The 133,066-nt window shown below is 37.1% G+C and overlaps 4 protein-coding genes across 4 annotated transcripts; 2 read left to right on the top strand and 2 right to left on the bottom strand.

Moving 5' to 3' along the window:
- The first annotated feature begins 18,454 nt into the window (after window positions 1-18,454).
- LOC121425585 lies at window positions 18,455-30,318 on the top strand. Its single transcript, XM_041621682.1, has 8 exons — window positions 18,455-18,478; window positions 19,561-19,689; window positions 21,511-21,622; window positions 22,775-22,910; window positions 24,653-24,877; window positions 26,387-26,483; window positions 27,187-27,293; window positions 28,222-30,318. The coding sequence occupies exons 1-8, from the start codon at window positions 18,459-18,461 to the stop codon at window positions 29,175-29,177; spliced, it is 1,782 nt and encodes a 593-aa protein (XP_041477616.1). The 5' UTR covers window positions 18,455-18,458; the 3' UTR covers window positions 29,178-30,318.
- An 8,230-nt stretch (window positions 30,319-38,548) lies between these two features.
- LOC121425679 (protein PBDC1-like) lies at window positions 38,549-52,479 on the bottom strand. Its single transcript, XM_041621840.1, has 6 exons — window positions 52,314-52,479; window positions 49,369-49,425; window positions 48,383-48,442; window positions 47,492-47,632; window positions 43,047-43,158; window positions 38,549-39,180 (listed from the first exon to the last, which is right to left on the bottom strand). The coding sequence occupies exons 2-6, from the start codon at window positions 49,402-49,404 to the stop codon at window positions 39,026-39,028; spliced, it is 504 nt and encodes a 167-aa protein (XP_041477774.1). The 5' UTR covers window positions 49,405-49,425; window positions 52,314-52,479; the 3' UTR covers window positions 38,549-39,025.
- A 4,729-nt stretch (window positions 52,480-57,208) lies between these two features.
- On the top strand, window positions 57,209-106,604 carry LOC121425389 (F-box/WD repeat-containing protein 11-like). Its single transcript, XM_041621428.1, has 12 exons — window positions 57,209-57,323; window positions 64,453-64,669; window positions 91,207-91,393; window positions 97,274-97,367; window positions 98,532-98,669; window positions 99,818-99,936; window positions 100,589-100,694; window positions 101,820-101,963; window positions 102,625-102,743; window positions 103,564-103,674; window positions 104,840-104,918; window positions 105,994-106,604. Exons 1-12 carry the CDS (start codon window positions 57,279-57,281, stop codon window positions 106,159-106,161), a joined length of 1,527 nt encoding a protein of 508 aa, XP_041477362.1. The 5' UTR covers window positions 57,209-57,278; the 3' UTR covers window positions 106,162-106,604.
- Window positions 106,605-121,028: 14,424 nt separating this feature from the next.
- On the bottom strand, window positions 121,029-128,069 carry LOC121425572 (protein farnesyltransferase/geranylgeranyltransferase type-1 subunit alpha-like). Its single transcript, XM_041621663.1, has 7 exons — window positions 127,907-128,069; window positions 125,344-125,458; window positions 124,710-124,814; window positions 123,731-124,006; window positions 122,662-122,724; window positions 121,871-122,042; window positions 121,029-121,132 (listed from the first exon to the last, which is right to left on the bottom strand). The coding sequence occupies exons 1-7, from the start codon at window positions 128,061-128,063 to the stop codon at window positions 121,031-121,033; spliced, it is 990 nt and encodes a 329-aa protein (XP_041477597.1). The 5' UTR covers window positions 128,064-128,069; the 3' UTR covers window positions 121,029-121,030.
- Window positions 128,070-133,066: the final 4,997 nt, after the last annotated feature.

Below are 133,066 nucleotides of genomic sequence, written 5' to 3'. Positions count from 1 at the left end.
AAATAGGCTGGATATGCAAACTTCTCCCCTGAGTCTTTAGCTTGCTTGATTGTGGATGTCATTTGTCATCAAGTTTATTATCATAGACTGGGAGAGGAAATATCCACTATTCGCGGAAACGTCAGCAAAGAAAAGTACATTCCTCCCTCTCACAGCAGATGAGGGGAGGAATTCAGCCTGATTCTTATGACGAGTAACAAGTACCTTTTTATTAGAACAGTTATTTCTCTCACATAATTCCATCATTACTTGTGAAAGATCTTTAAATCCTATACACCTTCTTCTAATAATTGCTCAAGTTTGACTGGATAAACCTGTAGATGGTTTGATGTAAAGTTGACATAAAACAAATAATTCTTTGTTTTATTTCTTCTGTTTCTGTTTATGGTAACTCCCGTAGGAACTCGGCAGGACAGAGTTTTGCTGGTAAACGCCAAGCTGGTATATAACCCAATTACCTAAGAAGCATAGAGTTAATCACTCATAATGGCTGACTTTATAGACAACAGATATCACTCTTAGGCCGTTTATCAACGTGGAGACAATGGCAGAGGTGGGATTCGAACTCACAACCTTAAGTCCTATGCTCTAACCACTGGACCACATGACCCATATAAAGTGCAAAAAGAAATTTTGTACTGAGACCAAGAAATTAGACTTCCAAAAAAATAATGAAAATATAAAGCTAAACCATTTCAACATCAAATGTATCACATTAATATGATTTGTGATTTTGATCCCTCAATTTTGTTTTCTTAACGTCAATTTACAAGTACTGTCTTGTAGCTATTAGTTCCATTCAATGAGTAAATCATTATAGAGGTAAATCCAAAGAGCATAATACTGATAATTTCATCAAAATGGGATATAAAAATATGAAAGTAAGGACATTTCTAATTTTTGCTTTATTTCATTATGCATCCTGGTCCGTAGGTAAGTGAGGGGACTGATGATAACCCCCATCACTATTTCTTTTGTATTTTGATATATGAAATATGAAATTTTTCTCCTTATTGTTCATGTGAAACAAGGTTTTATTCATCCCTAAACACATGGAATTGCCATTGTTAACATTTTATGGTTCAGTCAAGTTAGTCCTTATTCTCAAATCTGTTTTAAAAATATATATATTGTATAAATCAAACATTTAAAGAAAATTAATAGAGACTAAGGGACACCATCAACTCTCTCATTTGCTTGTCACTGCATTGTGCATCGGTGTTTTGTGATAAATAAGCAACACTTTAAAATGTCATAACTTTTTTATTTTACTTCAGATTTTGATGAAAATTCCAGTGTTGTGCTTGTTGCGTTTTTCTATAAGAAGGTTTATATCTATATTTTGGGGGGTTGTCCTTGAACTTTAAATGTTTCGTGACAGGAATACAAAATGTTTCCCTTAGTTTTTTTAGAAAGCGAATCATGGAATAATTAGCTGTCACATATTTCTGCTGTTGTGTCCCACTGTAGAGTGTAAATGAAGAGAAACGGCCCAATTGAAACATTGTCGCTTCCCTCATAACAACATTATTATGATGTTTGCAACCTGTCATGTGTAATGCCTCTTTCCTTCCTTTACTTTCATGTTCTCATGTAGCATTCACTTTTTTCTAATTGGAGGATGAGTCAAATTCACTCGAAATATGAAACAAATGGCCTTTAAAGGGGAAGTCTACCCCAACAAAAAGTTGATTTCAGTGAAAAGAAAAAAAGCTAAAGAGCTTATAGCTGAAATTTGCTCTAAATTTGATGTTAATAAAAACATGATAACATTTCAAAGTTTATTTAGCATATTTTGTTATGAAAATTCAGCTTAGAAGGGTATATTTTTCATCCCTACCATGAAAATGAAATATTTGAGGCATTTTTGGGGGGTAGGGGATTACATTAATAAAAATATTTGTTAATAAACAGATCTCTGAGGTTGGAGGATGTTGATATGAGAAGGGTCCATTTTGATATTTTATGTACAAGCAGAGTGTCCACCTGACAGTCCCCCCCCCCCTCTTCCTTCTTCCACCCAGCATAATCTGTTATTGCATGTATGCCTCCCTGACTCCCCCCCCCCCCTTTGCACCTGCCCCATTTGTTACACCATTGCACCCCAGCCGGAACCAGTAAGATCATAATAGGTGTGCAATCTCTGTCAGCAGGCCGATTTGCCCAAGATTTAGAGCACATTTTCATGGTCATTACTTGATAGATTTCAAGCATAGTTGATCCCAAATCACTCGTGAAACCTCCCTTCCACACAATCTATATGAATCAACTCCATATGACTGCCATTTGTTGCCATAGAAGCTACACCAAATACGAAAGTCAAATCACAATTGATGGTTGCAGAATAGACCTTGAGCACTTTATGGTGTTGATAGAACTAGGAGAGACCAATTTGTATATTTTTCATCTAATACAAGGTCAAAAAATATGGGGGTGGGTTGACAAGAATTCTGAAATATTTCAGTTGATTACTCCAAAGCAATTAAAACTTGGTAGATACAAAGGGCTTTTTCACACGTGAATCTCTAATCATCATTGTAGTCATGATTGTTATTGTAATCCTGACTGTGATTAGCGTTCGTGATTCTAATCATGTTCTAGTTTGGTTCCACACATGCTAAATATTCATCATTAGCCATATTTTTCACTGGAATCATTCAAATTTACTATTTTTTACTGTGTGAAAGAACGGAAAGTGGTTTGGAAATTCATACATTGAAAATGGAAGTATTCCGATTTGGTTCTAACAAGGGTGTGCTATTGAAGTCACCCTAAAAGACTCATTGTAAGGGTCATTCTGATGAAAAAGGATAAGGGAGAGCCGAGAGGGTAAGGAAAGGGACTCATTTTCACTTTTTCAATGAAAAGGGCGATCATCTAAGATAGGCTTAAAGTTAAAGTTATTCAGCCCATGCCTAGCTATTTTTTCTTTCTGATATAAACCCTACATCATTCATATGTTAAGGAATTTGTTTGAAAAGGCAATCACAAGAACACCCCTTCCCTGTGCCCCACCCCCTTTTTGAGTGGACTATATGCTTAGGCCTATTGAGATAGAACCAGTTAGGTGTGAATAGACCAAATGGCATTTCAATGTCTGATATTGTGCACCATCATCTATGATCCCTGATACGCATGCGTCGGGTTTGAGGCCGCCTCCGACGCCGGCTTTGAAGCAGCCTTCACACCTGCGATTTGGGCGGTGATACGCATACGCGGAAAGTGGGCTGAGGCCGCGTCGAGATTATTATCCCCCTGATACACAAAACCTAGTTTCACATCGCCTATTTACTTGACAAGTCAAGAGTCGCCTGACTTTTCATGTCAACATTTTCTATTGTTCGTTAGCGATAACTGTTGTTCGCTATTTCTAGTTTGGTTTTCAAGCCGGCCGTGAGTCGACTTGGAGATAATGCACATCCCAATTGCAGGACTGACGCTGGCGTTACGCCGCCTTCAAACCACATCCAAAGGTGGACTCGGCCTGAGCAGGCGCCAGTGCGGCTTTCAAAAAACAGGGAGATGATACATTTAAGTTGAGCCACCTTCAGTTAACTTTCAGGGTATGTGTATCACTGTGACACTAGGCGGTTTCAAACCGCCTCGATCACAAGAATCCCCGTTAAATTACGAGAACTTTTAAAGGCTAAAAAATACCCGTTAATTATTCCTGCATTCACACCGCCCCGAAATACATCCTTCGGGATAAGTTCCCGAAGTTACGAGCATGCGCAGTATGGTCTGATAAGTAGACAAGGCGCGAGATTCAAAATCACTAGCCCAGCAGCCACCCACGCCGCCGCGCCCAACGACATGCTGGGATAAAAGTTCCCGTAATTTGCTTTCACATCGCCAAAATACCTGCGACCTTGGAAAAATCCCCACGAAAGTTCTCGTAATTTCGCCAAGTACCTGCTATTTAGCGGGTATTTTCTTTCGGGGATATTACGCGTAGTTTGCTTTCACATTACCAAAATACCTGGTATTTTCTGATCGGGGTAAATTTCCCGATCAGAGAATACCTGGAACTGGCGAACTTCGAGGCGGTCTGAAACCACCTACTGTCCTATGGGACTGACTGTATAGCAGTACCAGATAAAAGGATTTGATTGAACTGTGACATGTGTCATCTTTATCAGACTGGACAATGTCGGGCTTCAGTATTCCCCTACCTACGGAATTTGTTTGGACATCAGCAGCTTGTGTTGATTACATCTTTCACTGTCCTTTAACCAACTGTTCATTTAGTGATAATGACGAGGGAGGAAAAGCGGGATGGGATCAGAAGATGAAGGCTTGACACGTCCAGTAAATCTATTTCATACATATATTTATGGAGTTGTCTGGTCTAATATTGTATTGATATTGCGCTATTGCTGTCATTTACAAAGCTTTTCATTTGGTTATAACAGGACGAAAAAAGTGAGAGGGGTCAGAAAGATAACAATCTCAATTAAGTCTTGCTTGTATTGTCACCTTTGCATGTGTTCTGTATTTATGGTGGTGCTATTACCCCCCCCCCCCCCAACAAATCAGTAAACGGACAAAAAAAATAAGTTCAGAGGTGAATAGAAAAGACCCTGTCTATTAATAAATGAATTAATTAATAGGTTTATGAATTAATGAATGATTGGATGGATGGATGGATGTATGTAAAAATTAATGAGTGAATGAAATGCACAAACAAAAGAAAGGATGGACGATCTGAAAATGTATGATTTGATATAAATTATGGATCTTAATTATGGATACAAACTATTAACTGTCTTGCAAACTTTCACTGAAATATAACAAATTTACCTGTATGCCCAAATGACATGGGAGATTGTTTGGATGCATGTCATTTGCTCTGTTCAAAATTTCACAGACTAATGAAATTACCAACTTTAACACTTATCATACCCTCAACCTAGGATAAACCCTGTTGCAACCCTAATGCTAACCCTACATCTTAGATAAAATTAAGCCCGGGGCAATTGTAGCAGGAGCAAATGTCGTGTCGCCGATTATTTTGCATTGCTGTAGTATATTTATGAAACACCAAATTTGCACGTGCCCCACGATCATACATTCAGTATAGGAAGGAGTTACGAGGAAAAGGGAACTTTTGATGATAAGGGAAACTGAGATAAAAAGAGAGGAGAGAGAGAGGGGAGAGCTTAAGAGAGAGTGCGAAATGTTGGGAAAGCACCTTTGATGATATAATTCAGTGAGGCGTAATCTAGAGCAGCACCTCCCCTCGTCCCACCTTCCCAAAGACCTGTTCTCATTAGCAGACGTTATTTGAGCATATTGATACTTGATACATGGGAGTAACTAAGGAAGTTAAATCTGAGTTAACATGGCTACCTCGTTACGAGTTCCAATCTGTGTATGAAAGTAATATAGTTGGAAAATGTTTCAATGGAAATTGATTGGGTATGGACAAGGACGCACTTTTCACACTACCATTCTAAAACTAGTTTACTGGAAACGTGTAATGAGAACGGTCGAAGCGATCTTCCACACCGATTCGTAAAACCACCTCGCGATGTAGTTTCCAAGATAGCTTTGCCTCGTTAAACTGGTTTCAGCGTAAGTGAGGACACAACCGTTCTTCGGGAAGTGATCTTTGCACAATTGGAGCGTGCTACTCTACACACTGTGTGGAATGCCTACGATGCGGTTTTGACTTTTGCGCGAAATGTGTCACCCCACTGAGAGTGTTTCCATAGCAACAAGATCGCTCTACGTGAAGTGATTTTGAAAACCACTTTTGGGTGATCAAATGGGAACGCTAGCAAAGCGATCTTCCAAACTGGTTTTCTGAACGGTTTCTAGTAAACTAGTTTTAGAAAGCGTAATGAGGATAGGGTCGAGGACTTAAGAGGGCCTGTTGTCATTTTGTCTTATACCCACTTTATTTTTTTTATTTCGTATAATTAACACAGAGTACAGTTAGACTACACGGTAGGCCTATATGGACTGAATGGCTATTGTACCAACTGGTTATTAAATGATATGATGAGTGGATGAAGTGGCAATTTGACCATGTGGATAGTGGACGAACTGATGGTAGACCAAATGATGGTAGACGAGTTGGTAATTGGGCAGCTGGGCATTAGACCAATTGATAATATACCATGGAGATGGGGTTTCTTGAATCTTGAGATTAATCCCAAGATTAATCCCGAAGAGGATTGATTAGGCTGGAATGAATAAGGAATCCCAGGCTGATGTAACACCAGCTGCTGACTTGAGTAATGGCAATGGACCAGAGGAGTCTTTCACAAAAAAGTTTTGTCATGGACATTTACCAACCGATTTGCCCTCAGCCAATCAGATGAGAGGGTCAAGTAATTTATAATAAAGTGAAAATCACTGATAAAATCTTTTCATGAAAGGTTCCCCTGGTCTGATGGAGGGCTGGGTGGGTAGACTGGCCTTGTTCTGGTTTGTGGGGGGAAAAAGTGCTGATCCATCTCGCCAATCCGAATCTTTGGCAGGCTAATGGGGATGCTGCCCGTGTCTGAGATGAATCAGAAGACATTTTCCCCCTAGAGATCGCAGACTTGATGTTACACCTGTTCGTAGATATGTCGCAGACAGGAGATGTGAAATGACAAGGTCTGCACTGATTGCACGATATGAATGATATTGTATGATTTGATGATGTATGCATCATCATCATCATCTAACGGGAGAAAATGTATGTGTGCGATAGAAGAAAGACAGTATCAGACATGTATTTGGCATTTGAGGGGACTTTTGTAGAAGTTTTCATGCATTTCTTTTCTCAAATGGATTTAAGGATTTTAATCATCTGATGGAAAATGTGTTTTGGAAATAAAATTGATTTGTGAAGGCCTTATCAGTTAAAGTTCCAATTAATATTTGCATTATCATGTAAAATTAAATGTTTTTGCCAGAGGGAGCCGGATGCAGTGACCTCCCCATCCGTAGATCACCCCCACCCCCCTCCCCAGGGAAAAGGGGAGAGAGAGATTAAACGGAGAGAATCCTAGGAAAGAAGTGAAAATTGAAGTTTGTAAATTATATTAAAATATATAATCCCAATGTTTGAGTTTATTTATTTACTTAAAGGTCAAGTCCACCTCAGAAAATTGTTGATTTGAATCAATAGAGAAAAATCAGACAAGCACAATGCTGAAAATTTCATCAAAATCGGATGTAAAATAAGAAAGTTATGACATTTCAAAGTTTCGCTTATTTTCAACAAAATAGTTATATGAACGAGCCAGTTACATCAAAATGAGAGAGTCGATGATGTCACTCACTCACTATTTCTTTTGTTTTTTATTGTTTGAATTATACAATATTTCAATTTTTACGAATTCGACAATTAGGACCTCCTTGCCTGAAGCACAAAATGTTAAAATAATGGAATTCCACGTGTTTAGGGAGGAATGAAACTTCATTTTACGTGACAATGATGAGAAAATCAAAATATAATAAAATATAAAAGAAATAGTGAGTGAGTGATGTCATCAACTCTGTCATTCGGATGTAACTGGCTTGTTCATGTAACTATTTTGTTGAAAATAAGCGAAACTTTAAAATGCCATAACTTTCTTATTTTACATCCGATTTTGATGAAATTTTCAGTGTTGTGCTTGTTGAATTTTTCTCTTTTTATTCAAATCAAGTTTTTGTTGGGGTGGACTTGTCCTTTAACAACAATATCAATAACGATAACAATGTGTTAACATCACGGCACAAATGTAACTATTCTAGTATACAGATGTAATTGCTAACATAAAGGATAAAATGGAATACAAACAATAAATTTGAATACCTAAAATGTGACGTGCATGTATAAACCTAAAACAAATGTTTTAACAATTTTTAAGATCCTAGTCACAGTTTCCAATATTGATGATTTAACAAAAAGATATGTATATGGTTGAATGTTGTTGTTAAGAAGGAACCAGAAGGTAGCACAAGTGCTAGTCGAGACTGATTCCTTCAAATCTTTGATATTTTTACATAAAAGAAATATGTGTGAACAGTGAATAAATGCTATTAAATGTTGTTTGAAAAATCACTAAGTTTAGGCCAAGAGCATTAGGTTTAACATGGAAATTTCTGGTAACAAGCCAATCCCTTCAGGACAGGTCCAGGAAAATGTCCAGAATAACACACTAAATTCATATTAATCTCTGATTTAAGGGAGAAATACATTTTATGACAAGCTATCAACTTTCAAAATACAATCACCCATCAGATTTGGTTTGTGCTCCCACTGGCACCATACCCCACCCCCCCCCCCTTCCTTTTCATCATCTTGATTTGTATTGACACATATTCATATCAGTGGGCAGAGTAGTATTACAAATGAAGATGTCATTGACCAAAATTCATGACTTCCTCTGATTATTCCAGATGTGTTATAAACTTATAATAGAACATTGACTTCTTTGTAAAGATTTCCCCATCAAACCGATGTTTATACCGCCTGACCTAGTTCATAAAGATCCGTTTGTCATATATGTTTACATCAGGCAATCATCCTCATCATCGTCATAGCAACCAGTATCATTACACTCATCGCATTCCCTCATCATTGCATTCATTCTTGAATGAATTTGTCTAGACAGTCACAGATATTTTCATTTCTAATTTTGTTCTGTGACCTTGGTTTGGAGTTCATACCACAGAAAACCCCACAAGAATGTCTTCAGAGGGAAACGTTGGAAATGAAAATTGCTTTTTAATTTGATTCTTGGTATTTTTTTATCATTTAAGGGCAGTCATTCAACTTTTTCATTATTAAAATTATTGAGGACCCTATTTTCTCTTAAAAGAAATTTCATGAGTAGAGAGCACAAAGTCTTTGAACAATTTCATTTCATATCTCATTGTGAATAAAAGTCCACCCCCTTACATACAATCAAACTTTGGTGTCAATATTATAGAATAAACACTAACATTCAAAATAATATCAAGAATCCCAAACATAAACAACAATTTCAGATAAAAGCATGAAGTTCAGAATTTGATGATTACTGTAGAAAGACATATGCTTGAATAGCAACAAGACAATAAATTATCAAATATCAATAAATTGACCCCACGTTGTCTGTATGTAAAATGCTTCCCAGCAAAAAGTGGAAGCATGGATTCTCAGGGGGGTCCAAACAAACACAAATAATTTTCTGATTTTTTTATTTAGTTTTTGAATACAAAATGATAAAGTTCAGTTTTCTTCATTATTTTGATACCTAGAAGTACTGTAAGAAAATTTCATGTATAGATAGGAAAGTTTTACATTTCAAAATCAAAATCCAGTTGCACATTAACTTACAATACTGCTATGACAAACGTTTATTAAGAAATGGGTGGATCATTATCATGTATTTTGTGTTCTTTGTTCTGCTATATTCACTAAATATGTAGGCCTGCGTGAGAATGAATAGATCCAGACTGGAATATCTTTGCAAATTATTTCTGGACGGCCTCAGGTTTTATCGTTTGTAATCTGCCATTTGTGAATGATTCACAAATTGTCTGGTCTGATATCAAAGAAATTTAATTCTCATTCTATAGTTGTCAAATCGTATTGTAATAGAAATGTATTTGATGACTGTGGTTATCATTTTATGAATACAGGTTTTCCTCTTCTCAGGATTGCACTCACTCAGGGGCGGATCCAGGATTTTGAAATAGGGGGGGCGCCAGCGGCGAGGGAGCGAAGCGACCGAGCGGGGGGAGGGTGTGGGAGGGGGATACCCCCTCCGACGGCAAGGACTTTTTCAAAAAATCATGTCCAAAAGTCGTATTTTGAGAGCACCTTTAGAAGAAAAATGCACACTTAAATCACTGTAACTTCATGAATAAAAGACACATACTGACTCATTTAGGAGCTGGTTTCCAGTCACACACCGTATAAGCGGTCATTCAAAACATACATTTGGCAAAGGCTCTTCACTTGCTTGCATCGTGTGATTGAAACGTCAAATTTAAATGATACGAAACTGAGACTTGTAATCGATAAGTTCCGAATAATCCATTCTGTTTATTGTCATTTGTGTATTTACATTGTGTGTTTCAAACGAGAATTGTTTAGTCGTATGGCAACATGCATAAAATTTGGTTCTTTTTTCCCCAAAATGCACAGTAAATTGTTACAAACTACAGAAAAAAACGACATCATCTTCTGGTAATCAACCTTTTCCCTCGTATTATTTTCAAATCATCTCCAATAATCCAGTCATTCTGCACAACCTCAAAGTAATATAATGCTTCTTAAGGGGATTCTCATCATTTTTATTGTTTACGTTCAAAGTCTCTCATCGCGTTGCCATCTTAACTTATGACCAGCCAGGATGAAATTGTATTTATATTTATTTTAACGTAAGATAATCAATTTTTACGAAGCACTTGTTAAAACTATACCACAAATAATTAAATAAGGTCGATGATAAAATGCTAGAAAATACATGTAAGGAGCTTTGATATCCAGTCCATAATTGTATAAGTTATAACTATCAGTGGCAGAAAATGTAAATGATAATTCGTTGGAATGATTGCTTCGGCGAAACTTAGTTGGGGCGCCCTGGATAATATGCCTCTGAATCTACCAGAAAGTGTAAAAGTTAGTTTACATTAAATACAAATATGTCTGACCTATACATTTCAGTGAAAACGTACATGACCAAGGCAGAATGATAATGCTGCGCACGTGGCGCCCGATATAGGGCTTCATCTTTGAGTGAAGAATAATCTCGGGGATAGACATTATCATTCGCATCGTTGACACTTTCTCTCGCGATCTGTTACTTACAATTGACATGTATTTGCCATAAAGACGGACAAACGCATGTTACAAAAAAACACAAAATTTCGGGAAAAAATGATATCCAATCCAACATCTTCACACTGGTCACTGCACTGCAACTCCCGATTACAAGTGGTGCAACTTTCCAACCAATCGACTTGCGCGCCCTGGAATTCCGGAATTTACATATTGCAATACAGTATGACAGAGGTGCATTTGTGCGAACACAAAGGCCATGAGCGTAAGTTAAAATATAGTTTTGACTAGATCTAGCCCTTGAAATTGACTACATTGTACCAATCCAGTAAATATAACCATCCAAAAAAAAAAAAAAAATCCGGCGAAAATAGGGGGGGCGCTCGCCCAGGGCGCCCCCCTCTGGATCCGCCACTGCTCACTGGCGGATCGAGGGGGAGCACAGGGGGCACGTCCCCCCCCCCCCCCCCTCTTTTGAGAAGCAACAATTGTAATGTAAAAATGCCATTAAAAGAGAGGTGTGCCCCCCTCTTTTGAAAATGAAGACCTTTTTATTAAATATCCTAAATTTGTGGTTGAAATCCTTTGTTTTTTTTTCTTATTTGGCTTGTCAATTTTTTTTTCATGTCAAAATTTTCCTCCGGAAAATTTGCCCCCTGGATCCGTCCCTGGATGCACTGTATAAAAGTGAGTATTATGTGCCAAATGAATCTGCAGAAATTGGATAATTGCTGATGAATAAGCAAAATGACAAGGCACTGTGCCATAAGATGTACCCGTTCTCTAACTTCTGAGGTACAATTACACATCCCCATGTATGCTTATTTGTGTTGTCTGTCAGCAAATTTTCAACTTGTAGTCACTAAATGTGTTTGACAATATTTGGCATGCTCAGAATTTCCAGAACTCGATTGATGGTAAGAGGACATTTCACCTTGTTTTAAAGACTTTCTGTGGACATTATTCTCACTTCTTTATTTGATTTTGTCTTTATTTTAAAGCATAGATCCATCTTCAATAAGGATAGTTCTATGTCATGCTCAGTGAAGTTGATACGTTATGTTCATACCAACGGACCGAGTTCTCTAAATTTCTCCATTTTCTTTTTTACTTTCCTCTGAAATTATTGTTCACTACTTCTACTTGATTTTTACTTTAAGGATAAACACAACCTTCAAGGGTTTTACTTTTATGTTCAGTGGAGTCTAACATTCTGTTCGTAGTTTGTGAGTTTCTCAACTTTTACAAGACATTTCACCTAATTTTGAAGACTTCCAAAATTATTATTCACTTCTTACACTATATTTTGGCTTTCAAGGGTAGGATAAGAACCTCTAAGGGTAGTTGTCTATCATGCTTGCGAAGTTTACACATTCTATTTATAGATTGAAATCTGTGAGTTTCCCAAAAAACTTTTTCAGGACATTTCGCCTAATTTTAAAGACTCTTTTGAAATAGTTGCTCACTTCTTGATTTTGGCGTTGAAGGGTAAGAAGAACCTCTAAGGGTTGTTGTACGTCATGCCCAGTGAAGTCGATACATTCTGTTCATACCAATGGATTGAGTTCTCCATCAGTAAGCCACTTAGCCTGCTTATGATTAACATCTTGCGGACATCCAAACAGTAATATGATACCCTCCTAAAAATGACTGTCAATCATGCCGGGCTGGACAAACCTTAGACCCGGAGGGTGCGTTTCACGTGTTGCCAGATGAAAACTTGGTCTTAAAAATAGATAGCTTGTTTGGTGATCCCGACATATAGGCCTTCTTTAATGTTTTGGGGGTTTCTAAAGATAAGTTTCTAGCAGCTCAATCTCACGATAATTCTATCTTTTATTACTTTTTCTTAATAAATTTATTTAATTTTCTGACCCATTTGAAATTTGATTTAGTATAAGATATTTGGCATATTGATTCCCTACCTCTTGCAGGCAGCGGAAGGTTAATAAACTAATCAATATCTCCCTCTGATATTCAATCTGTATTATGATAGAACAATCTTTCATGGATCGTCCCTACTTAGGACTGCATTTAACATCCTATCAGAAGGACTTATTTTTAAACACACAAGCATACGAAGGCCATAAGCCATGCCATGGGTGCAAAGTGTAAATCTGGTCTTGTTTTCGGGTCGAAAATGGTGGGATATGAGAAAAATGCAGATCATTTTGATGGATGTTTATCTTTCTCTATGTCTTTTTGTTTGTATGTGGTGAAAATAAAGTGAAATGAAAATGGGGAAAAAAATCTTTGCATGTATGTAAGAAAGTTAGCCAGGAGATAAGGTGAGTTTAGCCTGGATAAATGAAGGCCAGATACACAAGGTTGGAGTGTATCTGTGTTATTTAATGTGATCATTCATCTCTGTGCTTCCACTGCATTACCATCATCCAAACAAAATTAACTTGAGGAACACTATCCTGCTTCATACTTAAAGGTCAAGTCCACCCCAGAAAATGTTGATTTGAATCAATAGAGGAAAATCAAACGAGCATAATGTTGAAAATATCATTAAAATCGGAGGTAAAATAAGAAAGTTATTACATTTTAAAGTTTTGCTTATTTTTCACGAAACAGCAATATGCGAAACTCAGTGATACGCAAATGAGAAAGTTGATGATGCCCCTCACTCAACATTTCTTTTGTTTTTGTATTGTTTAAATCATAGAATACTGTAAAAGTGGAAATTTTCGCGCGATTAATTTTTCGCGCTCGGCGGAGTGAAGTGAATTTCGCGTGTTTTTAATTTCGCGGGCTGTCCGGACCATCGGACGATCAATTCACTCAGCTCACCACTGCCACAGTGCTGGCCGGGCAGCTGCGATACCAATACACTTCACGAAGTCTAAACTACAACATTTCATGAATGCTGCCGGACTATAAAACGTGAAGAAAAGAAGAATAAATACTACTAGTAGTAAATACCGCTCATAACGTTGCTTTGGAAGATGAAATATTGTTTTACACAGTAAAATACGCATGGAAAATGCGGAAAATACATCGATTTTCATGAGCCTAGCTTACCACAGATGAGCACAAATTTGTCGCACTGAGCTCGTTCTGCATGCGCTATGCACATTGGACGTTTGTTTATGGAATAAGCACGCATGCGCACAGATTTTATTTTTCTTCTTGTACTTGTGATTCGTAAATGTATGAGTGGTAGCGTAATAGCGATATGTTGTCATTGTTTATCTTATTTTTTGTGTGTTTTCCTTTTTCATTGCCTCCTTAACAGGCACTACGAGTATTACCGAGACTAACTAGATTTTATGTATTTAGCCATCTCCTGCATGGGTCCCCATATTTTTAATTAATTTCCTGTATAAGTCTAATTAACCTGAAAATAAGAACGTTCATGTTATTTATAGGTCCTGTATTTTTTGTTTAAATGACGGGCAGTGGACGTCTCCCATTGCTTACCTCTTTTTTTATACCTTGTTTATTTCTTTTATTTTTTTTACTCCTTGTTATTATATTTAATGACCACCATCATGATTCCCCTTTCTCTTATTTTCCTCGTACTACCGTAGACGTGCCTAATATGATTACAGTGATAAATGCTCTAGTTTTCTACTTCCATGGTTACTACTATCAACTCATATTTAAATATCTAGGTAAAGAGTATAATGATATAAATAAAATAGAAATGTAGAGAGTCTACTTACATTTACTGTACTAGTACTTGAATGATCAGTCCGTCCATACATCCATGCTTGATTATAAAAAAAAAATCCAATTGTCCAAGGCCGTCGATAATTCCAACTAAATGATGTAGACCAGTTCAAATGCACAGTTTAGGAAAAATTTTCAGTACAAATAATTGTCATATTGGGTGGTGCCATTGGTGTAATAAAATGTTTGAAGTTAACAAGAACAATTAACATGTCAACAAATGTCAAAGTCAAACTCCAGTTGAACGTATTTACAGATGTTTTGAGCATCAAAGGTTACTTGTTACTCCTCCCAGTCTCCATCCTCCACATCGCTATCATCGCATGTGGGGACGGGAGCTTCCCTTGCTTGCTGAACAGCCTTGGAGATACCCGTCACGGCGAATCCTTGCTTCACCAACTCCTTCTCATTGGCAATCAGTTCTTGAGTGTTCATGAGCCACTTTGCGTGAACAGGCTTGATTGTTGCTGTTCGGAGATCAACAGAGCCAGCGATTTCCTCAGTACTGCGCCCTTCTTCAACCATCACTGCAACTCTTTCTGCAAACCATCGCTGGAATTCGCTCCTCATGAGTTGCTTGTATTTTCCATTAACGGTAGCATCAAGAGGCTGAAACTCGTCAGTGCACCGTGCAGGAATGAAGACACAGGGGGCGCCAAGATCTTCAAGAGCCTTTCCCACTTCTTCTGTGCGATGGGCAGCAAACACATCAAAGATGAGAAGTGGGGGCGAAGTGGTTCCTAGTTCCTGTTGAACACGCTTTACGTACGGTGCTATGATCTGCTCAACATACCGAACCATGGTGCTTGTGGTGCTCCAGTGAGAAGGTGAATGCCATATGTCCCAATCATGCGGAAACTCAACATTTGGATGGCATCTGTCCGTCGTCCCTTGATAAATAATCTGAGGGGGTAGCATCTCACCGCTTAGGGTACAAGCAAGCAGCGCTGTGTATTGGCGCTTGTCATCGATGCCCTTGATTTCTACCTGCTTTCCCCCCTTTTCACTCATGGTCCAGTTTCCACAGGGAATAACCTCCACCGCCGTTTGGTCCCAGTTGATAACAAGTTCATCTGGGATATTAAACTTTCTCACACGACGTCCGATACGCCGATGAAACTTGCCGCCAAGTGTTTCAAGATCATCTGGACGGTGCTTGGCAGCCTTGGTGCCCTTCCTCTTCGTGAAGTTCATTCGCTGGAGTAGTGAACGGGCCCAAGTTTTTTCTAGGGTTATTGGACCACCAAAATCCTTCAGAAGTGGGGGCTCGCATTTTCTGAGCAGACCCTTTGTTGCCGCAATGACGATAGACGTAGAAATAGGTCCGCCACTATCCCTCAGGGCTGTCACAAACTGTCTTACTTTCTTGTCACTTTCATCGCCAAGGAGTACGGGCCGTCCTCTACACTTTTCCGGCAGGTTGGTAATTGATCCAGCATCCACATCAACTCCCTGATTCAATTGCACAAGGTACGCCTTCTTCATGCCCCTAACGGTGCTTTCATTTACCGATCTGTTCAATTCCTTGCTAAATCTCCTTGCAGCAGCGTTGACTCCATTTTCAGCCGCATACCTCCCGATCTTTGCGCGCATCTCACTCGGGTAAACGCCGTACGGCCCTCGCTTTTTCCCCTTGTTTGCAGGAGAGCTAGAGCTGTCACACGACGATCCAGTGGCTGGCGCAGATAGGGCATTCGAGATGCTATCATTAGCATTCCGCACTGATGCTGGATCAATACCAGGAACACTAGTTGGATCAGGAAGTCCAAGACGTTCCTCCTTTTGTTTGGAAAGTGGCTTGAAATAGCGAAGCATGGTGATGTTGTTGAAGCACTACAAGTTGTGTAAGGCCGGCTAAACGTAGACTTACGTGACATGTGATGCATCAAAGCAAGCGCGCGTACCAACGCGCCCCGATATGATCGTCATTTAGGCGCAAAAATATTCGCGCGTTTTTATTTTCGCGCCAAATACACGTCGCGCGAAATGCGCGAAAATTTCCACACCGCGAAAATTTCCACTTTTACAGTATTTAATTCAAGTTTTACAGATTTGACAGTAAGGACCAATTTGACTGGACCAGTAAAAAGGTTTAAACAATGGTAATTCCACATGTTCAGGAAGGAATAGGACTTTGTTTCATATCACATGGAGGAGAAAATAAGAATATTTCACATTTCATGTTATAAAATACAAAAGAAATAGTGAGTGACATCATCAGTCCCCTTGAGTTCATTTAGGGATCATATATATAGATCGATTTATAAACAGTGTCAGAAATTCACATTGAATATTTCTCATATATTAGTCCATTCGAGTATCAAATTGTTATTCATTATATTGAGTGAGAAAACTATATATGAATTCTTACTAAAACAGTTCAATGTATGGTATGTTGGACATTGTCTTTAAAAATAATGCTAGTCAACTTTAAGAATACAGGTTACTGTTCAAGAATGTGTATATTCTGCATGCTCTGTATACAAGATCTCTTTTTTATCAGACAGAGGTATTTAGAATTTAGATTTAATGTTGTTCACTGATAGTTTGTGTTTCTTTTATTGAAAGGGACTATCCATTGGTTTTGTGCTGTCTGAAATCTAATTGAAATCTACTCTTTCCTTTATTGGAGGAGACATGTTGATAATGTGAGAACATTCTTTTTAATGTGAGAACATTCTTAGTAATGTGAATGCACCTGCTGCAGGCAAATCTTTCTGAGGCCTGCAGACTAAAGAAACCTTTCTACAGATTTATTATGTTTGTTTACAGAATGAATGCTGCCAGACTAAACTCCACAGACATTTGTTTCCATGTATCATTGTTTAATTTAATACTGTTTTGCTGCCTATACAGTGCGTCCCAAAAAAAACTCCCTTAACCTTGCAAATTCCAAAGATTTGCCTCTCAAAAATTGACATAAATTGGAAGGCTGTAATTCTGGCCCAGCCTAATTTTCGTACCCCTTGTTTCAGTGGGCAGTGCTCGCTCAAGCATGAATAGTTTTCCAACTTTTTTCTCTCAATTGAAAGTTGACTTTATTGGCTTTCCATGTATATATGTCTTTCCCCCCCACTGTATAGTACCAATGGTCTAGAAATTTTTCTCCCCCCCCCCCCCCCCCCTCTCTCTTTCTTTCTGTCCTCCCAACCCTATACATCCCCTGTTATCACTTTGCCCTTTATTCTTTTCTCCTTCCGTACATTCCTCCATTCACCTCCTCTATCCCTGCCTTTCTTTCTACCCTCTTCCTACACCCCCTACACACACGATCTCTCTCTCTATCTCTCCGTACACACTACACTCTACACTGTGGAGCGTTGTGGCCCAGTGGATAAGTCTTCGGACTTTGAAACAGAGGGTCGTGGGCAGTAGCGGACCATGACCCGGAGGAGACAAAGCATTGGGGGGGCACTGCATTGTCTGTGAACAATGCTGTGCCCCCCAATGCTTTGTCTCCTCCGGGTCACGGTCCGCCACTGGTCGTGGGTTCAAATCCCAGCCATGGCATAGTTTCCTTCAACAAGTAATTCATTCACATTCTGCTGCACTAAACCCAGGTAAGGTGAACGGGTAACTGGCAGGAATTTATTCCTTGAAATGCGTGTGCGCTGTGATCTTAGAAATTACAGCTGCCAAGCTACAGCTGGGGTAATAGAGACATTATTCATGTGATTTGCACTATACAAGAACTGTATGTTATTATTATTACAATTCCATCCCCTTCTCACTACATTCCCCATTCATTTTCTTATTATTTCCACCCTTTCTCCCTCTCTCTCACTACCTCCCACCCCTCCCCTACCTACCATTTCTCTATTCCCCCTTCCCTTCAACTCACCCTCTCATCCCCTCTCTTGCCCTGCACCTCTCCCCACCCCTCTCTCCTGACCTTCTTCCTTCTTCTCTTCCTCCTCCCTTCCCTTTCTCTCCTTTCCTCTTTACCTTCTATTTCCCTCCTTTCTCTATTTCTTCTTAATTGATCACTTTTTTCTTTTCCTTTTTTTTTGTCTCACAGAATTCATCCATGAATAAAAACAAGAACGTGTAAGTACAGGATCATACATTTCCATGCCATTTGCTCTGGCATTAATTGCTGTGATAGAAAGCCAAGCATAAAACCTAACCTCCAAATCTGAATAAACCCTATTCTTATCTTTACATTATTCTGAACCAAATACTCTTATTACAATTTTAACTCTAACCCTATGCCCTGTGAGATATTAAGGCAGGAGCATGTGTCGTGTCGCTGAACATGCATTTATCAATTAAGATATTTGTTAAGTTTTGTTTGAAACATGACCTAGATGTAATCATACACAGAGTTTCAGTTTTATTCACACACACAAGAAGAGTCCTGAATTGAATGAGTATTTTCTTACAAAATAAAGCCCCCATGGACACTAATAGTAGCTTTTATAATACTAGAGTATAAAACTGCACATGAATGGTTTGTGACTTCTTGTGTGAAATGCAATGAGTTTCCTTTCCCCAGGGCTTTTCATAGGTTTCCTCAAAAACAAAAATCAAAGAAAGACAATTGAATTGTATAGACGGCTATTTCAGATAAAGAAAAACCTTAATTCTCATGATATTCTTTATTTTCACATGTATATAAATTCAGAACTTTGTTCCTTAATACCGTCCTTTCACACTGTAAAAAAATTGTAATTTGAATGATGATTCCAGTGAAAAATAAGGCTGATGAAAAGTTTTGAGCATGTGTGAAACCAAACTAGAATCACGAATGCTAATTACAATCACAAATTCAAATTCTACTCCATAGGTGAATTCCAGGTAAGTTTCACTCAAATTACAATACAAATTTTCCATGTGAAAGGTCCAATGATTCTAAAGACAAATTGAAATCATCATTATGATGATGATTCAAGATTCACTTGTGAAAATGCCCGTAGTCTTTACCCATTTATATTTAGCTCCCAATTTCTTTTTTTTTGGTGTCCAGGGGTATAGATGTAAGTGGCTCCAATTGGCCTTCTGAAATCATAGTATTTTTCTGTGTATCCAAATGCATAAATTGTTGGTAATTTTTACTAGGTGACATTTCTTTTATATGAATACAAAAAATGAATAAATGATTAGGGTATCTTTCCTGCTATTCCCATCAGGTGTAGGCCCACTGATGAAGACTTTGTTCAGAAGAAGAAGAAGAAGTTCCGTCTTGTGCATCTTCTTGGAATCCTGTATGCTGCCCTCAGGTTTCTTGGAGAACCAGTCTTGGTCTCAGACCTTGTCAGGTAGATAGATTGCCACTTGGTCTACAGCCATCTGGTCTCTTCCCACTTGGTCTAATCATAGATCACCTACAACCAATTTGTCTACTCCATTTAGGCCGTGTTTATGCTTCCACTTTTCAGGCCAGAATCAGCGTTTCAAACGTGATTAGTCCCAAACACGGTTGCGTCCATGCTTACTTTCATTTAAACGCTGTTTCAAAACGCCGATCGTAAACTCACAAAAAGGTGCGTTTGTAAACGTCGTTTGACCAGAATCAGGCTTTCTGGGGAAGTATAAACAGAACTACGATCGTAAACGTGTTTAAAGGATGTCATTTGGTACATGCTTCCGGTGAGATGAAAATCCGCGGGCAAATACAGTCGTATTGCTCCATGTTATCTCCACATAATAACAACAATCGGAAAAAAAACTTTCAAAAAAAGGCGCGCCCAATTTGACCTCGCTTTACGATGCGAAGCCAGCTGGAGATCGCGATTTGCTCTGAAAAGTTAAGCATAAACAGCACTCCCAGAACCACGTTTACGATCGGCGTTTTGAATCTACGTTTGAAATCGCTGATTCTGTCCTCGCAATGGAAGCATAAACACACCCTTAGTCTTATTAGATGGTATTCTTATAACCATGGTTTAGTTAAACCTGGGTTAACTGGGTTGACCAAATGAGACATAGATTTTTAATAGTAGGAAAAACGCAATTAGACCAAACTGATGGTTGACCAAATGGGTTTATCCCATGTGGTTTTAGACTATCCAAGAAGGAGATTAACTTCTTGTAAACCAAGTGAATATAAACCATTAGTCTAAAAATCTCTTTCATACATGACACATCAGAGCTCAGCAACATGTTTCAAAGGCCCATATTCTGAAGTCGCATTTTACCAAGACCATGGTCTAAGCTTACTCTGAAGTTATGGAAAACCAACATTGTCAAAATTTTGTGTACATCATATCTTTCGTATGTTTACTGAGCTCATTCCCAATTATTTCTTGATGAAGACAGCAACTATCTTTTTTATCATTCCCAGACAGTTCTAAATGATTTAAGAGTTAAATGAGCTGATGCATTTAACTTGTTCTGTTAGAGACTTATGTCATGATTGGCTATTCATAGTTGAAACACAAGTATAGACCACAGTTTCATTTATGTTCAGAATACGGGCCGGTGTTCAGATTTAGTGAGACATATCATGGTCTCACAACACTTAGTCAAAATACTTTGGCAGCTTCAGGTTTCCTTTTCTCTTGTTTAAAGGTCAAGTCCACCCCAGAAAGTTGTTGATTTGAATTGATAGAGAAAAATCAGACAAACATAACGCTGATAATTTCATTGAAATCATATGTAAGATAAGAAAGTTATGACATTTTTTAATTTAGCTTATTTTTCACAATGCCCAACTGAGCAATATGCAACTGAGAGACTCGATGATGTCCTTCACTCACTCTTTCTTTTGTTTTTTATTGTTTGAATTATACAATATTTTCATTTTTACAGATTTGACAAGAAGGACCAACTTGACTTAACCATAAACTGTTAAATTATGGTTATTTCACATGTTCAGAGAGGAATAAAATTTTGTTTGACATGACAATGAGGAGAAAATACGAATTTTTCATATATTTCATTTAATGAAATAGAAAAGAAATGTGTTGTGAAATTAAGTGAAACTTTAAAATGGCAAAACTTTCTTATTTTACAGCCGATTTTGATGAAATTTTCAGTGTTTTGCTTGTTGGATTTTTCTCCTTTTATTCATATTAACTTTTTGTTGGGGTGGACTTGTCCTTTAAGTTGATGTTATTTTATTCCAATCCTCTTCTAAGATGGGTTTTAGAGGGTCACCTGCCTTTCTATGGAACCAGCGATGTCCTACCTAAGGACATCACAGGCAAGTTTGATTCGTCTGGTACTCATGTGTTCCTTGTGGCTAAACCAGTAAGTAATGATAATTATATTTGCTTCTATAGTGATGGCGTTGGTGGTGTTGGTGGATGTGGTGATGATGATGGTGATGATGATGATGATGATGATGATGATGATGATGATGATGATGATGATGGTGATGATTGTAATAATGATGATTATGATGATGATAGAGGTGGTGGCGATGGTGGTGATGATGATGATGATGATAGATTATGATGATGATGATGATGATGATGATGATGATGATGATAGATGATGATGATGATAGAGGTGGTGGCGATGGTGGTGATGATGATGATAATGATGATGATTCGGACTCCGGTGACCAGGGTTCGATTCCCAAGTGGTGCACTAATGCCCTTTGGTAAGGCATTTATCCTCATTACCGGGTCCCTTGGAGAGGACCTTAAGCCTTTGGTCCCCTGGTTGCTTGCTCACAGGCGTTTGTGCTTTCTTAGCAGTCAGGTTAACACCTCGGTGTAACATAACATGATGATGATGTAACTTCTTGTCATCAATTTTAGTCATTTTTACTCACTCCCTAACATTGTGCATGCCAATGATATTGTTTTTCATCTCGACACACAGTGATCAATGTTATTGTCCATAGCTTTCAAGTCAAAAACATTCTTGAAGCATTACTACATGTACCTCCTTCCTATACTTTACACCCACTAGATGTATTTAGTATTAAGGGCACTATAGGAAAAAAGATCTTCATGTGCATTTTCACAAGTGAGTGAGACATTCTTGCAAATGTCTTGCTTGATTGTCGATTTAATTAACAAGGGGTCAATGAAAAATTCCCTAGATGTGTATTTTCACAAGTGAACAAGACACAGTATGGTATTAGTTTGTTGAGATGAATTGTATTGGCACTGTCGACTATTAAGAGGGTGTAGGATATGCATTTTCGCAAGCAGGTGAGACACAATATTAAGGATAATGCCTTTGTCTCCTCTGAACATGCAATTTCACAAACAGGGAAGACACAGTATGTTAATGTGATATTCATTGATTGAGATTTAATATATAACTGGACTGTGAAAAGGGCCCTTGTTTTGTATTTTAACAATAGGACGAAATGTAATGATGCTATAAAGGTCTTGTTTGTTTCCTGAAGCGAGACTATCCTATTTCCTTTTTGCATTCTGTTCACAGGATCTGCTTTATACCTCTAAGCTTCAAGAGCCAGTCTCTCATGTTCTTAGTGTGTTAGATATCGATCTACCAGTCTTTGATCACCTGAAGCTGGACTTTGTCATTGGTCGATTTATCTCATCGCTTCATCTGCCAGGTGAGCTGTGATGATGATGATGATAGATGATGATGATGATGACGATGACGACGATTGTGACGATAATGATGATGATGATAAATATGATTATGATGATAGTGGTGATGATGTTGGTGATGATGATGATGATGATGACGATAATGACGACGATGACGACGATGAATATGATGATGAGGATAATTATGATGATAGTGGTGATGATGATGAAGATGATGATGATGATGATGGTGATGATGGTGATGATGATGATGATGATGATGATGATGGCGGCGGTGGTGTTGGTGGTGATAATGAAATCACCGATTCTCTTAAATGCATGCGATGAAACAGAACAGCCTTTTTAATGCCAGCCTATCAAAAACTATCCTGTTCTCAGCTGCAGGGGGCAGCATTCATCAAGGGAATATTGAACATTGACATTATGCAAAATTTATGCACAAAGAATATTTCCATTATATGAGTTCAAGTTTAAAAATAACATTCCAAAAGTTTCTTACTGTACATGAAGTACCTTTAAATCAAAATGAATCTTGGCAAAAATTTTGAAAATTATTCCGTTTCAGCTGCAAGTACCTTTAGCGGTCATATTGATTTTTTTTCTTAAAAATGATGTAAACACCTGAAGCATGGTATGAACAAAATCAATTTTATTATATCATATGTAAAGTGTTTTAAAGTAGAGACTATCTCAACCAATTTTTACAATATTTATACAGTAATATTTGATCTGTCCAATCAATCGCCATGCTGAATTTTCTCACGTGGTAAAAAAAATCCACATTGCCGTTTGTAAACAATCTAACGTTTCATTTAATTGTTTTTGGTTAGAGGGGGTTTTTTTTAGTAATCACAGAGTCATTTATACACACATTTCATCTTGCCTTGGATATGTATTTGCAGATTAAATCAGAATGGTAATGATAAGCATTTGTATAGTGTCATCTATGTAGGTAGAATATTTTCCAATGCGTCTCATTATTTATAACCATAGCTTTAGCTCAAGCTGTTATTTACTGCACTTGGTGCATTCAAGGAATTAATCCTGCATGGTATCTATTCACCTCACCTGGGTTCAGTGCATCACCATGGGGGTAAATTTCTTGCTGAAGGAAAATGTGCCATGGCTTGGATCTGAACCCACGGCCATCTCGTTGATAGACAAAAGTCAGAACCACTAGACCATGATTCCCCTTAAAGGGGAAGTTCACCCTGACAAAAAGTTTATTGTAAAAATAGCAGAAAAAATGATAAAAAATATTGCCGAAGGTTTGAGAAAAATTCATTAAATAATTAAAAAGTTATTAGAATTTCAATTATTTGATTTGTGACGTCATATGCGAGCAGCATTCATACATAGCGAATGGTAAAAAAATCAAATAAATGTCATTTTCTCAGAAAATTGAAAATGTTTTTCACTCTACCTTTTGTATATCAATAGACAAATCATTTCACACCCGATCATGAATAGAAAACAAAATTAAGTCATCAGGAACCATACAAAATTTGAAATTCATGCATTTTATATTACATAACAAATGGGGCAGCTGCTCGTCTATGACGTCACAAATCCAAAACTTTGAACTCTAATAACTTTCTTACTTTTTAACGGATTTTCCTGAAAACTTCACCAATATTTTTTACTATTTTTTCTGCTATTTTTACAACAAAGTTTTCTTCAGGGTGAACTTCCCCTTTAATATGCTCACAGTGTTCCCCAATGTTTTTTTTAAATTTCTTCACAGCATCATTCCTTCAAATCACCCATCATCTGATGACCAAATACCCAGCCACCGTTGATCATCCGCGGAATAAAAAGAAGAAGAATAAAAAGGAACAATTCGAGATAGAGGAAGGTCCAGCTTTGGCTTACATCATAGTCGCGATGAAGCTACTCTTTGGATTGGACGGACACACTGAGGTGCTTTCTTCAGAGATTGGAAGAATCGTTAGGAACAAACTACCTACAGGTAAATGACTGTTGTAATCCCGGAACCTGTCCCACACAGAGTTGTGGTGATCAAACGATAAGAATAAGATGATAATGTTTAGGCCTGGTGGGTGTTTCATAAAGCTGTTCGTAAGATAAGAACGACTTTAAGAACGACTGGTGACCCTTTCTTTTGGTAAATGGTGTACACCATAGGCGATGGTTTAGCGCGTAAGAAAGGATCACCAGTCGTTCTTAAAGTCACTCTTAACTTACGAACAGCTTTATGAAACGGCCCCCTGGGAGTATAACTCAAACCATCGGAGCATTTAATTAGTTTATCAACCATTGGCAAAAAAAATTACCTTTTATAATAATTAAATGTTCGCCAGATGTTGTTTACTGATTTGAGGCATTCGATTATCACACGTACATGGCTACATAATCTTTGAAAATTTGACAACCAAGTGTAAGATTGCAAATTGAATTAACGTGAACCTATTACCGGTCAATAAATATCACAAATGAATGCAATTGTAATACCATTATCACTCACATTATATATGTGATTTAATTTCTTTGTTTTGTATTCTTTACATTACGACTATATCAGTTATGATATTGATTCATAGGCCGGTATTCTGAACTCTGGTCCAAAGTTGTGGTTTAACAATGGAGAGCCAATTGTGACTTGTATCTGCTGCAATACAAGCTTAATTTGTCAGCTCATTTGACACTCAAAACATTCATAACTGACTGGGAATAAATAATTACTGAAATAGTTCTCTTCTTCATTAAAACATGAGGAAAGAGCCAAGTAAAGATTAGGAATTATCATCCATATTAGACATCTGAGCCGGTCATTTACAAAACCGTATTGCCCTAGATTCATAAATATCGGGAAGGGATAGGTATATTATTTGTATTTTCCTTGATCTCAATGCGCATATTTACTTTGCATGCAGAGACGACGCAAAATATACCTTTGTATTTTCTCTGGTCTCACATCCGGGCATTTGAGGATGCGTATAAAGAGATACGCTTCATAAGGATCTGCGCGCCAACAATATACGTCATAATAAAGACATCACTGGATCCAAGCGCTTACAAGTACGTCATAATGGTGAAGTGCAAAGCCTAGACCCTTATATTAACAAGACACAATATAACTATTTTAAAAAGAAATATCACCATTATCACGATATTTGCTCTAGATATCTGATTTGGATGATAATAAAAATATTGACTGGCTCTTCTTTCGGGGAACATCAAATATATTGCCCTTAAAAGACCCATATTGCCCTCGTCTAAAGACTCGGGCCAATATGATTCTTTTGCTGGCAATATATTTGATGTTCCGCTCAAGGCCAGTCAATGTTATATAAATATATAATGGGAATGCAAACTTGAAATTTTTGGCTTCTCATAATTTTAACAATTTTAACCTAAGTCAAACCAGAATTCAGAATGCGGACATTTACATAATCATTGTCTGATTGATAAACCTCTTTGTAAATACATAATTTTTCTTTTTTTAATTATTTTTCAGGTAGCAAGGTTGTCCCATTTATATTTGAGGAGTGGATGGCTTGTGAAAAACTGAGGGCAAAACACCATCAGATCAAAACCAACATTTTCAGCCATCAGTAAGTCATTATATAGCTATCTTCATATTTTTTCATTATCATTTTGATCATTCATTTTGTTACAATGCAATTTGGACTGGGAATAGAATTCCCTCCAGAAGTTATTAATGTTTGAAATTTAAGTAATTCTACCCTCATCAAATCTCTTGGTTATATGTCTATATAATACTACAAAGTCACCAGTTTCACAAAGTAATAAATAACGCAAATGAAATTAAGAAAACAAAAATGGCAAATTTACTAGGTCCAGTACATGCGTCATCAAATTTTTACATGGGTAATAGAAAACAGGCATACAACTACTTTGAAATGAAATTAATAGTGTAATTTTACGTATTATATGGTATTAGATTTCAAAATGTCAAATTTATTATTTTTTCCTTGATTTATTTATTCATAAGTCTTTTTTTTAGTAGGGTGGCTCCATCAGTAATTGATATACTGTTGTCCTTGGAGGCCCTACAACAAAAATACAAACATTTAACAAACATGAGTATAAACAGTGTACAATGTAAGTTGAAACAAACAAACTGTAAAGAAAAGAACAACACAAGGGGCCAGTTTATAAATTAAGAATATCATAACGCCAAAATAGAAGACTAAATGAGGATTAGGATTGAGCATTTCTTAAAAAATTAGGTAGATTGTTCCAAATGAATGCACCAGCAAAAGAAAAACTTTGTTTGCCCATTTCTGTTCGAAGGGCATGCAGAGAGGTGAGTGATGTTTCAAGATTCATCGATCAGCATTCCAAGTCCTTCCTACTCAACTCAAAAAGAGAAACACTATACAAAGCCGTAAAGTACCAAGGTAAGCCTCTCATTACCATCTTGGACCCTGTTTCATAAAACTTGCTATCAATCGTAAGTTTAGAGCTATTATCACACCTTCTACCCTTTACCCACAATAGATTTCTTCAGCATGAAGGTAAGCCAGTCAGTCTTTTTGGACCCTGTTTCATAAAACTTGCTATCAATTGTAAGTTTAGAGCCATTATCACACCTTCACCCTTTACCCTGAATAATGTCCACAAGTGTGAAGGTAAGCCAGTCACTGTCTCCTTGAAACTGGACCCTGTTTCATAAAACTTACTATCAATCGTAACTTCAGAGCCATTATCACACCTACCCTTTACCCTGAATAATTTCCACTAGTGTGAAGGTAAGCCAGTCACTGTCTCCTTGGATCCTGTTTCATGAAAAACTTACCAATTGCATATTTGAAGCTATTATCAAATCATAGCCCTTATCAATGAATCCCACATCTTGGACCCTTTTTCATGGAAACAGTTATGAATTATAAGTTTAAAGTTATTATCAGACCTTTACCTCTTTATCAATAGATTCCAGAATACCAAGGCAAGCCTCTCTCCTTGGACCCTCTGTCATAAAACTTGTCAATAGCAGTTTAATGTTCTTATCATAACCCCCCCCCCCCCCTTACCATAAATAAATCCTTGGACCCTGTATACAAAAAACTTTGCAAGTTTAGAGCTTTTGTCAAACATTCCCCTCCTTTATCCACAGCAGATCCCACAAGTACCAAGGGAAGCCTCTCACTGCAATCTTGGACCCTGTTTCATAGAACCTGTTATCAATTGACAGTATAAAGCTATTCATATCACACATTCACCCCTTTAGTAAGCTTGTGAATGCCATACCTAATTTTAATTTGCAATCGACATTTATGCAATTGTGTTCTCTCTTTTCCTTCCTTTTTCATGAAATTTTGAATACAGGTCAGAGCCTTGGAAGTGAGATGCAGCGACCATTTATGAAAGTCAGAGATCAAGGTGAACCAAGTGGCCAGTCATGTATTCATGATGCTCCAAGCAGCTTTCCATACCCCGGGAATGGTCTTGACCAGAGATCGGAAAGAGAATCCAACAGTACGGAGTCTGGTACTGGAATAGGTCATGGTGCTGTGCCCTCTGCTACCAATGGTGTCCACTGGATCTCCAAGAACTATCTTGCTTCATGCAACTTCTCAAGGAGCAGCGTAGACTACCTTGTGAATCTCACCAAGTTCTGTAAGAAGAACGATTTGGATCTGGAAAGCGTATTAAGCGATGAGAGACTGAAGAAGATCATGTCAGAGAAGAAGGCAGAGTCTGACGCCGGTGGGAGTGAGCAAAGAGGAGGGAAGAGAAAGAAAGCTGGCAGTAAAGCTAAAGGCAAAGGAGAGACTCCAGGTCATCAAGATGAAGACGATTCTGACCCAGCTGCAGCTTCTGAAGGCACATCAAAGCACACAAGGACAAAGAGAAAGAGGATTAGAAGAGAAGAGGACAATACTGGAAATGGAAACCTAAGGACAATGAAAGGGGCAGGAACTGACTCCATGAGCCGAAGTGATGTTGAGGAACTACCCTATGAGCAATGGAAACAAATGGTGTTATCAAGGACAGAGGAAGCAGATGTCAGTAAGGACAATCCTGGTAAGTCTTCCACAGGACTTGTTTCCTACAGCGTCTCCTACACCAGGTACAAGCCAGTCAGTGTTAAGCAAGCCAAGGCTAGTATGTATCAAGACGGTGAACCAGCAGCATGGAGGCCGTTCCATCGGTCGTACCAGTGGCTTCTAGAGCACTGTGCTGCCCTCTTGAGACTAGACTGGATGTACATTCATGAAGCAGTGGCTGCATTAGAAAATCGGATATTTGATTTGGAGGGCCACAAAATATGGACCCATTAACTACAGGATTCTGTAATTCCCACAGGGACTACTCGGCGCTGAATTCATGACATGTCATGTAGCCCTCAACAAGAATTTAGTAAACAGCAAAAGGGATTTCAAGTTTGGTGTTGGTGTTTGCTTCGAAAGGACAAATCAGATAGCTGCCCCTAGCTTCAATACCTACATCATATAACTTCTAGTGTGACCATCTCAGCACCGGCTTCAGATAACATTTGGTGCTGTTTTGATGAAAAATTTGGCCACCACCAATACAAAAATATAAGCACCAAGTTTGAAATCATTCATTGTTGACAGCAGGGCTGCTCGCAAGTCGGCAATAAAATGAAGAGCTTCCTTTGAAGGTGTCAAACTAAATCTCCCTTGCTGTTCTCCGATATATAAAGTTTTGGGTTAATAGAGGCAGAAATGTTTTGAGCCTCAGGTGTATTATGACATTTTCTGCCATGAAGTAAAGGCCCCTTCACATCATTCCATGCAAGCCTTGCGGGGTATTGCCCGCAACTCGCCCGCAAAAATGTTTTGAGCATGTTTAACACTTTTCTGCGTGCCAATCAGACTTGCGTGCGCATCTGCGTGTAAGATACTGTCAATTCAGCCGACCTGCGGGTAGCAAAAATAGTTATCCGCAAGTCACATGGAACGATGAGACTGGGTCTTCATAAACGTACTTGATTGAGAAAGTTGTTTGAACTACTTTTCCAAACTTACATTTATTCTTGGCACAAGAAGCCTCTTTGATAGGTTCTATTAATACAGGAAAGAGTACAATTTACAAGAAAATATTGATATCCCACCAATGCAAGCAAGTCAACCATACACAACTACCTGTTGTCGTTTTATCAACGGTGGTTTTTTGAAAACCTGATAGTTTGTCAGAGGATTGACAGGTATGGCAACAAGCGGACCAAATCCTGATATCCTTAGTTAAAATATGAATGGTAAATTTAAAACATGTAGGTCCTGTGGAAACAAATTGTTTGAATAACTTACTAAGAAAATCTATCTGATTATCTTAATTCATTTTCCTTTTTAAATACCAATATGGAAAAATCATATTACAGATAAACCTGTAAGAGCAGTATTTCCTTAGAGTTGTGGGTGACATTAGCAGGGTCTCTGAAAAAATATGTGATCACACAAGATAAATTTGCCAATGAAAGGTGCTTTGAGAAAGAATATCTGTATAAAATACTGAGTTTTGAATTTATTACTTGTGAGATAGCATGAAACACTGATGGATCATTTTGTGATACAGAATATATTTTCATGATTATTTATATGTTTTACCCAAAGCCACGTTTGTGAATAAAAGATATTTATACAACATTTCGTCTGTTTTATACTGTTTTGTGTGTCTTTACATTTGCTTTCTCCTACAGTTCAAAATGCAGAAAATGCAATTGTTTTCTTCCTTGTAACAGAGCTATGTCTGTAAAACTACTAATTAAAAGTGGAATCTAACCTTCATGAATATATAGCTAAAAATATTGATGGTGATTTGATAAGCATCCATTCAAGAGCAAGAGAGTTGTAAATTTTGATTAAGGACATGAAAACCCAAGGACAGAATCTTTCTTATTTGAAAGAGTAAAATGAGAGGAGTGATTCAAAACAAGTTTTTAATTATCTTTCAAGGTGCTGCTTATGAGATTCTTAGCTCGATATATATTACAAGAAAAATATGCTTGACACAGCATAAACAAAAACATTTGTTCATGCATTTGGAAAGGGTAGGTGCGTGTTCCCCCAATATCTTAATACCCTTAACCCTAAAGACTGGGGGGGCTGATTCAGCCCCCCCCCCTCGACATTTTTTGCGATAAATCCGCCGCGCGAAATTTTTTGACCGCGTCTCTCTGACTTTTTACATTCAAGTCTCGCGCAACTTTTGTGACCAAATTTGCGACCCCCGGGTACGCGGTTCTGAAATTACGCAACATTTCGTAAGTGCATGCAGACCCAAAATTGCACAAAAACGTGAATTTGTGTACAAATCCAATGCAAAGAGTTTTTAGCCAAAATTCATAGAATGTATCATTATTTTTCATTTTACTGATTGAAATTAATTAATTCCATCATATTTATGGTCCAAATAAAGTCCCTGACAATTTCCATTGGAAAAACAAAGAAATACATAAGAAATTTAGAAAACAATATAATACATAAAAAATGTGATTTTGACATTTTTTAAAGTACATTTGATCAGATTCATGTGAAGTGTCTGTGTACCAAAAATTAGCATGTTAGGGGCATTTTTTAGTTAAAGCAAAATTTTGATTTTACGCATAAATTAGCATAATTAATTAGCAATGACATTTTTAGTTTTGTAGATTATGCCATGGGTAATGCGCATGCCAAGTTTCGTCGCGATCGACCGCCGAGATCATAAGGGGGGGCTGAATCAGCCCCCCCCCTGTCTTCTTAGGCATTGAAATAGCCCAGTCTATTTAGGGTTAAGATTTGATATTGCGTTTGATAAGAGCTGAAGAAGGGTTAGGGGGTCTTGAGAACTGATGACTGAAAGGAAGGGCTGAATAACTGGGGAGAACTTCGGTCAATTAAAAAGAGTGAAAATTATATGCTTTGAACGGTTGGGAACACTTGAAAAAGGGGTGGGAGGGCTTGTGGGCCGTACCCATAATGCCATTATACATGCATCGCCCTCCTCCCGGGGGGAGAAGTGTGACAAAACGGTCAAGCAGTATCTTTACAGATAATGGAGAAAATTCTATCAACACAACATTTTGTAACAGACTGAATGAATACTAATCTTCATATGACTTTATATTTCAAGGCATTTCAGAAAAAATCTTTTAATCATTGGTTACAATTCACAATAATCATGCTTTCTTAATCGTTTTTTATGCTTTCAAACATCAGCAATCGCTATGGATAGCGCTTTCATATACCAGTGGTGATTATCCATTACTTGTGACGTTTGTGCTAAAGATTACAACTGAGTAATCGCACCTAGTACTCTGTAATGCACGGTGTGATATTACTTGCATTGTCACATATTGTACAAAAACTGAATAATACATCACAATGCTGCCAAGGAGCATAACAGGCACCTTCTCAAAGGGAATCCTACCAGCTGCTTTTCATCACCAATCCTCACACTTCTTCATAGAAAAAAATAACGGGGAATGTAGGGACAGCTGCTATGAACAGGGCAGAACTAAAGCGGAATTTCTGCGAAAATATGCGGCAGACTACTGACAGTTTGCCTTAACTTACTTAAAGGAAAAGTCCACCCCAACCATTAGTTGATTTGAATAAAAAGAGAAAAATCCAACAAGCATACCATTGAAAATTTCATCAAAATCGGATGTAAAATCAGAAAGTTATGATAAAGTTTTGCTTAATTTCACAAAATAGTTATATTCACATCCTGGTCAGTATGCAAATGAGGGAACTGATGACATCACTCACTATTTCCTTTGTATTTTATTATATGAAATATTCAAATTTTCTCGTCCTGTGAAACAAATTTTATTTTGCCCTGAACATGTGAAATTACCATTGTTTGACATTTTATGTTTCAGTCAAGTTGGTCTTTGTTGTCAAATCTGTAAGAATTGAAATATTGTTTAATTCAAACAATAAAAAAACAAAAAATAGTGAGGGACATCATCGATACTCTCATTTGCATGTGACTAAATCGTGCATATAACTATTTTGTGACAAATAAGCGAAATATTGTATAATTCAAACAATAAAAAACAAAAGAAATAGTGAGTGAGGGACATCATCGATACTCTCATTTGCATATAACTATTTTGTGACAAATAAGCGAAACTTAGAAATTTCATAACTTTCTTATTTTACATCCGATTTTGATGAAATTTTCACCATTATTCTTTTCCGATTTTTCCCTCTTGATTAAAATCAACATTTTTCTTAGGTAGACTGATCACCACTGGTGAATGATAGTGATATCCAAAACGAGCGGTTACGTCTAAAAGCACTCACATGTACATATCAATGATTCAAGGAGTACTACAGGTACAACTATACAAGTCAATCCTCTATTAGTTGAAGCAATTTTTAAAGCAGATTATGCACAAGATATGTGATATATACCCCATCTATAAAGTCGAATTTCTTCCAAGTAGAACAAATTTGTTGTCCCAACAGATTTTCTTTGGCAAAGTTACCTGTAATCTGAATTTCTGTTATTCTACCCTGAGCTGGAGCAATACCAAAGCAAGTGGCAAAACAAACACATCTTTCATTTTATACACTGTCAATGCAATACCTTGATGGTTTGCCTGGCATATCTCCAAGCAGAATGAGCTGTCATGCGCAATATCTAACCCAAAAATATGAGCACACTCAGTAAAATATGAAAACATAAATACTTCAAATTTGTGGGGGTTGCATAATCCTGCAAATTTTTTAACTGGCCTTGCCAACACTGATGATTTTCTACATCCCTCATTAAAAGCCGGGGGGGGGGGCACTCAAATAGACCAGTTCGTAGTTACTTCATGGACAATTTTGGTCAAATGACCTTTCATTTCTTTCATCATGATAGGCAGATTTCAAAGCAAGATATTACGTAAGCTTGACTTACATAGCAGGATGAAGAAATTGAATAGACCAGGTGACTAGAATAGCACACAAATGAACACTTAATGAAGGCATTTGTTGCATTCCTACTTTAAATGCATATCTTAGCATGTTGCACAATGTACTTTGCAAACTGTGAAATACCAGTCCTTCGTGGAAGCATTGTTGATTTTTGTGGATGTAAATGAAAACGACAATTCGAAAGAATATATGAATAATCAAGACATCAAAGTTAGTGCTTATCTCATTAGATTTTAAAGCACCATGTCACTTTAGTACAGATGACCTTCTTCTGATCATGCGTAGAATCTTTTGATCATGCGCAGAAAGGAACTACGAACTGGCTTATTATATTTTGATGGGGGTGTTCCTCACGAAACCCTGAACGGGGGTCTAAGGAACTGACCATAAGGGAGAAAATTGGGGTCTTGGGAACTAAATATATACCGGGCAGTGTGAAAAACTGGTTCTACGGAACGGGGATCGCAGTACAGTAGGTACGTTGCACTGTGCATGTATACGTGGGCGCTAGCGGGAGGAGTTGTGAAGCCGTGCGTGCATCTCGTGCAGGCGTTACTCTTGCTGGAGATTTTGGCAGGGCTAGGGAACGAGATGTTTCGTAACGGTGGTCTTGCGAGCGAGGCGGGTGGCTTTTGAAGGGAACTTTTGTCATTCGGAGCATCTAGAGAACTGAAAATTAGGTCTGAAAAAGGGGGTCATCAAAGCGGCACATCCCCGTACCACCAATATACCGGTATGCGAGTGCTCTCCCCCCCCCCCCCTTCAAATTAAAATCTTCCAGATTCTTGTAAATTTCTCAATCCTTCTTGTTTACCAATTTGTGCCCAGTGGAAATACTCTCCTGTTGATAAATTGGATATATCATGTAGATTACAATTTCTGAATTACACATCCTGTATAGGCGGTTTCAAACCGCCTCGATCACAAGAATCCCCGTTAAATTACGGGAACTGTTTTCGGCTAAAAAATACCCGTTAATTATTCCTGCATTCACACCGCCCCGAAACACATCCTTCGGGATAAGTTCCCGAAGTTACGAGCATGCGCAATTATGGTCTGATAAGCAGGCAAGGCGCGAAATTCAAAATCACTAGCCCAGCAGCCACCCACGCCGCCGCGCCCAACGACACGCTTGGCTAAAAGTTCCCGTAATTTGCTTTCACATCGCCAAAATACCTGCGACCTTGGAAAAATCCCCACGAAAGTTCTCGTAATTTCGCCAAGTACCTACTATTTAGCGGGTATTTTCTTTCGGGGAAATTACGCGTAGTTTGCTTTCACATTACCAAAATACCTGGTATTTTCTGATCGGGGTAAATTTCCCGATCAGAGAATACCTGGAACTGGCGAACTTCGAGGCGGTCTGAAACCACCTTATGTTCCAGCCTGGAAAGTGTACATTACCACAAAGTATTTACTCTGTAATTTACAACATGAAACTAATTAAAGTAGTAATGACAAACCAGTTTAAACCAGTTTAAGATAATGCAAAAGAAGATGATACAAATTCAGATCTTCACGTAGAGTGGGTGGGCGGTTTGATATTCACACAATGAGAAATATTAAAAATCTCCTCTACACATGAATATGACTTCGCAAGTGTTATTACAGGCATTTAGTATCTTTGCCCAGCAGGAATCACCCCCAGCTTTAAAGACCACAAAGTAATCCGTCATTCATATATCAATGTTTTAATGATGCGTAGATAGATCCTTGTGATTTGATTGGTTGTTCGATATCGTTCATTCAGCCCATTTTGCAATGACGTCATAAACCGTGCAATTTTGGATCCATACGATACTGTCCATTGCACTCGCGCAACGAGATTGCAGCTCATGCACAAGCAGTGCGCATGTAGTAATGACGTAACAATCAACAGACCAAACTCGCACCGCATGAGTACCTTTTGCATCAAAATTCATCAATTCAATATGAAAAAAAAAATCTTTTTTTTTGTGTGTCATATAAACCAAATAATGATTTTTTTTTTCATTCGTGCAATGGACAGAATACTTCATTCAGTGAAAGATGAAATGATCCATTCAACTCGGCTACGGCTCGTTGAATGGATCATTTCATCTTTCACCTCATGAAGTATTCTGTCCATTGCACTCATAAACATTATTTGTATAATATATGATCAAATTATGCATGTCTCAATAGCATATTAGTACCAATATCCTTATGGTACAGCAAACTGAAATTACTTGCCCCTTATTTCACCTGATTAATGGCATCTAATTTGTCTAATAATTTCAGTTATTTATTTATACTTAGTCTGCAGTGCAAACCTTTTACTTCAGTAAGTAGTCTGAATACACAGCCTATAATGACTTGTGTACTGAAGGCCCTCTCGCTCTGAAATTAAAACAGCAAGTTTTAGATACGCTACTGTAGTCTTGTGTAAAGACTCCACTTGTTGATCAAATTTTCAATCGAGGTCTGTGCCCACACACTAATTTTCACTAGGAAAAGATACTATCTCCTCGTTTTATCAGAGGTAGATTTTTCGCCTTTGGACAATGCTGATACTGCCCTTTAAGTTAAATACTGAATGCACATACAATTGTGAAATCTTAGTAATATTGTCCGACAATACGTGTAGGCAACCTTCATGAAATATTGTTTGCACAATTCTTGAAATTGCGTATCTTATCCAGGTGAACAGCCTTTCTTGACGCAAGATAACTAGGTGTATACAATAAAAATGTGTTATACTCTCAAATGGTTTCTGAAAATGCAAACGATATTTCAATCCAATCCAAAGGTCATTTGATACAGAGCCTTTTCCTTTCTGTTACAAAGCACTGCGCACACACTACTCCATGTTTGGCCCTTTTAAACAATAATTAAACATCTCAGAATAATCGGCTTTCAAATGTCTCTTCCACCTATGGAAAGAAAGGGCGAACTGTACTGTTGTAATCATATATGTAAAAATCAAATACATACTCGGTATATACTTTTATTTATCAAAAATAAGATTACATGATTTTTCATGAGCGTAAGCTTGAACAATACTTTTTAATTCATGCATTTTAATAACTGAGGAAAAAAAATAACTAGGTTTTCTTTGTCTAGATACTCTGAAGCAGATGCACATGAATAATTCCAATACTTGAGCTTCTTTAGAGATAAACTTTTAACAAAGTTGAAACAGTATTTTATTTTTTATATCATCACAATTTTGTCTTCTTTCTCCAATGTTTTGCCATCTGATGCTATTTGTTGATAAATGACATCTCTCATTGGTCAGTTGCATATGACTTAGTATTAAAGCAGTTTATCCTATCCATGCTTAAAGGGATGGTCCAGGCTGGACATATTTATATCTCAATAAATAAAGTGAATTTTACTCTATTCATTCAAATATAAATATTTTCAGCTCGGACCATCCCTTTCATACCTCTGTTACATTTCCTCTACAGCCGCCGTATGGCGAAACGAACATAGCTGTTTTATCTCATTTTATTCAAACCACCAATATGTAGCTGGTACAAAAATATGTTAAAGTGGCTGTTCTTGACACGCCGTACAGCGGCCGTAGAGGAAATGTGATTGAGGTATTAGTACAGTCAAGTATTAGAGAGCCTCCTCTTTAAAAGACATAGAACATCGTCGAATACAGACAGCCATACTCCATACAAACAAATATTTTGCATGGTACACAATGTAGTGTACATACAAAAGTTAGACATTATCATGCATTTTAGGCATCTCTCATTTTCTTGGCTACAGTGTATGTACAAGCTTTGCCATGCCAACCATTGTCCAAGTAGCTGCTTCAAAAGCTTTTCGTAAGTTTCGTTATGAGCGACTTTACGAGATATCGATAATGGGTACCCTTTCTCACAAGCTAAATCAAGACCAATTAAAATTTGGTGCACATAATTCATCACAAGAAAAGGTCACCAGCCATTTGTTAAGTCATTTGTAAAGTTGCTCGTAATTTACGAACAGCTTTATGAAACACCCACCTGGGGCCCGTTGCAGAAAGAATTGCAATCAATCGCAACTCTAAATATCATGCACAACTTGAATTTCAACCAATCAACAGCGTGCATTTGGGACTTGCGATTGACTTTTGGACTTGCATTTGAACACAACTCTTTCTGCAACGGACCCCAGGCCATACGTTGTGCTCTACTCTGGAAGTATGGGGCAAATGCAGTGGAAATAAATTTACAGGTTTACTATTTCGATGCAGCTGCTGACACCAAATCTACATCAAACTATGCATTCAAAATAACTCCAATGTTGGTATTTGTAACTGCTTACCACTACCAGTCACTAATGTCACATTCAAGACAGATGCCCCTGGAATACATTTCTTTCTTTTTTTTATTGATTCCAGGAATCATTGGAAAATTGATGAATCCAAAAAAAAAATGGAAGCAATGTGATTTCTTTTTCAAATACATTTTGGGTAAAAAAAATTGTATGTATTCCGGTTGCAAATCCAGGGGGCCGTTTCATAAAGCTGTTCATAAGTGAAGAGCGACTTTAAGAACGACTGGTGATCCTTTCTTGTGGTAAATGGTAAGCACAAAAACGATCATTGGCGAGGGTTTGTGCATGTGAAAGGATCACCAGTCGTTCTTACACTCGCTATTAACTTACGAACAGCTTTATGAAGCACCCACCATGGGGGCGTTTCATGAAAGGACCTGTCAGACGTTTTATCCGACAAGTCCCATTTTATCCGACAGTTACCATAGGAACAGTGCCTCTCAGCCAATCAAAATCATGGAAAGATGTCAGATCTGACAACAACACGTCGGATGAAAATATTAATGAAACGCTCCCCAGGTGTAGGCACATCCTCCCATGCCCCCCTTTGAGAAACATAAAAAAAAATGTTGTGCATATTTGTCATGACATAACTCATATATATCACATCACCTCAATCTTGGAGTGAGGACCCTAATTGTCAACAAATTTTTGAACAAAAATGCCCCCCCCCCCTTGGAGTCACTTCAACCTCTCAAAAATACAAATTTCCTTTTAAAAATCAATCAATAATCTCATAACATGATAAAATACATAAATATATAAAACACTGCAATTGTATTTATACATGTAACACCTGTTCATAGCATAACATTGGTAATGAAAAAAAAATAAAGCTACACTTTTTTGGTGTTGGAAACAAGTCCCAACTTCAAAACTTGAATTGCAGTCCATTGAAATTGGGATGATACATGATGATGATAAAGTTAATGGCATAGTTATTATGGAGAAGGGGCCGTATGCTATGAAGCAACTTCGCTTGCTTTGGCGTTGTCGGATTGGGCGTTGTTGTCAGGTTGGGCGGGAGTCTCTTTCTCCAGGGAGCCTTTCCTCACTGCCAGATTGAGTCCTGCTCGATTCCGAGCGATCTCGATAGCATAGAACTGAATTCTGGTCACTGATGAAATAATAAAACAATAAAATAATTGTGCAATTAATAATCAAAGATTTGAGTTGAATAGAATTTAATGGGTTATTCTTATTTGGTACTATATATAGAAATTTGTTCTAGTGTTCAAAACTACTCATTTTTAGAAGGAAATGATAATAATCATTTGGAAGGGGGGGCATTTCATGGGGCTTTTCTTATATATAATCAAATTCAAGAGATTTGGGACACGACAAATGCACCAATAATACACATGACAATACTTCTCTATAATGACAAGTGACAATAAGGTGAAAAATCTACAGAGTTTAATATGGGAGGAGTATAAAAATCAAAGTTTTTTTTTTTTTTGTGGTAACTCCCGTAGAAACTTGGCAGGACAGCATTTTTTTGCTGGTAAACGCCAAGCTGGTAAATAACCAATTACCTTGGAAACATTTTACGTCTAGGTTAATCAGTCATAGTGGCTGACATAACAGATGACAAATATCACTCTTGGGCCTTTTTATCAAAGTGGAGACAATGGCAGAGTTGGGATTCGAACTCACAACCTTGCGATTATGAGTCCAGTGCTCTAACCATTGGACCACACGACCCGTAAAAAGTGGATTATCAAGGTTAATCCAAATGTAGTAATAATGATGAAATAGTAATACTAATAATGATAATACTAATATTAATACACTACTACAACTACTACTACTACTACTACTACTACTACTACTACTACTACTACTACTACTACTACTACTACTACAACTACTACTACTACTACTACTACTACTACTACTGCTACTACTGCTACTACTGCTACTACTGCTACTACTGCTACTACTGCTACTACTGCTACTACTACTACTACTACTACTACTACTACTACTACTACTACTACTGCTACCACTACTACCACTGCTACCACTGCTACTACTGCTACTACTGCTACTACTGCTGCTACTGCTGCTACTGCTGCTACTACTACTACTACTACTACTACTACTACTACTACTACTACTACTACTACTACTACTACTACTACTACTACTACTACTACTACTACTACTACTACTACTACTACTACTACTACTACTACTACTACTACTACTACTACTACTACTACTACTACTACTACTACTACTACTACTACTACTACTACTACTACTACTACTACTACTACTACTACTACTACTACTACTACTACTACTACTACTACTACTACTACTACTACTACTACTACTACTACTACTACTACTACTACTACTACTACTACTACTACTACTACTACTACTATACTACTACTATACTACTACTACTACTACTACTACTACTACTACTACTACTACGCAATTCCATAAAATAATCAACCTTTTTGTACATCAGACCCCCATTTTTCTAAAGTCTTACTTCACTTAATAAACTGGCCAAGTCATGGTCATTTGACAGCATTACATACTGTCAAATAATAAAAATTCAGAGAGACAGAAAATTTTTTGAAGGTCCCAAATATAGGGGGTCCGACGTACATTATTTATGGAATAGCCCTACTACTACTACTCCCAACCATGGCATAATTTCCTTCAGCAAGAAATTGATCCACAATGTGCTGCACTCAACCCAGGTGAGGTAAATGGGTACCTGGCAGGAATTTATTCCTTGAAACGCAGCGCACGTAACAGCTGCACTGCTAAAGCCAGGGTAATTATGCTGCATACTGTAGAGCGCTTAGAGACTTCTGACAAAGTAAGTATTAAGCGCTATATAAGCAAGTATAATTATTATAATAATAATATTGATAATTAAACTTAACCCTAATCTAAACAAGCATTTGAAACCACTTCTCTATCGAATGCTCGTCTTCAAAACGTTTTATACATTGATGGCAATTTTTAATTCAATGAAATTCACAATGGTTGTATTTTCCTATTCTCCACCTTTTCGAGTCTCAATTTTTTTCACAACTTTTTGCAGCAAGATAAGAATAAATTAATTTTAATTGGTGAATGAGTTGACAACTAACACTCCATGAAAGTGTAGTCTTGGTTAACCCAGGTTTAAAGATAAATTCCAGTTTTGGTAACGATCTCAAAATGACTTTTGACAGAACCTGATATAATGACCAAACAAGTGTCTGTTTGTATGAATAAAAAATATGTGCCAAAGGATTCTGGAAGAAATTGTGTAATTGCTGAGAAATAAGCAAAATAAGCGCGGATTCGGTCACTTCCGTCGGGTCTTTATTCCAGCAATATTGATACATTGTCCCACGTGTGCCTATCTGTGTTGGTGATCTTCAGTGTGAACATTTTTCAGCGTAGATTTCAAGATTTCACAAAGTTCAGCTTATGTAAGTGTACCATATCTAGATCCTCGATTATATTCTGACAATTAATCCTGGTTTTACAGACTTTCTCTTGAAATCAGTGTTTACTGCAACTACTGGCATTTCTCTTTAACTAAACCATGGCTATCGGAATAAAAACCATTGGCCCGAATTCACAAAGGTGGTTTTGAAAACCCACGGTTGAGTCCATGGTTATGCAGATTTCCTGTATAAATTACGCTTAATTTAGCGCGTATTGCAAGCGTATATAAACCATGTCCAATGCTGATGCACGCTTTTGTCATAGTGCGCCAGATTGACGCCTGTTACCATGGTTAGATACGCTATATTATTCATGAGTCCACTGTTTGAAGAGTGGACTCATGAATAAATACAGTGGACTCATGAATAAAATAGCGTTGATGACCGCGGCAACAGGCGTCAATTTGGCGCACTGTGACAGAAGCCCGCATCAGGAGTGGACATTTTTCATTCACGCGCCCAATATGCGCTAAATTAAGCGTAATTTATACCATGGGTTTTCAAAACCACCTTTGTGAATTCGAGCCATTGTGTTTTAAGACAGGACTTGAGTAATTATACAGTGCGTCCTAGAAAAAACGAAACCGAGATTTAGCGATCATTTATCATTACTTAATCATAAATAAAATAGACAAATGACCTACCAATTTAAAGCTTAGAATCTCCTCTTTCATCTGACATTACTTACATTATTTCTCATTCACGCATGAGTGAGCAAATACAATTTGAAGAAAGGATATCAAAAACTCATTTGGCGGGGGGTATCTGGGTTTCAAAAAGAAAACCACAGTTTTGAAAAGTTCAATATCTCCTCTTTAATTTGATACCTAAATTACAGAAAATGGTCAAGAAATAACAAAGTTCTGGTCATTTGAAATGAGGTTTGAATTTCAATAATTTCATAAAATGAAGAGGTTCTCCAGGCTGGCTTTCAAACTCACTCAACACTCCGTTTTGTTGACGATCAGCCATGCATTAAATCTTTTGTTCACTATGCGAAAGCTTCTGTGGGAAACCGTGAAAACACGTTTATCTCATGAAATTATGGAAATACAAGCCTTATTTCAAATGACCAGAACTTTTTTATTTCTTGACCATTTTCTGTAACTGAGGTACCAAATTAAAGAGCAGATTTTGAACTTTTCAGAATTGTGGTTTTCTTTTTGAAACCCAGATACCCCTCGCCAAATGAGCTTTTGGTATCCTTTCTTCAAATTGTTTTTGCTCACTCATGCGTGAATAAGAAATAAGCTAAGTAATATCAGATGAAAGAGGAGATTCTAAGCTTTAAATTGGTAGGTCATTTGTCTATTTTATTTATGATTAAGTAATGATAAATGATCGCTAAATCTCGGTTTCGTTTATTTTGGGACGCACTGTATAGACATTACATAGAAAAACAAGCATTCTCTAATCTCTATCTCATACTACGATCAAACAGTACTATGAGAAATGATTGGGTATATATATATGTATATATATTTTTTCATAGTAAATGGCAAAAATTTGAACTTACCAAATATTGAGTTGATTTCCGAGTAGTCTTCACTGACGTTCAGTCTCAGGAGCGTTCCATAGTTGAAATTATCTACAGTCCCGTCAAAATGATTACAAAATACTCGCCATTTCTGAGGAGGGAGACGTAAGACATACAACATTACTACATGTAAACAGGGTTGTAATAAAAAACGTTTTTCATTAAAAAAAACAAAACGTTTTTTTATTGTTTTAAAACGTTTTTTTCCAACGAATGATGCAATTTTCTGTAAATCAATTAAACTTTACACTAAATATAGCATGATTTAAGCTCTTGATGTTTTAAATAAGAGATGACCACAATTCTGTTAATGAATTTCCAACAGAAGAGTTAATATTTCCCCCAAAATCACTAAATCATGGAAATTGAATGCCTACAAAAAAAGAACACTTTTTAAGTAATTCGACATTTTATTCCTAATACATGAACATAGAGACATGTAGTCTCGAGGTATACTGAGTCTTGTCAATCGAGGGGGGGGAGAAGAATTTGCACAATGGAAGAATTCGACATACATGGGGTTTCAAAGCTTAATTTCATAACCAGTAAATCAATATGCTTTTATTTCAATTGAATCACTTATACCAATTTTAGTGCATGAAATACAAATTCAATTCAAATCTATAAATAAAGCCCTTGAACTACCTTTTTTTTATAATTCAAGAATTATGATCAAATATATTTAAAAACAATCAGTAGGCCTATAGAATGTTTATTTAACCCTAATAAGACTGGGAGGGGGCTCATTCAGCCCCCCCCTCGTCATTTTTTTGGTGATAAATCCACTGCTCAATTTTCTTTACCGCGTCACTCACAGACTTTCATTTTTCGAGTCTCATGCAAATTTTGAGACCGAAATTGCAACCCCCTGGTATGCGGTTCTGAAATTATGCAACATTTTGTAAGTGCATGCAGACCCAAAAATGCTCAAAACGTGAATTTGTGTACAAATCTAATGCAATAGTGTTTTTAGCCATAATTCATAAATGTGCCATTATTTTTCCTTTTACTGATTAAAATCAATTAATTTCACCTTGTTTATGGTCAAAATATAGTCCCTGACTATTTTCATTGAAAAAAAACAATAAAATATATCAGAAAAAAATGTGATGTTGAAATTTTTTTTAAAGAACATTTGATCAGATTCCTGTGAAGAGCCTGTAAACCAAAAATGATAATTTCAGGGGCATTGTTTAGTTAATAAGAGCAAACTTTTGATATTATGCATAAATTAGCAATGAGATTTATGCAAAATTTGATTTATAGTTTTTTTTTAGATTATGCCATGGGTAAAGCGTGTGCCAATTTTTGTTGTGATCCCGCGATCGACGGCCCAGATTCTAGGCCCCCCCCTCAGTCTTCTTAAGAAACAAAATAGCCCAGTCTATTTATGTTACTGGTAATGTTTTTTTTTATACATTTTTATATTTATGTACGGATTTTTAAAACTTTCTTATTACTAAAAGAATATTTTGACAATTTTCCAATCATTAACAAGTAAAAATAATGATACAGACAAATTTTGGCAAGAACTCACATTGGATTTATACATGAAATCAATTTTTAAGCAATTCAGGATCTGTTAATATGCACTTGTGGTGTATACAATGTATCATATATGTAACTGCATACCCATGCATACATCCCAAAATAGTTTTGAACGATATGGCATGGCCCTGTCATGTTTATGGATTTTATCATAGACATTTTTAGGGGGCCATTAAGCTCCCCTGGAATTGTTAGAGTTACGGTTCGCTAGCTGATTATCTTATACTGTTGACAGTACTTTTCTTCATCTTTATTAAGTGCAAAGTTATACCAACTTTTGTGTGTACCTCAAGAGTATGATGTCAGGTTTACAGAATTTGTAAAATATTATTGTGCTTGTGTAACACTTCCATTTAACTCAAGTACTTCTATTACATGTACACAGAGCTGCCAAGTTGTATTTGTATTTTCAGTATTCTTATCCCCCAAAATCAGTATTTTGACCAAAAAATCTGTATTTTTACCATGAGATAAATATGCATGCATAATGGCAAAGTTCGATCACTTCTTACATTATTTTGCGCCCCACACCGTCGCACACGAGACCGAAAGCTTCAGTCTAGATTTTGGTTGTTCCGCTGAACTGCGTTGGCTGACTCACCAATACATAGACTGAAGAATTTGGAGGCCCGTACGTACAGACACCGTATTAGCAGTAATGTTAGATCTAACACTCGACGGTAACCTGGTTTTTTTCCGATCGTTTTTTGCACATAAAATCATAAAATATCACATTATGAAAAAGAAATTGCATCCATATTTACAGAAAAATGTATGAAATTCAGAAATATCGTACCTTAGACCGCAGTTACTGCTAATTCGTTTCAAATTATGATCGAAACATTGTCATCTTCGATCCTTCCGTCGGTCAACGTAAGTTGCCATCTTGGATGACGTCATCATCCTTACAGACGTATTTACCAGTCGCGAAATATCGCGATTTGAGCCGCTGCTTTGCGCTTGTAAACTACGTGCGTGCGCTCGGAACTTGTCACCCGCATTGATTCGCCAGGATATCGAAAATTCTAATCGGAAAGCCTTGATGAAAGCATAACTCATTGAACGTAGAGGGCAGCAACACACGGAATACCTTTTCTTCTCTAATTTGTTTTTTCCCGTATTTTATCATGAAAAAGCGTACTGCCGTATTTTAAATTGATTTCCGTATGAAATACGGAAAAATCGTACTACTTGGCAGCTCTGTGTACATGTATTTTAGCTTATCTTAATAGCGTTTCTTTACCTGTCCAAAAAATGAGAATATTCTTAATATGGATTGATGGGCACAATTGAACAGGGAGAAGAGGAACATGACAAAGCAATGGAGAAAGAATGAATAAAGGGGGAAAGAGAAAGAGGAGTGGTGTTGAAAAAGAGTTTTAGTTAGAAGAAAAAAAATACACCACTTCAGAAATAATAGTATAAAAAAAATCACATCCATGCAAATTTATAACACACAAGTCTATGCGGTGTTTTAAAACACTGTTTTTTTGTAAAAAAAACGGGTGTTTTAAAACGCGTTTTAAAACATGTTTTAAAACACACCGTTTAAAACGCACCAACCCTGCATGTAAATATGCATCTACACAAAAATTTAACTGCCTGTGCAACAATAATCGACCTTCCTTTTACTATACATGTATTGCCAATGTATTTCAATTTAAATGCAACAAGAAGACTGTTATGGGAGAGAAAGAACTTGAGTTTTTTTCAATAACTGGACCTAAAAAAAAAAAATGGACAGATTGAGCATGATCACAAATCTATCAATAATGACATTTTTCAATAATACACCATTTCCACTAACTGTATAAGCAGAAAATTTAAAGGTAAAAGAAAGTACTTACAGCAAACAATTATTTAATGAGAAAGTCATTTAAATTTACGTGAATTGTCACCATATTATCATATATCTAGATCTTGTACATTGATGTACACTTATCGTTATGAAATCATGAAATCTTTGCTCAAAACCGACAATTCTGATGATCACTAACACAGAAAAGCATATGTGGGAGAGTGTTTATATTTGGTTGGAAAAATACAAGACATTTGATGGAATTCTGTGCTTATTTTGCTCATTTCTCAGCAATTACACATTTCTTCCAGAGTCATTTGGCATACATTTTTTCATTTATACATACAAACACTTGGGTGGTAATTTTATTGGATTCTGTTTGAACTCAATTTTCGATCGTTACCACAACTGGTATTTAAACACCTCTTATGTTGGTTTTATTTTTGACTGATTTTGCGTATCCACCATCGCCAAACTCTTCACTTTTAGATATTGACATTGAATAACGTGAAAATGACACAATATGTTGAATGAGCAAAAAAAAAATGGGACAAACTCCGACTGATGATGGTGGTGGTGGCAAAGTTGATGATGGTGATGATGATGATGTTGATCAGTATGATGATGATGATGACCAGTATGATGATGATGGTGATGATGATGATGATGATGATGGTGATGATGATGATGATGATGATGATGGTGATGATGATGATGATGATGGTGATGATGATGACCAGTATGATGATGACGGTGACCAGTATGATGATGATGATGATGATGATGATGATGATGATGGTGATGATGATGATGATGATGGTGATATGATGATGGTGGTGATGATGATGGTGATGATGATGGTGATGGTGATGATGATGGTGATATGATGATGATGATGATGGTGGTGATGCTGATGACCAGTATGGTGATGATGATGACCAGTATGGTGACGATGATGGTGATGATGATGATTATGATGATGACGATGATGACCAGTATGATGATGACGACGACGATGATGATAATGATGGTGGTTTTGATGATGATGATGACAAAAAGTATCAAACACAAGATTTACCGCTTTGGATTTTTCACTTTTAAGATCCTCGGGATCGATGATGTCTATCTTCATATCAGGGAAGTCATGTTTGAAGTGTTGAAATATTTCATCATCGTGCTTGGTGAGCTTTAGCCCTGTAGAGTCCACGGATGATACCAACTAAATAAGGGAAAATAAATAATTCAGTAATAATCTACATATCTGCACGAAACCAACTACAGGCAACTTTGCCAAGAAGCAGAATCTTTTTGGACCACAAGCATTTGTTCAACGAAGGAGAAATATAATCATTTGACTCCAAAATTTGGTCTAAAAAATGCTTTGATAGCACAAAATTAATGGGACATCTCATGAACGGTTCCATGATAATTGCCCCGGTGACAATTGCTCCGGCGACAATTGCTCCGCTGTGAATTCCACTTAATGGAATGACCAACTACAACCCTGGATGTAACACTATACCCTATCCTAAACCTAACCCCAAAAAGAACATAAAACCCTATTGCATCACTCCCTATATCTTAAAGACGAAATAAAGCCTGTAGCAATTGTTGCCGGGGTAAACATTGTGTCACCCTCATGAACATGTAATGTTCCTTGGTATTTGAATGACTGGCCTAAGCGTAGGAAATGTCTCATGAGCTGGTCAGACAGCGCTCTGCAGCCGCTTTTCACCAAAATTGAAGCTCGTTGTAGATCAATGCGGCCGGAACGGCGTAAAAAAAAATATGCGAAGCTTGGAGCGGATTTCTCTCTTCTTTTTTCTCAATAAGAAGAAAATGCTAGGTTTTGAAGCAACTTCCTTTGAGTGTAAAAATGGGGGTCCCCTCCGCAGCACATACCCACCACGCATTACATATTGAGTGCCCCCCCCCCCCCCGGGGTCACAGCCCTGTGATGTATACTCACGTTGAAGTATGTTTCTGCATGGTGAAAAGCTGTCTTGGCCCAAGCAATCTCCACGTCTTCCTGTTAAAGATGAATGATGTGAACAGAACAAAAAGTTAAAATGACATGAAAGGAAACAATACAATTTTAATGTACTGTTTTATATCTTATTTGACGGATTGATAGAGTATGGTAGTGGATCGTATTACCGAACACTTTTCATAAATTCAATCATATCAAACATAATATTCTCACAAAGTTCATCAAACTTTCACCATAAACACACAAATACCTACAAAATATGAATATGTATTTGCTCTTCCCATGTGAAATATTTTGGTCACTTGAAAATGGTATCGTATTACAGAGCATGTGTTTTCTATGGGAAAAAGTTGAGAAAACAATAAAATCACTGATGACTTATTTTTACTATATTTAATAATATTTTATTATTTGGAGAATATAAAGACCTGAAAATGTGTTTTGACCATTTTCATTATCTTTCTATTCAAGTTCTCTTTGGAAGGATGTTGCAAAATTTTGAGAAGATTAAATTATTTTCTGACGCTTTTCTAACTATCCAACAATTAGTTCAAACTAAATAAATACCAAATAGCATAAAATTGATTGGAATCAGAAACTGTTGCTCCAAGTATATCTGCAAACTGTATGCCACTATTGCTTGAATAATAGAAAGCTACATGTATATGAGGCAAGTTCATCTGTAATTCAACTTCAGTGCATTTCTGAAATGTGTGCTCTAGACAACAGGAACTTTTGACCTTCTGCCCTTGCGCTGCATGCAATTGAACCCACCCCCCCCCCCCCCACTTGTAATCCCGAAGTAATTCCTAGTGTTACGCAAACAGTCTTTTATTCTAATGAGGTATAGAAATCAGAAAACTCATTATACTCACTCTGATGATGAACACCCATTACTGGTAAATCCCCTATTAAATTCCCAATGAAAACTAATGATTCTCTGTCTTTAAATATCCTCAACTTACCCGGTTACCAAGGTTTTCAGCGGACGGTGCTGCCATGATTCAATGTCTGCAATCGTCCTAAGAAATGAGATATGAATTAAAAGGTCAGTTATCAATTGTCATCATGGGGGGGGGCAGTGGTTAATCTTTTACACAAAAGTCCCACATCATTCTTGAATGATCATCTAGCATTCAATAAGTGTTTAAATTCTTTTTTTTTTCTTTAAAATTGTTCTTGATCTCCTGCAGTGACACTCCATATACAAAGATACTACAAGAGGAAGATCGGATAGTACATAGACCACGTAATTAAATGCTCTAAAGAGGGCGCCCTACAGCATGGAGTAAGTAACAAGCTTTTTTTTACCTTTGCGTATCGTGAAATGGTTGTGTGCAATACATATGAGAGAAATGGTGAAGGGGTGAAGGAATAGACGATTTTTACATTTTAGATATTTTTTTTCAATTTTGTTTCTATGAAATTAGAGATGAATATATTTTGGAGGTCCCTGGGTAATTAAAGGTGGAATAATTCCCAATGCACCGCCGTTGAACCCTCTTCAAAATCCCTTCCCTCATTTTGCCCACATGTTTTATACACAGCAGCGTGGCGATGTGTGATGGTTTACTTACTCAACGCTAGGGGGCACCCTACACCATGAGCATTTATCAAGCGTTTCAAAAAATCGCCGCAGTGTCCGATCTTACCCTTGTAGTATCTTTGCCATATATCAGCAGTCACAATAGACTGCATGGTTCCAATTAAAGTGACTGGTTAACATTGATTTGACTTTTAAAAATCTGAGCTAGAAGGTCACACTTGTCACCTGTGTCTGTGATATGTTACAAAAATGAAAAAAAAAAAAAAAAATTCGTTCGAAAATAATTATTTAGTGTCTCAAAAATTGAAATATACAGTGACCGGAAACACCACCTTAGTTTCATCCAATACACTCATGTGTACTATTTAGGCGTCTAGAAGACGCCTATTTACAAAATCGCGATTTGCCTTGTAGTTTTAGCTTTTCATTCTCAATAATGGTTGTTTTCAGTGTTTATTAGTTCTAATACATGCACTTGTACACATGTTTCATCTTGGTTTGAGAATTTTTTAAATCAGCTGCTCACAAAGTTAAACAATACCTTTAAGAGTGCTCTGACCAATAGGCCCAACTATTCAGCCCAACAATCAAATAAACAATTGTTTACCGTTAATTGTTGCTTTTCATGACAAAGGCCAAGGGAAGATGCCAACATAAACCAATAGATAATTCTCTCAGTTTTTTAAAAAATATTTTGGTATAACTAAGCATTTCGTGGAGAAAACTCAAGATCTTTAAGTCATTTCATCATACCTGACAGAAAATTTTGGTTTCTCAGTTCCTAAAAAAAATCTGTTGGTATACCACGGGGCAAGTCCAAGAAAAGGTCATCCAAGAAGACAAAATTACATCTCTATTGTAATAAGTTATCTTTTGTGGGGTAAGAACCCACAATGTTGAATTTTAAAATTTCATTGAGAAAAATTTGATAATGTGCAAATTTATGCTAATTTGGGGCACCTAAATTGCATTTAAAATGGGTGCTACAATTCTAAAAACTCATAGAAAATCAAATAAAATCTTGTGAGATTTAGTCATAGGTGGGAAATGGACCCCCTAACCATCAAAGGTGGTGTCATCTAATAAAAAATGCAAATTGGGTCTAGTCCAAGGATGGAATGTCCCATACGTAACATTTTGAAGTCGTTTTTTTAAGGGATAGTCCAGACTGGAGATATTTACATCTCAATTGAGTAAAATTCACAAAGCAAAATGCTGACAAATTGATCAAAATCAGATAACAAATAAGAAAGTTATTGAATTTAAAGATTTGCATTATTCCGGTGAAACAGTTCTAGGCATGTCTTTATAAATATTCATTAGGTGGGCTGACGATGTCATATCCCCACTTGTTCCTTTGTATTCTATTAGGTTTATTCAAAAATTTCTACCAAGAACTACAACAATTGGATTGACAACTGACTAAATGCATTAGTTATTTATTGCCGGCTTTTGCCGCAACTTATTTCATCATAATGGAGACACACCATTTACACATGTATAAAAAATGAAACATTTAACTTGAAACTTCAACTTGAGCCTAGCCTAGACTCGGCTGCTAGGCCCTAGCAGCCTAACCCACGGAGCCCAGGACTCGTCCCTGTAATACTAGTCAAACATATACTCTCCAAAATGGGGTAGAATGTGGTCGCAGTAGCACTCCAAATAAAAGGGGAAAAAATTATGCACTTACCTCGATTATATGGATGAAGGTCTATCGTGACACACTAATCCTGACATCGAGGCGCAAGCTGAACCCTCAAAAAAAGGAAAAGTTCCGTCTCATTCGTTCTCCTTCTGTCAAAATTGAAAACAAAATGGCCGATCGATACCAAAACGAACGCGAAATAGACGTCTAACTTTTCCTTTTTTCGAGGGTCCAGTTCGTGCCTCAATGTCAGGATTAGTGTGTCACAATACTTAATAGCCCTTATGATAAGGCTTATCGAGGTAATTGCATAATTTATGTTTCCCCATTAATTTTACTTTTATTTTGACTTTTAATTTTATTTGGAGTGCTATTTTATAATTATATTTCATTGTTTGAATTGTATTGCGACTACATCACCCCATTTTGGACAGTAGGCCTATACCGGTATGTTACTTTGACTACTATTACAGGACGAGTCCTGGGCTCCCTGTGTTAGCATCTGAGATCGACAGAGCTTTCAGCTCCAAAGAGCTGTGGGGTGGTGACTTGCCCTTCTGACAGTGACAGCCGGAGCTGAGCCGGCGGCATGCCCATGCCATGGCCATGTCATGTGCAAACTGCATGGCCATGGCGCCGCTTGCGCTTGACGTGGGCCGAGGCCCGAGCCTTGTTGCTCATACTCATAGTGGTTAACACATTCCACCTCCCCTCACCTGATGATCTTCAACCTGTTTCAGTGATCTGCTTGCAAAAATCGTATGTAGTCGAGTCGTCTCGATCAGCGAGAGAACATCCAAGTTGGCAAGGCCAAGGTTTCTTGCCGGCCGCCGGGAAAACAGTAGTTCCGATCAAATACAAATGCGGTTTCCCACATAAAACAAGGGATTATCACTAGATTTGGTGTACATCATGACTGTACGAGACTTTACCCTTTCAGCACTACTGTCGCCAACGTGGGCAAAGATGGCGCTATTCCTCTTCTATTGATACCTCTGTCTTCTCTGTCAACTTGCTTTCAAGAAAATATTGAAGAAAAAAATCTCAACTGCTCAATCTTACTTTACTTACCCGGCTTATATATATTACTTACTTGCTCAACTTTTGAGTTGTGTTTCTGAAGGTTTTTGGCCATCTCATGTTAGTATTCATACTTTTTGTTATGTATTTGACCTATATTCGACCTGCAAAGTTACGAGTGAGAGAGGCGAGCGAACCAAAATCATCTTTTTTTCTAAATAATTTTTACATAATATCCATTTAAAAAATTCATATTTCATCCTTTTCCTTTTCTTTATTTATTTTTCCTTTTATTCTTGGTCAAGAATCCTTTCGGGGGGACCATGACCCCTAAGCCCCCTCATATCTTTACATCAATAATTCAAGGTACCTCTACAAACCATGTATTATAAATACTGGTAGTGCCTATACATATAAATCTGTTCAAAATGTCCAAATTTAGCCCTGCAAAATATAATTTGTAAAAATATTTATTTTTTAACAAAATAAATGGTTCACTTATATCCATGCTTTTATGGAATGCCGCAAGAAACTATCCTAGAAAGGTATCTTGTTTAAAGGTCAAGTCCACCTCAGAAAAAAGTTGATTTGAATCATTAGAGAAAATCAGACAAGCACAATGCAGCACACCTCCACTTCAGAGAAGCCAATGCAACTTTGAATTTGTAATTTTCAAGACAAGACAGACAGCCTGATATGTAGATAAGGTTGTGAATAAGATCCTGAAGAATTGGCTACTTGTTATTAATTAGCTTTCCAAAATTAATCAGGATGGCTCAGTGTGTCAAGATTACTGGAAGATAAAGAAGGATCATATGATTATGAATCAAAACTTGCCCATGATTCATTGTGTTCTGACAATTTGTTTATCATGAAGCTCAGCTCATTCTGCTTCTTTTTTTTCTTAAGGTCAAGTCCACCTCAGAAAAATGTTATTTTGAATCAATATAGAAAAATCAGACAAGCACAATGCTGAAAATTTCATCAAAATCGGATGTAAAATAAGAAAGTTATGACATACCAAAGTTCCGCTTATTTTTAACAAAATAGTTATATGAACGAGCAAGCTACATCCAAATGAGAGAGTTGATGATGACACTCACTCAATTTCTTTTGTTTTTTATTGTTTGAATCATACAATATTTCAATTTTTACGAATTTGACGATTAGGACCTGCTTGCCTGAAACACAAAATATTAAAATAATGGAATTCCAAGTGTTCAGGGAGGAACTATATTTCACATGACAATGACGAGAAAATAAAAATATTCCATATAATAAAATACAAAAGAAATAGTGAGTGAGTGGTGTCATCAGTTCCTCATTTGCATACCGACCGAGATGTGCGTATACTATTTTGTTGAAAATAAGCGGAACTTTGAAATATCATATAACTTTCTTATTTTACATCTGATTTTGATGAAATTTTCAGCATTGGACTTGTCTGATTTTTCTCTTTTTATTCAAATCAATTATTTGTTTGGGTGGACTTGTCCTTTAATATATTCGTGAGAGTCATGAAAACCACTGTAAATTGTGTTGAAGCTGTGTGTGTGGACTTTCGGGAAACTCAAATACACGCGACTAACCATTTTGTCTTTAAATATTCATTGCCTTTCATTGACTGACTCCTATATATAAAGTGAAGTAAACATAAATACAAACCTTAATCATAATATGACTTTTTAATACAAAATGTTTGGTTTTCGATGCGGCATGGTTGTTGCTGCATATCAGATGCTTAATCAAAATACTATAAAACTTTTTAGCTTGTAATTTTGTAAGATGATATGTTAGAATTTGAATGTAATATGAATAGAGGCATCTGAATGCATAATGTCGATATAAAAATTTGTATGCTCTATGGAGATAACTCATTTCCTACTTTCGGTGAGAGAGTAATTTAAAGGTCAAGTCCATCTCAGAAAAATGTTGATTTGAATCAATAGAGAAAAATCAGACAAGCACAATGTTGAAGATTTCATCAAAATCGGATGTAAAATAAGAAAGTTGTGACATTTCAAAGTTTCGCTTATTTTTAACAAAAAAGTTATATGAACGAGCCAGTTACATCCAAATGAGAGAGTTAATGATGTCACTCACTCACTATTTCTTTTGTTTTTTATTGTTTGAATTATACAATATTTCAATTTTTACGAATTTGACGATTAGGACCTCCTTGCCTGAAGCACAAAATGTTAGAATAATGGAATTCCACGTGTTCATGGAGGGAAGAAATTTCATTTCACATGACAATGACGAGAAAATAAAAATATTCCATATTTCAAACAATAAAAAACAAAAGAAATAGTGAGTGAATGACATCATCGACTCTCTCATTTGGATATAGCTAGCTCGTTCATATAACTGTTTTTGTGAAATGAAGCGAAATTTTGAAATGTCATATTTTTCTTATTTTACATCCGATTTTGATGAAATTTTCAGTGTTATGCTTGTTGATTTTTTCTATTTTTATTCAAATCAAGTTTTTGTTGGGATGGACTTGTCCTTTAAGTAGAGAAAATCTCAGTATCTAAAAAAAATGGATGAAAAGAATAGAACAAAAAACAGATGACGACACTGCATAGCGGGCACAACATCCCTTCCTCTCCGAGTCCCCCCCCCACAGAACTATACAACACAATTCGTTGCCCCCCCCCCCCATCCCATCGAGTCCACACAAGTTCCTCCCTCACTACATGAACATTGATTCCGAGGCACACTCGATCCCCGCACTCACGGTGCCGGCTTACAAAAACGTGAGAAATTATTTGCAGATATTGGCTGACACATAAAAAAAAAAAATCAATCTTCCTTTCTGAGATTCAGACATTAGCGTATGTAAAAGGGGGGGCAGACTGCCCCCCCCCCTGACGAGTCACAACTGATCCCTGGCAAGCCACAAGTTGCCTGCTCCTTTGAACTTGAAGACCTTTTTTTTTTTTTTTTTGCTTGTCAAATGTTTTTCTGGTACGAAATCCTTTATTTGTGGTTGAAGGCCCTTTTTTTTGCTTGTCAAATTTTTACTGGTACGAAATTTTTTATTTGTGGTTGAAGACCATTTTTTGTTTTCCTTGTCAATTTTTTTGGCGGACGAATTTGCCCCCCCCCGCTTTGGAAAATCCTAGGTGCGCCACTGGATTCAGACTTGTCGATCCTGGGGGGGGGGGGTAGGGCAGGGGGATATTTGCCCCCATCAAAAACTTTTATAAAAAGGGTAGTTTTCAACGACTGGTCAATGGTCAATCGCGCGGTCAAATGTATTTAGTTTTTTTTTTAAAAGACCATGTAGCCAAACGTGTTTAGGGTATGTTTTTCCCCAAAGCTTTTTAACATTGAATTTCTTTATGGTATTTCAACACTAACTGCACTGGGGGGCATACCTATGAATACAATTTGTCTACTGCGTTAGCAAGTAGAAATCATGCATTTGACTGCCCCCCCCGCATGAAATAAATTTTCAAGGCAATATACAATAAAATTTCTGCTTTGTGGATGAAAATATTTTTCCACCCCTCCCCATTATATAAGCAAAATCTGGATCCATATGTGATATGAATATAACGTATTATGATTAAAGGTGTAATGGACATTTAACCCCCCCCAAAAAAAAAAATGAAAAAAATATATAAATAAATAACTAAATAAATAAATAATTAAATAAATGAATGAATAAATAAATACTAAATAAATAACTAAACGAATATAAAGAAAACCTGCATCCATCATATGCCGATATACTATTCCCTCACAGTACTCCATCAAATCATTATGTATAATTTTACTGAGTAACTGAGAATTCAGTCACTATTCTTTTCAAGGAATAATGGTCTATATAACTGAATGTGCAAAAATTAAGAGAATAAAATTTAACCAGCAGAACTGATACAACAAGAATGAAGTAACTGCATTTGATTTAGATGAATATTTTGTGAAAATATCTTCATGTCGTGACGTCATGAGTTTTGAATAATTATTGGTGGGCCGCATGTCATGGACCCACTTTCCTTTTACATGAAATCATATTTGATTATGAATAGGCCCTATGTGTGTGTAAAGAAATGAATTCCATGAAGTTCATTGCAAGACTGTCTCCCCCATGAAAAAGAGGGAGTGCATGGGACAAAGCTGCATGTACGGGGGCCATGGTGGCCGACCATAAAACAAATCATAATGTAATAAGATGGTGATTTTACTCTTTTAGGGGCAGGGGCTCATATATGTAACCTGAAAAAATAAGTGGGGGTCCCATGTCCCAAATCATCTTCGCAGCCACCAAAATGTATTTAACTTTATGGGGACGATAAAACAAAAATGAATAAAACATTTTGCTCTCTTTTTAAAGACTTGTTATTATATATTAATATTAGTAGGCCCCTATACTTATATTATTTATTTTTTAAAGAATTTTTCGGAGAGGTCGAGATATACATTGAGCTTTGAGAGCTACAGCATTTCGCTGGGCTCATTCAGAGTACGCTCTATCGTGTCTCGCACACGGTCTCATCAGTGCTAGCGCTAGTGCACTGCAGTGCAGTACTATACCGCAACAGTGCAATGGTGTGTTTTATTTTTTGTTGGATCAGCGAACTGTACAACAGTGACATGAAAAAGGCGTAGGGCTTCACATAAAACCTGCATGAAATCTCACTTTATCAATCATGGAGACCAGTACTATCAACGAAGATAAGATACCAGAAGGAATGGTGAGCATAAATTTGAAGTTTTTTATCAAATATTCCAGCGAAAATGACATTAACCAACCGTTGACTAGCTTTGTCATGTTTGTTCATTATTTTTTTGGATTGCGTCTTGTCTGTGTCTTTCCAATGACTGTCTATGATAATGTGTGAGTCGTCATCAGTGTGAGTAAAACAGTTTTTGTGCAGTGTCAGTGCAGTGCGATGGCAGTGGCCAGTCTAACGTTAGACAGGAATAACTGTCGTTTCTGGGGAATTATTTAACAATTTCTGACATTTTACTATCATCCCTTTTCACTGACGGTAGTCGGTACCGTACTGACTACTGACATATTCAACCCGTTTGGAGAGTTTCCTCAAATATATACTATAGAAACATAGAATTTACCTGAATTTCAGACCCGTCTTATTTCTAAGAGCAAATGCTGGTTATTCTTTTTCTGTTATTTTTTTCTTCAACCAGTCGACTGTGTGCGCGGGCGATCAAATTATACGGCGACGGTTTCTTGCACTAGTATTCAACCCGTCTGCACTAGTATTCAACCTAGCCTAGCAGTCCTAGCGATGAAAGATGGTCCTGTCTCTCAATCTGCCCTTTTCCCATCCGACTATGGACTAGACCATTTGAGATGAGACCAAACAGGGAATTAATCAAAGCCAGATACTTACATAGATCTAAATCTAATTTAGCAATATAAACCCTTTTGAGATTTGCTATCACTAGGTTGAATACTAGTGCAATTCAGTGCAAAAGGCCATCGGCGCATAGTTCGATCCTACGCGCATACAGTCAACAGATTGATAAAGAAAATACCGACAACAGATTACCCTGGAAATAAAGGTATGAAATTAAGATGGTTTCCATATTTCTAAATATTTTTGGAAATATGTCAAAATCTTTGAATTATGCCGGTTGAATACTAGTGCCCTTACGGTACTGTGCTAGTGCGAGCCTGCATGGGTAATCATTTCTTCCAATTCGAGGTACCGGGTTTGTAGACTAGGCCTAGATCTATATTTTTTTCTAATTCTAAATGACATCATGTTATCTTGAATGAAGACCCACTACATGTATTTTCGTTAGACTCTAATCTCTCTTTTGATTATATAAACATTGCAAGAAAATTTCTAAAATATATGTTACTGATGCATGATTTATTCCCTTTTTAAATTTCTGCTGGAGAGGAAAAATGGCAGCCGTGTGTTGCTGCCCTCTGCATTCAATGAGATGTGCTTTTGTCAAGGCTTTCTGATTAAATTTTCGATAAAATTATCCTGGCCAATCAATGCGAGCGACAAGTTCCGAACGCACGCACATCAACAAGCGCAAAGCAGCAGATGGTGACATCATCCAAGATGGCAACTTTCGTTGACCGACGAAAGGATTGAAGATGACAACATGTATGTTTTGATCATCATTTGAAAGGCATTAATTAGCCTTTATTTTTGAGATAGGCTGCACAGCCCTTTTAAGATCATTGCAGAAGAAGAAAAATACAATATTAAATATTTCTATGAAACTTATAGGAGAAACTTTCCCAATTTATCTTCAAGAATTCTGGTGAATTATCTTCTGCTCTCATGATGGTTGACTGGAGCGATGAGGAGACCAACATTGTCACCAATAGAGAATACACGTGATGCTCTTAAGACACTCAAGAATGATGATAGCATCACAATCCTTCCTGCGGATAAGGGTAGTGCCACAATCATTCTAGATAGTACCTCCTACGAAGACAAAATGACTGAGCTTCTGAGCTCTGGTCCGTATAAAATGCTAAAGAAAGACCCCACAGATCGAATGTGTCGCAAACTGACCAGTACGTTACTAGCACTAAAGAAAGACAAAGTTCTAGATGAGGCTACATACAAAAAGATAAAGCCCACACAGAAACAGCCACCTAGAATATACGGGTTGCCCAAAATACACAAACCCGGGATACCTCTCAGACCAATAGTTTCATGCAAAGGTTCTTTTGCCTATAACCTATCTAAGTACCTGGCGGACATCCTGTCCCCTCTCACTAACTGCTCAGAACACACGGTTACCAACTCCAGTGAATTCGCTGAATTCACATCGGAGCAGACAATTAACGAACAAGAATCCATGATCTCTTTTGATGTAGTCTCCCTCTTCACTAACGTACCGATAGAGGGCGCATGCAGTACGGCCCTGCAACGCATGCAATCCGACCCCACATTATCAGAACGTACCACACTTATGCCTGAACAAATAGCCGAACTCCTCGAGTTCGTCCTCAGATCCACATATTTTCTGTACAGAGGCTCTTTCTATGAGCAAACAGAAGGAGCAGCAATGGGTAGCCCAGTCTCAGCGGTTGTGGCTAACCTATATATGGAAGGATTTGAACAGAACGCTTTGCCCAAGTGTCCTTCCACATGCCGCCCACGGGTGTGGAAGAGATACGTCGATGACACTTTCATAATTGTAAATAATTCCGAAGCAGACAGCCTACTCGCATACATGAACAGCCAGCAACCGTCCATCCAGTTCACTCTGGAGACTGAACAAGGAGGGAAATTAGCATTCCTTGATACGCTAGTCCAAAGACACGAGGGCGGGAAACTTTCCACCTCTGTCTACCGCAAGTCCACTCATACAGACCAATACATACCATATGATTCTCATCACGACAAATCGGTCAAGAAGGGTCTTGTTAAATGTCTGTTCGACAGAGCAGCACGTATTATAACTCACCCGCCTGAACTCCCGAAAGAAAGAGCACACATACGTGGCGCCTTATACAGCAACGGCTACCCACGCCGATTTATCAAGAACACTTTCAAGAAAAAACAAACACCAAGGGATCAGAAGGTTTTCAAGACTTGTACAGTCTTGCCATACATAGATGGCCTTTCACAACAACTTAAACGCCGATTAGAAGGTCACGGTATCCGAACGGTTTTCCGCTCGAACACCACCTTACGCAAACAGCTTGTACGCCCCAAAGACCCTATCCCTGATCACAGACGTGATGGCGTAGTATACAACATTCCTTGCCAGGGATGTGACGGGTCTTACATCGAAGAGACAGCCCGACCGATAGTTGAACGCATTTCTGAACACAAGCGCGATGTTCGGTTACAGCGAACCGACACATCCGCGGTGGCAGAACATGCTTGGGAGAAGCAACACCACCCAGATTGGGAGGGTGTACATTGCATTGCCAAGGAAAGACATTGGTATACACGCAGGATTAAGGAGGCTATTAGTATACGTCTTTGTCCTAACAACTTCAACAGAGACAGCGGGATCGACATCCCCGATTTCTGGATGCGAACCATCCGACAGCACAATACCCCCTTACCTGGCAGTGCACGCCGACCCGATCGTTCCCGGCCCCGATCGAGGGACCGCTCAGCCAGTCAACCCCTGCCCACGGGAAACTAGCGAGCCTGCCAATTTTGGTCTCATTTGCATATTGCCGACCCACGGCGTATTTGCATATAATTTGCATAACTCCTGACCAATCACACAACGGATCAGTGCCCACCTATTGTTCTCGCGCTTGTGCGTACGGTCTTGGAGATTAGTATAAATACAGTACGATATCGGACAATCCTTGTCACTTGATAAAGAGTTGCAGCGGCACTCGAAAGCTCGTGAACTTGTAAGCTAGTGAACACTTTTTGCGAGAGTGATCACGAATTTCCTAGAAAGCCAGTGAACACTTTTTGCGAGAGTGATCACGAATTTCCTTGTTGACCATAGTAGATTGCGAGACAAATGAATACCCTCTAGCGATTATTTCAATCCGCAATAATGAACCTATTTAGTATTAGAGAATACACTGTTTACAAACTAACCCTGTACTGCTGGTTTTGTTCAAGGCATGTAGGGGGGTTTGTAATATTTCGTAAAAATTTTTTGCTGCCAAATTTTATGTCAGAAGTGGTACCATCAGCAATCATGATTTGTAAGGACTTTTTAAAGGTAGTTTGTTGATTGATTTGCAGATCTACCAATCAAAGAATTGTACATTGATGCAGTTTAATATAATTTAATCAAACTTGCTGATGGGCTAAATGAATATACATGTAATTAGCACCACCATAGGAAACCCTGAAAAAGAGATTCCAATCATATGAACCACTGACCAGGCGAATATTGAAGCAATTTTTTATTTTCATTTTCTGATAAAAAATAAAATTAATAAACTTTTTAATATTAGACTTAACTTCTGTTATGAAGCGATGTTTGCGAACTGTTTGGAAATCCCATGCTAGGGGACGTTGGATCATCACTGCTATACTATCACTATCACCTTCATTATTATCATCATCAACATGACCACCAGCATGACCACTACCACCACCATCATCACCACCAACACCACTGTCCCTACTTCCATCACAACACCACTACCAGCTCCACCATCATCACCGTCACCACTGTCATCATCTCCACCACCACCATGATCATGACACCTTCAGCATCTTTCCTGGTATCCGGGGGGGGGGGGGGGCAGTGTCCCTCCAGGTGCTTCGGAAACAGTTCTGATTTTGTGTAGTCGTAATCAATTACCTGCATGTATGTGTAAATAGATTGATCGTCTCCTACATGTATCTCAAGCATGCCCTTTCCCAGCCATATCCTCGTGTGTCGAGGCAGGTCCTTGCTTGAGGTTGATGACAGGTTTCTTGTAAGGCTTTGTGTTTGCAATTGAAGCCCAATCTTGGATACATACTGTGGATTATCATTCTTATCATTGCTCTATATCTAAACTGTAATGCGCAGTTTTAACTTTTGTTAAGTACATTTATGATTTGCTAGTATATTTACATTAAAAATGCTCAATTTGTGTATATTTTGTCATCAAACTACAGTTATTGTTGCTCCGCTAACGTGGCATATTTCTATAATAAAAGATACAGCACTAATGGAAACAAACTAAAAAGGGCAGGAAAATATCCAAGGCTATAAATTGAGAGGGAAATTGAGGCCAATTAGTAGGGCATCCAGAGTAGGGGCCTTTGTTGGCCTTTGATCATTTCAAGCACTGATTTGATATCAATTTTTAGTATTGATTAAATTTTTAAACAAACATTCTGTATGGATGTACAATGTACATTTGATAATACTCAACCCCCCTAAAAAAAAAAAAGTTGAAAAAGAAAACAAACAAGAATTGGAAATTACCTATGAAATAGGGAATGTATATTTTGCATCCTTTGCCAATAGCTGATGTGATCCTGAACTAACTTGTGGACCTGTATAGATTTAGGCTTTAAAAAGAAAAGTTACACAAGTTGTATGCTCCCTGCTTTTGTTAAAATGTGATGGCACTCTTAAAATGAAAATTAATTTTCTTGTACATGTATATATATAGGCGGTTTCAAACCGCCTCGATCACAAGAATCCCCGTTAAATTACGAGAACTTTTTAAGGCTAAAAAATACCCGTTAATTATTCCTGCATTAACACCGCCCCGAAACACATCCTTCGGGATAAGTTCCCGAAGTTACGAGCATGCGCAGTGTGGTCTGATAAGCAGGCAAGGCGGGAGATTCAAAATATCTAGCCCAGCAGCCACCCACGCCGCCGCGCCCAACGACACGCTGGGATAAAAGTTCCCGTAATTTGCTTTCACATCGCCAAAATACCTGCGACCTTGGAAAAATCCCCACGAAAGTTCTCGTAATTTCGCCAAGTACCTACTATTTAGCGGGTATTTTCTTTCGGGGAGATTACGCGTAGTTTGCTTTCACATTACCAAAATACCTGGTATTTTCTGATCGGGGTAAATTTCCCGATCAGAGAATACCTGGAACTGGCGAACTTCGAGGCGGTCTGAAACCACCTTATGCTTTTTTTTTAATCACTAGAGTAGCAGATGATAATCCATAAAAAATATCATTTTTTACATTGCTTGGTTCGAGATTTAAAAATTTGTATGAGATTTAGGGTTTGCAGAAGAGTGTGTGATGGAAGTGGGAATTAAGCAATTAGACTGTATTTGATTTAGTACTAAAGACAAGCAGGAAAGAAACAGGGGCGTCGGTATTCTGTCTCAAAATATGGAGGTAGTCTGGACAAAATTAAAGGGAATTCCTGCCTAAAATACATACAATATTCATGTTATTCTTGATACACTGACATTTTTACGGGTATATTTCTGACATTTGCCTGCTTTGTGCTAGGGATTTTTCATTATATGACCAATGTAATAAGAAGGAAATTACAGTGGTCACATAATAGGAACTAAACCCCTTCTAATATCAAATTCATCTGTTATGTCTTACAAACATGTTTAAAAGCCTTTATATGGAAGTGAAAGTAGCATTATTTCCTGATTTTCTTTCCCGACTTTGCAGATATCTCCTACTATAATGGAGGCTGCTTTTTCTGCTTGAGGGGGGGGGGGGCTAAAAAGTGAAATCCTGCATTAAACATTTCAATGGAATCATATCAACCTTTATATCTACTGTACATGTATCATTAGGATCAGATTTTTTTGACAGTATATACTGTGAGGTGAGCAGACTGCTTTCTACTTGACAATGACATCCATTTTATCAAGTCTCACTTTTATGAAGGTTGAAAATAAAGTAGATGTGTTTCCAATATACCCGGGTACATTGACAGCAAATGAACTTGCACATGAAAGCTTTATTCCGAGCATCCCAGACCATGACAACTCTCTTATGCATTCTACTCTGAAGTATTATATGTGACACGATTCCCAACATGTACATAATAATAATAATTGTAATAAAATAATTATAATCATAATCATAATGTTATATTTTACCCAGGGTAGCTACTTCAGTTTTGAAAACTGTTCTCCCAGCGGGCCCTGCCTTAATAACTTGATAATGTTATTAATCAACCCGGCTTTAGCAGGGCCACCTTAATCAGGCGCTCAGGCATTCCTGACTGGGTACATGTTCCCATTCACCTCACCTGGGTTGAGTCTTGAGTGTAGCACAATGTGGGTAATTTTTTTTTGAAGGAAAACATGGCTTGGCGTGGAATCAAATGTATATCCCTCAGATTGAAAGACGAGAGTCCTATAAAACCACTCAACCATAATGCCGCTGTACATACATGTACATTTATGTACATGTGCACACACTATGATTTAATTTCCTTTATTATTTTCTCTTCTTTCAGACAATAAAACTACGTTCTGTATCCAAAGTAAAGGAACCGTCACCAAACTATCAAGAAGAAAAGGACTGCTGCCTAGAATATTTTGACAAATGGATTGAAAATGAACAACTTGAATTTGTGCAGGCTCTGATCCTGCGTATGTGTCATTATCAACATGGTCAAATCAACGCTTTTCTCAAACCTATGTTACAGAGAGACTTCATCACAGCACTGCCAAGTAAGTACATTGTTCATTCTGGTATATACATGTATGTATGGCGTATACATGTTGGGACGAATACCCCTTTTGCGATTTCAATTATTCGACAGGGTAAACAATCAAATGGTTCAAACAATCAAGATTCCTGCATTATCAAAGAAATTCACCGATAAACCTACCAGGGGTCACGCATCATGTCCGAGCTGACTTATTTGAGTGTTCCAGTACAGTGCCTACATGTATGACGTGCACATCAACACACCCGAATGATCCATGGTCGGTCAACGGCGCGGCCGTTCTGTTGTGTTTATAAAGAGTTGTTTGAAATTCTGTAAATTTAGCTTAAATTTCATTTATCATCTTTCACTTTTTTTTCAAGTACCGATATCAAAGATGATAATAATATTCCTCTTTTGAATATCCCTTGATAATCTGTGACTGTAAGCACCTTACAGATACAGTATCACGCCTGTCTTTGAATCCTGTTTAGCTGACTTGAATCCTGTTGTACTGACGCACAACTCTCGCCCATGTTCTTTAGTGTTAAAACAAGATCGATTGTAAATGTGAACAAATGTACATGTCGTGCACATCTTCGTTGGAAAGCTTATTTACCATGTAGTACACGATATGGCTGCAAAAGCCACAATTTTGTAGATCTTTCTCTGAACGTAGTGATTCTATCTTGTCGTGTACATAAGTACAATTTGGAGAGCTCTACAGTGTATGCAGTATACATGTAACAGCAAAATTAATTGAAAGTCATAATTTTGTACCTATGTTTGGCGAGATTCTTGCAATATATTGTTTGCAATTTTGCAATCAAGCACACCTCCACTTCAGAGAAGCCAATGCAACTTTGAATTTGTAATTTTCAAGACAAGACAGACAGCCTGATATGTAGATAAGGTTGTTTTTCAGTAAGAATAAGATCCTGAAAAATTGGCTACTTGTAATTAATTAGCTTTCCAAAATTAATCAGGATGGCTCGGTGTGTCAAGATTACTGGAAGATAAAGAAGGATCATATGATTATAAATCAAAATTTGCCATGATTCATTGTGTTCTGACAATTTGTTTATCATGAAGCTCAGCTCATTCTGCTGGTTTTTTTTATTTCTTAAAACTGCCCTAATTTTATTCTGTATTAAATTGCAAAATTGTTTGTGACAGCCAGATGAAGATCTTTAAGCAATAACATGCTATGTGTTCGAACGACACATTATGTGTTGTAAAATCAAGGTGTTGAAATGATGTTGCATTCATGAACTCTAAATGTATGAGTTACCTAATAGTGGAGGAGCCGTGGTGTAGTGGTTCTGACTCTCGCCTTGTAAACAGAGGGTCGTGTGTTCGAATCCCACCGCGGTCTGGCGTCCTTTGGCAAGGCGTTAATCCACACTTTGCCACTCTCGACCCAGGTGCTAAATGGGTACCCGGTAGGATGTGAAAGTCATTGTAGCTTGTCCAGTATTGTGTGCGCCTCACAGGCAACTGACTGGAATACTCCCCAGGGAGTGGAGGATGTGCACACATTGTGTGCGGGAATGACTGATTGAATCCGATGACCGGGGTAATAATATATCTGTAAAGCGCTTAGAAACGTCGTTCCGATGGATTAAGCGCTATATAAAAGCGGATTATTATTATTATTATTATTACCTTAAGAAGTACAGTACAGGTCGCTTATGCATTGAGTTGTTGAAGAACTCGAATGCAGCAGCAGCATTGTCTTTCAAGGTGCAGCTTTTTCAACATTTCTTGTTTGCAACATGTACATTTTTTAATTAAACAAGAATCAAATCGAACTAATAAGCAAGCAGCTCTCCCATATTCAATTTTGTAATGGAACACGATAAATAAAAAAATCTTTCTCAATGAAAGGGGTCTAAAATGTTGTGTCTGATGATATATATCCATAGTCCACCACACAATTTGCATATTTTTTTTATTGAAAATGACAATTTACATAAACCAAAATTATATGACGATTTCATTATTTAATAAGAATTATTATTTATAGATAATGGAAAACTAAAAAATATTTGTAGATAAAGATATACATGTATGTTCTGTCATCATTGATAAATAACAGAAAATTCAACAAAATTATTTATGATTAATGGAAAATTCAATTTGAATTATTTGTCATTTTATAAATGATTGGGGATAAGATATTATTATTCATTAATTATGGAAAAAGCAAATTGCAATTATAATGAAGTATACACATGTACATGTAGTATTATTATTTATAAATAATGAATAAAAAATCATTATTTCCGAATAATGAAACGTGAACTGCTATTATTTATGAATAATCTTGTAATTTTATATTAATTTTATTAATAAAAGTTAAATCACATAAAGTTATAAATTTACAAATAAAATGTAAATAATTGATATTATGTAAGAAATAATTGTTATATACATGTACAGTCTATGTAATTTTGGTAAAAACGGCACCTCTTATACATGTGCATGACCATCAGGGATTCGATTTTAAGGCGCGCGAGAGCGATCGCGCGCTACATGCGCGCCTTAATCCATTTTTGGTAGCGCGATTAATAGCGCGCCTCGCGATCGTTGACCTGCGCGGAAATGCCTAAAGTCGCCCTCAAAATCACCCAAAATCATGCTTATTGCCGAGTGAATAACAACTCAATATGCTCGAGCTCCGCTTGCCATTTAAAAATAATCCAAAAACCAACACTCAAAGTCATGAATAATCCTTAAAAATAGCGCGAGTAGCGCAGTTTCAAATGTCGACGTTGCGTTATTTTTTCTGTACCACGTATTTCCATACACATGGTACCAACTACGGGAAAAAAAATCAATGCAACGGTCGGGAAACAGTTGCATGTATAGGGGTCCATTATGACTACCACCATGTGCAATTTCGAATGCACATATTTCCCCTACAGATATCACGATTCTGTGATTGAATAATTCGAATTACACAGGAAATAAATCCCCGAGACTTGTAACCTAGCATTGGTGAGTTGTCATTCGGCTTTGCTTTTCAAAACAGCTTAGGCCTATTAACTTCCAAAATAAGTTACCTTATTTATTAATTATGACTAAAAAATCATTTATTTTCTTTTCTAGGGGATGAGGTATAAATCATGAAACAAAGCTCCATCTATTTTACAAGGCTGGCAGCAGGCTCACGCATTGGCGCTTTTACTAGCTAGCCAGTTAGAGCTCTGTCTCTGCCAGAGCTCTGGGGGACAATTCACTCAGTAAAGGCCTCAATGATGGTGATTTTCTGTTTCAGACAGAGTTTACATTTCATGAATATTATTCAAAACTACCAATAAAGTTTGATGATTTCTTCATTGTCATGTATATTTAAGTTCTTAATGAATACATTCTCACCGAATTTAGACTCCCCAATAGAGAAATGAAATTTTCATGGAGATCTGCGTTTTCAAAGAACTTCAGGAAAAGTTAGGGGATGTGGGCCTTTATTACATGTACATGGCTGAGTACAAGGTATTGTACTGGAATAGATGGAGTAGAAATTAGATATTGAATTCATTTATATCCAAGTCCAACTCACAGTCACACACACACGCACTCACCCACACACACCCACATCCACCCACACACACCCACATCCAAGATTCTAAGCATGAAAAATAACTTTAAAAATCATACAATATTGAACAAAAATTAATTCATTAACAAGTGAACAGGTATATCCAAGTCACACACACACGCACTCACCCACACACACCCACATCCACCCACATCCAAGATTCTAAGCATGAAAAATAACTTTAAAAATCATACAATATTGAACAAAAAGTAATAATTCATTAATAAGTGAACAGGTATATCCAAGTCCAACTCACAGTCACACACACACGCACTCACCCACACACACCCACATCCAAGATTCTAAGCATGAAAAATAACTTTAAAAATCATACAATATTGAACAAAAAGTAATAATTCATTAATAAGTGAACAGGTATTCCTCAAAATACAAAAAAAGTAGCATTTAAAAAGAGCCCCCGAAATGCAAAAGTAGCCCCCGAAATTTGCCAAAAAAAATTAAAATGGAGCCCCTGAAAAAAAAAATTGTTAGTTACTCAACTTTAAGCCAAAGTCAAACCTAACTCAAACAGGTTTTGATAACACACAATCTAATTACAAAACATTGTAAAACAATTACAAATACTTCCTTTGGTTGTTGATTGTAACTTTATAGTACATACATTTCCTCCATCTGTTTTGTTAATTGGACAAAAAGCTCCCCTTGTATGTTGAAGAGCTTTTTGCAGTGCTCCTCTACCGCTCTCCTTAAAAGATCTAGGAGAGCTATTTATTGCTCCCCTCATAATTATAAAACTGAGTCCCTGGAACATCCATGTAAACAAAAACTTATAATGTATGTTCTGGTTGTATTTTGTATCACGGCCTTCGCAGGGACCAGTTTACATTTACAGTAGGCCTAAATATGATTGTCAAATGAGAGAAACTGTTTCAAAGTGATTTGAATGATTATTCAAACATTGAGTGTGAGACTTTAAAACTGGGATCAATACGAAATGCACACACTTTTCCCCAAAGGTACAGTTGTAAGTTCAGTGCAACGAAAACAAGTTCACTCTGCGTTAATGGGACCACACCCAATTTATACATGTAGCATGAATAATTCTGCCTAAATTTTATTTAAATTAAATCAGGGCAGATTGTTGAACACAGTACATGTAGAATTGTTATTCTGGTCACTAAATGGCATACATGTACAGTATTGCTCGGAATAAAGTTGACACCCTCCCGAGGGGTCACGCACCTACCGCGAGACAGGCGTGAACCAAAAAATTACCGCCAGCCAATTTCACGTGTGAAATTCCCGCGGTAATTCCCGCAGGCCGCTGGCTGAAGAGAGGCCCAATTATCACGTCAAACACGAGATTTTAGTCAGATCTGATCACCATTTGTCCATGTACTTTTCGCCTCAACACTAGACACTTTTTGGTAAAAACAAGACGCAATCTCAAGCGATCCCGATGCGATCCCGTCAGTTTACTGACGGATGTTCTATTGTCACTTGGTCTATTTATCAGATGGGCTAACAACATTATGGCTAAACCCACTTTGTTCAATTCTCTTTTAATCTACCATCCAGTCATTTGCACTTCAAAATATCAACCCGATAGACAGTAGGTTGAAAAACTGCCTCGAGCGCGCGCATCAGAAAAATTCCCGCTAAAAATCCATGTGCCCAGTTCCTGACCGAGTGACCCAGTTATTGTGACATCTTTGGCTTAAAGGACGAGTAGATTCCCTTTCCACTGTTTATTTATGAAGCTAGCTAAAGGTTTATTTTTCAGTGTATATGTTATCAATGACGTCTTCCGTTTAAAAGGAGTAGATAATAATTTATGTCTTTTATTTTTATCTCCTGTTCTTCAATTCTGTAATTTTAATCAGGTACGTATTTCATTCAAAGAACGAATATTTTCATCATTTTTCTATTCATCATTCAAAGAAGAAGATTCGCTTCCCATCATAGGCGGCGGAAGCCAACAAAAATAGGAGGGGTCCACCTGAAATCTTGTGATGGACACAGTTAAAAAATTTGACAAGAAAAAAAAAGGTTATCAACTAAAATTTTAGAGGGGAACCATCCTCCCACCTCAAATTTAGGGGGATCTGTCCCCCCCCCCGCCGCCTATGCTCATCGTTTTCTGTTCATTGTTTTTTTTTTATTTTTAATCAGTAATACGTCGTTTATTTAAAGGACGAGTAGATTTGCTAACCATCATATTCTGTTTATCAATTCTGTGTTTTTTGTTTTTAATTTCATCACTTACGTTTTTATTCAAAGTAGATTCGCTTTCCATCATTTTTCTGTTCATGAATTCTGTATTTGTATTTTTCTGTTACGTCGTTCATTTAAAGGACGATTAGATTACCATTATTTTTCTGTTCATTGATTGACTTTTTTTTCATGTAATCGTTACAAAGTCAATTCAAAGGACGAGTTTAATTCAGATTTGAGTTTTATTATGAAGTTATGAAATAGAGATTTAGAATTAAGTCAAAATAATCATACATTTAAATAAACAAAACAACCTATGAGATACGAGATCTACTCAGAATGGAACAGAGATTACTAGATTTGCTAACTATCATTTTCTGTTCATCAATATTTTTGTGTTTTTCCATTACTGACGACTTTTATTCAAAGAAGATTCGATTTCAATCATTTTCTGTTCATTTATTCTGTGTTTTTTTTTTCATTCAATCACTTGCGTCTTTTATTCAAAGAACATTCGCTTTCAATCATTTTTCTGTTCAATTCTGTATAGTTTAATTGCATCGTTCACTGCAAGAACGAGTTGATTACCTTCATATCATTTTTTAGTTCCATCAATTCTTTTCATTGTTTCATCAGTTACGTCTTTTATTTAAAGAAAAAAAAACGCTTTCCCTCATTTTTCTATTCAACGATTCTGTATTTTTATTTTATCTGTTACATCGTTCATTCCAAGAACAAGTAGATTCACTTTCCATCATTCCGACGTTCAGAGGACGAGTATATTTGCTTTCCATTTTCCTGTTCATCAGTTCTGTGTTTTAATTAGTTGTTTATTCGAAGAACTAGTAAATTTGATTTCCATCATTTTCTGTAAAATTCTGTACGTTTATCGGTTACGTCTTTTATTCAAAGATTATTCACTTCCCATCATATTTCATTTTATCGCTATCGATAACACATGATTTTATACCCCAAAAAGATTACTTTTCAATATCATCATTCGTATATTATTTATTCTCATTCAATTCTTATGTCTTTCACTTTGTTTTCTTCCTGTTCTTCTTTCTTTACCTTTATCACCTTCATTCGTTCATTCAACATATCATCCGTTGCTTCTCTTGTATCCTTATCTTCTTTATCCTTCATTCCTTCTCCTCGCCGTCGTCTTCTTCCTCCTACTTCTCCCTCTTTTCTCTTCGATCGGCCATCTTGAACCCCCCTTCCCGGAAAAAGAAAACCCGCAAGTGGCCCTGCTTTAAATGCCTAGCATCAGCAGTTTCTGAAAAATCTTATTCAGTCCCCCCCCCCTTGCATCTTCCTTAAATATTTTATATGCCTGTTAGTGTTACTCTGTTCCCTTTCTCCCCGTTCATCATTCCAGCAACAGCCTGCCCCTGTAGGCTATATCGTCTTTTTACGCCCGCCCGTATGAAGGACACACTCGGTGTCCGTCTGTCCGTCCATTCGTTAACTTTTCCTTCTCAACATGATAACTCCAGTTCAACTTACCCGAGGCTTATATTATTGGTGTGTATATGATCCGGGAATTCTATTCCTTTTGAGGTCAATTAAGTCACTACCTTCCAGTTTTCTTGCTTTACCAATATACTCCATTTTCCGTGGCACAAAACATTGACAAAATATCATAAAAATGTTTATGGGAAATGTTAAAATCATATAAAAATGGTTTTCTCATTACTATAAAACATTTCACTTACGTTATAGCTGTAACGTAAAAAAAACATTTAAAACATAATTCCCTATAAATGTATTTCAGTAATATTAATAAAATGTTGCAATGGTATCTTTTTATGAATTGACTCGTTTTAATCCATGTGCATATCAATTATCTCTTGCTAATATGTTTATGTATATTCATTTTAATGTTGCCCTGTGTATTGTTCGTCTATATAGAACAGACAACCAGGAATTATTGCAGTTGTTTCTCTTTTTATCGACAACAGGTGATTTTTATCCAAAATATATGATAGATTTTCAATATCATCCTCATGACCATCATCGTCACCCTCATCAACACTCCGGGCCCCAAAATGCCAACTATATTGGACAATTTGGGGGTGGGTATTCATGGACTGTCTTAATACATGTTCTTTTCAAACAGTTACACAAAAGATCAGATGTGTAACTTACAGCCTTCTCATTGTTTGCTGTTCTATAATCTTCACACCTCTATTCATTGTCCACAAAAAGCGCGAGACGGTGTAATTAATTGACCCCAGTTAAGTTCACATACAGCTAGGGTTGTTCAATTCAACCACGTTTCAAGAGTAATTAATATACATGTACGAGGACATCATTCCTGATCTTATCTATCTGGTTATATAAATAATGTACACGTTCGATAGGGAAGATTGATACTGAAGAAATAAAACAATGTAAGAGTCTTGTACCGTCATATTATAAACCCCTCAAAAAAGTTCCGCAGCTCAAGTTTGAGTGCTAATAAATTTTAGTGTGCCATCATCATATGTAAAAGTGGTATCATTGGAAAGTATGATTATTCCTCTTTACGATCATGTGTCATTTGTAATGCCAGAGTTATCATGAAATACACAGACATGATATTAATATGCAGCAATGTAAAAAATGAAATGTTGCAAAATTCGTTGCCATGTCATGTTTGAGTTCTGCAACTCATACTGCAAATTTTAGTGCTAATAAATTTCTTAATGTGCCATCATCATGTGTAAAAGTGATATCTTTAGAAAGCATGATTATTCTTCTTTACAATCATGTGTCATTTGTCATGCTAGTGTTATCATGAAATACACAGACATGATAATACGCAGCAATGTTAGACATGAAATGTTGCAAAATGCGTCGTTTGCAATAGCGAATTTCCAATTGTTTCGAGGATGGACCGAGTGCATTCACTGTCACCTGCATGGTGGAAATTCTATAGAAATGGAGACTCTTGTTGGAAATCAATGCATTTTGCAACATTTCACTTCTGACTTTTCTCGATGTTCAGGGTGACTGCATATTCCATGATTACATAATCACAGCAAATGGCATGTCATTGTAAAGAAGAATAATTCAGCTTTCCAAAGATACCAGTTTCATCTTTTATACTTCATTAGGTCAATTCCAGCCAAATGTTGCATTTTTCCATTTTCAAAAATTTCTTTTCTGAGCAATTTTGTTTATACTGTTTATAAGTATACAGTTTAAGGTTTACAAAAACACACCTTTATTTACTATACCCTTATTCATTCATAAAATACGCAATGTGCACTCTGTTGCACTTTGGTACTAAGATTTCATAGAAAGTGTACAACTTTCACCCATCCCTGGCACCTGGCAAGCAAAGGGTGCTGATGAAAAATTCCACTGTCCATGTGACCTCCAAGCAACAATTTACCATTAGCTGTGTTGTTTTACACGCTGCAGTGAAACTGTGAGGCACAAAATACATTTCAAGGTGCGTATGTTTGATGTCCCATAAGTCACAATTTTGAGCATTAAGTTTCCCTCATATGCTGCCATAGACTCCTGCAGACAAGTATTGGACTTTTTTATCTACCACAGTACATGCTTGCATCAACAAATCAAGCTGCATCTGTATTGGACTTGAAATAGCTATACTGGGGGGACATAGATTTAAGTCCCATAAGTCACATGTCCCATAAGTCACATATACAGTCCGTAAACCATGCCACCTTAAAGCTGTCCATGACAGCAAAGAGAGAGACAAGAATGCTTAAAAGCTGGAGAACAGTATGCTGACTGTCAGAAAAAACAGTCTGAATATCATAGGCAGTGCATTGAACAAAAAAAAAGTTTGCATTGTGTGCCCAGTCCAGAAAGAAGGAGAAAACTGAATATGATCGCTAACATGCAAAGCTGAGTGCAGGTAAATTGGGTTTGTTTCACCCTAGTTTTTATTCATTTTTTAGGTCCAGATCACTCTCTTGGTTTTCTTGTCCCCTTGGAGTACATGCATCCACTGTTTTACATATGATGTGAACTTGGTATATACATGTAGTTCCATGGAAACTATTAAAACCTATGTCAATGTCCCATCAGTCACAAATTTTGTAGTTGAGCGACCCTCTGGATCCTGTCAAAATAAGAGCACCAGTCCTCAGATGCATTTAAGGCTACCATGAGCAGAGCTATTAAAGCCCCTGTAAATGCCAAAAAATTGTTCAGAAGCTTGCAATCAAGTTTTCTCAGAATCATTCCTACCGCCTGAGAATAGAAAGGAACATGCGCATTTAAGGAGGACCGAAGTGTGATGTCACAATGTCATGAACATCGAATCGGCCAGTTCTAAACCTAGTCGCAGCTGCATGATCGTCTTACACATTTGTGTTTGCAAAAATGGTGATGTGTGTTGTCCCTGGTTGTTACCATCATTCTGAGAGTCGTAAAAGGGCACTGGTTCATAAAGCTTTTCGTAACTTAAGAGCAACTTTAAGAACGACCGATGATCCTTGTGAAAAATGTCATCATAAATTGGCAATGTTTTAGCATATAAGAAAGGATCACTAGTCATTCTTAAAGTTGCTCCTAACTTACAAAAGCTTTATGAAACGGCCCCCTGGTTATTTTGTTTAGAACCAGGCCGCCATCACACCATGACAACTGACATCATCACTTTGGTACTCTATAAATGATGATGTCCTTTAAAACAGACATTCAGAATTTCTAAGAAAGAAAGAGATGACATATCAGCCCAAGCAGCTGGCAAAAAAAGAAGTTGTGATAGGGTGCACCCCCATGATATATTTTTTAACCAACATTTTTTTTAATGCCTGAAGTCTATAGTTAATGAATCTTGATGTTCCCTTTGTCAAATCGTGTCCCATGGGATTCCAAATTGGCAATTTTTGGTAGCCATCTTGGATTTTTCATGAAAATCAATTATTTTCATATTTTTTGCACAGACAATAGTAAAATCTTCCATGTAAATGAATACACTTTTTACTATACATGTATACATGTACAGTTTAGATAGTAGAAATCGATTGCAACCGTTTTCTAGACAGTCCAGTTAATAATTTTTTTTTTAAGAATTTATGCAAAAATATTAATATTTTTTTGTCAAAAATTTGCCTGTGCACTGATATCCATCTGTTTTATCATAAACATCAACAACTAATGAAAAATATCAGCATTTGACACAAAAGAGAATATATTAACAAGAATATTGATATACTTCATGACAGCATTAATGTCTTAATTTTCTTACATGTATACACTGTAAAGGTCATTTTCTTAATACCATACTGTACGAGACAGATAGAGAAAAGCAACATTTATTTGCCCCATCTGTAACAAATATGTCCTATCATTATGTCCCATCAGTCACAATGGAAAGTGTGTACATTCTTTCTAATTGTTCATTTTTCATCTGTTTGCTAAATATTTATGATTGTAATTGTTTATTGATTATTTTGTACTTATTTGATTACAGTTCTTAAAACTTGATGACAAGTTAGGAAGCTTTTTTTTTGGTTAATGTTCCCTTTATATAAATGAAGTGCATGATAAGATGTTTCTGCCCTTTGTTGAATTTATTTCTGACACAATGGCATGAATTATTAAAGGCATCATCTTATTAGGGAATATTTATTCATGCTGAAATTAAGTTTGACTCAAAAAGTCATTGAGAGGAAATGTAAATTCCATGAAATTAGATAGGGTCCCATCAGTCACGTTCACTTGTCCCATAAGTCACACACGATTGCACACAACTACTGAAACAAATGAAATGAATCAAGTCCAATTCAAGTACTGTTAGTGAGCACTATCACTGGTTAATCTCCAAGTCCAAATTTAAAAACATTGTCATAAAACTGAGATAGATATGGCACTTTGAACAAAAGAGCTCAATTTGTGTGGTCCATCAACGTCCCATAAGTCACAATGACATTTCTGATGATATAGCACCCTATGCAAACAAGCTGAAAGCATACATTTTTGTATATAGTAAGTTTCAATATTCTTCTTACAGTTTAATAAAGTAAATCCATGTTTGTGCAGCTACTATTTCAGATATGCACCTCAGTTATGTGGAAAAAAGTATCAAATGTCCCATAAGTCACAATGGAATTGACCATTAACCAAAAAGATATCACCCCCAAAACGAGTTGCAAAACTTTTTTTGAGGGGTTTATATGTGTGTCTGATGGAAACGATTGAAGTTAAACAGAAGAAAAGGCGAGATCAGAAAGGAAAGAATGATCTGAATAAATAAAATACTTAAATTTAAAGGTACAAGCCTATAGGCTTGAAAGAGATTGAACAAGAACGGTAGACGAATACAAAGACAATAACAATTGATAGTGAAGACAAAAATAAAGAATAGAACATACATGTTTCGAGGTGTCGCACCTCGTCCTCAGCCTGAAAATTATTAACAGTCATTGGTATTTATACAGTTAGGATGTCAAGTATAAATTTCAAGAATGTACATGTAGTTACACACAGTCACTGTCTACCATGTCTGGAGACACTTGCAATCGTCACCCCAATGCTAGTTAGAATGCAATACCCATTGTTTCAAAATTCTCGATACTGCTCAAACAGATTTTCAACTAAAAATAAAAGAAGGACTTTTCATCAAATGGAAACAACCTCAACTAAACCAACAGGTGTGCAATTTCCAAATAATGTTATCCATTTAATTTAACCCACCCCTATCTGATGAATCCATAGAATTTGTATTTTTTTTACTGCATTCCATTTAACAATTGAATTCACACCTTGTAATCCTGTGTAACTACATACTTGAAATCCTAACTGTATAGATAGCAATGACTATGTTCCGTTTATTAAAATGTTATGTTCTATTCTTTATTTTTGTCTTCAATTTGGTATTGTGCCGTTCTTTTGGAAGTATCATAATTGATAGTGAATAAAATAGGGGATAGACATAGACAAGATATTCAACAAAAATTAAGAGCGATAGAAGAGGGCAGGACCTATTGATATAGAGGAATAAAATAACGGGATTGACTTAATTGGCTTAATACATGTTCTATTCAAACAGTTACACAAAAGATCATTGTGTAACTTACAGCCTTCTCATTGTTAGCTGTTCTATAATCTTCACACCTCTATTCATTGTCCACAAAATGCGCGAGACGGTGTAATTAATTGACCCCAGTTAAGTTCACATACAGCTAGGGTTGTTCAATTTAACCACGTTTCAAGAGGAATTAATATACATGTACGAGGACATCATTCCTGATCTTATTGATGCTGAAGAAACAAAACAATGTAAGAGTCTTGTACCGTCATATTATATATGTGTGACTGATGGAAACGATTGAAGTTAAAGAGAAGAAAAGGCGAGATCAGAGAGGAAAGAATGATCTGAATAAATAAAATACTTAAGGGTATAGGCCTATATGCTTGAAAGAGATAGAACAAGAACGGTAGACGAATACAAGACAATAACAATTGATAGTGAAGACACAAATAAAGAATAGGACATACATGTTTCGAGGTGTCGCACCTCATCCTCAGCCTGAAAATTATTAACAGAGTCATAGGTATTTATACAGTTAGGATGTCAAGTATAAATTTCAAGAATGTACATGTAGTTACACATAGTCACTGTCTACCATGTCTGGAGACACTTGCAATCGTCACCCCAATGCTAGTTAGAATGAAATACCCATTGTTTCAAAATTCTCGATACTGCTCAAACAGATTTTCAACTAAAAAGAAAAGAAGGGCTTTTCATCAAATGGAAACAACCTCAACTAAACCAACAGGTGTGCAATTTCCAAATAATGTTATCCGTTTAATTCAACCCACCCCTATCTGATGAATCCATAGACTTTTTTTTTACTGCATTCCATTGAACAATTGAATTCACACCTTATAATCCTGTGTAACTACATTCTTGAAATTTATAATTGACATCCTAACAGTATAAATAGCAATGACTCTGTTAATAATTTTCAGGCTGAGGATGAGGTGCGACACCTCGGAACATGTTCGTTTATTAAAATGTTATGTTCTATTCTTTATTTTTGTCTTCAATTTGGTATCGTGCCGTTCTTTTGGAAGTATCATAATTGATAGTGAATAAAATAGGGGATAGACAAGATATTCAACAAAAATTAAGAGCGATAGAAGAGGACAGGAACTATTGATATTGAGGAATAAAATAAAGGGATCGTCTTAATAGAGATTAAGAGAAATTAAGATATAGATAGCAGGCGTATGTGTACGTGTGGTTACAAGAGAGGTTGATACTGACTGATGAAATCAAATGATGGATAAATTAGAAGAACTGATGATTGAAGAAATAGAAATAACCCACCCCTCACCTAGTCTGCTGGGCAAACCCTTCACTCGAAATAAGGGTCTGAATGTGCAGCCTACTCATGCCTTGTGTACTGAAGGCTCTCTCGCTCAGGATTGAAACAGCAAGTTTTGTATGTGCTAGTCTTTGCGTGGAGGCACACTTGTTCCAATGAGGGTCTGTGCCTGCAAACTACCCCTCACCCATGATGATGCCAGGTCGTCCTCGACTATACCCGATGTTCAAACTATAACTATGTTGTGCATTAGATTAATAAGGTAAGTTTATCTTTCCACATTTCTAGCTGATTGATTTATTTTATTTTTTTCATTCTTACACATTCATGAAAAACGTACTGCGAAATTTAATGTCACTTCATTGGATATATTTCTTTATTTAATTTATGTATACTGCCACTTCCTGACTCGTTTCCATTGTTTTATTGCTTGGTTTTCCCTCATTCGCTCCGTCAATCATTTTAATCACAGCATCACTATTGAAGTTTAGGGGTGGATCCAACTTTTTCAACGGGGGGGGGGGGTATGCTTATTCAGTAAAATCTTACAAGTTGAAAAAAAAATGTGTTTCACTCCCAAATGAAGGTAATATATGCCACGAAAAGTCTGAACATTCTTAACAGAACGGAAACACGCAATGACAAGCTCGGTCGCTTTTCTCACTTCAATTTTTTTTTATTTTATGCATCTCCCCCCCCCCCCGAAAAAAAATTCTGCATATAACCAAGGGTCAGGTCACTTACGTATGTCCGTTATTTTACCACAATAAATGTTTTAATGGTTCTCGATGGAGAGGGGGAGGGTGCTACCCCCCCCCCCCCCCCGTTCCTCTACAGCTCAAATTCACTTTTTTTTATCTCGAAGTTTGTTTCGATTTCAAATGGGATTTTCAATTTCAGAAACATTTTCCTTAGTAATTGTTCCCATCCTTTATATTAAAAGCTCTCGCTATGCCTCTTAGAACTTTTTTTGTCGTATTTCTCAGTGATATTAGGCATAATCTATTCAGTCTACTCCTAAATCATACCATAATTAAGAGAAAAACCCATCTCGTGCGAGTACTCGTTAGCGCTTTTGCAGATACCGTACCATACCAGCGAGCTCGAAAGAAAATCAGATTGCTCGAACTAAGTTACAACAAAATCACCAAATAGAAAGCATTTCGTGCTTTTGTGCTATCCCAGTGATTGTTACTGAACCTAAACTCATTTTCTTCAGTTAAATGATACAGGTATTGTATTTTTTAATGATGGACGTCCATTTTAGAGACAAAATCGGAATATTATGCACTGTCACTGTCTTCTCGGCCTCTGCTCACAATGTACGGTAACCGGTACCGTATACTAGTAGTACAGTAGCTAGCTAAACTCGTACTAGTGGTTTGACGTAGTGACACTGACAGTGATTGTAGCTAGCTACATGTAGTTACTTAGTACTAGCCTTGTACACTTCTTCAAAAGACTTTACCAAATTAGGCCTAACGTTGATCGTATACCCATATATGCTTACTCTCGGGCTTACTCTGTCGTTGTCGCAATGCAGATATCGCCGAGTGAGGGATAAGCACAAACAAGCCTTCACAAAGCACAAGCAAATGTTTATTCCGGCACTAAAACTTAACTGAAGACATTCATACTTACAGTTAATTGTCATGATGTTAATCAGGACAATTTAATTCATTGTCTGACTTCAGTGGTTCATCTTTGTGCCTTCAGGATAATATGATCCACCGTTGGGTCTTAGTTAAGACCAAATATTTACTTATTGACAAATATACACCTTTATTTGTTTATTAGAACATTCAGGTACAAAAGATCAGCATAAAATTGTTTTTCATCAATGACCAAAGGAAAACATAAAAACTATAAATCATCATATAATACATGAAAATATAGTCAAAATCTAAGTCAAAAAAAGACAAAGATAACAATACTTGGTAACAGACGGTAGATAAATATTGTGATTATACGAATCAAACTAATATCTATATATCAAATTAAATACATGTATCTAAGGAACGATAAGGCAAGGGAAAAGTGAGTCGAGCAAACATTAGTCTAAAAATGTAGACCCACATCAGCAGTGTGTGTACCTCAGCTGATTCAACGAGTCTGCATAGCAGACTATGTCTACGGAGGCTGCAGAAGCTTCGCTCGACCTTTCAGGCTGGTTTGCTGTGCAAACCAGCACCTCACGAGCCATTATGCCATGGTAACATTTGTTCCACGGCGGCCGTACGGCGAGTCGAAAACAGCCGTTTTAACATTTTTTTGTCCAACTACATATTGGTGGTTTGAATCAAAATGGATAAAACGGCTGTTTTCGACTCGCCGTACGGCCGCCGTGGAACAAATGTGACCATGGTATAATAAGCAAGCATTGGCGTACCTACGGCGGGGGGGGGGTCAGATGGGAGAGAGTGCCCCCCCCCTGACGAGCGACACACAGATGGCCTGCTACTTTGGTCTTGAATTTTATTTTTTTTGCTTGTAAATTTTTTTCTGATACGAAATCCTTTATTTGTGGTTGAAGACTTTTTGGCTGGCCAAAATTTTTCCTGATACGAAATCCTTCATTTGTTCTTGTAGACTTTTTTTTTGGTTGCTTGTCAATTTTTTTGGGCGGACGAATTTGCCCTCCCCCTTGCTGGAAAATCTGAGGTACGCCACTGCGAGCAAGAGAGATGACAGCAGACAATGACAGAGGTGACGTGAATCAGTGAGAGGAGAGAATATAAAAACAATTCTGAAAACTATCATTCAAACAATGAAAGATTAATTAAACTTTAAGAAGATATATGCATATTATGACGATCTGGTGACAATAAATTGACACTTAAAAATATTTTATCTTTGTTCATCCATTAACACCAGCTTGAACGTCGGATAATATTGAATATAGAGCTTTGCAATATTACACCAAAAAAGTCAAAAGGATTAAAGAATGGAGGAAAAAAAGATAGGGATCGAGGGAGAAGTGACCTGAGATATTGATTCAGTAAAAATTTAATGAGTGAGACATGGGTCAAATGGAAATATATCAACATAAAAAACGATAAAAATAGAATATGAGGAAACAAGGGAAAAACAACACTGATTATAATTAAGCATGAGTAATCAATTCGTGGTGCAATCATTTAATATGCCTTGTACGTGCTGTGTTTTTGTGACTTGATCGAGTGGTGGGACAAACAAAGTAGTTTATCATTCCTTATATCATAATAACGGCAGGAGGATTGTTGGGCAATAATGCACTGAAAATATTAAAATTAAATAATTATAGTTGCGAACAAGTGAGAGAATGACGATAAAGGAATGTAAGAAATTAAAGGAAATAGACGATAGGTCTGTTTTTTCCAGCCTCGGTGTCTCTTGCTCAATCTAACCACCCCGCCCCCACGCCCTCTCTATCCATTATCTAATGCTCTCTCTCCCTCTCTCTTGATCATTCCCCGTCTCTCGTATCTGTCGCTCTCTCCTCTTGCTCGACTCTGTCCCTCCATTATTGGGTGCTCCCTTTTTCTTGTAACTATTTACAACTTATCCCAGAAAGTACATGATCTCATCTCGACCCGACTTTCGTTCAAAGAAGTTCAGAAAGATGACAATTTGAGGGCGATGACACGAGCGTGCATTAAAATTGTGCACTGGCGCAAAGCTAAACATCAAGCCATGACATTTTTGTTTGGGTTTCGAGGAGATCGAGACGGCATCTTACGGCAATAAGTTGCTGTATTGTAATTTCGAGAGAGACATCGCGGCAAGTCAGGAGGGCTAATTTGAACCATGTGAGTTGTCTAAATTGTGACATTTTATTATCAACATAAGATCGTCCCTCCTTCTGCGGTATTACCGCGGTAATACACGAGATTTTTATTTAAAAATCTCGTGGTAATTACCGCCGTAATTTCTCTTGGCAGGAGACTCCCGCCGATGGGAATTTGCTGGTGGTAATCGCGCGGTACCCGATCTCCCGTCGACTTACGCGGTACAGCGCGGTAATGTGTCAACTTTATTCCGAGCAATACTGTAAATACACTTTCATTCAGCCCTGCTTTCATTTGAAAATGTAATACTCGAATAATAAAGAACTGTTCGACACATCAACTTCATACTTGGTTCAAGTACATGGATGTATGCAGTATGAATGTTGCAGTCCCCCTCCCCTTCCATATATTTAATACTGCTATTTAAATAGCACTCATTTTGGCTTGTTGTAGAAAACTTTTGTTATAAAAACTCTGGCAAATAAACAAAAACTATATGGCAAATAAACAAAAACTATGGCAAACAAAATTATGCCATTGACAATAACACATTGAAAAATTCTGACCAGAAAAAAAGTCAGAGTTTTTTTTAAATGCAACAGGCCCCTTGTTTAATAATTACACTGTGCAGTTGTTGCTCCATGTACATTGTACATGTACGTGTACAATGTACTGGATGACAGAATTCAAGGAGACAAAAATAAAAATTGACCCAACCATATATTTGCTGATTTTGGCCCCGAAAGATTTTAGAGGATCCTCAAGTTGGAATTGGATGGCATTGAAAAGGAATCTCATATTTTGTTTTATAGCTCTTTTCATTGAAATATGTTATTAAAACGTCATTAGGGATTAGGATTTCATACACTTGCTGGTATTTTCCGGATAATACATTCTCAAATCAAGGAAATCTGGTATTTATTCTCGGACTCGGGGGAAGGGCGTCAATACTCTTAACAATGACTTTGAATGTGTGATGATGCTTACACTTCCTCGTCCATTGTTTACATGTATTTTCAACTCTTATTCAAGAAGATGTGGGAGGTTACTTCTGTGATGGAGATATTAAATGTATTCTTTCAATTTGATTGAATTAATTACATGTAACTAAAAAGATAAAATGTAAACCCCAGGCATGATAATTGAACTATGCCAACAATATTGGGGGGAGGGGATGCATTTTTTGCATCAACAACAGGGGCCTGTTGCATAAAACTTTTTACCTGAGAAAACTCAGGTATTTTTTACCCGAGTTTTTTTGCCCTGTGTCAAAGTCAATGGCAGAAATCAGCCTAACCTTAATAGTTTTCAGTTTTTGCCAGTTTTCTCAGGTAAAAAGTTTTATGCAACAGGCTGCAGTACTTACCAAAGTTGTACAGGTTTTACATGTGTGTGTGTGTGTGTTAGAGGGGGGGTGCTACATTTGTACATCAACAACAATACTGTACACAATACATTTATTTGTGTGTGGGGGGATTGTACATCCATCAACAATACCAACATTGCAGTTGTACATGTATGTGTGTGTGTGTGTGTGGGGGGGATACTCAACAATGATATGTGTGGTGGGGGGAGAGGTAAACATTTTTTCTTAGTATTTAAATCATGAGTTAATACTGCACATACAGTACAAAACTCTTGTGTTCATGATTGCTATTGATGTGTCATGCAATTCAATACAAACAACTTGGCATTATTCAGACTCTTTGAAAGGACAAAAATAGATCAGAGACAATGCATTTGTGCTATTGCATGTATTGTCTACATGTGTGCATCATATTGCGCATTTGCACTTCTACTACAATATGGTTTAGTACATGTACATATTCATACACACAAAGTCATGTACATGTATGTATGTGTATGAAAATAAAGTACAAAGTCTGGTACATGTTCTTCGAAGAAACTACTAATGAATAATTTTCATGTATTTGTTCCTCAAAGAAAAATAAATACAATAGAATCAAGGATCATTATCAGTTTGTTTTTAGAATTGATAACGAAACTGAATATTGGGGAAGTCAAGAAGTCAATGTATATGATATACTGCATAAACATTGAAAGAAAAATAGATTTGTAACAATAACAACTAGAATTTTTTTACCCAGTACTCTTGATCTGAGCTCTGTAACACAAAGATTTGCGATGGATTGCATGAAAGAACCGCACTGATTGGTTCTCGGTCAGTATTTTAAACAGAGTGCACATGCAACGATGATCTTGATCGGTCATTGGTATTTAGCGATCGATTGCAAACCTTTGTGTTATGGAGCCTTGGTGTTCACTCCATTTTGCATGTATCTGTACACATTTAGCCTATCCGATATGCGTCGGGCTAGTGGGCAAACTACTGACGGGCGAGGGCGCAGCCCGAGCGCCTATCATCACTGGTTATTTACCTTGTTCGCGAACACGGACCAATAGGCGACGAGGCTTGAACGTGACGTAGACTGCGATGATATTTGATTGTTTAAAAAATACACTTGATTGCCATATAAGGGTTATCTCATGAATGATGCATAATAAAAAGTATGTCACACATAATGATAACCATACATGTATGCATATTGATGACTTTACCAGTGATGATAGGCGCTCGAGCTTCGCCCTCGCCCGTCAGTCTGCTTCGCGCGACCAGTAACTTGCCCACTATAGCCCGGAAATAGAACATTGATCGATACTTCAGTTTAAAGGTGTGTTCAATGTTGGTTTCCAAATTTAAATGGCAACATGAATCATGATTGAAAATGTGATTACTAAACGGGGGTTATAATGAGAAACAAAGGATTTGTTCATTGTCCTCCATTCCCAGTTCTAAATGTAAACATCTTTCAAATCATGATTTGAAGGAAAATTTAAACATTAAAAAAGATGTGTTTGTAAATGCGATCAGACCAGATTTTTCGACTTTCAGCATCACAATTGCAACATTATTGAACACAATAGAGTTTTGGAACTTCTTCTGCTCTCGCAGTGAAAGCCCGCACAAGCAGGTGCAAGAATTTACCTTTCTTGTGATTGGTCAAACTGTGCACTAAAGCTGCGCTAACGAAAGGAGGAAATTTAAAGATGGTTGGCAATAATTCGGCTTTATATTTTCAACACTGAACAGTGCACTGCTGATTGTGTTCTGTGTTTAGAAATGGAGTTTTCAATCATGATTCATGTTGCTCTTTGAATATAAAATTAATGCAAATCAACTTTGAACACACCCTTTATATACACATCTACTCCATTAGTATTTCCTTCATATTTTTCTATTTTCCTGATCCAATTTTACTCAAAAAGAGGCCACCCATAATTGAAATTAATAATATCAAATGACACTCTTTTTCAGCCTGTTGCATTCCTCACTGGACTTGGCTAGGTCGTTCAATATGATAAGTGTCATCCCTCACACCTGAAACCAGTCATTGAATAATTACTTTTAAAAATCTGTATTGAAGATACATGTAGATGAAAGATAAGAGTGAAATCAGGAAGCTGCATGTAATGTACCTGTACATGTACCTGGGGGAAAAAAAGTTTCCCAGGCAAGTCAAAGCCAGTGTATTAATTTGTATTTTGCTCCATATTTCAAATGTCATAAGAATTTTTAATATGCCTACTGATAAATTTGTAAAGCAAGTTTTTTTCTCCCTAGATCCTATTTTCTTGGTTTAGTAAACACATGTGTACACCTGTACCTTGTGAGTAAAAACAAAAAACTTGACACCTCACAAATCCCCAATTTAAGGAAAAAAAAGTGTCCTAAACACATACATGTAGAGGCCGTTCTCATTACGCTTTCTAAAACTAGTTAACTGGAAATCGATTCAGGAAACCACTTTGGAAGATCGCTTTGCTAGCATTCTCACTTGATCACACGAAAGTGGTTTTCAAAATCACTTCACGTAAAGCGCTCTTGTTGCTATGGAAATGCTCTCAGTGGGGTGAGACATTTCGCGCGAAGTTCGAAACCGCAGCATAGGCATTCTACACCTGTTGAGTAGCGCGCTCAAAATGTGCGAAGATCGCTTCCCGAAGAACGGTTGTGTCCTCACTTACGGTAAAACCAGTTTAACGAGGCAAAGCGATCTTGAAAACTACATCGCGAGGTGGTTTTCCAAACTGGTTTGGAAGATCGTTTAGGAACGTAGTGAGAACAGCCTCACAGTTATTACCAATACCGCCTGAAAGAATACATGTGCGTTCTCCCAATTAATTTCATACTGTACCATATTTATTTGGTACATGTATGTGTTAACGCTTGGATGACCAGGTTGTATTTTTTGCAGTGAGGTAAATTTTGATTTGCGCCGAATTATAAAGGCATGACTGCAATAATGAATCAAGATGCCAATGATGTCATAATCCTACAAGGGTTACCGTACATCAAAATCCATTTCAAAACACCTATTCAGAAATTTACATGATAATTGTTTAATAAACACATTAAGGTATCAATTCTCAAGTTAATTTTATTGAAAAAGATTTTAACAAATCCATGTATTAAAACTCATGGAGGATTTTGACATCATTGGCATCTGGGTTCATTCATTGCAGTCATGCCTTTACTTCAAGTGGCGCACTCAAAATTTACATCACTGCAAATATTATTCAAGCATGAAGATACCATATAAATATGGTATCAAATTATTTGGGAGAAGATACTCTTTCCAGCCATATATAAAAAATGATGCATTCATGACATATTTTTTCCTAAAATTTGGGATTTGTGAGGTGTCAAAGTTTTTTTTTTTTACTTACACATACAGGTATAATAGGGTTTAGGTTCATGCATGAGTCCACTCAGTTCAGTCAACCAACCACTTTTGCAGTGTCTCTGTGTCTGTGAACATTATTTTTCAAAATTAGAAAATAATCCGTTGACAATATGTATACATGTATGTACATGTACAGGTATGGTGTTCTTAACTTTTGAGCATGGACCTTGGGCTCATATAATGTAATTTATTACACATATGTGATTCCAGTTCAAGAAAATAATCGGAACACACCCTAGTTTTCTTCCATTTTCTCTTCTCTCCTATAAAGTTCCCGAAGAAGGTTAGGATGTGACAATAACACTCTTACAACGATGCATCTCATATCGTCTTGATGAATATTTCAAGACAATTTGCATCATCGAGGGGTCATGGCTGGGTAGATTCAGGGACATCCTATTGTGTTTGGTACATCATCGTATGATGGCTGTGTATTTAGAATTCTCAGCAACCCCTTTATATCCAGGGCAGGTAGGCAAGGCAGGCTGGCAGACCAGATAAAAGGGGTTTTAGTAATGCATACTTTGAGACGTGTTTGTAATTTAAGACTCGTCCCATAATTTGAAATGGGTATTTTTTTCCATCCAGGAAGGCAGTATGTTTGAGTTCGGTGAGTGTGGTTGTTTGTCTGTGACTTGTGTACGCACGTAGCTCGAAACTGTGTCTTGAAACTGGGAAAAACTTCTGTTGATTATTTGCTGTAGATTAATCATTGTCTCATTCATACAGTACAGGTGTATACAGTATGTACATGTATTTTTGTTTGCTTTTCATGACCGTTAATGCCGGCCTACATGTACTTGTACAAATAACAATGTACATGTACATGTGTACATGAAGATTGTAAAATAAAATGGATATATGATGATGGAGATATGAATATCTGCATGACTCCATACATGTACTTTTATGGACAATGCTATGTATGTACATATGTAGTAGTACAAGGCTTGAAATCTTCAACTACTATGTGATAATTCCTCATGCCGCTCCAGAAAGCTATATTGGAATGAAGTACATGTACATTGTGTCGTGATGAGGAAGAGGGTGTGTCGTGGAGAAAACCTCTATTTTATCAAAAAGAAAATGATATATGTATGTGATTCAGAGTCTTGTTATACCACTTGTAGAGTGCTTATAGTGATGAAATGATCAAATTTCATTTTGGCCGTAATTACATGTACCTTACACTAAGCTAATAATCTCAGATTCTGTTGTATTATCAAGGGCAAGTACATGTACGCCTACTTGCCTAGACAACAGAATCAGGGAAACATGTGCCAACCTAAACATGTGTCCGCCCCATGTATGCCAGGAAAAGCTTGTGTGTATCAAAGAATACAATAATTTTGTCTGAGAGCAGAGTTTAAAGATTCACCCATATTTTGTGAATATCTATGGAATGTATACATGTAAATGGAAGAATGAAAACTAATACTATTATTCCCTATGGAAGTCTTGTATTAAAGTGTTCTTCAGTATCAGAGCTCCGTCTTACAAACGAGTATGACTAATCCAATCAATTTCAACTATGGCAAGCCAACATCACCATCATCTAGATGTACATAATGTATGTCTTGGGCCTTTGATAAACATAAACTCTTGCACATTATCATTTTTTTGGTCCATCAACATGACCTTTCTTGGTTTAAAGCAATTGAAATCCTTTGCTTTACGTACATGTATACCGGTATTAAAGCAAAGAATTACGGTGCTGCTGGATTTCCATATAATTGAGATTAATTGAATCAATCATACTCCTTGGTGAAACAGGAACCTCAAATCCTATTGGAACCCCATTTGATATCAAATTTGTCCTGGTAATCTTATCTTTGAGCAACGCATTCTATGTTTCTGAAAATCATACAAAAAACTGCAGTTGAATAAAATTTGACAATTTATGGGGTTGTTTTTCTTAAAGGAGAAATATATTGATTATGAATGTGGTCTTATTATATATCAATGGAAAGGTAATGATGTGGGGATCATCAGTGGGTCATTCAAAAATACCGAAAATAATACAAAAGGTGAAAATCGCCGATTAAAAAACGCTAAAATGCCCCTCCGAAATATGCCTCGCATCGGTCTCTGAATTGACTGGAATTTGATGACGTCACTGTCTGTACGAGAGGCGTGATTGGCTCTCCCACGTGAAGCTCCACTTGCATGCAAAACCTGTTGCGTGGGTACGTTTTCTCCACACTGTCACTGAATACTTCTATCACGAAATGAAAGAAAATCCAGAATTTTATCTAGATTTGGATTTTCAAATTGATGATTTTAAAGATGAAGAGAATGATGATGAAGTGAACAACACAGTGACGTAGTTTGAGGTAAATTGGGGGAACTATGCCGATGATGATGATGATGAAAATTAAACTTGCCTGACGATCACAAGTCATGTACATGCCGATTCGCTAGCAACTCATGCAGCTGCTGCTACAAGTACAGTGCTAGCTACACCTCGCGGGCCAAATTAAATCCATGAAAATAACCACATCCAGACAGAGTCTATCATAAGAAGGAAAATAATGATATAACTGTACTTACAAACAAGTGAATAATCCGAACCTGAAGGCAAATCAACTCAACGAATAGCAGCAGACGATATGCACCGACGATAAACTTCATGTGGCTGGGATAGATTGTCACTCGTTCTGTTAGATGTAATTTGTAACTCATTAATTTGACAAAATTACGAAACTCGGGGAATTATTTATATATATAAAAATAAAGTACATGTCTTATTATTTTTGTATTACGATAAAACCTGTTTTGAAGGAAAACGTTGAGGTAAACTAAAATTACATGTAAAAGATCATCCCCCAACAAGCGTAGCTTGTATGTCATTGCAAACAAACCATCTCAAACATGCACGTATTCCTTCCTTGCTCGCCTTGCTAGCTGATTGAGAGCTGTGCGACACGTGCATAGATCTATTCTCTCAGTCTCAGCCAAGGCGAGCAAAAAATACGGCATGTTTTGTTGTGATGGTTTGTTTACGATCACATAATGCTACGCATGATGGGATGATCTTTTACATCTAATTTTAATTTACCTCAACGTTTTCCTTCAAAACAGGTTTTATCGTAATTCAAAAAATGATAAGAGATGTTACTATATTTTTACATAGATAAATAATTCCCCGAGTTTCGTAATTTTGTCAAATTAATGAGATAAAAGTTACATCTAACAGAACGAGTGAAATCTATCCCAGCCACATGACGTTTATCGTCAGTGCATATTATGCCATATCGTCTGCTACTATTCGTTGAGTTGATTTGCCTTCAGGTTCGGATTATTCACTTGTTTGTAAGTACAGTTATATCATTATTTTCCTTCTTATGATAGACTCTGTCTGGATGTGGTTATTCATGTTCAGCATGAATTCAATTTGGCCCGCGCGGTGTAGCTAGCACTTCCAGCAGCATGAATTGGTAGCGAATCGGCATGTACATGACTTCTGTGATCGTGTTGCAAGTTGAATTTTCATCATCATCATCGGCGTAATTCCCCCAATTTACCTCCAACTACGTCACTGTGTTGTTCACTTCATCATCATTCTCTTCATCTCAAAATCATCAATTTGAAAATCCAAATCTAGATAAAATTCTGGGTTTTCTTTCATTTCGGGATCGAAGTATTCAGTGACAATGTGGAGAAAATGTACCCTTGCAACAGGTTTTGCATGCAAGTGGAGCTTCACGTGGGAGAGCCAATCACGCCTCTCGTACAGACAGTGACGTCATAAAAAATCCCCAATTTCGCGGACGTAATTCTGCGTGTTTGAAGCATTCAGAGAGAGAACTTTAAACTATCAATTAACTGAGTTTCATCGGTCTCCATGATAAATGATGTACACCATCGTGTTCTCCTTATTTTCTCCTTTATTGTGATATATGATTCTCCATTTTTACGATTTTCAATATATTTCTACTTTAATACAGAGAAAGGCCTAGATCATGTTGCTGAGAAGATCTTATCTTATCTGGACTCAAAGTCATTGTGTGCTGCCGAGGGAGTGTGTAAGGAATGGAAACGTGTAATATCAGACGGCATGCTATGGAAGAAACTCATCGAACACAAAGTTAGAACGGATAACCTATGGAGAGGCTTGGCAGAGAGGAGAGGATGGTAAGTTTATATTCAACAGAACCCTGTATGAACATGAAGCGTAGGGATCGATCTTGTGGCCGATTTCTAGTACCGATTGCATTGACCATTGTGTATTGATCAGTCATAAGAATAAGCTCCACGATCAATTGCTAAGCTACATGTTACAGGGCCCAGGTCACAAGATTCTTTATAAAATCTCACATTTGTTGTGTAATGTTATTTCTAGAGAGAAGGGGATGGTAAGTTAAACCCTGTAACATGGAGCGTAGGGATCGATCTTGGGGCTGATTTCTAGTACCAATTGCATTGACCATTGTGTATTGATCAGTCGTAAAAATACATGTAAGCCCAACGATCAATCGCTTTAATAGCCTTATGTTACAGGGCCCAAGTCACAAGATTCTCTTTAAAATCTGACATTTGTTGTGTAAGGTTATTTCTAGAGAGAAGGGGATGGTAAGTTTAACCCTGTAACATGGAGCGTAGGGATCGATCTTGGGCTGATTTCTAGTACCAATTGCATTGACCATTGTGTATTGATCAGTCGTAAAAATACATGTAAGCCCAATGATCAATTGCTTTAATAGCCTTATGCTGTTACAGGGCCCAGGTCACAAGATTCTCTTTAAAATCTGACATTTGTTGTGTAAGGTTATTTCTAAGTCTGAATAAAAGAAGCAACCTCAAGCTTTTGTCTGCTTGCACAGACCCTTGTTTTTTGCAATTTGCATCTAGTGCATAATGCAGAGTCTGAATTATTGAGACTAGATTCACTATGTACTGTGGCTGGTTCTACCAAGTCTAAAGGCCACCACATTCGCGACTGGTTCGCGACTGAGTGAGGGGAGGTGTGACGTCACAATCGTAAGGAAAATCGTAAGGATTTGACGTGTCGAATCCTTATGACGGAATCGCAAGCTCAATCCAACTTCCAGCCAATCAGACAGCAGAGTTTCACAATTGTAAGCGCACTTTCTCAGTTGCTACATGGCAAAAAGCAAAAAGCACATGCGTGAGTCGCAGATTGGATCACAAGGTGTGCGGTGTCGAGGCTTATGACTACCTTGCTATTCAAATCCCCTCACTCAGTCGCAAGCCAGTCGCAGTCCAGTCGGGTCGTAAGGTGTGTGGTGGCCTTTATTTGGCACAGACGGAGTGTTTGGAGTCTAGTCTTCACTCAAGACCTGTTATTGTTCAAAATGTCAAGTATGAGTCTGTGCCTGGAGACTAAGCTTTTGTTTGGTAGTTTAATGTATGGAATTCTTGTTCTTGTTTTTTTTTATGAGAAGATGGCTCTTAGAGAACTGGAGGGTGTTTCACAAAGATGTATGACTTACAGTCGCACTGAAATACCGAGTTGCGTACGATATGAAAGGCTTGACCGCATTGGTCAGATCATGTTATGAGGATGCGCACTAATGCTTATCTATCAATGAGATCGCGCGTTGCATATCATTTACACGTCGGCATTTAAGTGCGACTCAAGTCATGCTTAAAATCTTTGTGAAACACCCCCCAGGTCTAGGAGGACAACTCCCCCTGTGACTGATAAACTGTCGAGGGAATCTTGTCCAGGGGATCTGGGCCCTCAGATCCTTCATCAAATATTATCCAGGGATATATCATTAGAATGTATGGAGTTTGTTTGTACTTTATTGACATGGCTCGAATTAAGAATTCAAAGGGGCAAGGGAAGGTGGTGCCCACTTTTTGGGCGTCCCATAGCCATTGATAAAGGGCATCATTACTTAAAGGTACATTACATGTAAATGCCAGTTGTGGTGACGATTTCGAAATGAGTTCGTACAGAATCCAATGAAATGACCACCAAAGTGTCTGTTTGTATAAAAAAAAACATGTGCCAAAGGAGTCTGGAAGAAATTGTGTAATTGCTGAGAAATTAGCAAATAAGCACGGGATTTGGGTCAAGCGTCGGGCCAACATTCAAAGCAATAATGATACACTGTCCCACGTGCGCTTTTCTGTGTTGGTGATCTTTAGTGTGTACATTTTTCAGCGTAGATTTCAAGATTTCACAAAGTTCAGTTTATGTTACTGTACCAGGGGGGCATTTCATCAATATTTTCGTCCGACAAGTTGTCAGATCTGACAACTTTCCCGGATTCTGATTGGTTAAGAAGCACTGTTACTATAGTAACTGTCGGATAAAACAGGACTTGTCGGATAAAACATCCGACAAGTCCTTTCATGAAACGCTCCCCAGATCTATATTGTCGATGTTATACTGTAGTGACAATTATTGAGCCTGGTTTTACCGACTTTCTCGTGAATCAGTGTTTACTGCAACTACTTTCATTTATCTTTAAATGTACTTTTCAATGCGACAGATGCACTGGATTACCACAGGGCACCAGAGCTTTAGGCAAAGGGCAATTATTTTGGCCTTAGGGTACAAATATTTAGTAGGGCACCAATGCCATTCCGAGGGCATTTGATTCGAGCGGTGTTTAAAACTTTAAATGCCCCAATTTCCTTCATCTCTTCAACACTTTCTCTATTATAAAAAGACCAAATTTTTAGGAGAACTTACATGTATGTACATACGTGTACCTTGGGAAGATATGCACATGTTCACTTTTAATACGGTAGTTTGGATTGCAAAGACTAGCTAATTTGTGCATGTACAGCATGTACAATAGAGTGTACAATGTAAAATCCAAGGTTTATTTTCATTTATTCATGCACATTGTGCCAATGTTTTTTTAGACAATTAGAAATATGTAGACAATCCAGCCCTACAAGAGCCCTAGAGAGAAGCATATTGTACACTGTATGGGAATGCTACAGATGTTTAATCCAGATTCATGAATATATCAAAATATACATGGATGGGATCCATGATTTTAAAGGGGAGGTCCATCTTTTAATCAAGTTGCATGGTATCGATAAAACAGAACAATTGGAGAAAGGTTTGGAGCGAAAACTTGTTGATGGAAAAAATTATCATTTTTTCATCCATTGGAGACTTGCTGATTATGCTTATTTAGTCTCACATATTTTCCATAGACCCAGCATATACCGGTATTCTTTGTCATTTTATATTATAAAAAGCACTTTTGGCTGTACATGTATTCTTGAGCATTGTGTATAAAATGCCAAGATGTAAATTGGAAAATTTTAAATAATCTCAGAGTGATAAAAATGTTGTCTTAAAGCCTGACAAAACACATGTATGTTTCTGAAAAAAAGTACATGTATCATATTCATATCAATTATAAAAATGGTATTTATGGATTTTCTTTCATTTTGGGAGGGGATTAAATCTGCTCCCATGAGATGTCACAAAGTTCTGAATTATTATTCTTTGACTGTAGTACAGGTGTATGATTCTGCCATAATAATTTAGAGAGAGCAAGTTGATGGACATTATTTGTACATTTTCAGGGAGAGATTCTTCTACATGTACTTCCTTTTTGTATAGAAATGAAATATGAAAACAACTCTTTTTATGTCATAGAAAGCATGATCAATACATATTGTAGACTCTACTTCAATTGTTTTTACATGGCACATGCTGCCATGGAGAATAGATGAGCTACATAATAATAATAGTAATAATAATATTGATAATAATAAAGCTGTTCTCAGAGACGCATAATTCCTTATGAAATAAATAGTCTCTATGCGGCAGCGTGTAGAAGAATGATTGCTTTCTATAGGGCTATAGTTTCTTGAAAAGAACATATTACAATGTATTATCCCCGATCAGTGCAGTGTTTGTGCCTTATCATTTCATCACAAAACATCTACATGACCATTGTACCTCATGCGTTCTGTTTTTTTTTATGATGCTCATCATAACAGTTCTGCGTACATGTAGAGTAGTGCGGTGCATGAACGTGACAGAGTCATGTGTCCGTGCCATGCTATGCTACGGTATGAAAGTGTGTTGATGAATTAGCTGCTCCCATTGTTATGTCCAGTGCAATATGAACTGCAAGGTTAATACACAGGGTTAGTCATCTACCCTCAATTAGTCATTCATCATTTCATTCACAGTGTGAGATACATGTAGATAGTACTGTATCGGGGAGATTATGTAGTAGAGTAATATTACATGGCACTATTACATGGCACTATTACCCCCCATGATGTGAACAACAGTGTAGGCCTACTGGGGCCCGTTGCAGAAAGAGTTGCGTTTAAACGCAAGCCAAAAAATCAATCGCAAGTCCCAAATGCGCGCTGTTGATAGGTTGAAAATCAAGTTGCGCATGATTTTTAGAGTTGCGATTGATTGCAACTCTTTCTGCAACGGGCCCCAGTACATATTTGTATTTGTTCATCGTCAAAGAGATTGCATGTACAGTATGATATACATATAGGCCTGTACATGTATTACACAGAGGCCTACATGTACGTACAATGTACAGGAGATTGCTTGAAAATATTTGCCATTAAGCCTCTTTATTTAACATTTGTTTTTTTATTAAATAGTTTTGAAATCATGCAAAATCATTGATGATATTACTGTTTTATCATAAAATGAACTAACGAAGTAATCCACATTATTCATTAATGTTTTTTGAAAATTGTAAAAATATATCAAAGTATGCAATTCATAAATATGTGTACCTCTTCACTTTACAATGTATGTTTTAAATTTTAAAAGTTTAAAATTGTATTATTTTGTACATTCTTCCCTTATTGCTCAAATCAGAATATTGCCTCATAGATATTGCCCAAGTTATTTTTTTCCTTTTCTCCATGCAATCTTTCCTTCCTGTTCTAAGTTTAGCTCAAGTTACAACTCTATTTCACCCTTCCTTTATCAGAGCATACAAGAGTTGTGACAAATAGCATGTAGATTTTTAGGTCACGGTTTCATTCTTGAGCAGGAAAGTGTGTTCTTGTAGTACATTAAAATATCATGTTTGTCATACAGTCATATAAAAGGGACGCATGCTATTTGGTAGTCCACCAGTAAGCTTTCACATAAAATATGCAAATTTATACGACACCTACATGTAGATAGATCCTTGTCATTTGATTGGTTGTTTGATATTGATCATTCAGCCATACGATCCTGACTATTGCACGCTTGCCAAAACCACTGGCGTTTCGCGTAAAAGCTCTCGTGTTTGCAGAGTGCATGTTGTATGTATACGACAATCAACAGACCGCGCTCATAAAGAATGCATTTTGCATTCAAAATTTATAAATGTTGAAAGACAAGGAACTATTTTTAGGTACCATATAAAACAAATAATGAGTGTTCTTTTCATTTGTGCAATGGAAGACTACTTCATTCTGTGAAAGATGAAATTGAGGATCCATTTAACTTGCCTACTGTATGCCGAGTGAATGGATCTTTTCATCTTTCACCTCATGAAGCAAGTATTCTGCCCATTGCACTCATAAACATTCATTATTTCTATAATAACTGCACTTAATATTCTTTTTTTTATCAAGTCTTCCATACTCTGCCCTTACAATTTCCAACTCAGCCCCCCCCTTTATCTTTCAGGTTCACTATCTGTTCAAAACTTCAAACCCATGCCACAATGCCAGAAACAAGGCGATTCATTCACTTTTATCAAGTCTTGCATGCTCTTACATTTGTACGATCTCTGTCTTCCCTCCCTCTTTTATCTTGCAGGGTTCATTATTTAATTAAATACAAGCCAGCAGACCAGCAACAAGCAGTTCATCATTATTTGCCTTTACATTCTGTATATGTAGCTTTCCATACCATGCTCTTAACATCTCCATCTTCCCTCCCTCTATTATCTTGCAGTGTTCAATATTCAATCAAATATAAGCCAGGAGACCAGCAACAAGCAGTTCATCATTATTTGCCTTTACATTCTGTTGTATGTAGCTTTCCATACTCTGCTCTTACAATCTCTATCTTCCCTCCCTCTTTGTATCTTGCAGGGTTCAATATTTATTCAAACCCAAGCCAGGAGACCAGCAACAAGGGGATTCATTCTTCAGGAAACTATATCCAAGAATCATTCAAAATATAGAGGTAATATCTTGTCTTATTGCATAATACTAGTTTAATTGCAATATAGCAATAATAGTTATATTTTACTAATTTCTTATGATAATAGTACATGTAGATTCAATGCCATTTCATAAAGCTTTTTATTTATTTGAGTATGACTTTACCCATGACTTTACATGGTGACCCTTATTTTGTGGGAAATGACATACCACTGATTTAACATGCCATTATTCTCTATTATCATTTATTTCCCATTACATATACATTGCATATCCCAAACTGTGTGGCTCGTATTCTGAAGTCGGTTTTAACTTAAACTTGGGTTTTGTGGTTTAAGTATGGGTAGCCAATTGTAACATAAATCACTAATGGTAGAGATATCACATTTCTGCTCATTTGGCTCTCAAATCATTCATGATTGTCTAGGAAGTTCAAATATCACCATTGATGAATCAGGCAAGAGCACAGTAAGAAACATACAACTAAATAAAAAAAAATTGACATGTTTGGCTTCCCATAATTTTAGCACAGAGTTAGACCATGGTCCAAGTTAAACCTGAATTCAGAATACAGGCCTGTCTGTTTTAAAGGTCAAGTCCACCTCAGAAAAATGTTGATTTGAATCAATAGAGAAAAATCAGACAAGCACACTGCTAAAGATTTCATCAAAATCGGATGTAAAATAAGAAAGTTATGACAATTCAAAGTTTCGCTTATTTTTAACAAAATAGTTACATGAACGAGCCAGTTACATCCAAATGAGAGAGTTGATGATGTCACTCACTCACAATTTCTTTTGTTTTTTATTGTTTGAATTATACAATATTTCAATTTTTACGAATTTGACGATTGGGACCTCCTTGCCTGAAGCACAAAATGTTAAAATAATGGAATTCCACGTGTTCAGGGAGGAATGAAACTTCATTTCACATGACAATGACAGAAAATCAAAATATTTCATATTTCAAACAATAAAAAACAAAAGAAAAGTGAATGACATCATCGACACTCTCATTTGGATTTAGCTGGCACGTTCATATAACTGTTTTTGTGAAATGAAGCGAAACTTTGAAATGTCATGCTTGTTGAATTTTTCTCTTTTTATTCAAATCAAGTTTTTGTTGGGGTGGACTTGTCCTTTAACCAAATTTCTCCTTTTCTCTCTCTCCCTCTCTCCCACTGTAGAATATTGAACACAACTGGAGGTGTGGTCACCATGAACTCTATCGAATCCAATGCCATAGTGAAACGTCAAAAGGCGTCTACTGCCTCCAGTACGACGACACAAAAATCGTTAGTGGTCTTAGGGATAACACAATCAAGGTAAGATTATCATGGGGGGAGGGGGCATTTCATTAAGAGCGTTGACTGTGATTTTTCATCGTCTAATTTCATCTCAGCCAATCAGATGCATGGATTTTCAGTAGCTTATAACATAACATTGAGAATCACAGATGATGTTTTTTTTTATGAAACTCTTCCGAATTTTCTGTACATGAACGTTAAAAGATATATTTTTAACAGATTATGAAGGATGTGCTTCATGACTACATAATGTAAATGCTTGTTGTGTTTTGTCATATATTATAAATTATGTTAATGTTTATTTCAGGCCTTAGATTTCAATATTTGTTAAGCGTTGTGGAGCGTTGTGGCCCAGTGGATTAGTCTTCGGACTTTGAAACAGAGGGTCGTGGGTTCGAATCCCAGCCATGGCGTAATTTCCTTCAGCAAGAAACTGATCCACAATGTGCTGCACTCAACCCAGGTGAGGTAAATGGGTACCAGTAGGAAGTAATTCCTTAAAAAGCTGTGTGCGCTATGAACGCCTAGCTTAGCCGGGTAATATAGGAGCGCCTTGAGCACCTAACAGGGTGGATATGTGCGCAATATAAATACCCTATATTATTATTATTGATAGGGCAAGGCCATTTTCCATAAATTGTGTGTCTACAGGCATATTATTATAGTGAAAATGCCATGGTAATCGTCAAATTGACCATTATAAACTTCTTCAAATAGTTCATAATCACAGAGATGCTCGTACGGGTTTATATTTAGTCATATATTAAAAGAGGATGAATATTTACTGAATATCGCAAGATCAATATTTGTGTGTTTTGAAACATATGTTTTGACATGGCTAACCATATAAACCACATAGACCATTAAACTCTTAATACAGAAGTGGTTTTAAATGTTGGCATAACCACATAGTTGTACAAAGTATTTTATTTTCCTTTTGCTTTCTTTAGCAAAATTAAAAAGCAATAATATTCTAATTATACTTTTTTGACAGCACTTATCACTTACTGATGTATGAAGTCTCTAAGCACTTAACAAGATTGCAGCATAATTACCTTGGCTTTAGCAGAGCACCTGCTGTGCACTCTGCATTTGAAAGATTTGGTCTCAAGATGTTTTGTTTGACCCTCTAATAGTAATACCCTTTTCCCCTATTATTTTTGTAGATCTGGGACCGGCAATCTCTGCAATGTAGAACAGTATTAATGGGTCACACAGGCTCTGTGCTGTGTCTACAGTATGACGATAAAGTCATTATCACAGGTTCTAGCGATTCCACCGTCAGGTATGTTATGACTTATTTTAGTCAGTCAGTTGTCTAATATATGAAATGTAATCTTGCCCCCCGAACAGGGCTAGCCCGAATCTTGAGCCAATTACCCGTACCCCCTCCCTCCATTTTCAGTGCCATCTTTAACACGACCATCCTACTCATCTCATCCTCTCACTTCTTCCTTGTCTTCTTTGGCCGTCCCCTCCTTGAACCACCCACCTTGAACTCAAAAGTCCTTCTTAAAACATGCCTGTCATACTTTAATTATGAATATATACATGATTTTGTAAGTACAAACTGGCTCAATTTTACCTAACTTTGAAATGAAATTGAATGTAAATAATTTGTAACAATTTGTCATGTTCAAAAAGCTTCAACAGTATTATTGCTTGTTCTTGAGCTAAGCTAACTATTTATAGACAGATTTAAATTGGCAGTCAGTTTGATTCTTAGTCACAGCCTTGGTCATAATCACGTCCATCCAATTTTTGTTTTCAAGTGGCCAAAGCCCAACAGCACAAAGGGTTGGCACCCTTCGTTAATTGGTTATTTATCATCATGATTGTTGTTGCATACATGTATGTGTACTGTTGTGACCCTACTTAGTGTCATTCACTGACCTTGCCATTGACATCGACCTTGACATTTTTTTTTCCTTTTGCAGAGTATGGGATGTGAATACAAGTGACATGCTGAATACCTTAGTCCACCACAGTGAAGCTGTTCTTCATTTACGATTCAACAATGGCCTCATGGTCACATGCTCAAAGGTATTATTAAACAGTTCATTATTCATTTGTCATATTGCCTGTCAACCAAACTTAAGCCTGGCTCCTACCTTTGTGTTTTAAGCTGCGTATGGCTGCGTTTGCCAAAAACAGTAGCCCAACACAGCAGATTGTGCTGCTAAGACTGCGCAGCAAAGACTGGATGCAATCACACTTATGCCTTCGAGCTTCTCATAGCTCTTAAAAAGTTTCATGCAGTAAAGGGAGGTGATGCGAGCTAAAGCGTAGTAATTCATGCTAAATCACTTGCTAATACTGCATAAGTACCTGCGTTAGCTGCTCGCTGTTGCTATTCCTTGCTTGCATTTACTCTTCGCTACTTTTTTGAAGCGTAGTAGCGTTCAGTTGTGGATGTTAAAAAGAACTACCAAGCAAGAGTGCAAGGCCCCTCTGTTAGTCTGCCTATTGTACTTGTATTAGCTTTAATTTCATTGTTGTGTTGTGTTGCGTTGACACTTTTGTCACGTTCAGGCAGTCAGCAGCTGAAGGCAAGCCCAAAACCAAAGGTGTGAGCCAGATGAGTTATGTTTTAGAACTGGGGCCCGTTTCATAAAGCTGTTCGTAAGTTACAAATGACTTTACGAACGACTGGTGACCCTTTCTTGTGCTATATGATGCATCCCTATGTAGCTGACTTTTGTATGAGAACATGTTCCAGTCGTTCGTACAGTTGTGCGTAACTTTATGAACAGCTTTATGAAACACCACCACGGGTCTAGTAAGTCAGTTTCCAACAGAAGATACTTTTTCTTTACTTCAGATCAATAGCTCATGGTTTGATCTAAGATCAAGTTGATATAGAGTGATAAAAGTGAAAACAAGCGTAACATTGAAAATTGTATATGAAATACATAGATTGACAGGTTTGAATGAGTATGAAAGGTCATGTTTTAATTCAAGTGCACTCTTGAATGAAAGACAGTTTGAGTTGATTTAATGACTTATGACTGTTACCCATTGAATGTATTGTAGGTTTAAAACTATTTACCAAATATCCCCCAAATTAGAAGTGGTCTATGCCTGTATGGGATGAGTATGCACCCTTGTTTCAAATAAATGCTTGTATGCTAAACTGATGTGTGTTTGATTGATTTTTTGTTTTGTTAGGACCGATCCATAGCAGTGTGGGACATGCAATCAGCAGGTGATATCAGCCTAAGAAGAGTTCTTGTTGGACATCGTGCTGCTGTCAATGTAGTAGACTTTGATGATAAGTACATTGTATCTGCTTCTGGAGATAGGACAATCAAGGTAGGCTTGCATTTGATGACGTCGATGACGATGACGGTGATGATGATGAGGAAGAGGAGGATGGTGATGATGATGATGATAATGAAGATGATGATGGTGATGATGATGATAATGGTGATGATGGTGATGATGATGATGATGATGATGGCGATGATGATGATGATGGCGATGATGATGATAATGATGATGATTGTGGTGGGGGTGGTGATGGTGATAATGATGATGACGATTATGATGATTGGGGTGGGTGGTGGTTGTGTTTATGATGATAATTATATTGGTGATGTAATGATGAGAAATATGAGGACAATGGATTGAACAGGAAGGTGATTGAAGATGAAACTTGTGTTATAACATTTAATATTTGTTGAATCAATATCTAATATCTCTCCTCGTATTACTCCTGCTCTGCTCGGCTTATCAACATAACTACCTCTAACATGTAAAGTGATATGTCAGTTGTGAAAGCTGTAATTAAAACTTTCATATGCAACAGGATGCAGATTGCCAATGATTATCATGAGCAGAAAAAATAAAGTAATTTTGTGTTCAACAAATCAGAAATTAAAGTAATCATAGGATTTTCTAACAATCTCAGAAATAAGTTCTATTGATTAAACTTTTTATCGATATTCTATTGAATGTCATTGTATGCACTCAGGTTTGGAACACGTCAACCTGTGAGTTTGTGAGGACTCTGAATGGGCATCGGAGAGGCATCGCATGTTTGCAGTACAGAGATAGATTAGTTGTTAGTGGTTCATCAGACAATACAATCAGGTAATTACCAAATAGATACCATGGATATTTAAATACATGCATAGAAGGGACGATCTACCTTTACATTCGTGGGATGAAACTAGGAAATATTTCAGAAACTCGTAGTCGACATATTTTGACTGTCAACTGCAAGTTGATAGATTCAAATATTTTTATGTAAAATCTTTGTGTTGTGATCCTCTTGCTTGATCTTGACATTGGGAATGGCTTTGAGAATTATGAGAACCTTTTCTGTGGCCGTGAATCTAAGAAGTCTACTATTTGGCCTTGGCCTTAGCCTTAGCCTCAGTCTTGCGCACAACACTGTTGGCAAACCCCAGTCAAAAATAGTTGGATTCCTCCCCTTTTCTATTCCTGTTAGATAAACCAATTTTAAGATTGTGTAAAAACTGCATGAATCTCTTTTTTATCAGTGTATTATCAGATAATATGAGGGGGAAATATTTCATGGGGCTCGGCGATTGCACCCCAAAATGCTCGAAAGAGCCCTGGGGCCCGTTGCAGAAAAAGTTGCAATCAAACGCATCTCTAAAAATCTTGCGAAACTTGATTTTCAACCAATTAAGAGCGCGCATTTGGGACTTGCGAATTATTTTTTGGCTTGCGTTTGAACGCAACTCTTTCTGCAACGGGCCCCAGGAAACTCATATTGGGACCCTGGAAAATCTCCATTCATTGCAATGTTGGAGCTTATCTGATGTTGCAGATTCAGGAAGTAAGTTTTGAAAGTAGCCCCCGAAAATTAATTTTTGGCCTGTATTTTTTGTTGACAAAGTAGTTTATTGAATATTTTTTTTGTTTTTTCTTTCTGTTTTTGTAGATTATGGGACATAGAGTGTGGTGCATGTTTGAGAGTTCTTGAAGGCCATGAGGAGCTGGTACGCTGCATCAGGTTTGATAACAAGAGGATTGTCAGTGGAGCTTATGATGGGTATGTATTACGGGCTACATGCAGTTGGTCTAAAGCAGTTGGGCAACTACTCAGTTAATATCACATGGGTAAACCCTAACTCTAGCCGTTTGGTCTACGTTACACTTTGTCTAATTCCCACTTAGTCCAATTATTAGTCTAATGCTCACCAGGGGGGTGTTTCACAAAGATTCAGGCATGACTTAAGTCGCACTTAAATGCCGACGCGTACATGATATGTATCTTATGGATAGATACGCAGTAGTGCCTGTCCTCATGACACGATCTGACCAATGCGGTCAAGCCTTTCATACCGTACGCAACCCGGTATGTATGTGTGACTCTAAGTCGTACTTAAACCTTTGTGAAACACCCCCACAAGCACCACCCCCGTGGTCTAATGCGTATATTAGACTGAATGAATTTTAACCCCCAGTTGGTCTAACCTTAGAGGCAAGGTGGTGTTAGACCAAATGGATATTAGACAAAGGTGGGTATTGCCTAATTTAAATTACAATTGTTGGTACGTTGTGGCCAAGTGGATTAGTCTTTTGACTTTGAAAACAGAGGGTCATGGGTTCGAATCCCAGCCATAGCACGATTTCCTTCAGCAAGAAATTAATCCACATTGTGCTGCACTCAACCCAGGTGAGATGAATGGGTACCTGGCAGGAATTTATTTCTTGAAATGCCAACGCGCTGTAAAAGGCTGCGGGGCTTAAGCCACGGTAATAGTATCCAAGTCCTTTGGATGCATATAGGGACGTTACGACATAATGTGATATGTGCTATACAAGAACTGCGTTATTATTATCATTACTATTAATGATTAATGGTTTGTGGCAATTTAGAATAAATGACTTGTAGATGAACTGGTTGCAGACAAATAAGAATCAAATGTAAATTAGACCAAGCCAGTGCGATAAGTTTTTTGGAAATCGGACAATTACCCCAGCAATGCTAGTGTACCGATTCTGGTGCTCGCAGCTTTTAGAAGAAAATGTATGTTGTGTTTATATTATTAAAAATTGATTTCAAATGTTTGAATTTATTTTATTTGTTGAAGATGTGTTTTGATGGTGTGTTATGAATTATTTTTAAAAAGAGTTTGAATCTCATGTCTCGTTGTCATTTACATTAATTTTGTAACATTTCTATGAATATTTTGAATTCGTGTCATTTTCAGCAAAATCAAAGTATGGGACTTACAAGCCGCATTGGATCCACGTTCACCAGCAGGCACTCTCTGCCTTAGGACACTAGTTGTAAGTGATTTTCTCTCCTTTTGTGCCGTTTTTCTCTTAATGTGCCTATTCACTGTAATCAGCGAGTGCCATTTTTTTTCAGATAGTCTATATTTAATTGTTTTATTTATTAAAAAAAGGGAATCACTCCTGAGAAAATTTTAAACCTCTTGACCATAAGCTAAACTGAACAATTGAATCACTCATGCATCTATATTGAAAGATAGTCTGCAAGCACAGACCCTGATTGAAACTTTAACCAACAAGTGGGTCTTGATAAAAGTCTAGAAAACTTGAAAGAAGTCTAGAAAACAAGGCCATTGTGGCGTGCGCCTGTAATCCAAGCCATATGGGGGAGTTACAAATTGATGCAGAGGTCCGAGCCCTTGTCACGTCTTTCGGATGGTGACGTTAAAGGTCGGTCCCAGACGTGAATAATCATATCTGATTGATTCACGTCTGACAAAACTCGAATACACACACACAGTGGTAGTGTTTGCTATCTCCAAAAAAATATAAACATGAGAGAAGAATTTGTTCAATTTCTGGTGTGAATGCCACACAATGCATAATTCAATTCAACCCACTTTAGTGTGATTTTACAGATTGAGGACTTGTGCCTACTAGCTAGAGCTGTGTACAAAGCTAAAATTTTCAGCCCATCCCATGCTTGAAACATGCCATAATGCTATATAAATGAATACCAGGATACATTGACCTTTTATTTTGAACATACACAGAATCAACATAAATTTTGATATAAAATAACAAAATTTCAATAAAACACTTTTTTATTTCCCTTTGTAACTGTTTTGGGGTATACAAATTCATATAATCAAATGAATAATGAATTAGAATATGCAATTTTGGAGGATTTACCTACACTAATGATAGGCTTAAGATATCCATCTTTTTTTATGATCAGGGTCCCATAACACAAAGGTTAGTGATTGATCGTATGCTTGATATCTAAATTTGATTGTACATTGTAGTCAATGGAATCAATCATAAAATAATGTTCTACGATCATTGCAAAGTTTCGTGTTACGGGCCCCAGATGATGATGTAATGCCTTTACCTTGTATTCACTCTACAGGAGCATACAGGAAGGGTGTTCAGACTTCAATTTGATGAATTCCAAATCGTCAGCAGTTCGCACGACGACACCATCCTCATATGGGACTTTCTTAACGTGACTCCCCCTGAACAACCCTCCAAGTCGCCGACACGCACCTACACCTATGTCTCCAACAGCTGCCGGTAAGGCAGTCGGGATTGTTTCGTGGACCGAAAGCGGTTTGAAAGTGATTGAAACTTTATGGGTTGACTTTGTAGAACGGGAGTCTCTGCTACAGAGCGGGAGTGTCCACTGTCGAGCGGGAGTCTTCACTGTAGAGCGGGAGTCTTCAATGTAGAGTTGGAATCTTTACTGTCGAGTGGGAGGCTTTGCTGTAGACTTAGAGTCTTCGCTGTTGACCAAGAATCTACACTCTTGAGCGGGAGTCTACACTCTTAGGAGCGAGAGTCTACTCTCTAGAGCAAAGTCTACACTCTTGAGCGGGAGTCTACACTATAGAGCGAGAGTCTTTACTCTAGAGCGGGAGTCTACACCCTAGAGCGAGAGTTTACACTCTAGAGCGGGAGTCTACACTCTAGAACAGGAATCTACACCCTAGAGCGAGAGTTTACACTCAAGAGTGAGAGTTTACACTCTAGAGCGAAAGATTACACTCTAGAGCGGGAGTCTACACTCTGTAGTGGGAGTCTACACTCTATAGAGTGGGAGTCTACACTGGGGTCTGCGTTGTTGACAAAGTATTTTCGTGAAATCACTGCAACCTCAATACCGATCGAAGGATATTGGATATTTACATTGTTTCCAAGGATACAGCTACTCAGAGGAAGAAACTTTATGCCCAGACATAGAGTCAGAGAGAGAGAGAGAGTCTACACATAGATTTTTTTTCCAGATTTATAGATAGATAGATAACCTAGTCTTGAGATAAATTGTTATGTACAGTCTGAACATTCATCTCAAATTTGGACTTGTATGTAAGTCAATGATGCAAGCGATCCATAACAGGTTGCTTGCTTCAGTTACTTTTTTATTGTGATTCTGTATGGGAAATGTCTTTTGTAAGAAATATAGACTGTCATCGTTGTATAATCAGATTTTAAATTTTAAGTGTGGTCAAATGGAAGGTATAGACTGGCATTGAAACAGAAAGAGTACTTTCATACTTCTGTTCCAGATATATATTTTATATGAATTTTGAAAATATTTGGTGATAAATCTCTTTCCATGCAGACTACTAAATGAACAGTTAATGGTTTCGACAAAGCTGTAATGCACACAGTATACACACATTGTCCACTCCCAGGGGAATATTCCAGCAACGAGAGGTCAAGTCTCTCAACTGCTACTAAAAGCCAACAACATCGGCATTCACGTCTTACCCGGAATCCATTTAACACATGGGTGAAGAGAGGCAACTGTAGATGGAGACACCGAATGCCATGGTGGACTTGAACCTGCGACCCTCCAATAGAAAGGCAGGGGTCAGGACCATGATTCTTAAATGCGGTGATGTGGTGGATGGACTTGAGAGTGTCGATGAACATAACATCTACATGTAGCTGGCAGAAAGGCATCAGGATCTATGCCTTTGTCATTTCATAGTCTGTTGGTCAGGCAGACGAGCATAAACTCTTGTACGCACTTTACATTTCATGTAGCGTATGCTTGAGCTAAAAGCCCTTATGCCAGACTCACAGATATGGAAAATTGCCGCGCATGTGCAATCTTCCACCTTTCTACCAGCCAAGCGATGATTTATAGCTGTGTTCAGATGTTATACGAAGGGCCTCAACAGCACAATCAATGTTTCAGTATCGACCACTCGTTCTAATATTCAAATTATTTTCTATTCAAACAAAAGTGATTGATATTTATTGATATTGATTTTGTAGCGAATGTTGTGATTCAAATAAGATTTATAAGTAGAATTTCCTTTATCGTTCCCTATCTTTTGCAGTTTAGACTAGATCATGTGAAGTGGTTCATGATGACGATTGTATCTTGCAAAAAAAAGGGACCAGAATTCGTATTATTTGAACATATCATTATGGTATGGAATGAAGTTTGCCTTATATACACACACATATGTATGTTTACATTTATATTTGTCAAGTCTGTGTCATAACGTGTCATATAATCCTGTTCGTTGTCATTAAATCTTAAAGATGAATACTATACTTTGTGATGTGTTCCTTGTAAATGCACTGCTCTTGAATAGACAACTCTTTTATGTCACTTCTCGGAGCCCGTTGATATTTACTTCCTTTACCTTAAACCGGACCTGACCTGTCCTGTATTCATGCATGTGGTGGCAAATTTCATTATTCTATTATTCCAAATTCTTTGTGAGCAAATTGTGGGTGAAGGGTTTTAGTTGCCAAATCTTCAAAGACACAATGTGTTGATTTTAAGTTCAGTGTTGACCTTTTGGTCTTGGTGTTAGGTCACACCAAGAAAGCTGATGTCACTCTGTAATCTGAAAGAAGAATCCAACCCAATTTGTTTTTAAGAAATAAACAAAAAAAAATTTAAGAATGAGAAAAAAAATTAGCAGATAATGAAATCAGATAAATCATTTAGAAAATTTAAATTTTGAAAAGTTGTGAAAAAAAGGTGTCAATCTCTATACTTCTTGGCACTTCAAAGTGGATGCATTTGTGATGTTGGGAAGGGGTAACTTTGCCATTTGAGCCGATGCACATGAGAACTAAAAATGTCAAAAGTTATCGAAAGAGTCACTCAAAATCATATATTTTTTCTAGGACCCATATTAATATGCTTTCTCTGTAATAACTAATATTTTGATTACTGCCCGCTGAAAACCATGAAATCCTAAAAAAAGAAAGGAGTACTTGGCAAATGGGAAAGTTGTCCCTACCACTGTCTGAATTCACTCATGAAGTTGCCAATTTGAGGTTTACATAGTCTTAGTGATCTCCTCTTTCAAAATACCTAATTGTCTGATTTCTTTCAAAGCTTGACCAGTATCTTTTCATTATTTTTTCTGCTTGTACACCTATGAATTTATTACCAAGGTTGATTTTTGAGAGATTTGTGTGAACCTTGCAACTCTCTAATAGCTGCCCATTCATTTACCTGTACCTTCTTCTAAAAACCATTTGTATCTAATTGTGGACCCAGTCTAAATAGTTGTGCCGATCATATGAGTATGTATATTTGTGAAGTGAACGTTTATATCATCATCACATTGTCATTGGACCTCCAAACTGGTGAATATTGTGTATTTGTAATCACAATTTTTAATTGTATATGTGAGATATACCGTGTCGTCCCATATAAAATCTTGTGAATAAGAATGTGTTTTGTTGGATGTGGTCATTTAACCGTGAATGCATCAGGAATATATGTGTTTTCAAATTGTCAATCTTTTCAAATCATAGCTAAGGTTTATTGTGTTATGAAATTTGGAGCTCAAGAGGTTTAATTACAATTTTAGAGATGTTTTCTTTAAAGCTTTCCTATGAAATTTAAGGAGTGCAAGATTTATATGTGTGGTTGGTCGTGGTTTCATTATCTTAAACACTGTGGCCCGTATTCTGATTGCAGGTATAGCTTAAACTCAGGTTTAAAGTTGTGGTTTAAGTATGGAAAGCCAATTGTTACATAAATCACTAATAGAAGAAATATCATTCTTCAGCTCATTTGGCTCTCGAATGATTCATAACTGTCTAAGAAGTATAAATAGGTGATTGTCTTCACCATCTATTATTGAGGAAAGAGCACATAAGAAACATACAACTTCATAAAAACTTGGACACGTTTGGCTTCCCATACTTAAACCACATCTTTAAACCTGAGTTTAAGTTAAACCCGACTTCAGAATGGTTTGAATGAGAGCCTGAAATATTTCTTTTTCTCCCTGCTCTACTAGTCGTGGACGAGATTTCGTTGTCTGTGGGTTAATATTTCTCATCCAGCTCTGTCAAACATTGTATCCATTCTCTTTGTAATGTCAGCTCAAATGTGCTTGATTAATTCCAGTGAATTAGTGCTTGTCAAAGGCACCTAGTTTGTTCTAGACCTGTTGGCGCTCCATTGTGTTAAGTTCTATCAATGATTTCGTGGGAGTGTTCTACAAAGATTTAGGTATGTCTGAGAGTCGCACATAAATGCCGAAGGGTGTATGATATGCAACGTGCAATCTTATTGATTAATACGCAATAGTATGCATCCTCTTTGCATGATCTGACCAATACGGTCATGCCTTTTATATCGCACGCAACTAGGCATTTAAGTGTGACTGTAAAGTCATACTTTAACCTTTGTGAAACACCCCCCTTGAGAAGTTATTACTGCCATCAAAACATTGATATTCATTGCCAGCAATAATTACTTCCCAAATATCTGTTATTTTGAGCAAGCGATACAGAATTTTTCCTCTGTCACCCCCCATTAGTAATTGATTTCCTATGGCAATTCAAGATCTACAAAATATAAAATTTCTAATTGAGGCTTAGTTATTTTTTATACATCCTAAAGATATTTACCAAATGGTTATTACTTACAGATACTTCATAAGATATCAATCTGTGATTATTGTTGGAGTTTTTTTTTTTTGCCTGTAGATATTAAACTGCCAGTAATTTATGCTTTTTAAGGACCGGCCTAAAGTAAATTGTAATAGATATAATTCATTCTTGATGAAGTTTATCTATGAAGGTGGATTGAATTTAATTTTAATTTGATAGAGAAATTAGTTGTATTATAATGCAAATAACCAATTAAGAAAATAAATATCACAAAGATGAGTAAAAAGATTATGGGAACAAGCATCCTAAACTTTGAAAATGTGCAATTTCTGTAAGTCATGAATTTTGTAATTTAAGATGTAGTAGTACCAGACCATATTAAAGAGAGGGGTGCATTTCATGAAACTAAAAGGATTTTTCACCAACTATTTTGCTCTGAGCCAATCAGAAGCAAGGATTTCAGTAGCTTATAACAAGTAGTCGGTGAAAATAATTGATAATTTCTTTCATGAAATGCTCCAGTGCTGTGATATGTTAATGTTCAATCTTACTTTGTAGGCTTCACACAGTAAAGTATGCCTGTGAATGTGCTCATTTGAAGTATTGCCCCACTCAACTTTTTTAATGGAAATTTATGTTTATATTATTTTTCACACCTCATATTTTTCTTAGAGCTTGAAGCCATTTCTTCGGTCCCTGTGAGTTTGGCTCGTGTCAGATTTAATTATTTTATCTGTGCTTACTTTTATGTCCACAAAAGATAATTTCATCTTATACACATTACCAGGTATGTGTCCTGGGAATGTCTCATTTGTGCTACATGTTAGTAGTCTGCAGACACAGACCCTGATTGAAATGTTGATCAGCAGGTGTGTCTCCACGCAAAGACTAGCACATACAAAACTTGCTGTTTCAATTCCTGAGCGAGAGGGCCTTCAGTACACAAGGCATGAGTAGGTTGCAATTCAGACCCTTTACTGGAGTGAAGGGTTTGCCCAGCAGACTAACATGTTAAGGCCTGGTCACAACGCCCGAGCGTTGTTGGAGCGGTCGTGGAGCGGTAGGGAGAGAGGGTCGAATTTCGCTCACAAAATTGGGGAAAAAATTGATAACAAAAATCGAAAACAATCGAAATCGAAAATGGTGAATGGTAGCGAGTGGTGATGATTATTTCTCTCCGCTCCACGACCGCTCGGGCGGTGTGACCAGGCCTTTAGTACACTTGTCCCTAGATATTCATATCCTACCGTTTCTGTCATATACAGTATCCCAAATGTGAGGGTCAATGGCATGTATGCTGTTTGTAAATTTCTATTTGGCTTTGCTCTATTTGTTCAAATTCAAATGTTTATGTATGTATGTAACATACTCGTGGGGTATCTTGGCCTAGAGGGTGAAATTACATGCAGTCACCTGACCTGGGGCCTTTTTCATCAAAGACAGAGTTTTTGTTTTATTTGCGACTTGTTTTATGGCAAAAGTTTTATGCAACAGGCCCCTGTGGTCCATTTCCTAAAGCTTGTTACGATGACAAATTTCCAATAACAGTTTTAAGCTAGTGACATGGTTCGATTTGATTGGCTGATTGTTAACTTGTTATAGAAATTGTGTACTTGTTATTATAACAAGTCTTTATGAAACAGGGCCCTGATCTTGTTTAAGTAACAAATTTCAAATACCAGTTTTAAGCTACTGAATCCTTTGATTTGATTGGCTGATAGAAAACTTGTTATAGAAATTGTGTACTTGTTATTATAACAAGTCTTCATGAGACGGAACCCTGTCATTGATATTGTTTAGTTTCAGCATGCCTGCTGATTGTTGCGTGCATCTTTCCAGCTCATCCTTTGTGCCAACAATCAACACAGTACCGGTACTTGTGGAAACGTGTTGTACGTTCTGGAAATCTAATAAATTCCAACACTGTAATCTGCATGTTATGAGAGAGTAGCACCAAAAGCTACTACCAACCATACATGGTTTTAGATGCCTAAATTTCACCCGCTAGGCCAAGTTTCCCAGCAAGGACCACATTTCAAGATTTTTATCATTTTTGTCAATGACTAGGATACATCCACCTGATCACGCTAGTTATTTTCTAATAACTTGCTCTCCAACAAGACAAACTCCCAAATGTTGATGAGTGCATGTGAGTGTGCGATGTGTGTATATATCAATATAAATATATATACATGATTATAAATGTTGACGATATTGATATCTTCGTTTCAAGAAATATATGAACAAATCTGTGGTCACCTGTGACCTTCAAATCCACATCATTTCAGTAGGTTTGTACATACAGTGGAACCATTTGATATAACATATGATTTGTATCTGAGAGTCAAAACATTTGAATACTTGTGTGTGAAAAACAAATATGGCTTCAACATTTTATTCGAAGCTTTGTTGAAAAGAAATATTAGCTTCTAGAGGGACGTCCAATTGGGATGCATAGACTTCACTCGCTAGTTCAAATACCCCACTCAGAATTCTTTGACCCATGTGGGTATGGTTAACAACTAATTTCTTCATGATTTGAATTTCCATTTTGCGTAATTCAGTAATGAAAGGTTGACTTTTTGATGTGGGAGTTTTCATATTAGTTAATGCAGCGGTAAATTAGACCAGGAAATACCACAAAAATACAGACTTGGTAATTACAGTATATGAATGATTTATTTTTTAACTGTCTGCGACTGAAGAGTTGATTTGCATTGCTGGCTAATAGACTTTATTCTTGATCCTTGATTTGAAAACAAATATATTGTATGAGTAGAATTTAATAAAGCATGGACAAGTTAGACCAAATGCTTCAATCTCTGTATATGGTCAATAGCTCAAATGAGATTTTCTTTTTTTCTGACTCTGCAAGCCCTTGGTACGGTGAAAGGCTGACAAATATTGGTTTTGATAAATGATTCCCCTTAACAAATGGTTATTTCTCTATAGGAAATCTTTTTGTATCATTGGGGATGATTATAAGCCATATTTTGCCAGCCCGGGTGATGTGTACAAAGTAAGTCTATTGGAGAAATGTTTATTCAATAATCTTGGCAGGGCTGGTCTTCAACATATTCCTCTTAATTTTCATCTTTATGATTTTATCCTGCAGATATTTAAAAACAAAAGTTGACATATTAAAAAGTTTCATTATGAATAAGTTTGATGATTAACCTTTTACAGAAGATCAATTTGCTATTAATGGTAATAACTAATATAATAAGTATGAAAACTTGATTTTGAATAGCTGTTAAGCAATGTTACCATGGTAGATACTATTGGTAGTTACGATTAATAGTAAATTTTTATGTAACGGGAAAGAAGTCTATTGATTCTGGACCCCTGTTTGGCAATCAATTGTACAAATGAGTTTTATGGTTGATTGCGCATATCTATCAATGCAATCATTTGATCTTACGATCAATTCACCATGTTTTGTGTCAAGGGCCCCCGGGTTGCCGTCAATGTACGGCAACAGCATCATGTATGCGATTGTGACGACGATATCCCTGTGATTATCCCAATGTACAAACCCAACAGTGCAGAGTATAGACTATGGATAGATAGATAATTGTGTATGATAGAAACCGTTATATATGGGTGGTTGGATGGAAAAAATTCCCTTGTCCTTTTTATCACAATGTTTTCAAACAATTTCTTTGCATAGCTATTGTATTTGCTTTTTGTATGAAAGGAAAGCTTGAAAGATAATAAAATTTCATTGCATTTGAAAGATCTACATAATCAGTTGTATAGTGCTGTGTCGTGTTAATGTGTTCTCAAAATTGTAATATATGGGATATGCATGGGGAATTGAAAGTATTCAGGTTATAGATCCATGGGACTATTAGAAAAATCCTGGATATTTCAAGGCTTGCTTTGCTTTGTGGATGAATAGATAATTATTGGATGGCTTTATTTCAGAGAATAACCATACATACTAGTATTCCACTTGAATATAGAACATTAGTACCTATACAAGGCATTTAGCAGATAAATATATTTTGCTCACTACTTTCAATCCGAGACCAAAGAGGTAAACATTTGCCACGTTGCCCTCCCCGGGCTTTACCCATAAGAAGCCTGTACAAACACAGAGGGCAATATTGGCCACATTTCTGCTAGTGCGCTTGCCGATTTTGATCACTAATTTCAGTATTTGAAAATTCTGCCTGGAACCAGTTTATGAACGAACAAATTGTGGATAATGCGCGACTGCAAGGTAACAATTTACGCCACAATTGCTTAGCAAGGGTTACTTCGCAAGTTTGTCAATAACCTAAAGCAAACAGGCAAATAAATTGTTCCAAATATTAGCTTGAATTGCACATTGTACAACCTTAGGTAATAATAATAATATTGACTGGCTCTTCTTTCAGAAAACATCAAATATGTTGCCCTTAGAAGAACCATATTGCCCTCATCTAAGACTCTGGCCGATATGATTTTGTTGCGGGCAACATATTTGATATTCCCCTCAAGGCCAGTCAATATATGAATATTGCACTCGCCTGCAGTTCATACTTTATTGGCCTCAATTCTTAGAATATCTGTGGTATCCATTTCTGAGCTACCCAATATGATATATATACAATATAATATATATGATTTTCTTTTTTAGATATATGCCAGTTGTATTAGGATTTCAAAATAAGTTCGTACAGAATCCAATAAAATGACCACCCAAGTGTCGCGTCTGTATAAATGAAAGATATGTGCCAAAGAATTTTGGAATGAACTGTGTAAATGCTCAGAAATTAGCCGGGGGGGGGGGGGGGTGGGGCAGTCATATATATTGCTGTACACATGCACGACCCCAAAAACATGTTTAAAGGTGTTTTTTTTTCCAGTTTTGGATGTGTACTGCACTCAATAGGGGTATCAAAAACATGGGTTTTCAAAAATAAGGGTGGTTTTGAAAGACTGGTCAATGGGGTCAAATGTATTTTCGGTGTGTTTTTTTCCAAAGCTTTTTTTTCTAAGACTAGCCAAACATGTTAGGGTATATTTTCCCCGGGGCTATTTCCTCCTTGTTTCTGATAAGTGTTAAGGTTCTTCCCGATTGTGGTATTTCAACCCTAACTGCACTGGGGGGTATGCAATACCCATGAATATAGTTTTGTCTATTCAAATATATTTGAAGACAAGAAGACAAAACTTGTTTAGGTGTCATATTCTGACTTCAATTCAATTTATTGTTTAACCATCAAATACAACAACTTGTTTAGAGGCCAAAATGTGTAAATGAAGCTTGCAAAAACTATTTTAGGGGGTTTATTTTGCACACAGAGATAAAACTTGTTAGGGGGTGTTTGTAAATAATTTGGCCACGCATGTGTACAGTAATACATTTGACTGCCCTCCCCCCTCCCGGAAAATTAACAACACAAGCATGAACTTCTCAGGTCTGTTTCCAAGAAGTAAGAATACAGTGTCCCACGTGTGCTTATCAATGTTTGGGACCTTCAGTGTAATTGGTTTTCGGCTTAGATTTCATGATTTCACAAAGTTCAGTTAATCAACTGTACAAGATCTAGTTCTATGATGATGTAGTGACAATTAGTCTAGGTTTTACAGACTCTCTCATGAAGTTAGTGTTAACCGCAACTACTTTCATTTATCTCTAAACTAGATGATAGTGAATGTCCCCTGTAATATAAATTGGAGGTTTAATAGATTAAAGGCCTATAGTATAGGTTTGTTCCACTAGCCAGACTGACAGAAAGAATATCAAACATAAATACATGCATAATGATGTTTTAGCAGCCTTGTTTAATCATATTTTCATCTTGACATTAATATCGTATTACATACTGGGCTATTGCAACAAAAAAAGGCAAAATCATTTTCCCAAAGATTTTGGTACAAAAGCTGAATGTTAAACATGACGGTGATATGATTAGCGATATACAAAAAATGTCAAAGTGCTTGTATACATTATTCAGTATTGCATACATTGTACGGTATATATACACTCTTTACATACAAAGAGACTACGAGTACACTTCTACATTAACATGTAAAGATTACCATCCGACAATAGTCTGCAAATATAGACTCAAATTTGACACTTTGACAGGTTTAGAGTGTAGACTAGATTCCAAACTCTCTGTGTCAAATAAAATTTGATAGAGGCAGCCACAGTACATAGTGTATCTAGCCTCACTACTTGAGACTCTGCATTATGCTTAGTTTATGCAAATTGCAACAACCAAAGGTCTGTAGAATATTCAGCAAGCACTATCGTCCTCCTGTGTACATACACGTATGAAAGGCCACTGGCATACATGAACACAGCGATCCTAATGTTCAGGAGGGGGGGGGTGAACTATTGTGTCGCCCACACACTAAAGGTCAAGTCCACCCTAGCAAAATGTTGATTTGAATCAATAGAGAAAAATCAAAGGACCAACTTAACCGAACCATAAAATGTTATAACAATGGGAATACCACATACCCGGTACTCAGGTAGGGATAAAACTTTGTTTCACAGGAAACTTTGGAACAAAATAGAATATTTCATATAAAAATACAAAAGAAATAGTGAGTGGGTTGTCATCAGTCCCCTCATTTGCATAACGACCAGGATGTGCATATAACTGTTTTGTGAAATCAAGCGAAACTTTAAAATGTCACAACTTTCTTATATTACATCCAATTTCAATGAAATTTTTAGTGTTATGCTGTTGAATTTCTCTTTTTATTCAAATCCAGCTATTTTGGGGGTTGGACATGTCCTTTCAAAGTCATGTATTCAAGCATGTGTACAAAGCTGATAAATGAAAACTTTAAGTGTTTGTTTTGCAGAGGTGCATTTAAAATGCATTGCTTCATTTTAGTTTTTGGCAGACACAAAATTTACTTTAGAAATGAATCCCCCCCAAAAGATTGTATGGTACAACCTTACAAAGTACAAAGACAATACATACTTAGGCATGGCGGCTGTTTTTACAGGCAGTTTCCTTTCTCGGGAGCGTTTCATCAAGAATCTTGTCGATGATATTCATTGACAAACTTACTCTGAGCCAATCAGATGCAAGGATTTCAGTAGTTTATAACAAACATTCCTCAGCCATCTCAAATGAGGAACATCATTTAAAAAAAACAGAAATTTGTTGGCTTCACGCAAATAGGGACTTATGGGTAAATTTTACGCTAATTTATTTTTTGGGTTACGCCGTTTCAAATTTCCTGATATTTGAGTTTTACTTGAAATTTTGTAATAATTTTGTATCCTAGTTTATCATAAAATGTACTGTTTTAATATGCGAAAAAAAAAATAATCGTTACCATTACCCTTGTAAGTCCCTTCTTGCTGGAAGCCAACGATTGTGATCTTTACAGACAGAAGGTATACTGGTTCTCAAGGAGTGCTGGATGTATCGATTATTTAGAGGCAAATATTGCCTTGAAATGGCAAGACGAAACCACGAATAGCCACTAGGTCTACACCCACTTTGTCAACGTTCCATTTGGTCTCATCCCACATGGTCTAATCCTAACAACCCCTTGTTCCACTATGAACATTTTGGTCTAATAAATCATTTAGCCCATTCATTGTCTTGTCTAATTTCCAGTTAGGCTGAACCTACTGGCCCCTATTCTGAAGTCGGGTTTAACTTAGACGCTGTGCCAAAATTATGGGGAGCCAACAAATAAACAAGTGGAATGCCTCTGGCCGTCTCACCTGCATCACGCAGTTCAATATAGCAGCAGTGCTGACTTTGAAAACTACTCTAACTCGCACCAGATGTTCAGTGATACATGGTTACTCTTATGTCCACTTTTTATGAACTAGACTAATAAACTTACAGAGATATGATGGTTATTCAACAAAAAAACCCAACATGGCCAAAGTTCATTGGCCTTACATGACCTTTGACCTTGATCATGTGACTTGAAACTCGCAAAGGTATTCAGTGATACTTGATTACTCTTATGTCCAAGATTCATGAATCAGATCCATAAACTTTCAAAGTTATGATGGTAATTCAACAGATACACCCAATTCGGCCAAAGTTCATTGACCTTTGACCTTGGTCATGTGACCTGAAATGCGCACAGAATTTTCAGTGATACTTGATTACTCTAATGTCCAAGTTTAACGAACTAGACCAATAAACTTTCGAAGTTATGATGGTAATTCAACAGATACCCCCAAATCGGCCAAAGTTCATTGACCCTAAATGACCTTTGACCTTAATCATGAGACCTGAAACTTGCACAAAATGTCCAGTGATGCTTGATTACTATTATGTCCATGTTTCATGAATCAGATCCATAAACTTTCAAAGTTATGATGGGAATTCAACAGATACCCCCAATTCGGCCAAAGTTCATTGACCCTAAATGACCTTTGACCTTGGTCATGTGACATAAAACTCACGCAGGATGTTCAGTGATAATTGATTAACCTTATGTCCAAGTTTCATGAACTAGGTCCATATATTTTCTAAGTTATGATGACATTTCAAAAACTTAACCTCAGGTTAAGATTTCGATGTTGATTCCTCTAACATGGTCTAAGTTCATTGACCCTAAATGACCTTTGACCTTGGTCATGTGACATGAAACTCTAATAGGATGTTCAGTAATACTTGATTAACCTTATGGCCAAGTTTCATGAACTAGGTCCATATACTTTCTAAGTTATGATGTCATTTCAAAAACTTAACCTCAGGTTAAGATTTGATGTTGACGCCGCCGCCGCCGTCGCCGTCGGAAAAGCGGCGCCTATAGTCTCACTCTGCTATGCAGGTGAGACAAAAATTATGTTGATATTGTATATTTCTTATGTTTACTATTTTGTTTCCTTTTGCTTTCGTAATGAAGAAAATACTCCAGTTATCATTCCCAGACAATTATGCACAATTTGGGTGTCATATGAGTTAGTAATTCGGGTGTGTACTGTTAGGGATTTTTGCCCCAATTGGCTCTCCATAGATAAAAATACCACAACTTTAAACCTGGGTTTAATTTAAACCCGAGTTCAGAATACGGGCCACTGCATCTAATATGTACTTGGTCTAACATCACTTAGGGGGTATTGCAACAAAACATTTGCAAATTATAGTTGTAAATTCACAAGTGATGAAATCAATTACAAACTGTAGCAAACTGATTTATACATGTTGTTACAAGAAGTAGACCAACAATCAATTGCAAATTTGCGATTAATTGAAAGACTTGACATTGATATGGGCACCTGAAATTGACTTTCACTCGATCGCAAGTTTCTTGCAACACTACATTGGTCGATATACATGTAATTAGATGAAATGTTTATGAATCACATTTTCATTCATCAAAGGGCAAAATAACAAGTAGAAGAGGAAATTGGACCACCTTGGCATTGGACAAAATTAAAGTGAGACCAACACTCCATCCCTCGGATAAGACGTTAAATGGAGGCCCTGTGTAGAGGAGAGTCACCACCTTTGCATGTTAAGCACCCACTGCACTATTCGTATAAGAGTAGGGGGAAACCCCGGTGTAGTGGTCCACCTGCATTCCCCCCAATCAGTTATATCGGGAGGAGAGACCTGTGGGTCACAGTGATTCAATTCACTTTTTGCCTCCCAGGCACAGGTGACGCCAAAACAAATAATAATAATATTAACCCAAGCTATGGTTGGACCAAACTGTTGTTAAACCAAAATGAAGGTAGACCAAGTGGGTTCTGGAAGCACACTGATAAAACACACAAACAATGGTGCCCAACTTTGGCAAAAGGAAGCAAGTGACATACATATCAGTTAAATTTGAGATATTATTGTTTCTGAACACCCTTTGTATGATGCACGTTCAGGCAAAATATATTTTTTTTTGGGGGGAGAAATGATCATTCTATGGAAAGATATTGAAGAAAATATGCTGATAAATTGCACCAACGCTTATGTAAATGACAAACACACATTGCTCATTTACAACAAAAGATACTTTTGTAACTTGCTTCCTTTTGCCAGAGTACGGCAGAATGGTGCTCAAAAGTTGGTGAATCCCACCAGAAAATGAATATATTCAAAGTGTTCCAAGTTCTGCCATGTTTTAGATATCTTAACTGTGAAGTCAAGTGATAAAACATTACATTCAATAAAGTTTGTTTTTCTGGGCTTGCCAAACATTATTGTGTTGTTGTCGTCAACATTCAACGCTCAGCATGAAGGAGTGCATTCTGCCGAGGGGTTCACTAACTTTTGAGCGCAACTGCAACTAAGATCTCTGAATGTGAAGTGTGCCAAACTCGTAGAACAGCTGTATCAACCAGTGGTTTATCCATTTAGTGTGAATGGGCCCTGATCATCACACTGAATATATTGTAAGCACAAAAAGATCATTTACACTAGCAAGTTATCCATCTCAGACCCTGGAATGATCGAGTATGAAAGGTCTTTTTTAGCGAAAAAGTAAATTAGGCATTTATAAAATCTCCTCTCCAAACTCATCCTTAACATGATCTCATGCAAAAGCATTCTGTAGATATCTATCCAGCGTTTCCTTGCAAGAGTATCTTTACAGCAACAAATATATGCAGGCTTTTTTACTTTCAAGCGTCAAAATGTTCATGCTTCTCCTTGTTTCCCAAAGCGAAGTGTCAGGGATCTCTTGATGTATTCCCAGTATTTCAGTCTGATGGCGTCAACTTGGATTAGGACATCACACAACTGAAACAAAGAAAAAAAATTCAAGTGCAAAAAAAAAGGAAAGAGATTGAACATCAATATAAAAAAGCTGATTATACAAAATGTTAGAATGGCCTCTGTATGACTTCAAAACACTAACTCTTGTTGGCTGTAGCTATGAACCAAAGAAAAAACAAAAACCTTTAAATAAATTGTGTAATGATTCAGGTAATTTGCTGAAAAATGAATTATCTATTGTTGGGCATACTTAAAGCAGATACGCATCAGCAGCCTTTAAGGGGAAGTTCACCCTGAAAAAAAGTTTATTGTAAAAATAGCAGGAAAAATAATAAAAACTATTGCGAAGGTTTGAGATAAATCCATCAAAGAATATAAAGGTTATTAGAAATGTAATTATTTGATATGTGAGGTCATATGTGAGCAGCTTTCCTACAGTATATCGAATAGTAAATAATCAACGAAAATTTCTCAGAGAATTGAGAATGGTTTTTACTGTACATTCGGTATATCAATAGACATATCATTTTACACCCGTTCCTAAAATGAAAACAAAAATAAGACATCATTAACCATTAAAAAAATTTAAGCTTGTGCATTTTATATTACAAAAACATATGGAGCACCTTAAAATTCTAATAATTTCCTTAATCTTTAATGGATTTTCCTCTAACCTTTACCAATAATTTGTATTATTTTTTTTCTTCTATTTTTACAACAAACTTTTCTTTAGCCTGTAGATATTGAAATATTTAACCTTACCTGGGTAGCTTTGAATAGTGTATCTTCTGGAGGAGTCTTGGATTCTAATTGGTCTTCATATATATCAACCATGAAGGCCAGAAGGAATGGAGATCTGATGTTCTCGTCGTACATATCCTGACAGGCTTGCATCAGTGCGGGAAAGCTGGAGATGTCTCTCAGTGCCAACACCCTGAACAATTAAAAGGAAGCAAGAAAAAAATGGGTGACTCCATTTTCTAATCTGGTTGATTGATTATCCAAGTTCATGCATGCAGGGGCATACCCAGGATTTTCCAAAAGAGGGGGGGAGGGATTTTTGTGCCGAAAAAAAAAATTAACAAGCCACAAAACAAGGTCTTCATCCCTAATTAATGGTGATTTATGCCAGAAAAATTTGACAAGCCCTTCCCCCCAAATATTAATAAATGCAAAGAAAAAAAGAAGAGGACTTCATTTGCATGTGCACAACATTTTCCACTAACAAATATTTTTCTGGTTCTCAAAGGGGGGGGGGGGCACGGGACGGATATGCTCCTACTTGGATCCGCCATTGCATGCAAATTCAAATTCAAACGTTTATTGATATAAAATCCTGACAATGATGAATCATCATCAAAACAAGGAAACATAAGAATGCATGAATGCCCTGAAGAGCTGCAGAATTGTGATCAAGTCTCAAGGCAATTCACAACAAAGTCAGGGGTTCAAATCCCACCTTGTCACCTTATGTAGTTCAACATACATGTTATGTTCACTCTACAACTGTTGATGAACCTGACATAAGATGGTTCGAGTGATGAACAACATACCCTTTGAGGTAACTCCATGAACTCTCATTATTCGGAGCCTTCTTGATGAACTCGACTGCATACCTAATGAGCATGAAAGAGAAAAGAAATATATTTGGTGAAAGCCCACTGCCCATATCCTTCAAGTACAGAGCTGCTAACCTAAATTGTGAGAAAAGAAAAATCCTATTCGGTTTCTTTTTATCCTATTTCCCAGCCTAAAATCTTTTTTTTTTCAAAATTTTGAAGAAAAAAAAACATACAAAAAATCGTCATTTTTACAAGTTTCATAAATCCTATTGTATTTCTTGGAGGTAATCCTACAAACTAGGATGAAATCCTACTACTCGGCAGCTCTGCCAAGTCCATCGCTCTTACACCCTGAGCTAACATGTTTCCCCACTAACTATACTGTCGTGTTTTGGATCAGTAATATATAAAGGGAAGCTTAATTGAACATAAATGATCAACTCTGAAGAAAGTTATTTGCAGTTCAAAATCACTCAGGTACAGTTTACAATTCGAAGTACACGAAGATATCAATGAAGATTCAGATAAAACAGGAGACGATGAATATAATACTTTCAAAGTATAAGATTAAGATTCTGAAGTTAAAATAATATATTGGATGGACGTCTAAGTCTTGAAGTCGGTCAGTCTATATGGATGAGTGTGGATCTAGTAGTATTATCTCTCTTTATTTATATCATTAGTTTTGGGGGTTGTAACAATTTGAAGTGGGAGTGATCTAAACCTGCTCTGATTGGTCTACAGGTAACTGTCTATCAAAACTTTCTCTGTTATAAGGGCTGTGGTCATGCTCTGTGCAAGTGACTGGGGCTGGAAGTGCGAGTCATACTTCTTAGAACTTTTGTTCCTTGAAGTTGGCTGATGTCACTGAGGGTTGGTCGTTTATGGTCAGGGTTTAGGAGTTAAATGGTATTGGGGGTTTTGGAATTCTTCGATGACATTAGGGGAGTTTGTAAACAAGAGAAGGTGAATGACTGAAATAATAACAGGAAGTTAAATACATACTACATAACAATACTTTGAATAATTAAAAGAAATAAAAAATTAATATGAAACTTACTTGACCTCTCTGTCTACGACACTCTCGTCACCGAACCCGGTCGTGTTGCTGATGACAAAGTATCTCTGATTCCAGGCCGAATTGTTGCGGAGGTCGTCCTGGAGCAGTCTATGCACGTAGTCCAGCTCGCCGTCCCACACCTTGAAAGCCTGCAAGACCCACTGACGGTGGGACCAAGCGTGGTAGTTCTTGGAGTCCTTCTCGAGGATGGATTCGGTGAAGTCTAACTCTTCGGAGGGGTCTTGGAGCCACTCCACGATCGCTCTCCTGTGGTGCCTGGGGGATGAATACATGTTATACACAGACATTTGAAAATGCTCTTAAAGAGAATATTAGGAGGGGTGAAGGAAGATATAAACATCAATGAAGACACTGACAATATTACTTGAAGAATAGGAGTAAACTGCAAGTTAATGAAGGAATCTATACCTATTTATGTATAAAAATTAATGTCACTTGCAAATTCAAATTTCTAGGCATTTTCATCATTTAGAAGTGGTTAAACTATGTGCTAAAAATACTGTTTAGGCCTCATCCACAAGCAAATACTGCTTTTAGAGGCCCTAAGTCATTATTTTGTAAATCAACATGACTGTATAAAGTAATTTTGATATTGATTTTCAATTTTGCTGAATCTGATTAGAATTAAAACAGAAATATAACCACTACTAGTGTATTTAAACTACAAGCACACAACCAAAATATCTCAAGTTATGATCTTAAATCCATGGTGACACGACATATGCTCCTGCGACATTTGCTCCTGGCTTACTACATGTATCTCAGAGGGCATAGGGTTAGAGTTAGGTTTGTATAGAGTTTTTGGATCAGAATAATGCAAAGATAAGGATTGCGGTTTATTTAGTTTTGGACGTTAGATATTATGTTTGGCTTAACATGGGGATTTTCATTTGGAACAATTGTCACTGGAGCAATTGTCGCCAGAGCAAATGTCATAGAACCGCAGTTATTCCCTTACCAAACTTGATAATTCTTTGGATGATCTGAGATTACTTCTGAGATGTATTTCATTTCCTCACGTAAATCTTTCTTTAATGACTGCAATAATACTCTTCTGTAGTGCCTGGAAGTCAAAAGAAGCAGAATTCAAAGAGATGAATCTCAGTTAAAGAAAAGTATACAATACATACATGTAACAACAAAAATGACAATAAAAATAATAATGATGATGATAAAAATAATAATGATAACTAATAGGGTGTAAGAATTGCCCACACAAGCGGAATAACCTTATCATACTACTCTATCATACACTTGGTTTTATAATAAAATTCAAACTTTCTTCTCAAAACCTAGGCTCTTTTGCAAACACAATGATAAAAACTGTGTCATCAGCTTTAATTTCCATGGTAACAATCACAATCAGGGTGTCCATAAAAGTTACCACCAAAGGCAACATCATTTTCAATTGTCATTTTATGAAACTAGATCCTTTTCTGCTATTTTCAAATTGATTGTTTCTTAACAACCACTTTTACTGGGTGTTCACTTTTTGTAGAACAATTCAGAATTTCAGATAATTGTCAGAATTTCTCGATTTTTTGCAAAATTATTCATGTAATGAAAAGAGAATTGGTAAAGTTATCAATTACCAGACAGTATAATTAGCTGCGTTGAGTTCCACAGCATCTTTGGTAAGGTCCAATGCTCTATCACTGCGTTCATCTGCCTTTAGTACAGCTCGTAAATAGTCAAATACATCTTGAACTGCAATATATAATTATTAAAACATTTGAAGGTTCATCTCTAAGGTCTTACATATACTCTCAGGGACTCAGTTTTATAATTAGGAGGGGAGCAATAAAAAAACTCTCCTAAATTAAGGGGAGCATTAGGGAAGCACTACATAAAAGCTCTTCTTTGACATACAAAGGGAGCTCTCTTGTCTGATTTCAAAATTGATGGAAGAACGTACACTAAGTTACAACCCACAAAAAAAAGACAATCAGATATAGATCTAGATCTATGCAATACATATCTCATTGAACTCTTTAATGTCATTCTTGCAAGTGTGTTATTGCTTACAATGTAATTGTGTGCTATTTACAAAACCTTGACAAAGAATGAGGTTTTCATGGTTAACTCAAACAGTTTGATCATTGACCGACATTCTTGTTAAGCAATTGCTGAGGCGAGTGATAAATCGCTCTACTAAAAATGGATTAAGGAGAGCGGAAGCTAGTAGAGGTAAGATTTAAGATAAAATTCATGATATTTATCTGCCGATGCAAGTATTTTTAAATCTAAGTTAGCACTGCTCATAATATTGTCGCCCTCTATATGTGTCTTGGAGCTAGGATACGATAAGAATGACAGCAAGATGGCAACAATAATACACTGTGAGTAAACGCTCCTCTACTTCTAATATTTTCATGTATTTAAGTGAAATTGTATTTTAAAACACCAACAATAGGCCAATAGGGTCAAAGCAATATTGTAGCCAATTTACATTTAAGTCTGGGCTCAAAACCCTAAATAAAATGCATGATTTCCTTTAAGTTAGCACGTGGGAACTCTTGCAATGCATGTAGTGCAATGGCACCCCGTCCCTGGCTCCGTGGAGATAAAGCACGTCAGTGATATGACATTAACCTACAGGAGCCTCCTCGCTAGGCACGACCCACTAGGTAGAAATCCTCTGCAAATTTTTTTGTGTGTGCGAGGTTAGTATTAACTTAGTTAGTATACTAATATTATAACCTCGCACCACTCATTCAATGAACAAGGTTATGAATATGATGACTCACACTAGACTATGAGTGCTGAGACAATCCCAATTCTCTGGCCAGGCAGTGCCTATCTGATTATGACGATTTAACAGTAGAGGTGCACGGCCAATATGGGAGACTCTCTCCAATATATGGGAGACAATCTCCCATATTGGAGACTTGCTTTGCAAAAGGACAAAAGAAACAACACCAACAAAAGCATGATTTTTTCCACCCAAAATTTTGTCTCACTGAGGTCAGAAGCCCTTTTGTTTTGTGTGTGATTGACAACAAAAATCCTTATCAAAACAAAAGTAGAAAGTGAATTTTCAAAGAAGATGGTGAAAAGGGGTAATTTTTCATGAGGAATCTGCTTATCACATTTTTATTTGCCGCCAAGGTAATCCTTTTGCAGTAAATGTAAACAAAGGAAATTGGTCTCCAAAACTGGAGACTGTCTCTAAAATTGGATACCCAAATTCTTTACAAAAGTCTCTGATATTGGATATGATCTCCCATATCGGAGACAGTCTCCAATTGGCTGTGTGCCTCTACTGTTTAAAGGTCAAGTCCACCTCAGAAAAATGTAGATTTGAATCAATAGAGAAAAATCAGACAAGCACAATGCTGAAAATTTCATCAAAATCGGATGTGAAATAAGAAAGTTATGACATTTCAAAGTTTCGCTTATTTTTAACAAAATAGTTATATGAACGAGCCAGTTACATCCAAATGAGAGAGTTGATGATGTCACTCACTCACTATTTCTTTTTTTTTTATTGTTTGAATTATACAATATTTCAATTTTTATGAATTTGATGATTAGGACCTCCTTGCCTGAAGCACAAAATGTTAAAATAATGGAATTCCACGTGTTCAGGGAGGAATGAAACTTCATTTCACATGACATTGACGAGAAAATCAAAATATTTCATATTTCAAACAATAAAAAACAAAAGAAATAGTGAGTGAATGACATCATCGACTCTCTCATTCGGATGTAGCTGGCTCGTTCATATAACTGTTTTTGTGAAATGAAGTGAAACTTTGAAATGTCATAACTTTCTTATTTTACATCCGATTTTGATGAAATTTTCAGTGTTATGCTTGTTGAATTTTTCTCTTTTTATTCAAATCAAGTTTTTGTTGGGGTGGACTTGTCCTTTAGTTTATTTGATCTTGATGCCCAATGTTACTTCTATATTCCAGTTTTCCACATCATCCAATGTCATGATAATAATAGGGTGGGTATATTTTGGTGCCAGGTGTCAAGATCCCCCCCCCCTCATCTTCTCCTGTTCAGTCACTTTTCTTGCTTTCCAAATGACAATTCCACGTCTGGCACAAATTCAATTTGCAAGTCATGCAATGCCCATGGCACAATTTCCAGTGTATGGGACTGAAGAAAAAATATTTAAACAGCAAAAAAAAAAACAAGTCTACCTACATCTTTCTGAGTACGCAATACGGACTACAGGGTTGGGGCCATCGTCTTGAGGAACTGGTTTAATATCACTCCACTCAGGACGATCTCGATAAAACTGGAACGTCATATCGTCATCGAATTCAGATCCAGAATCAGCGTCGACTTCTTGAGCAGCCATGGTTTCCCGCACTCTCTAGTCTAATTCATGCGCTTGCGTTTTGAGGTAATGAGCTCCTTGCTTGGCTCGAGCTCGGCGCTCGCGATCTGTCCAAGCTAGCAAATTCAAAGCAAGACCCTCCCTCCCCACCCTCCCTTGATTTTAGTCTTCCTTTTCTTGTTTAGGTTTCAAATAAATGTTCAAGCATATTTAGGCTATATACACTACCTTACATTAATCATTGACTTTCCTTTCCCATCATGGGGATTCATGGTACCCCCCGCACGCCCCTGGCCCCCACTCGACCCCCACTATCCCCTCCCTGTCTCTTTCTCTACTCTTCCCATACCCTATATCCGAGCAGTCTTGGGTAGAAAGCTTATCATCATTTCCGTATTTGGGCTTAAAGCAAATAAATATTTCTATTGCAAATGTTATTACATTTATCTTTTCCTAATCAGTATTACTCCTCCATTATTGTCATCACAGGCCCGTAGAGCAGCATGCATCTGTTTCATATAAAGAATTGTTTTAATAACAAATGCATAATTTCTATTGAACATTGTATATCAGCCAATCAGATTAAAGGATGTAAATAACTTTTAACTGTTATTACAAATTTTATCTAAGTTTTGTGAAACAGACATATGATGGTGAGAGCAAAGTGGCCTACAAGGGCATCACCGGGGTGCCCCTACCAGGACAACCATACTACTACTGGCGTACAGCCAGTGGCGTACCGTGGGTCATGGCATTGGGGGGGCACCAGCAAAAATTTCGGGTCACTTAGGGTTGTCAGTTGTCAGGTAAACTGACCTAATAGAGATATTTTAAGGACATGCAGTGCCATCAAATGGATATGTATCTCACTGATTAAATAATGCGAGCGCGAAGCGCGAGCTGAAAATTTTTGATATTGAGGGCTAAAAATTGACATTATAAGCAAATTGTTTTGTAATCATGATACTTAACTGTCTCGATAAACAAACAATGCGAGCGCGAAGCGCGAGCAAATTTTTTTGTATATTCTGACCCTAAACAAGGAGATTTTAAGGATTATATTTTAGAATCCATTAAGAGTATAAATGTCTCACCATAGTCATCTAATGCTATTGCCATCCTTTGCTGATTTTGTTAGAATTACATCTAAGCACAGTCATGAAGCACCTTTTGTTGTCATGTAATCATGATTATCATACGCATCTTACTAATCAAATACTGCAAGCCCAAAAGCGCGAGCTGAAAATTTAGGAAATATAGAAGAGGGGCATTCTAAGGGTTGTTTGTAGGAATTCTCTAAGACCCTACGTATTTGACTAACCAAATGATGCGAGCGCGAAGCGCGAGCTGAAATTTTTGTATATATTGACCACAAACATGGATATTTTAAGGACTATAGTTACGAATCCATTAAGTCAGAGTATACATATCTCACCATAGTCATCTAATGCGAGTGCCAAGCGCTTGCTGATTTTGTTAGAATTACATCTAAACACATGGAGCACTTTTTGAAGTCATTGTAATCATGATTATTATACGCATCTCACTAATGAAATACTGCGAGCGCAAAGCGCGAGCTGAAAATCTAGGAAATTCAGACATGTAGAGGGGCATTCCAAGGCTTGTTTGTAGGAATTCACTAAGACCCCACGTATTTCACTAACCAAATGATGCGAGCGCGAAGCGCGAGTTAAATTTTTTTTATATTCAGATCAGAAAAATTGACATTTTAAGGACTGATTTTAGGAGTTCATGAAGAGCAGAAATCTCACCAATCCACTAATGCGAACGTTAGCACGGACAGGAAATGTTTTATATTAAGACCTTAAAATAGGGCAATAACTTTCAGTAGTCATGAAAAAGAAGAATATATCACTACTTAAAACAATAATAACTCTAATTGCGAGGAAATATATTATTTTGTTGTATATTGATTTGAAAACGGGAGGCTTTAGTACAGCAGGTTTATATATCTCGTTAAAAAGTCTTCGTGAGCACCAGGAACAATGAAGACACAATTAAGCAAATAATGTTTCATAAAGTTGTGAAAAAATGCTTCTTATGTTATATGACATAATAAAATATAAAAATATGATAAACAACAATTTCTTCTTCCCCCCACTACGTTTCTCTTTCTTTTTCCCTCTTTTTCTCCTTTTCCCCGTTTTTTTTTTTTTTTTTGGGCCAGCCGATTGGGGGGGCACGTGCCCCCCATGCCCCCCCGTAGTTACGCCACTGCGTACAGCAAATAGGGGGGGGGGGGCTTTTGGCCATTGACCAAAGAAAAAAAATCACGACCATGCAAGAAAAGGGAGAAGGGTTTTAAAACAGGAAAAGTGGTGAATAATATAAAAAAAAAATACCCTGGTATTTCAAAATCTATAACAACAACAAATAGTTTTTGTTGTTCTGCTCTGAATCGCCTTGAGCATCCAATCAAGATGGAAAGTGGGCTATACAAAATATCATTATTATTAAAATTAGATTTTGGTTAAAAATAAAAGACAAAAGGAAAATTGTACTCTCTCGCTTCGCTCCTGGGGAGCGTTTCATGAAAGGACTTGTCGGACGTTTTATCTGACAAGTCCCATTTTATCTGACAGTTACTATAGTAACAGTGCCTCTCAGCCAATCAGAATCAAGGAAAGATGTCAGATCTGACAACTTGTCAGATAAAAATGTTGATGAAACACTCCCCTGGAATTGCATGACTACAACAACTACGTCAAGGGGAAGGTCAGTGACACTAATTTGGTTCTTATTAAAGCAGAAGGAATTAAAAGTTTTGTGAAAGCTTGATGAAAACCCATAATAAGAAAAATATGAAATTTTCGGGGTTTTCTTTCTTTCTATCTTCCTTCCTTTCTTCCTTCCTTCCCCCTTTCTACCTCTTTTTTTTTCTTTCTGTTTTTATGGGATTTTCGTTTAAAAAAATCACTTTCAAATTTTTAAGAAAATTGTTTTTTCTGAATTCATAATTATCACGCGACGTTGAGAGGAGCTGCTCGTATCATACTGATCGTCAATAACTCATTTTTTTAAGGATAGGGGGCCTATTCATCAGTGGCGTAACTACGGGGGGGCACGTGCCCCCCCCCCCAATCGGCTGGCCAAAAAAAAAAACGGGGAAAAGGAGAAAAAGGAAGAGAAACGTAGTGGGGGAAAGAAGTAATTGTTGTTTGTCATAGGGTTATATTATATAATGTTATATAACATAAGAAGCATTTTTTCACAACTTTATGAAACATTATTTGCTTAATTGTGTCTTCATTGTTCCTGGTGCTCGCATAGACTTTTTAACGAGATATATAAACCTGCTGTAATAAAGCCTCCCGTTTTCAAATCAATATACAACAAAATAATATATTTCCACGCAATTAGAGTTATTATTGTTTTAAGTAGTGATATATTCTTCTTTTTCATGACTACTGAAAGTTATTGCCCTATTTTAAGGTCTTAATATAAAACATTTCCTGTCCGTGCTAACGTTCGCATTAGTGGATTGGTGAGATTTCTGCTCTTCATGAACTCCTAAAATCAGTCCTTAAAATGTCAATTTTTCTGATCTGAATATAAAAAAAATTTAGCTCGCGCTTCGCGCTCGCATCATTTGGTTAGTGAAATACGTGGGGTCTTAGTGAATTCCTACAAACAAGCCTTGGAATGCCCCTCTTCATGTCTGAATTTCCTAGATTTTAGCGCTCGCAGTATTTCATTGGTGAGATGCGTATAATAATCATGATTACAATGACTTCAAAAAGTGCTCCATGTGTTTAGATGTAATTCTAACAAAATCAGCAAGCGCTTGGCACTCGCATTAGATGACTATGGTGAGATATGTATACTCTGACTTAATGGATTCGTAACTATAGTCCTTAAAATATCCATGTCTGTGGTCAATATATACAAAAATTTCAGCTCGCGCAATAGTCAAATACGAAGGGTCTTAGAGAATTCCTACAAACAACCCTTAGGATGCCCCTCTTCAGGTCTATATTTCCTAAATTTTCAGCTCGCGCTTTTGCGCTTGCAGTATTTGATTAGTAAGATGCGTATGATAATCATGATTACATGACTACAAAAGGTGCTTCATGACTGTGTTTAGATGTAATTCTAACAAAATCAGCAAAGGATGGCAATAGCATTAGATGACTATGGTGAGATATTTATACTCTTAATGGATTCTAAAATATAATCCTTAAAATTTCCTTGTTTAGGGTCAGTATATACAAAAATTTTAGCTCGCGCTTCGCGCTCGCATTGTTTGTTTAGCGAGACAGTTAAGTATCATGATTACAAAACAATGCGCTTATAATGTCATTTTTTAGCCCTCAATATCAAAAATTTTCAGCTCGCGCTTCGCGCTCGCATTATGTAATCAGTGAGATACATATCCGTTTGATGGCACTGCATGTCCTTAAAATATTAGGTCAGTATACCTGACAACTGAGCGCGCTTCGCGCGCTCCCTAGGTGACCCGAAATTTTTGCTGGTGCCCCCCCAATGCCGTGACCCACGGTACGCCACTGCTATTCATCATAACTTCACCAATATTTTTTATGCTTATTATAACTTAATCAGGTCCGAACTTCCCACTTACTTCCCTTTACAGGCTGAGTAATCTGGTGGTGATATTTTCCGTTTGGAAGTGTCTCTATTTTTCGCTTTGCCCTCTAAACCAAAATAAGTTTCGCCGTCGTTGATCTCATGTGCTTTAATTTTCATTGAAATTTAATCACTCATGCGTTTTGTCGTTGAACGGGCCCCAGGGGCCCGTTGCAGAAAGAGTTGCGTTTAAACGCAAGTCAAAAAATCAATCGCACGTCCCAAATGCGCGCTGTTGATTGGTTGAAAATCAAGTTGCGCATATGATTCTTAGAGTTGCGATCGATTGCAACTCTTTCTGCAACGGCCCCAGAGTTAGGGCCTTTTCAAAAGAGGAAAGGTTCGAATTTCCCCCACCCCAACTTTCAACTTTGCTCCGCCGCCTCTGCTTTGTCGTCCATGCATGTCGGATGACAGGG

This window comes from Lytechinus variegatus, chromosome 12 (genome assembly GCF_018143015.1).
Source record: "Lytechinus variegatus isolate NC3 chromosome 12, Lvar_3.0, whole genome shotgun sequence".
In the NCBI taxonomy this organism is placed as follows: Eukaryota; Metazoa; Echinodermata; class Echinoidea; order Temnopleuroida; family Toxopneustidae; genus Lytechinus; species Lytechinus variegatus.
Note: the sequence above shows the minus strand (reverse complement) of the source record. Positions and strands in the feature narration are given on the sequence as shown.

What these genes read in the sequence shown, in the direction of transcription:
- LOC121425389 (XM_041621428.1), top strand. Translation starts at nt 57,279, where the DNA reads ATGGAGACCAGTACTATCAACGAAGATAAGATACCAGAAGGAATG. An exon ending in CTTCATCACAGCACTGCCAA is followed by an intron (nt 64,670 to 91,206) that starts GTAAGTACATTG and finishes ACTTTAATACAG; the next exon opens with AGAAAGGCCTAGATCATGTT. An exon ending in TCTAGCGATTCCACCGTCAG is followed by an intron (nt 99,937 to 100,588) that starts GTATGTTATGAC and finishes TTCCTTTTGCAG; the next exon opens with AGTATGGGATGTGAATACAA.
- LOC121425585 (XM_041621682.1), top strand. Translation starts at nt 18,459, where the DNA reads ATGAATAAAAACAAGAACGT. An exon ending in TTGGTCTCAGACCTTGTCAG is followed by an intron (nt 19,690 to 21,510) that starts GTAGATAGATTG and finishes TCCTCTTCTAAG; the next exon opens with ATGGGTTTTAGAGGGTCACC. An exon ending in CTCATCGCTTCATCTGCCAG is followed by an intron (nt 22,911 to 24,652) that starts GTGAGCTGTGAT and finishes ATTTCTTCACAG; the next exon opens with CATCATTCCTTCAAATCACC.
- LOC121425679 (XM_041621840.1), bottom strand. Translation starts at nt 49,404, where the DNA reads ATGGCAGCACCGTCCGCTGAAAACCTTGGTAACCGG. An exon ending in ATGCAGAAACATACTTCAAC is followed by an intron (nt 47,633 to 48,382) that starts GTGAGTATACAT and finishes TCCCTTATTTAG; the next exon opens with TTGGTATCATCCGTGGACTC. An exon ending in GGAAATCAACTCAATATTTG is followed by an intron (nt 39,181 to 43,046) that starts GTAAGTTCAAAT and finishes TTATTTCATCAG; the next exon opens with TGACCAGAATTCAGTTCTAT.
- LOC121425572 (XM_041621663.1), bottom strand. Translation starts at nt 128,063, where the DNA reads ATGGCTGCTCAAGAAGTCGACGCTGATTCTGGATCTGAATTCGATGAC. An exon ending in TCATGGAGTTACCTCAAAGG is followed by an intron (nt 122,043 to 122,661) that starts GTATGTTGTTCA and finishes TTAATTGTTCAG; the next exon opens with GGTGTTGGCACTGAGAGACA. An exon ending in CACTATTCAAAGCTACCCAG is followed by an intron (nt 121,133 to 121,870) that starts GTAAGGTTAAAT and finishes TCTTTGTTTCAG; the next exon opens with TTGTGTGATGTCCTAATCCA.